This window comes from Drosophila grimshawi, unplaced genomic scaffold (genome assembly GCF_018153295.1).
Source record: "Drosophila grimshawi isolate 15287-2541.00 unplaced genomic scaffold, ASM1815329v1 contig_1377, whole genome shotgun sequence".
In the NCBI taxonomy this organism is placed as follows: domain Eukaryota; kingdom Metazoa; phylum Arthropoda; class Insecta; order Diptera; family Drosophilidae; genus Drosophila; species Drosophila grimshawi.
This window is the reverse complement of record NW_025062900.1, coordinates 20,484,789-20,617,412: the sequence shown is the minus strand read 5'-3', so window position 1 is coordinate 20,617,412 and position 132,624 is coordinate 20,484,789. Positions and strand designations below refer to the sequence as shown.

At 37.2% G+C, this 132,624-nt stretch overlaps 31 protein-coding genes and 1 long non-coding RNA gene across 39 annotated transcripts in view; 16 read left to right on the top strand and 16 right to left on the bottom strand.

The window, feature by feature from the left end:
• LOC6567079 (RNA pseudouridylate synthase domain-containing protein 2) overlaps positions 1-3,621 on the bottom strand; it is a 14,229-nt gene extending 10,608 nt beyond the window's left edge. The window contains 3 exon segments of the mRNA XM_032739369.2: positions 2,459-2,614; positions 2,616-3,166; positions 3,260-3,621. Coding sequence (XP_032595260.1) covers positions 2,459-2,614; positions 2,616-3,166; positions 3,260-3,416 — 864 coding nt within the window. The 5' untranslated portion in view covers positions 3,417-3,621.
• Positions 3,622-14,294: 10,673 nt separating this feature from the next.
• On the top strand, positions 14,295-21,211 carry LOC6567078 (RNA pseudouridylate synthase domain-containing protein 2). Of its 3 annotated transcripts, none has more exons than XM_032739680.2 (10): positions 14,295-14,409; positions 14,542-14,901; positions 19,005-19,179; positions 19,242-19,464; positions 19,523-19,610; positions 19,670-19,890; positions 20,318-20,508; positions 20,566-20,837; positions 20,903-21,058; positions 21,119-21,211. In XM_032739680.2, the coding sequence occupies exons 1-10, from the start codon at positions 14,371-14,373 to the stop codon at positions 21,209-21,211; spliced, it is 1,818 nt and encodes a 605-aa protein (XP_032595571.1). In that variant the 5' UTR covers positions 14,295-14,370. The 3 variants fall into 3 exon arrangements, with proteins under 3 accessions (XP_032595571.1, XP_001993060.1, XP_032595572.1); XM_001993024.3 differs by lacking the exon at positions 14,295-14,409 and adding an exon at positions 14,416-14,432; XM_032739681.2 differs by lacking the exons at positions 14,295-14,409; positions 14,542-14,901 and having other exon boundaries at positions 19,134-19,179; positions 19,253-19,464.
• LOC6566719 (lysosomal alpha-mannosidase) lies at positions 21,208-26,574 on the bottom strand. Of its 2 annotated transcripts, none has more exons than XM_001993023.2 (10): positions 26,395-26,574; positions 25,339-25,709; positions 25,066-25,271; positions 24,868-25,004; positions 24,622-24,755; positions 23,168-23,799; positions 22,887-23,107; positions 22,418-22,829; positions 21,920-22,362; positions 21,208-21,858 (listed from the first exon to the last, which is right to left on the bottom strand). In XM_001993023.2, the coding sequence occupies exons 1-10, from the start codon at positions 26,518-26,520 to the stop codon at positions 21,289-21,291; spliced, it is 3,252 nt and encodes a 1,083-aa protein (XP_001993059.1). In that variant the 5' UTR covers positions 26,521-26,574; the 3' UTR covers positions 21,208-21,288. The 2 variants fall into 2 exon arrangements, with proteins under 2 accessions (XP_001993059.1, XP_032595570.1); XM_032739679.2 differs by lacking the exon at positions 24,622-24,755 and adding an exon at positions 24,337-24,470.
• Positions 26,575-27,766: 1,192 nt separating this feature from the next.
• Positions 27,767-30,075, bottom strand: LOC6566718 (sodium channel protein Nach). Its single transcript, XM_043214425.1, is given in 11 exon segments — positions 27,767-27,947; positions 28,011-28,089; positions 28,091-28,126; positions 28,191-28,294; positions 28,361-28,423; positions 28,492-28,646; positions 28,709-28,827; positions 28,889-29,339; positions 29,665-29,712; positions 29,774-29,923; positions 29,984-30,075. Coding segments are annotated over 11 exon segments (1,413 nt in total). The 3' UTR covers positions 27,767-27,831.
• A 1,523-nt stretch (positions 30,076-31,598) lies between these two features.
• On the bottom strand, positions 31,599-44,087 carry LOC6566717 (thrombospondin type-1 domain-containing protein 4-like). Of its 2 annotated transcripts, XM_032739209.2 has the most exons (10): positions 44,047-44,087; positions 43,917-43,986; positions 43,328-43,857; positions 39,383-39,564; positions 38,686-38,849; positions 34,604-34,805; positions 33,718-33,899; positions 32,613-33,620; positions 32,233-32,383; positions 31,599-32,171 (listed from the first exon to the last, which is right to left on the bottom strand). In XM_032739209.2, the coding sequence occupies exons 1-10, from the start codon at positions 44,070-44,072 to the stop codon at positions 32,023-32,025; spliced, it is 2,664 nt and encodes an 887-aa protein (XP_032595100.2). In that variant the 5' UTR covers positions 44,073-44,087; the 3' UTR covers positions 31,599-32,022. The 2 variants fall into 2 exon arrangements, with proteins under 2 accessions (XP_032595100.2, XP_032595099.1); XM_032739208.2 differs by lacking the exons at positions 38,686-38,849; positions 39,383-39,564; positions 43,328-43,857; positions 43,917-43,986; positions 44,047-44,087 and adding an exon at positions 34,969-35,173.
• LOC116805678 lies at positions 38,810-39,978 on the top strand. Its single transcript, XR_004365331.1, has 3 exons — positions 38,810-38,869; positions 39,395-39,584; positions 39,839-39,978. It is a non-coding gene; the product is annotated as an uncharacterized LOC116805678 (long non-coding RNA).
• A 3-nt stretch (positions 44,088-44,090) lies between the features above and the next one.
• LOC116805677 (A disintegrin and metalloproteinase with thrombospondin motifs 18) lies at positions 44,091-58,251 on the bottom strand. Its single transcript, XM_032739210.2, has 7 exons — positions 58,126-58,251; positions 57,434-57,739; positions 56,511-56,880; positions 55,026-55,224; positions 54,802-54,959; positions 54,206-54,743; positions 44,091-44,121 (listed from the first exon to the last, which is right to left on the bottom strand). The coding sequence occupies exons 1-7, from the start codon at positions 58,149-58,151 to the stop codon at positions 44,099-44,101; spliced, it is 1,620 nt and encodes a 539-aa protein (XP_032595101.2). The 5' UTR covers positions 58,152-58,251; the 3' UTR covers positions 44,091-44,098.
• Positions 58,252-58,312: 61 nt separating this feature from the next.
• Positions 58,313-59,705, bottom strand: LOC6566716 (non-structural maintenance of chromosome element 4). Of its 2 annotated transcripts, XM_032739211.2 has the most exons (5): positions 59,565-59,705; positions 59,293-59,510; positions 58,981-59,148; positions 58,561-58,893; positions 58,313-58,495 (listed from the first exon to the last, which is right to left on the bottom strand). In XM_032739211.2, the coding sequence occupies exons 1-5, from the start codon at positions 59,668-59,670 to the stop codon at positions 58,430-58,432; spliced, it is 891 nt and encodes a 296-aa protein (XP_032595102.1). In that variant the 5' UTR covers positions 59,671-59,705; the 3' UTR covers positions 58,313-58,429. The 2 variants fall into 2 exon arrangements, with proteins under 2 accessions (XP_032595102.1, XP_032595103.1); XM_032739212.1 differs by lacking the exon at positions 59,565-59,705 and having other exon boundaries at positions 58,981-59,129; positions 59,293-59,357.
• A 129-nt stretch (positions 59,706-59,834) lies between these two features.
• LOC6566715 (U6 snRNA-associated Sm-like protein LSm4) lies at positions 59,835-60,616 on the bottom strand. Its single transcript, XM_001993019.2, has 4 exons — positions 60,599-60,616; positions 60,480-60,521; positions 60,309-60,407; positions 59,835-60,213 (listed from the first exon to the last, which is right to left on the bottom strand). The coding sequence occupies exons 1-4, from the start codon at positions 60,599-60,601 to the stop codon at positions 59,890-59,892; spliced, it is 468 nt and encodes a 155-aa protein (XP_001993055.1). The 5' UTR covers positions 60,602-60,616; the 3' UTR covers positions 59,835-59,889.
• Positions 60,617-60,738: 122 nt separating this feature from the next.
• LOC6566714 (CD2 antigen cytoplasmic tail-binding protein 2 homolog) lies at positions 60,739-61,975 on the top strand. The gene is made up of 3 exons (XM_001993018.3): positions 60,739-60,932; positions 61,004-61,196; positions 61,271-61,975. Exons 1-3 carry the CDS (start codon positions 60,829-60,831, stop codon positions 61,907-61,909), a joined length of 936 nt encoding a protein of 311 aa, XP_001993054.1. The 5' UTR covers positions 60,739-60,828; the 3' UTR covers positions 61,910-61,975.
• A 101-nt stretch (positions 61,976-62,076) lies between these two features.
• On the top strand, positions 62,077-63,174 carry LOC6566567 (cilia- and flagella-associated protein 20). The gene is made up of 2 exons (XM_001993017.2): positions 62,077-62,563; positions 62,625-63,174. Exons 1-2 carry the CDS (start codon positions 62,288-62,290, stop codon positions 62,946-62,948), a joined length of 600 nt encoding a protein of 199 aa, XP_001993053.1. The 5' UTR covers positions 62,077-62,287; the 3' UTR covers positions 62,949-63,174.
• Positions 63,069-64,548, bottom strand: LOC6566566 (methionine aminopeptidase 1D, mitochondrial). The gene is made up of 3 exons (XM_032739483.1): positions 64,417-64,548; positions 63,470-64,143; positions 63,069-63,408 (listed from the first exon to the last, which is right to left on the bottom strand). Exons 1-3 carry the CDS (start codon positions 64,494-64,496, stop codon positions 63,209-63,211), a joined length of 954 nt encoding a protein of 317 aa, XP_032595374.1. The 5' UTR covers positions 64,497-64,548; the 3' UTR covers positions 63,069-63,208.
• A 42-nt stretch (positions 64,549-64,590) lies between these two features.
• On the top strand, positions 64,591-65,968 carry LOC6566565 (NAD-dependent protein deacetylase Sirt6). Its single transcript, XM_001993015.2, has 5 exons — positions 64,591-64,752; positions 64,806-64,933; positions 64,997-65,419; positions 65,479-65,602; positions 65,669-65,968. Exons 1-5 carry the CDS (start codon positions 64,687-64,689, stop codon positions 65,948-65,950), a joined length of 1,023 nt encoding a protein of 340 aa, XP_001993051.1. The 5' UTR covers positions 64,591-64,686; the 3' UTR covers positions 65,951-65,968.
• On the bottom strand, positions 65,948-66,936 carry LOC6566564 (COMM domain-containing protein 5). The gene is made up of 3 exons (XM_001993014.2): positions 66,489-66,936; positions 66,286-66,429; positions 65,948-66,229 (listed from the first exon to the last, which is right to left on the bottom strand). The coding sequence occupies exons 1-3, from the start codon at positions 66,794-66,796 to the stop codon at positions 66,058-66,060; spliced, it is 624 nt and encodes a 207-aa protein (XP_001993050.1). The 5' UTR covers positions 66,797-66,936; the 3' UTR covers positions 65,948-66,057.
• A 749-nt stretch (positions 66,937-67,685) lies between these two features.
• Positions 67,686-69,001, bottom strand: LOC6566563 (ER lumen protein-retaining receptor). The gene is made up of 2 exons (XM_001993013.2): positions 68,801-69,001; positions 67,686-68,736 (listed from the first exon to the last, which is right to left on the bottom strand). Exon 2 carries the CDS (start codon positions 68,626-68,628, stop codon positions 67,990-67,992), a length of 639 nt encoding a protein of 212 aa, XP_001993049.1. The 5' UTR covers positions 68,629-68,736; positions 68,801-69,001; the 3' UTR covers positions 67,686-67,989.
• Positions 69,002-69,103: 102 nt separating this feature from the next.
• LOC6566562 (small nuclear ribonucleoprotein-associated protein B) lies at positions 69,104-70,071 on the top strand. The gene is made up of 2 exons (XM_001993012.3): positions 69,104-69,257; positions 69,421-70,071. The coding sequence occupies exons 1-2, from the start codon at positions 69,255-69,257 to the stop codon at positions 70,012-70,014; spliced, it is 597 nt and encodes a 198-aa protein (XP_001993048.1). The 5' UTR covers positions 69,104-69,254; the 3' UTR covers positions 70,015-70,071.
• A 136-nt stretch (positions 70,072-70,207) lies between these two features.
• On the bottom strand, positions 70,208-72,772 carry LOC6566561 (WD repeat and FYVE domain-containing protein 2). The gene is made up of 6 exons (XM_001993011.3): positions 72,440-72,772; positions 72,019-72,366; positions 71,840-71,952; positions 71,148-71,274; positions 70,894-71,090; positions 70,208-70,834 (listed from the first exon to the last, which is right to left on the bottom strand). Exons 1-6 carry the CDS (start codon positions 72,598-72,600, stop codon positions 70,554-70,556), a joined length of 1,227 nt encoding a protein of 408 aa, XP_001993047.1. The 5' UTR covers positions 72,601-72,772; the 3' UTR covers positions 70,208-70,553.
• A 111-nt stretch (positions 72,773-72,883) lies between these two features.
• LOC6566560 (TBC1 domain family member 16) lies at positions 72,884-76,235 on the top strand. The gene is made up of 2 exons (XM_001993010.2): positions 72,884-74,753; positions 75,443-76,235. Exons 1-2 carry the CDS (start codon positions 73,203-73,205, stop codon positions 76,064-76,066), a joined length of 2,175 nt encoding a protein of 724 aa, XP_001993046.1. The 5' UTR covers positions 72,884-73,202; the 3' UTR covers positions 76,067-76,235.
• A 64-nt stretch (positions 76,236-76,299) lies between these two features.
• LOC6566733 (transcription initiation factor IIB) lies at positions 76,300-78,132 on the bottom strand. Its single transcript, XM_001993009.2, has 4 exons — positions 77,619-78,132; positions 77,148-77,559; positions 76,845-77,079; positions 76,300-76,770 (listed from the first exon to the last, which is right to left on the bottom strand). Exons 1-4 carry the CDS (start codon positions 77,633-77,635, stop codon positions 76,487-76,489), a joined length of 948 nt encoding a protein of 315 aa, XP_001993045.1. The 5' UTR covers positions 77,636-78,132; the 3' UTR covers positions 76,300-76,486.
• A 151-nt stretch (positions 78,133-78,283) lies between these two features.
• On the top strand, positions 78,284-79,892 carry LOC6566732 (E3 ubiquitin-protein ligase CHIP). The gene is made up of 6 exons (XM_001993008.2): positions 78,284-78,674; positions 78,736-78,934; positions 79,000-79,141; positions 79,213-79,318; positions 79,417-79,473; positions 79,535-79,892. The coding sequence occupies exons 1-6, from the start codon at positions 78,552-78,554 to the stop codon at positions 79,775-79,777; spliced, it is 870 nt and encodes a 289-aa protein (XP_001993044.1). The 5' UTR covers positions 78,284-78,551; the 3' UTR covers positions 79,778-79,892.
• Positions 79,893-80,087: 195 nt separating this feature from the next.
• On the top strand, positions 80,088-81,504 carry LOC6566731 (replication factor C subunit 5). Its single transcript, XM_001993007.2, has 5 exons — positions 80,088-80,270; positions 80,332-80,782; positions 80,841-81,055; positions 81,114-81,191; positions 81,250-81,504. Exons 1-5 carry the CDS (start codon positions 80,168-80,170, stop codon positions 81,399-81,401), a joined length of 999 nt encoding a protein of 332 aa, XP_001993043.1. The 5' UTR covers positions 80,088-80,167; the 3' UTR covers positions 81,402-81,504.
• Positions 81,505-81,675: 171 nt separating this feature from the next.
• LOC6566730 (probable trafficking protein particle complex subunit 13 homolog) lies at positions 81,676-83,419 on the top strand. The gene is made up of 5 exons (XM_001993006.2): positions 81,676-81,815; positions 81,871-82,258; positions 82,325-82,637; positions 82,696-82,824; positions 82,889-83,419. Exons 1-5 carry the CDS (start codon positions 81,773-81,775, stop codon positions 83,330-83,332), a joined length of 1,317 nt encoding a protein of 438 aa, XP_001993042.1. The 5' UTR covers positions 81,676-81,772; the 3' UTR covers positions 83,333-83,419.
• A 25-nt stretch (positions 83,420-83,444) lies between these two features.
• On the top strand, positions 83,445-86,387 carry LOC6566729 (ionotropic receptor 75a). The gene is made up of 6 exons (XM_032739280.1): positions 83,445-83,749; positions 83,816-84,306; positions 84,794-85,627; positions 85,682-85,968; positions 86,032-86,171; positions 86,228-86,387. The coding sequence occupies exons 1-6, from the start codon at positions 83,605-83,607 to the stop codon at positions 86,296-86,298; spliced, it is 1,968 nt and encodes a 655-aa protein (XP_032595171.1). The 5' UTR covers positions 83,445-83,604; the 3' UTR covers positions 86,299-86,387.
• Positions 86,388-86,462: 75 nt separating this feature from the next.
• On the top strand, positions 86,463-88,101 carry LOC116805687 (zinc finger protein 501-like). Its single transcript, XM_032739279.1, has one exon. The coding sequence runs from the start codon at positions 86,537-86,539 to the stop codon at positions 88,058-88,060; it is 1,524 nt and encodes a 507-aa protein (XP_032595170.1). The 5' UTR covers positions 86,463-86,536; the 3' UTR covers positions 88,061-88,101.
• Positions 88,102-88,218: 117 nt separating this feature from the next.
• Positions 88,219-90,949, bottom strand: LOC6566728 (protein limb expression 1 homolog). The gene is made up of 5 exons (XM_001993004.2): positions 90,858-90,949; positions 89,906-90,112; positions 89,670-89,833; positions 89,420-89,610; positions 88,219-89,351 (listed from the first exon to the last, which is right to left on the bottom strand). Exons 2-5 carry the CDS (start codon positions 89,976-89,978, stop codon positions 88,973-88,975), a joined length of 807 nt encoding a protein of 268 aa, XP_001993040.1. The 5' UTR covers positions 89,979-90,112; positions 90,858-90,949; the 3' UTR covers positions 88,219-88,972.
• A 1,217-nt stretch (positions 90,950-92,166) lies between these two features.
• LOC6566727 (FERM domain-containing protein 5) lies at positions 92,167-95,189 on the bottom strand. Its single transcript, XM_001993003.3, has 7 exons — positions 94,827-95,189; positions 94,510-94,614; positions 94,387-94,429; positions 93,767-94,320; positions 93,618-93,706; positions 93,337-93,554; positions 92,167-92,839 (listed from the first exon to the last, which is right to left on the bottom strand). Exons 1-7 carry the CDS (start codon positions 94,914-94,916, stop codon positions 92,184-92,186), a joined length of 1,755 nt encoding a protein of 584 aa, XP_001993039.1. The 5' UTR covers positions 94,917-95,189; the 3' UTR covers positions 92,167-92,183.
• A 304-nt stretch (positions 95,190-95,493) lies between these two features.
• LOC6566741 (selenide, water dikinase 2) lies at positions 95,494-97,180 on the top strand. Its single transcript, XM_032739180.1, has 5 exons — positions 95,494-95,521; positions 95,588-95,761; positions 95,900-96,275; positions 96,327-96,520; positions 96,579-97,180. Exons 2-5 carry the CDS (start codon positions 95,599-95,601, stop codon positions 96,959-96,961), a joined length of 1,116 nt encoding a protein of 371 aa, XP_032595071.1. The 5' UTR covers positions 95,494-95,521; positions 95,588-95,598; the 3' UTR covers positions 96,962-97,180.
• A 210-nt stretch (positions 97,181-97,390) lies between these two features.
• LOC6566740 (cullin-associated NEDD8-dissociated protein 1) lies at positions 97,391-102,075 on the top strand. The gene is made up of 8 exons (XM_001993001.2): positions 97,391-97,569; positions 97,655-98,038; positions 98,109-98,398; positions 98,456-98,618; positions 98,686-100,044; positions 100,113-101,331; positions 101,400-101,546; positions 101,613-102,075. The coding sequence occupies exons 1-8, from the start codon at positions 97,525-97,527 to the stop codon at positions 101,738-101,740; spliced, it is 3,735 nt and encodes a 1,244-aa protein (XP_001993037.1). The 5' UTR covers positions 97,391-97,524; the 3' UTR covers positions 101,741-102,075.
• LOC6566739 (ATP-dependent Clp protease proteolytic subunit) lies at positions 102,053-103,298 on the bottom strand. Its single transcript, XM_001993000.2, has 3 exons — positions 103,056-103,298; positions 102,561-102,986; positions 102,053-102,498 (listed from the first exon to the last, which is right to left on the bottom strand). The coding sequence occupies exons 1-3, from the start codon at positions 103,095-103,097 to the stop codon at positions 102,199-102,201; spliced, it is 768 nt and encodes a 255-aa protein (XP_001993036.1). The 5' UTR covers positions 103,098-103,298; the 3' UTR covers positions 102,053-102,198.
• An 806-nt stretch (positions 103,299-104,104) lies between these two features.
• Positions 104,105-105,778, top strand: LOC6566738. Its single transcript, XM_032739714.1, has 5 exons — positions 104,105-104,334; positions 104,390-104,526; positions 104,589-104,860; positions 104,921-105,468; positions 105,542-105,778. Exons 2-5 carry the CDS (start codon positions 104,438-104,440, stop codon positions 105,644-105,646), a joined length of 1,014 nt encoding a protein of 337 aa, XP_032595605.1. The 5' UTR covers positions 104,105-104,334; positions 104,390-104,437; the 3' UTR covers positions 105,647-105,778.
• A 598-nt stretch (positions 105,779-106,376) lies between these two features.
• On the top strand, positions 106,377-111,818 carry LOC116805703 (P protein-like). The gene is made up of 2 exons (XM_032739424.1): positions 106,377-106,424; positions 109,674-111,818. Exons 1-2 carry the CDS (start codon positions 106,377-106,379, stop codon positions 111,816-111,818), a joined length of 2,193 nt encoding a protein of 730 aa, XP_032595315.1.
• An 8,331-nt stretch (positions 111,819-120,149) lies between these two features.
• LOC6566737 (inactive dipeptidyl peptidase 10) overlaps positions 120,150-132,624 on the bottom strand; it is a 19,588-nt gene continuing 7,113 nt past the window's right edge. Inside the window, exons 2-14 of one of the 3 annotated variants that reach the window (XM_001992998.3) lie at positions 131,717-131,812; positions 130,694-130,808; positions 130,480-130,574; positions 128,601-128,728; positions 128,292-128,503; positions 127,340-127,604; positions 126,346-126,459; positions 126,143-126,266; positions 125,939-126,053; positions 125,738-125,852; positions 122,802-123,853; positions 121,903-122,207; positions 120,150-120,669 (exon numbers count right to left, since the gene is read on the bottom strand). In XM_001992998.3, coding sequence (XP_001993034.1) covers positions 120,613-120,669; positions 121,903-122,207; positions 122,802-123,853; positions 125,738-125,852; positions 125,939-126,053; positions 126,143-126,266; positions 126,346-126,459; positions 127,340-127,604; positions 128,292-128,503; positions 128,601-128,728; positions 130,480-130,574; positions 130,694-130,808; positions 131,717-131,812 — 2,793 coding nt within the window. In that variant the 3' untranslated portion in view covers positions 120,150-120,612. Of the gene's footprint in view, positions 120,670-121,281; positions 122,208-122,801; positions 123,854-125,737; positions 125,853-125,938; positions 126,054-126,142; positions 126,267-126,345; positions 126,460-127,339; positions 127,605-128,291; positions 128,504-128,600; positions 128,729-130,479; positions 130,575-130,693; positions 130,809-131,716; positions 131,813-132,624 lie in introns of those variants that run through there. The other 2 variants (XM_043214633.1, XM_043214632.1) reach the window with 2 other exon arrangements.

The following is a 132,624-nucleotide window of genomic DNA, read 5'->3' as shown; positions in this document are numbered from 1 at the left end:
GTTTCTGAATTTAGTTATTTAATAAGGGATTTTTTTTTTTAAATAGGTGTTTTCCATTCATACTTTTTATGCTGTTGCTAGAATTATATATCTCAGTAAGAGAAAAAAAATTTTTAAGTTTATTCCGTATATTTAGAAATATTTCCAAAAACAGGAAAAAAGTTTTCAGTACATTTTTCATTTTAGGTCGATTTTTTTTCTGAGTGCATACTCAATATGTAATTTTCCACAGGCACGCATGCAGTTAGAATTTACAGATATGAATATTTGTACCTAATATATGGATTCCAGTGGAAAGACAACAGCTTCCAGTTTTTAATGATTGCTGCACCTACGTGCAAATAACTTTTTTATTGTATTTTGTATGAATACATTATAAATTATAATGGCGACAGCTACTCATTCTTATAACCTGTACTTGTGTACATACATATGTACAATTTCTAATGTACATCGTACACATGAACTTCAAGTGTTTGTATTTATGTGCGCATTTATTCAATTGTCCAACTATCGATAAATCATTATGATGAGCTCACATAAATCTTAACACACATACATATATATATATATATATGCATATATGTATATGTAGGTAATGCATGTTACCTGTGTAGTTCAAGAGCACGGCTCATTTGAACGTAAACAGCACCTGCCCGGTTGGCTCTCAGCCACTGACATCAATTGTGTCTCGATGACCTTCGCACAAGTAGTACTCGATTGCAATCAGAAATCATGACATGCCGTTTAGGAGACCAGTTCGATGAAATGCTGTTGAGCTCAACTCGAGAGTGCGCCTCTTAAGCAAGCTCATGTGAATTTAAGCATGCAGTTTACTTCAAGTTAGCTCTGCTAATTTGTATGGGGAAATTAGTTCACATTTCTGCTGTCCATTTTTAAAAGCACAACTTTTTCAATTAAACACGTTGAAAAGCGGTCTGGAGCTATTCAGCATATTCTCTTTGCTAACAAGTAATACAAATTCCGGCGAACAACCAGCAATTTTCTGAATGGAAAACTGATTGAATCATATAAAATATGCACAGGTTTTATACATAAACAAATTATAAAAAAATGAATTTAAACCAAACGATACAAAATATTGGTTACCATTATTAATTATTTGTAGTATTCGTTCAGCAATAATACGGCTTAATTATAACTGATTAACAGCTTCCTTAATATCAATAAAAACATTCTTTTATTTTACCATAATGTGAATAAAATTAGCACAGTTTTATGGAGCCGATGAGTCCCACATCGTCCGACACTGTGGTTCATTTCGCTTTCTATAATTGCCCGCAAGCTTTTTCAATAAATTTAGGCTTTCAATATCGGTCTGTTGAAATCAATATTTAGTTGATCTACCGGTATGTGAACATATCTCATAACGTAAAAGAACATTTCGTGTTTGGTATTTGTGGCATGAGAGGATTTTCTAAACACTATACTCGAAAAGTTGTTGTAAACCAAAAACAATAGTGGAAAATACAAACATTATCCCCACATTCAAGTTTTAATAGTTGTTTGCTTGGGAACGCATTTCACCGGAAGTTCTTTGAGAGCTGTGAGTTTTCATAGTAATTATTATTAAGTATTAAGTATAAGTATCGAATAAAAAGAAGCCACAAATTTGAATTCGTACTTGGGGAAAGGCAGAGGGGAGAGCTGTTCACTCCATCATCTCAATTTTAGAGTGGTTTAGATTAGAATTTCTGGTACAATTGACATAATTTACCCCCTCCCGAAAGCTTGACTGCGTTTCAAATTTGATCAGGCAAATTAAATCGAATTACAAATCACTATCCTACTAAATCTGTCTGCTATATACATAAGTACAAATCACATTACTGCCGGAACAAAATTTCACATCGGGCTCCAACAACTATAAATTCATTACTCAAAATTATAAAAATTATTATTAATGTGAAAATATTAAAAAACACGTTTTTATTCGCCGTGTTCTTATTTATTTGGTTAATTTTTGAATTTTGACTGCGAAATTATAAATCAAATTTTTCTTTTTAATATTTTTTTCATAGACTTTAACCATATTTTTATTTATACAGGAAGTTCAACCGGGTCCGAAATTTTAAACTGTTATAAGCAAACGCACATTTAAAATATTTTATTAAATTAAAGAAATTTGAAAAAATTAAAAAAAAAATTGGGACTTTATTCATAATATATATTTTATGCAGCTCAGTGGTTATTTCAAGAAATGTGGGTACTTTTAATGACATTTTCTCTTTAATATTTCTTGCTTGGCTATTTATTTTATGATGCAATTCGTCTAGCAAAAAAAAGAAAAAACAAATAAATAAATAGAATTAAATGAAAAGTCACAGAAGAATGCCCGGTTATATACAATATATATATATACATATTCATAAATGATTCAGAAAGATAATTAAATCTTAAATTTAACTTTAACTCTTTATCCTTTCGAGGTACATACCTTTCTGTTGAGCGTTATAGCCACTGGATTTGGGATTGCTTTGATGGAGTTAAGAGCTGATGCATTATTTGCGTGATTCCTATGTGCCATAACGCCGCCCAGATTGAGATTAATGGAAGAGAGATGCTGCAGGTCCTGGGGCAGGCAATTCATCGAACTGCACCAGAGTGCATGCTGGCGGCGCAGCTGAACGTGCCACCGGCACCTGCACCTGCACCGGCACCGGCACCGAACCTGTCTGTGACAGCAGACCCGTTGGCGTGCCGCCCGTACTTGCTGCCACAGTGGCCGCAGCCAAAAGCGCCTGCTGCTGTGCGGATAAGGAGTTGACGCCACCAAATGCAGCATGATTAGCTTGACCAGCCTGTCCGGCGGCCGCTGCTGCTGCAGCTGCTGCCGCTGCCGCTGCCGTATAATAGGCGCTCAGCGAGAGTGGCGAGAACATTGCCGACTGCAACAGATGCGTCTGCGAGTGACTGTGTGGATGGGCATGTGAATGTGGATGTGCGTGTGCATGTGCATGTGGATGGGGCTGAGCACTCGCCGCCAACTGTCCCTGATAGCTGGACGTTTGGGCAGCGCCAAGCAGCGGCTGTCCAAAGTTATAAGCGGGCGCCATAGAGAAATGTTGGCCGGCACTCGGATGCAATGCTGGCTGTTGATAATTTGTTGGCGGTGCTGCAGCGGTGTTTGGTGAGTGTTGTTGTTGTTGCTGATGTTGTTGCTGTTGCTGCTGCTGCTGCTGGAGTTGCTGCTGCTGTTGTTGCTGCTGTTGTTGCTGGTGCTGTTGCTGCTGCTGATGCATTTGTGGCTGCTGTGCGGCGTAGATGGCACCCGACGGTGTGACGGCCACTTTGTCCGCAAAGGGTGTCTGCATGGCCAGCAGCTTGTGGTGATGCTGCTGGGCAGCCAAGGACCATGGCAAATACCAGGCACATGAGGCCGATGAGTTCTGCATTCTGTCTGTTTTTTAATCACTCTCTCTCTCTATATATATATATATCTTCCTCTCTCTCTGTCTGTTTATTTGTATACGTTTGTTTGTTTGTTATTTATGTTCATTTGTATCACACACACTCGCCGTGCGGAAGATTTATATATTATTTTTTGTATGTTCAGCACTTGTATTACATAATTGAGATATGTTATTTTTCGGTTCACCACTTGAATTGCATAATTACTTATATAACTTACAATATGTTGTTTTTATTGTTTACTGTTTAGCTCGATCCTCGCTTGTAATACACACACATCTTCTCAGTTCACGTTCGCTGTTCATTACGTTCAAATGTGATTAAACAGTGATCTTACATAAATCTAACCATACACTCGCAAAAAAAAATATATCGATTTGAAAACTAGAGAAATATTTCTAATAAATATCTACTTGCATTTTAAAAGTTCGACATGGAAATCGTTTTCTGGTTTTCGGAAGTAATTTCTCTAAATACGAAATATAGAAACGTTTTTCTTTCAAATTGTATTGAGTTCATTGCAAAGCAAATATATTTCTTAAGATTGGAAATGAAACCCATTATTTTTAATTGTCTCTTTCGGGATCAAATTAACTTAAATGAATTTACAAACTGTCATAATTGTTTGTATATTTGAAATCTGAAAATAATGCAAATTCTGTGTCCATATATACAAACCTTCGGAATCAGATATTTTAATCTACACTTTAGAAAAAATTTGCTCTACAATTAAGAATTGAAATCCAATAGTCTTTAACTAATTGGGCAGATATTGCTTTGCGTTTAAGAATTATAATTTCTAGATAATAATGTGAGCTAACCTTGGCGTCAAAACTATATTTTACTAGACTTTCTAAATTTCAGATCGTTTTGTTTTTTTTTCTGAGTGTATAGACATAAATATTTACCTATAACAAATAGGTATACATGTATGTGTGTATATGTAAGATCAATTCAGTGTTTGCCTGCCACTTTCGACGCGTTTATTTGAAATATTTTGGAAGTCGAAATTTACTTTGGTTTCTTTTGTTTGGCTTATCTGTTAACAAGTCTATGCGATTTCATGCCATGCACGATGGGCTTAAATTGTATTAATCTGAACAAACCTCAAAGAAGTGAATCGAAAAAAATAAATTAAAATTGTATTCTGTCAATTTGCCAATTAAGACAGAGAACAAACCACCTCAGACAAGTCGTTCATGTTTCCTAAGATTTTTTGTCTTATTTCAATACACACCAAGCGGAACAAAATTATAAGAGAAATAATGTTGTTGTTGAAGTCAACCAAAAATATTCAGTTAATTAAAAACATTGAAAAACTTTTCTAGTCTTTAACTAATAACTAAAAGTAACGAAAACAAAATAAAAACTAATTAAAAAATAAAATAATTTCATCACAGAAATGAGATAAAAGAAAATGAGAAATGACTATTAAACATGCATTGTAAAGAAAAATTGAATGAAATGAAAAATGCCTATTGAAAAGTTGATTGAAAATTGCAAACAATAAATATTTATTTAGGCCAAACGACAAACAGCTACAAAAATGGATTTTTTAAAGTTTTAAATTTAAAATAAAATTTGCAAATTAAATGATAAACGATTAAGAGTGAAGCGTCTGCTAAAAGTACAGGGTATAACGAACCTGCTAATGCACGATATATGTATGTGTGCGTGTATGTGTATGTGTATTTGTCATACATACAAACAGACATTCACATCTGACTGTGAGCGAAATCGGTAGAATATGTTCATTGGTAAATTAGTTGTTTTTGTTAGCGAACCACTGTTAAAATGTACCCAAAACACAAACCCAAATACAAATACACAAAAGCACACCTTGGTCGAGAGAGGTGGGCGACAAGCGTAACCGCCAATATGTGTGTATTGGGAGGGGGTGAGGGGGGGGGAGACTATAGACTAGAGACTAGAAGCTACCTGTCTTGACGAGCAACGCTTCTGTGCACTTGTTTATCGTCTAATAAATGAAAATGGAATGGAACAATGGCGAAAGAAAAGCCACTAAATATAGCGTAATGGATTTTAAATGCACATTCGACATCTGACGTCTGGCTTGATAGCTGCTGATGGTTTTTGGGCCTGATGGACTGTCGGACCGACGGACGGGTGGACGGTTCGACGGGTGGACGGATGGACGGATGGGATAGACTGCTTTTAACAGCATTTAATGCTTGTGCGCGCACCCATTTAAATATATATATTTATGCATACACAAAGTTACACGTTTTGGCTTCTACGAAACACGGATATCATCGATGACATGAAATGGATATATATGTAGATAGAACAGAAGGGGATAGTACGCCGCACAGATAGTATATGTATTAGGGTCACAGCTGTTGCTCGTTACATGCCAACAATGAAATATACTTAAGACAAAACACCGGCGCATATTTTAAAATGCTCATATTTTGCGTTTTTCTGTTTCTGTTTCTGTTTTTGATTTTGATTTTGATTTTATTTATTTTTTGGCCAAGTCAACAGACGACTTGCAATTAGAATTATATCGCTTGTGGCACATAAAATGCGCTGGTTATCTGTGCGAGTGGCGAGTTAATAATAATGTGTCCCTTCTCCGATCAACAATGTGCCACCCGCTTCCCTCCTTAAGTCCATCACCCTCCCCCCGCCCAACCACCTCCCGCACTGTGGGGAGCAGCTGCTGCTATCTGTTCTTGTAGTTTGTGTCGCTACGAATTTATTTACTTATGTATTTATTTTTCGGGGGCTTTGTGCTAAAATAAGTCTGATGTATTACTTGGTTTGCTCGCACACACACACACACACACACACACACAAAGAAAATACATAGCTAGATATTATGTGATTTTTTGTCGTTTCATATGCACGAGTCTCACACACACACACACATACACACACACACATACTTAGGTATAATAGACATGTGTGTTGTGTTTATGTGTGCTAATTTTTTTGTTTTGCGATCTTGTCGTTGTTGTTTTATATATTTTTTGTTTGATCATACATAGTACAATGACAAGTTGATGTCTGTTTTATGAGTATTTTGTGTAGATACTCAGCGACTAATTTATCTTATATAATACACTCGTGTGGGCCAAGTGGCAAAGGATTTCTCAATAAAAATGTCAGATGTTCGCTTATAGAATACATTTAATTCAAAATAAAATCATAATTGATGTGTCGCACTCGGCATTCCTGGCAACCAGCAAAAAACCAGAAAAAACCAACCGACTTCTATGAGAAATTTCAAATAGAAAAACGTCTTTCATTCACTTTCATAAACAATATTTACTCAGTGTGTGTGTGTGTGTTTGTGTGTGTGTGTGTGGGTGTGCATTGTGTTTTGTCCTGAATATGAAGACACGCTAAAAGTATATTAGGTAATCTCGCATGTGGAGCTCGCTGTTTGACGTTTTTCGATCGTTAGAGGCCATTCTGTGCGTAGGGCTACTGAAATTACTTGATATATTTCAAAACGTCACCTCTAACTAAGTCTTGCCAACAACAACAACAACGGCAACAAAAATTGTTGTCTACAAAATATACAATTTTTCAGAACAAAAACTATTTGCGTACGTAAAAATGGACGATGTTAGACTACGGCAATGGCGCATATTTTTGGTACAGAGCCATGCACGAGCACACACATACACACACACACACATATACACATGGCAAATATACACAAGCAAAGGAAAAATTCTAAAAACGTTGTCCTCAAATAGCTCTCGGTTCTCATACACACTCCTTCTATTTAGTCGCTTGTCAAATGTCTGAAAAGACTGATTATAATTATAATGACAACTGTGTGTGTGTGTGTGTGCGTGCATGTGTGTGTGTGTTTGTGAACCAATGAAATGCGATAAAAGATCAGATGTCAGAAGGTAAATTCAAATATTTCAAACATTTCAATTTAGACGTTACTTTCGTTTGAAATGCTCAGTTAACTGGTAGGTCAGTTATACAACGTCTAATATAATTTTTATTGGTTGCTAAAAACCCGCAATAATTTTGTGTTTTAAAACCTTCTTACATATCATTAACAATTTCGTGTTTTATTTTGTTTTTATCAACAATTTTGGCAGCACGTGCACAGTGAAAATGCGTCAGCAAGGAAACGGTAAACAATTAAGTTATAACAAAGCCCACCTTACAGGCTTAAAATCACTTCACTTCTTTGGAATTTTTGCTATACATATTTTTGATTTTTATTTGATTATCTGATAACGAGTGTGGCGTGGCGCCGGAGGAGTGTTTTGTTGTTAATTACCACGCAAAAAATAAGACCCAAGCGGAACGGGTTTTTATTATATATTTTTAAATAGTGCGACAAACGCCCGCACACCCATTCCCGTTTACAACGAGCTACTCTCAGAGATTGACTCAGAGATTGTAAGCCATCAATGTCGTCTAGTCCCGTTTCGTCTCGTCTCGTCTCGTTTCGTCTTGTTTTGTCTTGTTTTGTCTCAGGTGTGTTGCGTCGGCGTGTTTTTCAACACAATTGTTTCGTCGCACACGTTTTACTAGCTATCCAGCGTTGGAATTCACGCGACAACCTCTGCACTGGCTGACAGCAAGCGGCCGACTGATTGGAGCAGCCCCAAAACACAGTGTGGCGCCGTCAACACAAGTCGACTGCACCGATTCGTTTTTTCTTTTCATTCGAAATTTTTTGAATTTTGCGCGCGCTCTTTCTCTGCAACAACGTACTTATAATGTTATCGGTTGTGTATAAGTTGCACAGCTTGACCGACCCACAGAGAGCGACGCTGCTGTTTCTCTTCGAATTTCAATGCTGAAACGTTTTATTCACATTTCACACACAGCGAGATACATTTACCTTTGGGCACTTTGGAAAAACTCTAAAACATTATATAAGCCAAAAAGACAAAAAAAGAAAAATCTATGCATTCTTTTTGTTTATTATGTCATTTAACTGGCTTACTCTCGGCACATGCAACATGTTGGCCATTAAAAAAGTGCTCGCTATTTTTATGGATTGGTTTCTTGCATTAGAAGCTTGTTAATGTACATGCCCAAGCTGAAATTACTTTGACTGGGTTTGATCATTTACAGATTGCAATTTCAATTTGGATACCCATTAACCCATTAAAAATGGTTTAACAGTGTATTATGATGTTGTGCAAAAGTATGTAACAGACAGAATGAAGCATATCCGACCTCAAAAAGTATATCAATTCTTGATCAGTATCAACAGCAGAGTCGATCTAGTCAACTCCATCTGTCTACGAGTCTATAAGAGCTAGAGACTTTAAGATATCAGTTCTTGTATAGCAGTCGCAGGACAAGTTTATTATAACTTATCAATAACACCCTACGCTTGGAGAATATCGATATAAATCGGTAGCAACAGTTCTGTCAGAACTGCATTCTTTTTGCCTATTTTTTTATTGTGTACTAAAAATAGTCTAAAATTTTTAGAAAAGGGTTAAAAAAAATGTTTTTTCTTTTTTAAATTTTTAAACTTTTAATAAAAAGTAATGAAATGAAATATGGTCTAACGCTTATTGCTCGAATTGGGGAAACCCAGAAAAAACCCAATCAGATTACAAATTTATTCATTGTTAGAAGCTATGTAATAAGGAAAGTACAATTTTAAGAAGGGCGAGAGAAGATAAAGAAGAGCAAATGAGTAAGACAACTTTACAACAGTTAAGCACGTTCTGGGATTTTCCGGAGATTAATAATGATTTAATTATAATAAGACAGAGAGTAGTATCGAATAGGAAACGAAGATTCTGATCTCAATTAAAACCACTTAAACAAAAAGAAGGAGATTGTTTCTGAACGGACTCAAAGCGATCTTGACAGCTTTAACACTGAGCAGACACAATCATGAGCATCATTATTGAAGAGAGAAGTTTGTTGGTGAAAGGATTGCATACGCTCTCTAAAAGCAAAATTAAAGAGAAAGTTGAGATAGGTGAACACAAAGAAACATAACTTTTCTTGCAGTGCATCGCTGCAGATGTCTGATGCTCATATATATGTTAAATGTACATTTTAAATTAGACTTTGTATGTAGAATTTTAGAATTTTCCGTTCTATTTAGATATATATACTAAATTAATAAATTAAATTTGCTGACAATGCAAACCATTTGCATTGCTAAACTTGTAGACGAAAAATATATATGTACACCATAATATATTCTAATGGGTCTGGTATGTAAAATAAGATAATTAAAACATGAATGGCTTTGATATAATAAAAAAAACACACACAATTTTTATATGTCTTTGCCGGATTTTTTGTGTTTATTGTGGTTTATTAAAAGTGTGTATTATAAATTCTTAGCTTAGGCCCATAAACAAGAATTTTTCATGGCACATATTTGTATAAATATATACATATATATATATTTATATTATAGAAATGTGCGTTCACTTACCATTACTTGTTTACTCACAGTATACATGTATTTATGTGTATGTGAGCGACACATACATATCAATGTTTAATTTTGATGAAACTTTCATATTGTTACGTGAAACAAAAGAATATTTTTGGCTTGGGCCCAACAAAAATTAAATTCCTCATGATTTAGTTGCACAGGGCAAATCTTTCATCTCCGTGCGGGATCTACACGATGTTTAGATATTCTTACTACACAAATACACGCGACTGTACTACACAAATATATATATATATATATATATATATATATATACGTGTGTTAAATATATATTATAGGTATTCTACGTATAGACAGACGTCAATATCTATGTCACTCTCTCGTTCTCTCTCTCTCTATCTCGCTCTCTCTCGCTCTTGAGTGTATAATTAACAAATAAGGCTAACCATTAAACTGGGCTCATTGAACACATCTAGAATTTGATACTATCAAAGATTGTTGAGCTTTCTCAAAATCGATTCCGGGCAAATAGCACAAATGTCACTTTCGAAATATGAAATGTTCATGTTTGTACACCGGTCTCTTTGGTCTAAATACGAGTTGGTTTATGTTGACCCACATTCGCTTTGTAATTATATTGCAATTATTTTTTATATTGCTGTAGCAACGTGGAACGTGCAGGTCAGAGGGTCAGGGGGCCACTGGTCTGACGACTGGCTCTGACTGCTTGACCTTCGTTAAGGTTGACATTGAAATCTTTTGGTGTTCGATTTCCTTTAGTTAACACAAAATGCTCAAGTTCTCAAGTCTCGTTTCCTGTTTGCTTCCAGTATTTATTTGTTTATACTACTACAAATTCTCAAACATAAAACATCCATAAATTAGAAAATATTTCGAAAATTTTTCAAATGAATTTGTAAATTAACCCTCTAATGCTGTTAGTCACTTCAAAATTTCAGTTTCGCCAAATTTGTATTATTATTATATTTGTAAATTGTAAAGTGTTAATTGTTTTTTTGTCTGGTAAACTATTAACTATTAATATTAATGGTTGAAATGAATAACATTATCTGTAAGATAATTAAACATGAAATTGAAAAAAAAATGAGAAAATAATTATTTACTATGGAGCTAGTTTTTGTTTACATTTTTTTCTTACATAAATGTTATGAAGTTCGTTCAATAAAAATGCTTACCGAAAACTATTGCAAATCTTTCAACTCTTGTTAAAATTGGAAATAAGATCATTAACGTATAATTATTTGACTGCGGTATTTGGCGAGACATCTGAGACCTAAAAGCCATTTAAATATTGACTTTGAAAAATAAAATGCTTTATGACTATTAAATAAATGCATCAAAAGAATAATCACATACTGGCATATGATGAGGGGACTATCAACATTTAAGTTTCGACCAGCCTTATGTAAACATTGCATTACTGTAAAAACTAGGAATAAACATTTTTCTGATGATTTTAAGTTAATGATTTCTAAACAAATCTTATTTTGTGGCATTTATTTGAAAGTCATTAACTTATAATCTTCAGAAAAAAATGTTTATCCTAAATTTAGACATTAATTTAGTGTTTACGTTAAGTTGAAAAATTTAAACGTTGTGAATCCCACATTTAAATATGGAACTGCCAAAAAAAATAGCATCATATCATATTCAAATATATTATTTATTTATTCTAGCGCCACAAGCTTAAAACTTATTGTAAGTATTTAAATAAGATTAAAATATAAATAGAAATGAAATATGAATATAATTACCAATGCATTTGGTTAAAGTAATATTGTTCATAATATTAAGTAGTTAATTTATGTGAGTATTCTAAGCAAGAAATAATTATAAAGCAATTTTTCCTGTGTTTGTGCGAATAATCAATATGAAAGAATTGTAAACATTATTATTACTGTATACATTTTAAATTAACATTTTTATGACAATTATGATTTACTTTAGTGTTTATTGACTTTAGCACTATAAGTTTAAAGCATGAAAATGAAAATATTGATGTTGGGATTGTCAGCATTACAGTACGGTAAACATCAAATTACTGTATAATAATTTCTGTGATGATCTGACGTAATCCATTTGGCGGCCCTTCGCCAAATGTCTCCCAAATAGAAGCCGACCAAAAATATGGTCTATATAGTTTAGTCGAGTCGACTAGGAGCGCGACTCTATTGCATGTCCGACTGCGTGACTAGTTTAACCCACCTGTACTCTCCAAAAACCCAGCGACAATACCCACCCCCCTCTCTTTCTACCCCTCACTCTCTCTCTCTCTCTCTCTCTGTCCGTCTCTCTCTGTGTGTGTGTAGTGTTCTCCTTGAAAAGCACTCGGTCACGAAACTACAACATCCTTCTGTAAACCCACAACTCAGGTTAAGGCGACCAAAAAAGGCTTGCCCCTTATTTAGGGCAACATTTAATGGCCAGTGGCCATAAGGCTCTAAGTCTTTCCTAACCATAGACGTAAAGGGGGCGACGTGGGGTTGTTGTGGGCGTGTGCGTGCATATGAGAGTAAAAGTTGGCATTTGCTGCTGGCAGCGAAGAAAGTGATTAAATCAGCACGATATTTTGTAGGTGTGCGCACTCACCGATTACACACACATTTTTTTTTAGTGTGTAGTGTGTGTAGATTTATGTTTGTATGTATGTGCGGTAAATTGACTTTTCGCCTGGACAAAAAGCCAGAAATGACGACATCACGCTTCCTCATCAAAAAAAAAAACATACAAAAAACTATACAAACTGTAAAACCTACCCAGTGACTACTGCGTGTTTACAAACAATATTGTGTGCGGATTCCTATATACAAATGCACGTGTATACACATACATACATATATATACATGACATACATACATACATACATACATACATATATAAGAATCATATATAGTATAGAAGTCTAGGTGTGTTTTGCGAAACGCACCCAATAATAATGATAATACTGACCATGAATTAACTAATAGAAACATACGATTTATTTTCATTTGATATATGTGTGTATATAGAAACCCCAATAATGATAATACTGACTGAAGAATTAACTAATAGAAACATACGATTTATTTTCATTTCATATCTACAAAAATAAAACCCAATAACTAATAGAAATCTACGATTTATTTTCATTTAATATTTGTAAGAAAATCCGTTTGTTCCAAATGAAGAGTCTATAAACAAGGAATTTAAACAGAACTTGTCACAGTGTGTTTTTCACATTTTATTTTATTTATTTATTAATTTTATATTTTGATTTTCTTACGTTTCTAGAATGCACTTATAAATAACCATGCAAGTTACAATGTCATTTCCGTTAGATCACAAATAAATATATATTAAATTCTTATATTATATTCTTAATAATTCATTGTACAAAAGTTTTCTAGGACTAATACTTACAATTTATTATTAGTTAAATTGGAAAGGATTCTTAATTTCATCAGCACAAGATATTAAATAAATCTGAAACGAATTTATTTAGTAAGCCCCGAAATGCTTCATTTGTTTTTCGTATAAGTTTGGCAGAGTCTTAATTATAGAAAAAATATTTGTATATAAAGATAACTTGTAGAAGAAACTTTTGTACAAATAAATATTGCTTTGTGTGCAAGAGAAAAGTATTTGAGAAAATGTTCGATTTTTTCCTTCAGAAATTTATTATCCTTTTCGTGCAAAAATTGTGCTGTTCTGTTAAATTAAGTATTTTTATTTGTAATTTTCAAAAATGTAACCAAAAATTAGCATTTTATTTAGATATTCATCAGGTAAATGACAAAATGCGAGTCATAAAATTGACGGAAAACATTTTTATGCAATGAAAAAAAACAATTATTTTAATGGGCAGAAAATTATGGCACAAAAAAAATTGACACGGACATCGCAGGGGTAATTGCCCTGGTCAAGCGTCACAGGACGGAACAGTTTCCCTCAGCCTACCTCTCTCTCTCTCTCTCTCTCTCTCCCTCAGGAAACATACTCTTTTCACTCATTTGGAATATCAACACACGCCCATCAATATCTGCATCAGTGACAATCAATACTATCACTTTTGATAAGACACCTCTAATTGGCTAATCAAAAGCGCCATCTATTGTTGATTGCTTTTAATTTTAGCTCCACACTGAGCTGAGCGGTGTGCGAATGCTTTGCGCTTAAAAAAATAAAATTACTGAGTAGAAATGCGCTCACTCCACTCATATTTCTTATTCACAGACGTAGTATTTCTGTTTGCCTAACATATCATGTAAAAAAAAATCACTTAAATTTGCATAAGCAATTTAAACCTCATTAATATACATAAATTGTAAGCAAATCACATGTTAATTATATTTATATTTTTATAATCCAATAATCAATATACCCCATCTACTCAGTTTGTTTACAAGGTATTCAAATTGAACAGAATGAACTGATAAACCGATTCCGCTAGTTCGCTTAGTTCAATTGCTGGCTCACCAAAATAATAATCGGAACTACTTTAGCGAACTCGCTTGCATTGTTTTGCATTGAATAAGATAAATATTTATTTAAATACTTGATGAAGTATTTGCGCTACGCGGACAACACAATTCGCCTGGCAAGTGCTCAACGGCAGACAGTGTAAAACAGTTTTACATGGATTTCTTCATTTACTGTGCATAGTGTATTCGTTTTTTATTTTTTATTTGGCTGCCGCACACGTGTTGATTTTTTTTGTTTTTGTTTGCAGTGGTTTAATTTATTCATTAGGAGACGTTTGCTGAACGCCGCGCAACTCAAAGTCAGGGCCACAAATACCACGCTACTGTGTTGGCCAACAATGACACTGCCCAAAACCCTGCGCCATGTCCAAACTCAGCACGGTGACGGCTCCGTCGACGTGGAGAACATTTTTCTATTCCGGGCCAACTTAAACAGCCCAAACAATGCCGGCGGCGGCTCATCAACGAATGCGGCTGAGGCTGAAGCTGAAACTGAAAATGAGACTGGCGCTAAAACTGAAGCGGATAATGAAGCCAAAGCGGAAAAACCAAATTCTTTGAGCGGCGTTTGGACTTTTGAAGCCAGCGAAGAAGATTGCGGCAGTCAAGTAAGCTAAACTAATTTGATTTAATTATTTTTTATTTCTTTTTGAGCTGAATTAAGCAATAATACGAAATAATAATATATTAATTTAAATTAGAAACTAAAAATATATATATTTTTATAAGAGGAGATATTTAAAGTTTAAAAAAACGTTTAAATTAAATTAATTTTATGGAGATTAAGGATAAAAATAGTTCGATACCCAGCCAGCAATGCATGCGAAAATGTTAATCTTGAGACAAGACGTCTAAAATAGAGGTCTTAATGATAGAAATAGATGGGACTCTGAATTGATTATGTGATAAAGTCTATTTGTAATCATTACATAGTACTTGAAGCGGTTCATTCAAGGAATGATTTAGAGAAGATGGGAAGGAATAACGAGAAAGTCTCGAGGGAACATCAACATTTATTTGGCTCATCAACGCAAAGAAATCGATTTCGCCATTTTATATTTGTAACTATTTAGAAATTTAACTTAAACAACACACAATTTATGCATCGACTGTGCTGCATTTCTTCTGTGCGTTTTGTAATAACTTTATGAAAACGTCAACATAGACAATAAAAGTTCAGTTTGCTTCCGAGCCTGAGTGTCCCTTTGTTAATGTTTTTGAATGGAAAAACTAATTACGGCATCTCTGCTTTACTGTTACTCTCTCTATTATTCTAATGCATAGAAACGTGATATGTTTTATTCCCTACAGAATACATACGTATGCAGATATAAATAAATATGTTTATTTACACTTGTTCATTTCTAGATTAACCCTTAGCTTTTAATCGAGATGTATAAAAAAAATAGACAAAAGATGACAAAAGTTTTTCTCCGTTTTTAAAAGACAAAAAAAAAACTCTGAGTTGTAGTAATACTGATTATATTTATACATATATTATACTTAAAGTATGATTTTTCAAAAAGTTAACTCAAATTCGAATTTATTTCCAAAAATGTTTTGAATTTTTGCCAAACAAATGACAATCTGGCGCATTGTGCATAATCATTCTCTAAGATTGTTTTTTGGCAAAAGTTTAAAATAAGTGCGATTTTTCCAAACTCATTTTTTTTAAATAGGTCTTCAATATGTTTGTTTTAAATTTTGAAAAACTCACACACATGTCTGTACATGTATTTTATTTATTTAATGTTCATACTTTTCAATGATTTATATCGAAATGCATAAAATTCTGCAAGCAATGAGAACAAGGTTATTTGAGCAAAGTTTTAAATGTTTTTCAAATGCGTACGCGTTTTTTGTATACGAATATAGATTTATGTATGTAAATATACAAATAATACAAATAAGAAGCATGGTATAAACTAGATATACATATATGTATATGTCTAAAAATATATATAAAAAAAAGTATGCTACAAAAGATGGTAGGCCAAGATTCGTGACAAAAAGTATTTTAACTACTATATGAGATAGAATTAATTGGAGTATTACTTCTTCTTATCTCACTTCTCACTTTTATTGTAAATTTATTTAATTTTGTGTTTATATCCAATTAATTTGTAATCGATTAAGAGCTTCCTTACAAGTCGATAACCCCTCCACACTCTCTTTATGAGTGTATAAATGAAAGCAGTGCAGCATCAACTTTGTCCTATTTTATTCTATTCTATTCTTCTCAAATTCAAATTGTTCGAGGACAACAAACTTGAATATTTATCAAAATTCACCGAGAGATTTACATATTTAAATGGCTTTTGCAAGCCAAACAAAATCCGATCGAAGCTTTATGAATATCTCATTGCGACTGGCTACGCAGGAAATACATAGTTGAATCCTTTATTCCTGTCAACTGGTTTTGCAGGTTTTGCATATATGCCAAGGAATTTGAGAGCAGTTGCTGGTGTTTAGCAAGGCAACAAGATTTCTGTATATATATATATATATATATATATATATATGCAGTCTTACAACACTAATTATATAGCTTATGCCAACCTCTACTAAATAAACTCATACACATTTCGTTCACCGCAACAAGAGCCATTTTAGTTACAAGGATTACCTTTGTTTGGCTCGGCTAACGATACAGCTTATGGCTAACTGTCTCTGTGTGTGTGTGTGTTGTGTGTGTGTGTGCAGTTGTGTGTGTGTGTGTAGTTGTGTGTGTGTGTCTCGTTTACCTTCATATTTTAACCGCGGATTTGGCATAATTATTTCTCATTTTGCCTTTCCTTTCTGGTCGTTCATTTTGAAGGGTGCTTTCGACGCTCTTCGTGTTATCGTCAACGTTGTCGTTGTTGTTCCTTCTTCCTTGTTGTTGCTGTTGTTGTTGTTGATAGCTGAGGAGGAGCTAGCGTCTTGTCAAGTTGGCCAACCTGACGCTTCCGCAATTATCAGCACTGCCGCCTCCTCCATTTTTCCTGTTTTTTCCTTCTGTTTTTAACTAGGTGTATCGCTATGCTGCTTAAAAGTAAATTGCTCTAAATGTTTTTTGTCTTCCATTATGCGCCTATTGTGTCACTTGCATTTAAATTTGTCTCTGTGTGTGTGTGTGTCTGTATGTGTGTGTGCTATTGAAATAAGGAACGTGTCTCGACATTAAAATAGAAGGAGATGTCAAATGTGTGAATGTATTGGTGGTGCATGTGCAACTATTACCAGCACACTTTTTATTATTCTAGCTTCTTTTCTTTGTTTTGAATGCAGTTTTATTCACTCCGGCTCACTCTGAGCATTCCTTTGGGTACTCCTCCTGGCCTGGCCTGGTCTGGTCTGGTCTGTGTGTGTGTGTGTGTGTGTGCCTGTTCCTTCGCTCTTCCTCCAAGACACGATTGCAGACCACTGTTTTATGATGACAATTTGGGTTTGTTACGTTGCCTCCTATTACTTTTCCTGCAGTTGTTTAACTGCTTCTTTTTCTTCCTTTCTCGTATCTGTAAGTATTTTTTTTCAGCAGAGTTTGCGTCTTACTACCACCCACCACTGTGTCATTTAAGGAGCTCCTTGAACCTACATTTTGATAAGCCCGCGTCATAAAAGAACTTGAAACTTGTGATGTACGTTTACTTTAATATGCGACTTCATTTACATTTTACTATGCCAAAGACCTCGTTTAATAGTCATTTGAAATTCGGTTGCTATCGAGCAATTGAATACGCCCCCATAATAAATATTTGAAATCAAATGAATATTGTTTGCAGACAGCGAATGCAATTTCTTATTTATTTACAAACAAATAATTCAACTATTTCGCTAAACAAACGTATTAATTTGATTTGAAAAAACAAGCAAACAAAAAAGGGAAAAGAATTTCGAACTCGGTTTTCAGACTGCTATTTGTTTGTGTGAATGTTTATATTTTTCCCATTTAAACAAAATACAAGTGCAATTATTTGCAAATTTGCATTAATCAAATAGCGCATAATTGCTTAAGTTACTGCTTGGCAACAAGAAAATCACCAAATACAAATATCACTAGTATTTCCAAGATGAAACAAAATGTTCACAATTCGTTTGCGCAGTTTCGTCACAATGTGTTCCTCCTTAGGGATATTTGGGCTAACGAATAAAGGTAATCATAATTTTGCGTGGTTTTTGTACTTTTCTGCCCATGTCGTAGCTGCTGCATGCCAGTTTGAATTTGATTGCATTTGCAGCATGTCAATTTATAAAAAGAAATTTAGATCATTTGAATCATTTAAAAAGAAGTGCTGCTGTCGAGTGAGCTCGACTACGAGGTACCCTGTACCCAGCTGTTAAAAATATTCCTTTAGTTTTATTGCCAAATTTGATTGAATATAGTAAGATATCTATATGAAAATACGTTCCTGTAAGATCGATAATAATATATACAATGTATTTTATTATATTATATATCAATATTCTCGGGGGAGATTTCAATATAATAAAACGCACTTGATAATAATACAAAACAACTAGATATAACAATTCCGGGGTCTTAAAAGTATATGGACTTTTAATCAGTTAAATGCGAATTAGTTATAAAGCACAATCAGCATTAGATTAGTTACTATTGCCTGAACTATAGTTCAAGGATTGTCAAATGACCCGTAGTGTGATTCCAAGTGATACCTGTTGCATCGATGTTGCATACCTTAATTGCCCGACTCAAACATTTTCATTTTAGCTGGCGACTGTTGCTGAGGAATCAGGCGTACATTTGCCAGAAAAACGAAAGACGCCCCAGGTGGAAGAGATTGTGGACGCAAAGAGGCCCAAATTGGAGACAAAAGATCTGAAACTGACACGACCCGGTTTTAGCGAGGAACGTTATGAGGAGACGTCGTATTACATAGAGAATGGTAGGCAATAGTTAAGCATTCTATATATATATTATGAACAGCAAAGTGAAACGCAATTGAAGGCTTGCGAAAGGTCTATCCTTATTCTTTTACATTTACAACGTTCACGAAGGGACGATGGGTCGGCGAGGGGATTCTCAATGTATTCTCACGGGAATTTCGTGCACATCCCGCCGAGGAATATAAGCGCAGCATTGAGGCTGGCTCCCTAACCGTCAACCATGAGAAGGTGCCCATTGACTACCGGCTGAAGCACAACGATCTGCTTGCAAATACAGTCCACAGGTATTTATTAGCCAATCTTTAATATCTCATTTGTGGACTAATCTTTGAATTTTTGCAGGCATGAAGTTCCGGTTACGGCACACCCCATTACGATAGTCCACATGGATGATGATATTTTAGTTGTGAACAAACCTGCGTCAATACCCGTAAGCTTAATTTTAAAACTATTAATAAGAATTGTTAAACTTTTCATATGTATCTTTAGGTTCATCCATGTGGGCGTTACAGACACAATACGATGATTTTCATACTGGCCAAGGAGTTCAACATGAGGAATCTGCGTACGATACACCGACTAGATCGGCTAACTTCAGGACTTTTGTTGTTTGGACGCACAGCTGAGAAGGCACGTGAAATGGAGCAACAAATACGAAATAGACAAGTACAAAAGGAATATGTCTGCTGTGTGGAGGGCTGTTTTCCCGAGTAAGCACTACATTTGACTTATATAAAGATATCTGATTTTTTCCGATTGTAAAACAATGTCAATTGAGATTGTGTAGATCTCATGCAAAGTGTGATTTACATTTGACAGTGGAAGAGTGTGGATTAATAGCAATCTTTATCTAGTACATCAATGAAAATATCTGTGTTAACACGAGCAAATTCCTAGGAGTATGGTTAACCTATTAATAAGTGTTTCATAAATTTTCTTGTTGTAACTGAATATTTCACGTATTGTATCAGAAATGCTGACCTTTATTTATGTACTCAGCGACTTTATCAAGACTATTCTATTGACTCTCTTATTAATTTATTTTTTCATTATTATTTATATTGTTCATGCTGTTGGACAAAGTTATAATTCCTTCTGTAAGTCAAAATATTATAAAACCATCTATTTTCATTTCAGTGGCAATATCGAGTGCAATGAACCGATTGAAGTGGTTAGCTATAAAATTGGAGTCTGCAAGGTGTCGCCAAAGGGCAAGGATTGCAAAACCACATTCAAGAGACTGGGGCAAGTTGGCGACTATAGCATTGTGCAGTGCAAACCGTTGACTGGACGCATGCATCAGATCCGCGTGCACCTACAATATTTAGGTGAGCAGAAATGTTTACTTTAGGATGTGACTTGAATTCAACTATTTATTTCGACAGGCTATCCGATTGTCAACGATCCCTTATATAATCACGAAGTGTTTGGACCCTTGAAGGGACGCGGTGGTGATATTGGAGGCAAATCTGATGATCAGCTAATACGCGATTTGATTTCCATACACAACGCCGAAAACTGGTTGGGTATTGATGGTGCTCGCGAAGTCTCCACGAATGAATCGCTCAAAGTCTCGGAAAATACTGTCAGCAGGCTGGCTAACACTGATTCTAATTCTGAATTAAAAACTGAAATTAAGTCATCTCCTGAAGCTAAGGTAATAATTGTTTTGATATCACTCGCAGTGCTTTTGTTTACACTAATGTGGTTTTCATCGTTTAGGTTACTGTTTCCACACAAACTGGTCATGAGGCCGCTGATTGTAGTTTTGATCACAGTAAGCTATCTGTAGACCCGCATTGCCAAGAATGTAGGATGAACTATCGGGATCCAAAGCCGGCAGATCTCGTTATGTATCTGCATGCGTGGAAATACAAAGTAAGACCTATTTTATTATATTGTAATCTGAGATGCTTATGCAACCATTTGTAATTACAGGGTATTGGCTGGGAGTATACCACAGAACTTCCCAACTGGGCTTCCATTGAGGGAGATAATTGCGAGTTAAGTTTAAGAGACAAGCGTTGTTGAATGCACAAACTCTTTTATGTTCTACAATTGAGCGTACCTACATAACAATTGATACAATTAGATTAGTGATCATTATGCTATTTTGATAAATATACGACAAAAGTGCGTATCTCCATTGGACTTAGCTCTATAAGAAACTGTTCACGGTCATTTGATTTTGGTACAACATTCTCATTAACATTATCTGCGCGGACCTGTTGCGATCGTCTCTTATGTAATATAAAATGTCCGGAGTCAGCATTACGCTTAAGCCGATTGCTTTCCGCACCCAATTCTCCGGCTTTCAAGGCTTCCTTCGAATATTTGGCTTCCAGTAGAGGTTTGGCGGCTTCCAGCAAGTGGACGGCCCCCGATGTCTTCGCGAATGTGCCATAGGCGTCGTAAGACTCTTCCTCGGGATCGGGCACAAACTCCATGCGTCGATGCTCATCTAGCCAGGCATTGCCATCGAGAGTCGTCTCGCGAATGCTTTCAATATTAAAGGCAGCTAGCACATCCTTTATATTAAATTGAACATATTTCGAATATCGGCTATCTTCATCTTTTTCCAATATATGTTCAAATCGGACAAGTAACTCGTTCTCATGCCACGGCTCCAATGTGAGCAAGTGCACTGTTTTTGGTAGGATCACTGATACACCATTAAACTAGAAATTACAATGCATATTTAATTAATACTGATTATGCGAATTCATGGGGAATACTAACTGTATTTGTAAACGAAGTAAGCCATTGATCGGAACTGTATGCTGTCATATTGCTGAAAAACTTCCAGGCGGGTAGCAAGGTCTGCAGCTGAAGAAGACGTTCCATTGCCTTTAGAGAAACACCTGGACGTCGATCAGACTGACCAAAGAACAAATGATGTTTACCACGGGCAATCAGTCCCTCGCCGAATTCGGTTTCGTTGAGAGCTTCGCCCACACCAAACGCATCATCGTGTAACAAACGTCGATGCACCATCAATTCCAATTCACCATCCTGCAATGAGCTGCCACCCTGAGCCCTGTCCGTCAGGATGGCCATGCGTGCTGTTGTATCCTCCAATGCAATTTTCGTAGTGACCGGATAATAGTTGCCAGAGACCCTTTCCTGTAGCTTTACGTTCCAGGTTTCGCGATGATTTCGCTGGCGTTTCAACATTTCACGACCTTTGAGAAGGGAATTAGATGAAATGTCTAAATAAATAAAAGCTTGTCCGCCTACCATTTGAATCTGTGTAAAATATGCCATCGGACTCAATGTCTGACTTGAAGCGAGTAATTACTTCCTTGCCCATGTGGTCCTCAATGGGAATAGGTCCAACCAGCCACTCGAATTCAGCGTGGTTGCTCTGCTTATAGATGCGCACCACCTGGCTGACCCAATCATTGAACTTCTGATGCACCTCTTGCACCAACGGACCCTTGTACACTTCAATGGCGACGCGATCTGACGCAAAGAACACTTTGTCCGCCTTAGGACGGAATATGTAGGCGCCCGAGGAGCGATTGAGGAATTCCGCATTGTTGCCAATGGCACCTTCATAATACAGAAACTCCTGGGAAAGCTGACGCGTCATGCCATCGGCTGTGACTTCGGAGAGGAAGCCATTGGTGTCGAATGTCAATTTAATATTCTATTAGGTAAATCAATCAATTATTAGTGAGCAAATTTATATAAAATTTTCATTTACTCCGTTTCCAATACGTGTTAAGCTGGATGTCTTCTTTGGCGCCGGACCGGGTTTGAGGTCATCGGGAGCGATATCTGGTTTCTCAATATAATAGGTCCTGTAGCCAACAGCTGGCAGTTTGGCTGCCAAGAAAATGAGCTCGTACTGAGCAATCGATCTTCTGTACTTAATCTTGGCCACAGCGTTGGGCACAGGCACTACTTGAGTCGGCAAACTTTTGCCTAGGAATATGGAATAATAAATGGAGTATGTTTTTACAATAAGGTGTATCGCAGTCTCACCTGTAGGATCAAGGACAGCATATTTGTAGTCCGCAACGGGTATGCGGATATATTCATCGGTTTCGTGGGCCAGTGGATTGTAGAGTGTGAGTGCAAATCGAGTGTTTGTCTCGGATAGAGCACAACTGCTGATATTGAGCAATGTGCATGTTTTAAATTCCAATGCAGCTGGCACCGCAGTGCTACGATTCTTTCCTGACGATAGTTGATTTAATGTAGATCTCATGTTTGTGGAGCAGGCGCGTAGAGCGACACTCAATCGTTTCGCATAGTCCAAGGCGACCTTTTGTTTCTCCGTGCCCGTTACAGCATCGTGATGCTGCATTATGCCCATTGTTTCGCGCATGAAATTCAAGTGCGGATCAAACTCAGCCGATCGCTTGGGAGCCAGTGAGGTCAGCTGCTTGCACACTTGAAGGAAATGGTTCCCGTCACGCTCGAATCGCTTCAAAGTCGGACGCGACGTAAAGTACCCTGTCCAGTAGGCATGTGGATCCGATGCGTAGGGAAAGAAGTCGTCGCTCTTGGTGGGCCAAGAAATGCCAGCATCGTGCAGCGATTTCAAGTAACACGACGGCGTCGAGTATAGCAAATTAATATTCGACCCATTTGCCTGCCGCTCATTTGCATACCTAAATGTTTCGAATAGAGAATTAAAGAGCATGCCTCCTCCAAAAATAATTTCCATTCACTTACGTATTGGCTTACTAAAACTACGTTTATACATCAATTATTTGAAATATTTGTAAGTTGTTTACCGTTAATTTCAGCTGTTAGCAATAATGTTTGGCCTTTTTGGCAACGCTGTGCATCTGGCAACGCCAGGGGATCCTCCATTTTCAGTTTTGGTCCAACAGTGAATGGTCTTAGCACTAGTCGATAGCATTTAGATTTATATATATTTATTATAATAAATATTTTTAAATTTTCATTTTTCACAGAACAATATTTTTGTTTTCGCAAATAGCTATGTCGGATTCCTTTTTGCAGCGCTGCCATATCGTTGATAACGAGTAAATCGATCGAGATTGTTGGTTGCTCGTTGCACAATACTCGCAAATTGCAATAACAGTTTAAAGTTCAAAATTTACAGCACTTATTTTTTACAGGGTGTGTATATAAACGTAATTTAAGCAATTTGGTTAAGGAAAGCCTCTAACGCTACTCACTTAATAAGTTTATCCAGATTCTTATACCACATTTCAGCGTTTTGGTAATGGAAATCCTCACCCATAGTAATAAGTAAGTTGGATGTTCGATATCCTTTGGCCATCTTAGTGACAAACTCAAAGAATGCATCGATCTACACACAACAAAAGCATTTACTCTCATTATTACTAATTACTACTTAAACAAACAACTTGATAAATGGATAAATGGATGCATATGGTTAAGAGGCTTTCGTTAACAGTAGGCAAAAAAAAAGTAATCTTTATAATCTTTTGTTAATTTACCGTATTAGTTTGTCTAAATTCTTGTAATAGACTTGAGCAGCTTGATAGGTAAAATCGCCACCCATTGTTATGATGATATTGTTGGTGCGATAATATCTGCTTTGAGTTTTCACGTATTCCAAAAACGTATTAACCTGATGCAGTATTATTATGTGAAACAGGAAAAGGACAAAAGCGAGCACACAATTCATATATGAGAACGGAGTTGGGGGACAGACAAGAAATTATGGAAAACTTTTCACTTACGCGCTCTTTGACATTATTATCTGGACTATGCTTGCCATCGATAATTGGCTGATCCGCGCAGAGTATATCGAAACAGAAGCCAGCGGGTGCTTGATAATTGTTGTACAAGGCACCCGTAAACAAATCCGATTTATCACCTGCAAATAATATGGTAAATAATTAATAATGACTTCGTATAAATTGTATTTTAAACATTACCCAAGTTTGCTGAGCCATGCCAAATCATTTCGGCCTTCTGCATCATCAGACGCTCGTCCTTGTCCTGGTAATCCAGGCGACCGAAGAACATGCCATCGAATCCCATTTGGGCGAACATTGATGCCATCTCTCGCGAATGTCCAAAGGGATCAATCTGCCAGCCAACACGCGGACGACCGCATTCCCCAAAGGTATCATTTAGTAGTCTAAAAAAGGACGCTTTTGCATTACAAATTATATTACAAGTATTGACGCCTGTAATTTGACACCTGCCTTAAGCCCCAAGCAAACTGATCGATTGTGCTTTGATAGTGCGTTGTTGCCTCATCATTCATGCTCCAAGCTCCGCCAATAAACTCCAGCCTTCCCTCATTTACAAGCATTTTGACCTTCTCCTGCAACTCGGCCGTTTGCTCCTTCCACCACTTGAAGAAAAATGCCGACTCAACATAGATGAAACGCTTGGCCGGATCTCTCAACAAGGATTGCACAACGGAATCGATTATATACTGGACACCGGCCTTTTGAATTAAAGTCTCGCTGCCATAATAGTATTGGTCCACCGTCTTTAGCCAGCCAACGTCATCATGGGTATGCGCTATAAGATGCACATTTAGCATACCTGGTGGCGTTGGATGACAACTCTGAAAAATGTCAAATTTTTTAAAAGATTCCTGCAGTCAATATACGTAGAAGAGTTTTTTCCAATGAGTGGGAAAAGTTGTCAAAATATAATTCGACTTTTATTGTTTACAAAAGTGCAAGCACAATTATTGTATTTTTTGCTGATTTTAGCGATATTAAAACCGTTTCCAAACGCAATTCCGGGCAAGCATGGTCAAACTTTAACTAAATTATTAAGTTAGTGATATTTTAACGGTTTCCATAAGTAATTCTTTGTTAATCCTGGGTTGGTTTTCCTCTAAAATCCCATAATTAAAATTTTTTCAATATTTTATTGCGTTCAAAGTGCCTTCAATTTTTTGTCTTTTCTTCTTTACTTAATCTGATTATCTATCTATTATATACTGTCCAAAGTTTATTTATTGTCTTTAAAGTAGTTTGCATACATATAAATATACATACATATATACCATATCAGCACCCTTAGCTAAATAAACAATAGCTGCACAAATTATTCTATTTGAATTCCCTTTTTGCAATTTGTCAATTTTTGCTCTTATCACCAGTGAGTGTAGCTCAATAAAGATTCTTACAAGTAGCCTATATAAATATATATAAATATATATGAGCTTATAGTACACATGTCTATAGGTCAATTGTGCTTATTAGATTGATTAAACTGATAATAACACTTCAATCACTTACCGGATAACCGCATTGCGGTCCTTTGTTCTCTCTGTTCACTGTTCCAATATTTCTCAGCTCCACATTATGAACGCTATAGCTGAATATGTACAATAATGCAAGCCAAGCACCGATTTTCCCAAACATTGCAATTTGATGAAGTAGGTGTCTCTTTAATTGTTTACTTTACTCTTGTAGGAACTATTTACGTTGATAAGAGAAAATTCAATTTTAATATATTTGTAGCTTGACATACATACATACATATGCAGGTCTGTACTTGCCACCAATCGACAATCAGAAAATATCAACCGTTCGCGTGGACGATACAAAAAACACTGAGGCGCGCTCATTGGGAACCCGAGCTCAGAACTTGCAACTGAGAGCGTCGGTTCACGATCGTGCAAGCAACTGACAGAAAGAGAGAGAGAGAGAGAGCTGAATTTCCGATGTCGTGCACAGGTTTCACATTCTCAAAGACGATGGTGGAATCTTTTATATTACACTCCCCCATTTGCAGAAATACATGTAAGTTATTTGTTATTACTTTGAATTGCGAAGCGAGCGCAAATTTTTGACGTCACGGGATACTTGCGGATTTGAATAGAATAAGGAAACTTCACAAAGCAATACTCATGAGCTGTTTTTTTTTTTTTTTTTCGTGCTATCTGAGAATTGGTGGCTCGAGCTCTGACGCGTGTCTATGTATACGCGTGTCTATGTATACAGATATGTATGCACATATGAATGTATCATTATGTCTTATGCATGAGCATATGCAAGTCAGTGTCGGGATTCGACTAATCAGAACTGCTTTTTCTTTCTCAGCTTTCTCTTTTGAATTGGCTACATATGAAAAAATTGATCGAGTAGTTTTACATCTTCTTGTATATCTTTTATGTTTTGTAAAAAACAAGATGAATCGGGGACTTAATATTGATTCGCATGAAATTAGATTAAGAACAAACCTGTTCTTTTTCAGTTTAATGGTTTGTAAACTCAATTACCTCAATTGATAGCGATGGCAACGAATCTTTTTTTACAATGCGTTAACTGCATTTATACCTGTGGCCAAGAAATTATATCATGTTGGTTGGATAAGTTGATTTAATCAAAATTTTCTTTTATTTTTGTATTTTTTTAAACTAATATTAGAAAAAGCAATTCAAATTAATTTTTTTTTATATCAAATGTGTTTTTTTTTTTGATAATTTGGGAATTCATCACCACTTTAAAATTCTGCCGCTAAAAACTAATATTTTGTACTATTTCTTTTTAACCTCTAGATACCCGATTAGCAATAAAAAAAAGTATTTCTGTTTTTACCCACCCCAAATAGAATAAAATGCTGACTTTTGTAAATCTGTTTTTAATTTATTTTGTCATACTTGCGATAATTTGTAAAGGTACATACATATATGTTATGCTTATGTCATTAATGGAACGAAATGTATGATTTTAAATTTTATATCCAAGCAAGTGCCAAAGTAAACGCAGCGTAAAAAAGTAGATGAATTCAACTAGGCCCAAGACGCTGAAACCCAGAAATAGACCCGCAGTGCCGCCAATGGCAACTATAAAAAAACAGTGTTATCAGTCATGAACATATAACCGCATCTATACTATATTAGTTTTACCCAAAAGATCCGTAAACGAAAAGATGACTTGCCGCTTGAATTGATTCCTTGGCCAAGTGTTCATGGAAAACGAACTTCCCCATACTGCCAAGCAACTGCTTAGCGCCCCGCATGGCCTACAAATAAAAAATAATGATGTCTATAATATATATAGTATATATCTACGTAATAATATAATACCAGAGCACTTTTCAGCTTGATCACAGCGTCTATACAATTCTGCTCACAGTAACAGATTGCTGGTTTCTCATCAATATCATTTTCGTAAAATTTTAGGAAATAACCTGTAAAATAAAATGATATATGCGTTATTTGCTCATTATACTTGACAATATATATATATATCTTACCGGCATGGTTGGCAAAACAAGACTTTAATATTTTGTAGGAGCATACAGGTTTTGGATTCGCAACTAAAAATATGAAAATAATGATGTACATAAGCAGCAATTAAAGCAGCATTTAAAAGTGATTAACTTACTGCGATTGGGATAAAAGTGGGGAATACATTTACAAACCCTATAGGCCAAGTTAATGCGACACTCCTGCAGGCAAGTATTTTTGGTATAAAATGGATAATGCGTCAGATTCGATTCATGATAGTATCGGCATTTTCTCTGTTTTATAGAAGTTTCGCTGTAAATTGAAAATACTTGAGACCATTGCAAATTGTTATACATCAAAATTTATGTTCTTACGTCTCGAGTTCGGCATCAGCAACAATTTCTTCGACCTCAGGCTCATAGGCAGCACCTTCGGGCGAGTATCCAAAATTATTATCCACTTTCATCACCTCAAAAGCAGAATGTATATAACTCTAAAAAAAAAGTATTATTCCATCTTTGTTTTGAAAACAAAACAATGTTTTAGATACGTACATCGATTGCAGTAACATCGAAGCCCATTAATGTGAATCCCACATCCTTGTCAAAGAATGTGGCTCTTTTAACATCCACAACTTGCTGACTTGTTAGGTGCTTATTGGATTCCGGGTACATGCCGAAGATTAAGTAACGTGAGCTATATTCCTCACCCAAGTATGAGCTGCACAGGTAACACAATCCAAACTCGGTGAGTATCTGTCTCACCTTGAGGATCACCTGGCCATCAACGCAGCGAATTCGCAGCTTCTCAATGGGTTCATAGGTGCCGTCGTACGTGAGATTGTAAATTAATTTCATATAGTCTTTGGGTTCAATATCCAATTTTTGCAGCGAATCATCAATACTATCGTATTGTGGAATATCTTTAAAATTCGTATACGTGGAATTGGCCAAATTTTCCAAAAAGTCAAAGAGCTCATCCTTAGCTTTGCCTTTAACCTTGCCACTGAAATTGAGTGAAGAAATTATTAGTTTGAAATTCGACAATGACAACATCAAAAATCGACCTATTTTATAAAATAATATTAAAATATTAATATTTTAACTATACAAATTTTATGAAAAATCTAGCAGCTTTCTACCGTTATTTAAAGAAAAATCTTTTCTGAAATTCGGGAAAGGTCAATTAAATGTTATTTTTCGACAGATATCTTTAGGAAAAATTTAATTTTTTTTTTTTAAATGTGTACCCTTGAGTCAAGAAAAGATAACGGCGAATTTACAAAATGTTGGTCGATTTTTTTTTGAGTGAACCCATTTATAACTCTTACAGGCAATATTGATCAAAAAATGTCTTATTTAGACGTTGCATAGGACAGCTAAAAGTAAGTAATAAATACAGTCAGTTATGTATAGAAATGTAGTATGCAAAATGAGTACATTGTTACGGCGGGCATCGAAGTTTTGAAGTAATAGGAGTTCCGCTCAAGACCGATGTGGGTGCTCTTCGTTTGGAAACGTTCCACCGAAGATAAACAGGAGATAATGCAGTAATATATAGATAAGACCAATAGAATTAACCACAATAATCTGAAATGTATTTCATTATTAGTCTGTCAAAAATGCACTAGACACACATTATATATATACCTCTCAAGCAAAATTAACATACTATTGACCAAGTAACGAAATCCATGAATACAACATGTATTAAAGTACAGAGATATAAAAGTAAATATCATGGTTAGACAGTTTTGGAGCTCTAAAACGAAGTGTGTTCAGCATTGCAAGTGAATAACACTTTAAAGACCTATTTCAATACTCTATATTCCACATTTTACCAATCGGGTATTTTATGCGGTCAGGCTCGTTGAATCAAAATAATGAATAGCCAACGATAATTATCTATTTAAATATGCTTATAAATATGGATTATACAAACACAAATAAAGTTTTATGTGCTTTAATATAAATCAATGTAAATATAAATCTGGATTCGTGCTAAGTGGTATTTATTAGTCGATTCATTTATCATTGTGATTTATTGCGTGACAAGTTCACGTTAAATAAATGCGATAATAAAACACAATAAATCCATTTCATATGTAATTTAATATTCAAATACGTACATTTGTGTAAATATTTAAATAATATTAGAGATTGAGCGATTACATGGGTCATTATGTAAGTAACAATATTTGCAGCTGCCGATTTATTTTGTTAATTTTTCTGTATTCCAAAAAGCCGACTTTTTCTTTGGACTCGCACAAACCTCCAAGTCGACTGCATTTGGTACCCGATTTGATATTTTCTGGACAACTTTTTGGCAACCAAAGCAAATTACCATTAAAAGCAGCAGAATACACCCGAAAATGAGTAAGGCAAGTGGCACTTTCCACCAAATATCATCTTTACCATACGGATTGTTATTAAGGGATTCCGCACCTCTTCTTATCGATTTGTAACAATCCTGCGCGCTTATTAACCCGTCCCCCGCTTGTTCTTTTGCGGGTTTATTAACACTGGTTCTTGGGAACTGCGATCGGCATTCGGCGCAAATCTGATTAAACCAATTGGCGCAAAGCTTACTTTTATCCTTATACTTGCAGACAGGCTGCATATTTAACAATTTCGGTTATCAACCGACTGAAGTAATAATCAATGAGCCTGTTTAGCTTTTGACTAGAATATACATGATAATTTAAATAAAAAGTGGCCCATTGTAAAAAAGAGTATGTTCTTTTTTTGTATGGAAATAAACAAAGCAGATAGAAAACTAATCTCGTGAAGATTCAATGAAGCTTTGCTCTGTGGCCTGTCAAATCTTGAAAACTTGTGTTTTTGGAAGAGCAGAGATAGAAGCTAGATTAAAGTGAAATAATGACAGCATAGACTAGTTTTAGTATTTTTACATTTTAGAAAGAGGAATATTCCTGTAAAGTATACTTATTTTCACTACAATGACATTAAACATTCAGCGAATACCGCTAAATAACTTTTACAGAACGAAAATATTCCCATTATGGGCTGGCTATCTCAAAGACCAGACTTTCATCCCATCGAATAAAAACGATAGAAATTCCTTATCAACGAATAAATGCCATCATATTTTCGTTCCTTTTTTAAATTATAATATATAAAATTTTAACTTTAATCTGAGCATCTAATTTGTGGAATTTATATGTCCATATAAACATTTACAAATTAATGCAAATTAACCTGATACTCAAACTAAACCCATTGTATACATAAGTAAAAAATGCAGTTCATATTATAAAGTTAAAAGAAATTTATATAATATCTTTAAGTGTGGCACTTCCATCAACTTCAGGTCAACATTTTTCGTTTGTGAGATATGTTTAGTAGACTGTTATTATTATTGTTTTTACGCTTTAATGTACTTATGTGGTAAGGTATTAATAAATGTAAATGCACTCGTATGTAAAATTGGAATCCATACTGAGAATTTGTGGCTAGGTATGTTTCTTGTAAATCTTCATGCTTATCATATATGTGTATATGTATGTATGTATATATGTATGTATATGCATATTATGTACTAATGAACATTTATGAATAGATGTTAGAATTTGCTTTATAAAGATCACTGATTTCGTTTCCGCAACAAATAAAGCTACTTTTTGTTTTCCTATCCAGAGCCCAATATGTCCAACTTGATTCGATTCGATTTAATGCAGCTGCATGCAGGATTCACAGCAATTGGTCCGATAGTATTCATAGGTGCAAAGCTTCGCCTGCACAGCCCATTTGCAGTTCGGAAATTTATCCATGCATGCGGCGCCAGCTTCATCGTTTTGCAGCAGTTCGTTATTCAGATCTGCTCGAATATACCATGCTATTAATATATATATTATAGATAGTCTAATGCCAAGGCTTACCTTCACATTTCTGGGCGTTGCAGTTACGAAAGATGGGTTCCCTCACTGCGTATCTGCATTTATTAGATTCGCGCAATGCATTCTGCTTTTCATCGTATTCCAGGCATCTCACATTGCGTCGCTGAGTGCCTCCGTCGCAGGATTTGGTGCACTATAAAAATAAATTAGCATACATAAAAGGAATATATACGTGACTAGGAGGCAAGAAAATTCCGAAAAACTGATATTCTCTATAATCCCGACATTCCCGCAAGAAATTCTCTAAAAAAAAGATCTAATTTTTTTTTAAATATAAAATTTCTTATACTAATATATTTTATAGAAGTCAGAATACAGAAACCCAATTCCTAGTGTAGTTTAAGTATAGATTTATAGCTTACCTCCGACCACTCGGAGTAATGCCAGCGAGGAGCACAATACTCATTCTCTTCGTGCGAACAATTCTCCAGTGGCTGTGGTCTCAGCTCCAACTTGCATTCGTCATCATCAGTGATGAGTTGATTCTTAATGCAGAGCACAGTGCGGCTACGGGTCAAATTGAAACAGTCTCCATTACAAGGTGACCAGGGTCCAGCGAACCACTCGCCCATTTCGCAGGCACTCTGCTCACAGGGTCGTCGATTCTCGGGAATGTCACGGGCATCGCAGCGCTCAGTTTTTGTCTTGGGTCGATCGCAGAATATGGTGCGATATTGAATGCCCGGTCCGCAGGCAGAGGAACAATACTGGTTCCACTCGGACATAAGCCAAACGGCATCGCCCACAGTCTTGGGTACCCGGTGCCGCATCAGATGTGTGCCATTGGTCGAATCGACGTGGGGATGCATGCGATAACGGGAGAAGTTGCGACGACGACTCTTGGGGCACTCGCATTGCTTCTCGCTGGGCGGCTGCTCCTCCATGCAGGCAGCCTTGTCCACATGGATCACAATGCTTGAAGCCAGCTCCTGCACACAGCTCAGTTCACGCCGGCGAACCGATTCACCGTGCTGGCAGCGGCACTCGCCCCACTCGTCGTGGCGCCAATATGCAGGACACGGCTGAGTGTTGCAGTGCAGCAGGTTCTCGTTGAGCACTGGCTTCTCCGAGTGACTGCAGCGGCGCTGCGAGTAATAGCGAACAGGATTCTCGCGGGCACAGCGTACTATGGGGGATTGGGTGCCACCGCCACAGGATTTGGTGCAGGCACTGAAACCGACCACTTTCCAGTTGAACTTCCGCCTACGTCCCGAACGTGTGCTGCTCACGTAACTGCCATCCTCCATGCCACCGCCAGATCTCAAGAAACCGTCGCTACTCTCCAGCGACAGCTCGTTCTCCTCGGAGTCCGATACGATGGGCAGCAGGTACTCGTATTTAATGCCTGGATTCAGTATATTACTATAGACCTGTGCGTGTGAGTGAGAGAGAGAGATAGAATAATGACGTCAATCGTAATATTTAATAATATAATTTCAATTCAATTATGCGATTTGTTTGCAATACCAAGAGCTCTACGGGCTCGCTAATGGGTCCAGTGCATGTGATCCATTCCGTAACACCCTCGCCCTGCTCAACTCCATCAATGCGATGATAGTCGAAAGTTGCTCCTGCCCCCTCATACGATCCGCTCTCCGACACCTCATTTTCGCCATTGAAGATGCTCTTCTGTTCGCCAGTGCGCAGGACTATGCAATTTTTGAAAAATATACAAAAATAAATCACAGTCGAAGTGGAATTTCTTTTAATTCAAATAAAAGTCGGGTGGAAATAGCACTTATAAACTAAATTCTATATCATTTTGTTTCCATAGTTTAAACAAATGCAAATTTGCTCGGTTTGATTAATACGTTTTTGAAACTTTAAGATATTAATTGTTGTCTAATTTGTTTACAGTCAATCCAAAGAATCCAAAAGAATGCCAACTGAATTCTAAATTTATCGAAGAATTAAATTGAAATAGTGCCGTTTTCGTTTAGATAATGATTCAATTACAGACACTTGACTTGAAATCAGCGAATTTTTAATTTAAATTATATTACATTTAATTAAATACTAAAATAATATATTTAATTAGGTTGCCAAGCATAACAAATAATTTTGGAAAGTGCAAAACGGTTTATTATTCATTCTTGCCTGTTTCCGGTTGCTCATGAAATTCAAAACTATTTCTAATACAATTCCGTATCGTGTTCAAATGGTTATTTCTAAATCCCAACGATATTATTTTCGATAACAATTAATTTTTTTATTTAACAAATTTCACAATCGATCATCAAATTTCGAACAAAAATCGATGCCGTTTCCATTAATTTTTTATCGGAACTGGAGCTCAGCTCAAATTGGAGCAGTTTGACTATAATTAATTAGTAATGTCAAGTTTTCAGCTTACCAAGTAGATTTGCACTGTTTTTGAGTTCGGTAATCGAGATGTTCGAGGCGCCAGCGGGTATTGATGCCACATGGACATACGCATCCTCCGGCAATGGATCGCGTGTGAAGATGCCAGTCACCGGACGACAGAGCAGTCCGCCACAGCTTACGGAACCGCTATTGGCATAGAGGCCCTTGATGGAGCCACTGGCAAGCAAGGCCTGAAATGAAATCAATGTTTATGGTATAATTGATTTAAATTGACACAAATCAAAGCATGCCTTTGTCATATTGACGGGGAAAACAGTGGTCGAGTCAAACAAATAAAGAAATGAAATGAAATGAAATCGAAACAGCTCTCGACAGATGTCTAAATTGACTCACCAGCCAAGTTAACGCCAAGTGCCAGAGCCAAGGCATTCCGCACAACTATATAGTATATATAGTACACTATTAAGTATTATATGTTTATGTATGCAAGGTGATCTCGACGATTGGCTGCTAAATGTTTTTCTGTTTATGCGTCGATTAATTGTTTGATTTATAGTCGATGTCAGCGCACTATATAAACAAGCCTATTTATATTTGTTTGAGTATGTGGGTATGTATTTCTTTTCTTCTTTTTATTGTTGTATAAATGATGGCGAAACAAAAATATGTATATTTATATATTTCAATTAAAATACAATACAAGCAATTGTGGGCGAAGGTGAAAAGCAAACAGCTTTGGATTTGTATTCACTTCCGGGACAAAAATGCCAATATCCAATCTAAAGTGCCAACATTCATATTGAAGTTGTGATAAACTTGTAACAGCAAATGGCTGATCGCTGAGTGGTGGTGCTGCTGCTGGTGTAGTTGCTGCCGGACGGCTATCATCGTGTTGCATGTCCCGAAGCGAGAGATTATTCCAATTTAATGGCATCAAAATCTACAGGCAACAACGGCAGCATTTGACGCACTTTTGCAATTTTACGATGGCCACATTTCAGTTGGCCCAGCCCAGACTCACTTGGTTGTTTATGATGCGACCAGCTCGAGATTAAAGTGCTTTTCTCTACCCTCTACCATGTGTGTAAGGGGTATATCAATTTTATTGCAATGAGCAAAAAGTAATGTGCAATATGGCATGGTTCCGTAAAATAAGTAAGAAACACAACTATTTTTTTGCAAACCCTATTCACACGAATTTAAAGCCAACGAGAATGCAATTTTCTTTTATAATTTCCAATCAATTTTCATACTGATCTCCGACAATCAGTTCGATTGCTGATTGGTCCAAAATAAGGATCGGCTGTCATTATTAAAAGTTCATATTTAATTGGACCTTTAAATGTATTTGAACAGCGATTTGAACCATTTGGCAAGACTGACAATTCAGTCACAATTCCAAATTTTATAAAGAATACTTTTAATTAGACATAGTTTACATATAAGCAGAGAGAAGATCACCTAAAATGCTTAACTTCTTTATTACTTCCAGATTTATTATATCCTTTATCTTATTTTGATTAATTTTAAATTTAAATTCAATTATTCACTTTTAAATTTATATCATGTCATTTATATCTTAAACTTTAAATTGTAATTTTTGAAAATCTTATTTCAAAATCTTCAACTCTTCAATAAATAAATATACTGTCTAGAGAGAATCATTTTTATTTTCCATTCTCATCTGTGATTCTGACAGCAAAAAAGCCAATAAAATACGACAAAAAGTTTTATTTTTATTTCTTTCGCATGCTAAATAAAACCAATTTCTACGCTGAGAAGTTTGGAATAGTTTCGCAGTCGTAGACGTGATAACACCCTGTAACTATCCTTTTGTAGCATACTTTAGAGCGTGTGTGAAATGAAAAAATATAAAAACCATGTAGTATCCTCCAGCACGTCAACTAAACGATTCTTATTTGCAAATGGATTTGTAAACACCTTTGAATATCTTGTCGACGACGAATAGATGACCTTACTTTCAATCTTGCACTTGTTTATATAATATAAATAATAATATTTGTATTATATATTAATATTAATAATAACTATTTTTGAAATATTAAATGCTATTCAGTGCATATTCAATAAAAATAATACTCCTTGCTCTTAGCCTTTGTCTGGTTTCAGAAGGTCAATAAAGGCTGCAAATGCAAACTGGAATATTGGAATTGGAAGTACAACCAGATGCACCAGAGATATACACAAGTGTAAAATTAAAATAGCTTTAACAAAGAAGAGCCACAAACATTCCATTACAAAGAATACAAAGGCCGATTTTAGTTTAGTCATTGAAAGAATTCAAATTAAATCATCAATTAAAAAATGCTCATTTGGATGTGAAAAACAAAGAATGACGTAGTTTTGGATTTTAATAAAATACACAATAGGCCTAATTTTGTAGGAGGCGGCAAATGGAACTAATTAAAGTCTTTGTACAATTTAAGTAATGTACTAAATTACGTAATTGTATATTATACATATAGTATGTCTATATTCATTTGTAGGCATAATGTCTTCAAGTGTAATTCTCAAGTGTTTTGGATAAATTGCCAAAAAAAAAAGCAGCAATTAAAATTCCAAAAATTGTAGAATATATTTTAAGGACAAATTACAATGCCACTTTAGTTATGAACTTCAGTAATAAAGTTTTTTGGAGAAGAAATCCCACATATATATTGAATATGTAAAAATCACTCAATGACACTAATTAAAATGACAAGATAAATGCATTAAATCGAGCATTTGGTTTTTTATTGCTCAGTGATGAGCATGTAATACTCAAAACTGTCAGACTTAATTTATTTAAATCGGATTTCGATTAACTCAAAATACAATTTAACTGGTTTGATGTCTTAATATAATTATTATGCTGCGGCGGCGAGCGCGATTCTCAGAGACACGGATACGCATGTGTTGCGTGCTTCGATTCGCGTTGCTTACTAAAATATTCGGCAAAGCGATTCATTTATTTCTAAAGAGTTTTTTTCATACCTCGGAGTGTGCACATACACACAAACACACACATGCACAAGCAATTGGTCGGGCTGGCGCTCTTGTTGTTATTCCGATGCTTTCAAGAGCATTGATAGTTTAGTCACACACACACACACACACATACACACACACATACACACACACATAGAGTTGACTTCGTGTACTAAAAAATGATGTGACTATTCCAAGAAATGTATGGAAAATAGCAAAATCATAAAGAAGAGCAGCTATTTGTATTAATTGAGTTTGTGTGCGCTGTAACCGATCACAATGAATAACTAATCACGATCTTGTAGTCATTTGCATTTACAAACGCGTAAACAAAACAAGTAAAATGCTCCAGACGAAAGAACTCGACTACGAGATACACTGAACTTAATTGTCAAATACTAACACTAGTTTCAATTATATTGTCAAATTTATCTTCCAAAACCCAAACTGAACGGCTTCCGAGAAACGCGAGAAACCTGCAAACTTTTTGCATATATCAATTCGGGGCGTTGCAGAATACATATCCATAAATACGCCAGCTTTAATTATCATGCTGTTCTCACACAAATTTATGCATGCAGAAAATGATTTCTAGATGAGAACACTCTTCGGGCCATGATATGGTTGGTTCTTATCCGATCTTAATCAAATTTTTACATTTGATCAATAATAAATCAACTTATATAATAACTTAATTGTAAAACTTTAACATACAAATTCGAGCTTGGTACTGCTTTCATAATCGATATATATATATATCGATATTCGCAAAAAAGTTATCGATACAATGAAATAAGCTGGATCTGCGCGTAGCATTGCAAATTAGAAGACTTCAGTTTCTATAGTCTCTGAGATCCGTTTGGTCATACGACCTTGCTTTTGACCTTGATCAGAAGAATAAACATATACTTTATGGAATTGCAGATGCTTCCTTCTGACTGTTACATACTTTTGCACAAATCCAATATACCCACTTAAGCTATTTTTAATTGTCCTAGGGTATATGATAACTAATGGAACAAGTATCGAAATGTGGCTACTTGTTAATTAATGGTACTACTACTGTTCGAGTTGATAGCGAACTTAATCTCCGCAACTACTTGTAATAGTATTAACATTCACCTTGCAAATGCCATCGACACACATTGCGCGGCTCGCATAAGTCGACTTGGAGCGATAATATTCTGCTGGACGTTGGCAAGGTGTTCCATCAATAACGGTATCGTTCAGTGTAGCAAAGTATTTCATGCCCAACGGCTTACAGTTCAGCTCGCATTCGGCATCGTCTGATAAAGAAATATCGATTGTAAGTTAATTCTGATTAAAATAGACAATGCTTATACATATGTACACTTAGAAAAAAAATCGCTCTGAAATTTTGAAAATTTACATACTTTTGGAGCCAACAGGTGGTAACACTTCCTGTTATTTAGAAATTATATTTTACTATGCCTTTATAAAAGCCATAGTTTTGACTGAAAAATTGAAATGCAAACCAATATTTTAGGAAGAAATACCTTCTAGGAAAAAAGCTAATGTACAAATTCTGTGTAAGATAAATAAAAAACAACAACCAGGAAATTAGATTTGTATGTAAATTTTAGAAAAATCTATTCTTATTCTATTCCTAAAAATATAAACTTTCTAATTTAAAAAAAAAAATTGTTTTTATATTTGTAAATTATTTAAAAAAAAACAATAACTTTCTAGTTTTCAGCAAGGGTTTAGCTTATGGGCGATTTTCTAAATATCAATTTGACTTTTTTTCCGAGTGTATATATGTAAATATGAATGTTGGTTATATATGGTTCATACATACCTTTTATGTAAGGCTCCCAGTTATATTGATGACCCTGGAAATCAACTTTATTGTATGCAGCACATTGATATGCACGAATATCGAATGATTCCGTTGGACATGGAAGGTCATTGCATATCTGATAGCGCTTGGAGAGGCCGACACAAGTATCACTCGTATATACTCTACCTGATGTAGAATTTCTGCAAAATCCAAATCAAAGGTTAGCACAACATCAAAGATAAATGCAACTTAAGACTTTTATCAGATCATTTCGACTTTTTATTATTCAAGAGTCTTGAAAGTCTGAAAACCATAATATATTTAACATTTGATTGCTTCCTCAAATATATATACATACATACATATATATAAATAATTTTAGTATATGTATAGTCAACATATATTTCAATATGTTTTTGTTATTATACATTCGAGACTGCTCACTATATTAATATATTTTGCATATTTTTTCAGAGAATTGGATAAACCCACAACATCTTTCTGGGCATAAATAACTGTAAAACGAAATTTATTTTGTATATCTTTTAACTTTATTTCTTTTTTTTTAAATTATTTTAGACAAATGCTGATGATAAATCATAGTTTAAACTTCACTTAAGATATCAACAATGAATTCGAGAGATGATAACAGAGTTTTAATCTTAGTTCAGTTCTGCGAATTTCATTTTCAAGAATTCGATCAATTGCGGGTTGGGAGGATTTCTGATCTCGTAGAGCGTCTTCTGTTTATCATCGGCATCGACTGTATCGGCGAGGGCACCAGTGGCCTGGACCTTCAGGGCTTTGATTTCGGTGGCATATTGGGTCTGAGGATCAGCCAAGAGTTTCTCGAAGAATGTGATGGCTTCTTGCAGATCGTGGTTGATCTTAGGCACAGCGTCATTCTTGAGGAATTGGACAAACTCAGGCCTGAAGCTCTTTTCCAGGTTGGCCAATCCGTTCCTCTTCGCCTCAACATCGGTGAGTTTCTCAAGTGCTTCGAGTTGGCCAACAATTTTCACAATATCATCCTTAAGTTCGGGACCCACTTTGAGAGATTTATAGAATTTGATGGCATCGTGAATATCCTCGATGAGTTCGTCATCGAGCAAATGGGATTGGACAAAAGCACCGAATTCTTGCGAAAACTGCTTCGTAACACCATCGATCAATGCCTTCTTCTCATCGTAGTTCTCAGTCTTCAGTGCGGACTCGTAGATGGTGATCAGCTTCTTTAACTCCTCCTTGTGGGAGCCATCGTCGTTGGCCAGGAACTTCTCGTATTCCTGCAGTTGGCCGCGAATGTGAATGTTCAGTCCCTCGGAAGGATCCTCCGACAGGACGCACACAACTGCCAGCGACAGAAGGCAAATTTGAAATACGAATCTGGACATTTTGTGGAGTGAAACCAATATGTGCAGAGCAACTTGAACGAACGCGCTGATTGCCGGAAACTCACGCTTTTTAAAAGTCAGCTCTCGTATTTATACCTCAATCAGTTCTCAGTGGTGGGGTTTTTTTTATATTCATTTTAGTCGGTCATCAAAACAAGCGTACAAAGTCTGGCATTGTTCAGAATGGAGCCTTGTGTTTGTTGCTTTTCTCGCGCTGCTGCGATTTCTTTTTAACTCAAAACAAGTCCAAAAAGTAGTGTGGGACAAGTAAGACAAGTAAGCGTAATGTACACAACATTACATGGCTTTAAAATACCCTGTAAACAGTATATACATACATATATATATGGCTATTATTGTATGGCAAAAGTATCTATATAAATCTTCAGTACCCACAAATTTATTTGAATTTCATACTTGCCCAATATTCGTTAAATATCATTTTGATTAACAGTAGACATAGATCTAGTTTATATCTAAAAGTACAAAATACCCGTTGAAATGTTTGGCTATAGGAACTTCTAAAAAACATATTCAGAAAATATGTATATGGGTTCGCTTAAATATTCAGTTATTCCCCGATTAGGGGCAATGAAGCAGAGCGAGATCTGATTACTTAATTTCTTTTTGAACTAACGGCAAAAATATACAATTTCTTCTTTATATACAGGTATACAGGTTTTCCGCATTAAGATATTTCTTCGGATTTTACGAGGCAAACCTTCGCACACAAAGTGGATTAGTTAAATCAATAATTATCTATTTAAGAGTTGTGGATAAATAAAAACACAAAATTGATTATTTATGTACGTTGGATGGAAAAATACAAAATGAATACGTTGGCTCAGTGAACAATCACAAAATACCCTTTAACTTGACAGCGGGACCAATGGTGTTATTTTTTTTGTATTTAAAACAATTGCCATATTTAGCGAAAGCAAATAAAATTGATTAGCATCAAAATCTTAAAATTAGTAAAATATATAGAGAAATTTGACTAGAGAAAAGAGTAATATATCTATCGACTATGTGTGATTATCATTTACTTTTAAGTCATATTCGACTAATACAAACATATATCTTAAATGTTGACAAAATAATTAGCATACATTACTTTACAGGTAAAGTGACTCAAAAACATCAAACTCAAGGTAAAAACCAGTTTAAAATTGCCTACGATGACTAAATATGAACAGTTTTCAACTACCTGTAGCAATAAACGAGTCAACAATCCAAACCCGCAGCATGGAACTACCCTTTATACTTACAGGCATAAATACGTGGCCTATTGCAATACAAAAAAAAAAAAACATTTCAGTTCATCATTCTGTAGTTAAGAACGTCACGCAGATCATGATAAAAACAATCAAAGTCGCGTGACCTGCCTCTAAAATGCCATACTCAAGCAGTCGATTTACCATATGATTTATGTGTATCATTAATATTGACGTCATTATATTAGAATTGCAAATTGACAAAACAATTATTCACGTTGCACCGATCACAACTTACTCTGATGAATACAAAATGCTCTCATATAAATACAAAATGAACCAATTAATTACAATTTTCGGTGACTCAGGAGTGCAAATATATTTTTTATTGATTCTTAGAATCTAGAGATTGTACAAAACAACACCTTTGAAGAATATTGTTCATGTATATGTTCTCCTCAGAACCTTGAGAATTGGCCTTAACTGGTATCCGAGTCTCCAGTAGGCTTCCTCTTATTTATTTTTCGATGCACATTAACCGTAGAACATTACTCAGTTTTATTTTACAACATCATTTAATTATTGGAGACTTCCTCTTTTATTTTAGGTCATCTTAACTTTTCTGTACCTAGTATAACCTCCTGGGAAACTTTGGCCACTTTCTATTTGCCTTCACGCACAACTGATTGCACTTTGCACAAATTGGTTTGTGTCATTTGTTAATCTCGTTATTTATCTCTATCTCCCTCTCAATCTAACGGGTCATTGTTTTTGTACATTACTAAGCTAATAACTTTTAACAATTTTTGGTACGATTGGGGATTTTTTTCCGGGTTTTCCCAATCCTTGCCATAATTATTGGAGCATTTTATATTTGAATACCATCAAATGTTTAATATTTTATGTATGTAACAGGGAAAAGGCAGCATGACTTCATAAAGTATATATATTGTTGATCAGCATCAAGAACCGAGTCGTTACAACCATGTCCGCCTGTACGAAGTCTATAAGGCTAGAGACTTCAAGTTTGGATTTCTTGAATACCACGTGCAGATCAGGTTTACAACTGCCTTCGTTTTGCTTTCGAATGCTTATCGTTTAAAGATACATATCGTTTAAGCATAGCAATAAAAGATCACAATTTTAACAAACCGATAAATAATATACCTTGACATATTAATGATCAACTCCAATTTGTGCAAACATTTAAAAGAAACAAATTTGGCAATAAAAGTAGAATATATTTAACAACTGTGTTCATTGACGAGCTCAGTCGACTACCGCATTCTTACTTCAGCATGCACTCTTTTAGGCTTTTATATATACTTATTATATATAGCATAGTAGTTACTTACCGATCAATGCACTTGCGTGTCTGATGCATTATGCCGCCTCCGCAGCTGCGTGAACAGTCACTCCAGGGATTCCAATTGGCCCATCTGGGAAAGGGTCGCACCTTCGGCTTGGGCCTCTTAGTTGTCGTAGAAGTTGTACTCGAAGTAGTAGAAGTTGTAGTTGTAGTAGTTGAGGAGACTTCTGGCAAAGTTGTCCGCATCGTTGCCAACTCTGGTTTCAGGGATTTCGTCTCGATAATTGATTCAGCCGTCGTCAACGCATCTGGTATCTTTGATGACATGGTATGATTGATTTGTTGTGCCGTCGTTTCTGTGATAATTGTGGGCTTCAATCCAGCATTAATATTACTATTAGCAAAGCTCGTCTCGTTTTCCGCATATGCCTCATTGATGTTTGCATTTTGGTTCGTTGTTGTTGCTGGCTTATTTCTGCGCCATAAATTTGCCGGCTCGAAAGATGATTTCCATTTGGGGTACTTCACTTTATCCGATTTCAGTTTGTTGTGTCGATTCAGCCATTCTTGATGTTTCTACAAAATAAAAAATAGATCTATTGAACTCGCAATATAAAATATATAGTGGAACTTACCCTGATGCGTTCTAAGGTTGATGTGTCCGCTACGATTAATTGTATTAAAGCTGCCACAATCAGGCAAATTCTGCAAAAATATATAATCTTTATACATGTACATTTTTAAGTTCCTGAATCCAGTACTTACTTGAATAAATAAATATAATTTGCCATTGTATTGCATTTACTAAACTCTCGGACTACATAGGTATGTAACTACAATCTGAAAGAGAATAAGAAACGATAAAATATATATTTATTTATTCAAGAACTTAGAACTAACAAGGTTACCATATTAAATATTATTAAGCGCTATCTGAAATTATAAATTTATAAAGTTATTTTTTAAAAAGTAACTTTAAAAAACTAAGATGTGTGCAATTGCATTATATCTTTAATTAAATTTAAAATTGTTTAGCTTAGGTCAATTTATGAAATTCTACACGTTCATATACTTTTCTATATCTTTTTACTTTTCCCCCAGTCCCTCGCTCTCTCTCTCTCTCTCTCTCTCTCACACACACTTTTCTTAACTTTCTATTTTCTTTACATCACTTATTTCCAATCACTAAAATTGTCTGCTTGGTTTTTTGGGGTTTCTCCTATCCTTGCAATAAATGTTTCATTATCATCATTTTACAAGAAAAATGTTTTATTTATTATTATTGAGTTTTTTATATTTGAAATCAAGTATTTCGTCACTTTCGCCTCCAAATCCGAGTATCTGAAAATACCCAACAATAAAACTGCATAACTTTCACAATGGCTAAAACGATTTTCAGGCCACTCCCACTTCCGCCCTTTAAAAATTGCTAAAGCCTACCTTGCCCGTAATTTAAAAGCTGGAGTTACCAGATTACTAGAAACCTTCTTGAAAATTTGTCAGAAAATTTCGTAACAACGCTTTTCTCCCGCAGAAAGACTAACTTACCACATTTTATAATTTTGCAATAAGTCTATATTAAATAAATAAATAAAAATTTATTGTCTCTTTATTGAGCGATTCCCTGGCGATGCCATCCCTTGTGAAATGTTTGCGATAAAATAAAATCAATTAAGTTAATTAATGTGAAAATGGGCAGAGCAGTGAAATACCACAAGCTACAGTCAAACGCTTTTCAAAGTCCATCAGCCCAGTGGATAAACTCGTTTCTAAGTAAAACCGGCTAGAGACAATTTTCAATTTATTATATTCATTTTTAATTTGCACAGTTTTCAATTGTTTTCTTTCGAAGCTCACAATTACAACTGTGAGGTTTCATTTATTTTCACATAGTTTATTTTTCTTGTCTAGCTTATCAAATCATAAAGTAACGAAATTAATTGATTGGAGAGTATGTAAGCAATAGTATGTCAACTATAAAATATAATTATATTACTCATACGTACGAGTGTCTGAATAGATTTCAACACATGCATATAATATAAGCACATACTTATGTGCTACACACACAGCTTATTTCCCTTGCGGATGCTTTTACGCATAGCTGAGCCTAGAACAAAAACAAAAAACACCAACGGGCGAAGAAAGAACGCATTGAAACATGTGATCATTAATCTGCTCGTAATTTGCGCTGGCTGCGACAGAGTTTGACACGCCCATCCCTCATTTATAATGAGCTCAGCTCAACTCGGCTCAACTCAACTCAGCGCCGATCAGCTCAAAAAACGAAACATTACATCGGCAAATTGTCTAAGTGTGTGTGTATATCTGTGTGTGTGTGTGCACTCAGTGTTCCCAATGTCGGGTGCGACCAAATTAACTGCGTAGATTGACTTTTTGCGATAGCGTCACAAATTTTCGGGATGAAAAGAGAATATTATCGCTAGTTCATCGGAAGTCGTTAGATCGAATGAGCTAATATACGTACATGTACATATGTATATGTATGTATTACTGAGTATATACATATGCATATACTTGATTAAATATATAAGTAAAAAGAGCCACAAAAAATAATTTTAACTCAAGCATTCCCATCTTTTAGCTATTTCTGATTGCTTTCGTATTTGCACTTTCTTATCAAATTTAATTTATGTTTAGATTTAATATATTAATAATATATATATATATAATAATATAAGTAATATTGCACTTTCTTAAATAAAAGAAAGATAAACACCCAAAGTAAATTCAAAGCAAATATTATATTTAATCCCTGCATTTATAGCAAAAAATATTATTTAAAAAACTAGCTTACTACAGAAAAAACACATTTGAAAGCATATAATTATAATGATAATGTATTTTATAATTAATAATACACATTACTACATTAATATTAATAAAATTGCTTATTAATTACTTAGCTGAAAGCCATGCCAAAAAAGCTATTTAGTTTCTAACTTTGGGATAGGCTCCGTAAATAAATCAATTCATCGGATCTACACATCTAAAAAAAAACTTAAAAAAATTAATATTTGTATGCTCTAAATCCATTAAAAATGTGTAAAAAAAAAATAAAGGAAGCATCACCGACCCCATTGAATACTGATACTATTTAATTTTCGCCACATTGTCTTCCAACTCATTATAAAAACGATGCATATTTTGGGGCCGTGAAAGCCGGAAATTATTTTCTATTAATAAGCCGTATCAAATTTAGTGTCAAATGAAGCAAGATTTTACGTGCCATGAACAAAAATATATATACATATGAGCACATATTTAAAATATGCTGTTTGAAACAAACCAAACATAATAAGTAGAAAGATCAATGAACACAGATCTATCTGGAAAATACAACTAGCCAACTGTGAACCAAATCGCCCGTGACCATGCTACCAAAAAAAAAAATAATAATAAAATAAAACACAAAACCAAACGATAGCGAATGTGAGCACAATGGCCTGAGCAAAATTTGGAATCGTTTAAATGTATATAATTTGGACATTTTTGAGTAGATATGTATTTCGAGAAGGGTGTGTTCTTCTCATAGTAAGCTCCCACAGAACTTCACCCAGCTGGTATACTTATACACATGCATTTATTGTACATTTGTCAATACTATATTGTATGAATAGATATTCGTCTGAAATAGTCATAGTATTGACCTTCATGGTGAATAATTTTCAAAGTGAATGTTTCGTTATTGGGCTCAGCTACTAATACCCCACATTATCCAAAATGGGCATTGCCTAATTTTCTTTCTTGTTTTATTTTATTTTTTGTTGTTTTTTTTTTTTGCATACTTTAGCAATCGACGAGAACCATCTCCTACTCATCGATTTGATATATAGAGCATAACCAATAACCTTTGCGGTCTACGAATCACTCGCGAACACCCAATTTGGCACTGACTAGATGAGCATAACCCTTTTTCGTTGCTACAATATCAATTGACAGATTATTAATATTCGAAAATTAGGTCACAAAACGCAAAATATAATTTGAGTTCAAACTTTTTAGTTTAATTATTAAAATGTGAAATCATTTCCTTTAGATTACAGAGCAAATTTAGTTTCATTAATTGATTCACTGTTTAAATACAATATTTTTACTAAATGATGAAATTATGAGACAATTTAATTTTATTTATTTATTTATTTAATGTGGACTAAGAAATGTAAAAAATTTACGAAGATTGAGAACATTTTTAATTAAAATCAAGGTGGCAAAGGAAACGATATAAAATTGAAAACGAATATTTAAATTTTAATTTAAAGTATAAGAAATTAAATAAATGATTTAATAAGTTAAGTTTTCTGTTTCCGTCTGCAACCTTGTTCGGCATCGATGTGCTACCAATTAATATTAACATGAATCTTTTCGAGAAATCTGCAATAACTGCAACCGTGTTTTGTAAAAGTAAGGGAAAAGGGAGTACATTTCAAAATCCAATCAGTTAATGCATACTCTTGCAAACTGAGTGATTCATTGTCAACAAAGTAATTCAAGTTTTTGGTTTTATCAAGCTTTGGTCGGATGCATTTGATGACCCTTATACGACCAAGAAACTTTATACTGTATTTAATTAGACCTGTAAACCTAATTTTTGTACACTTTCTTTTAACCTTTGCCTGAACCTGATCGAGTACTCTGTAATGATTACAATAAAATTTATCATGTAATTAAATCAGAATTCTCTATTTCTATCATTACGAAATGAATTATAAACTTTTTGTCCCGGAAATAACATTTCCGCATGCATTTGTGGCTGGGCATCTTAACTAATTCATACTATTTGTATAAATTTGTCGTATTTTTCTTATTTAAAGTTAGGAATTTATTTTATTCTTGTACAATTCTGTATAGGCTGATATTAGTCAACATTAAAAGTAAATAAAGAAATTCAAATCATAATCCATGCCGTCCATTTTCAAAATTTCATTTGGAAATTTTGTATTTCTATTTCAAATTCCAATTGCTAGTCTTGCAAATATATATGCATATCTAAACAATTGCATATGGTTGCTAAATGGGATGCAGAGAGTGCATCAGCGTTAAGTAACATTAATGAGTCCGCGCACTTCTCGAATATATGTCAATCGGCTCATTCCCATTCCATTCGATTCATTTGTCCATATTCATGCCAAGAACTTTGTTTAGATGCATGAAGTCATTTACATATTTTTGTGTTTACAAACATGCAGCGGCACTTGAAGTTGTGAACAGGCCCTTACAAAATTAAAGACTGTGAAAAGTGCCAACTTAACAAACTATCTAACAACATACATGCTTTTCCACACATATCTACTTCAATGAAAGCGACAAATGAAGTGAATCCATACGGAAACGAATCAAGTGTCTTCTAAATTCGCGTGCAATCAAAAAAAGAACAAATGCGATTGCATTTGAAGTTTTGGAATTATGTGAAACAGAGTGGAGCAAAGTATGTTTTTATTTTATTTGTTTTTTTCTTTCCTCTGTAATACCAGCCATTGGCCTGTGGGTCATTTGTTCAGCTTTCTAGGCCAACATATATAAATAAATATTAATAATAGATTTTCAATTGTAATTTATATTAAACTTACTAAAGAAAATATTTTTTTGTACCTTCCTCAAATTTCCTTTTTTATGTCGAAAAAACAACAGAGAAACTTTATAGATTTTATTTATCTATTGCCGAACTTTCAAAACCATCTGAATGATCTTAAATATTTTATTGGGTTTGAACTTAAAAAAAAAAATGAAAAAGCTTCGCCATGAATTTATTGATGTGTGATTTTTGTTATCTTATGTACACAACGCGCCCTGCAAAAAGTTTTATTTATGTTGATGACCCAAAAAAGGCAAAAGATTTTTTAATCGATCAGTAGGAAACATTTGAATAATAACAAACAAAACATCCGGCAATCGTTCTCTATGATGAAATAATATTATTTATTGATGTAAATACTGCATTCAAAACATTTCTCGGCAATATTTGTTCGATTTAAATCTCAGCGAGTCTTTGGACGTTTTTTTTTTTACACAAAAGACACTCAGTCAATATTTGAATGAAGAAAAAAAAAAATGATAGCTTCAGCTACCTAGAAAACTTAATGGCTTCATTTTTGACTTCACATACATGGATATCATATCTGGTCGCCATTGTCTCCACGAACACAATAAACTTGCAAGATTGATTGATGCACTTGAGAATGAAGGCAAGAAGGAGGCTGTAATGTCATTTGGGGCCATAAGTGCATTTTGTAATTGTGACGTTGCGATGAAATGCCCATAGCCATCAAATATTCCATATTTCAAACGGTTTTTGGTTTTTATACCCTTACCAGAGGTTATTACAAGTTTGTCGAGGAGTGTGGAAGCCCATAGAAGCAGCCATCAATAAGTATATTTTTGCTCTTGATCAGCCAGATCGTAGTCGTGCTGACTGATATTGGCCAGTTCGAGCCTCTATATCATACAGCTACCATTGCAAAAACTTGGTTTTCCATTTCACAAACATTATTATTTACCCCGATTTCTGCTAACTCACTAGTAAAATATATATAGCTCAAATAATAAAATATCACTTCTTTATTTAGCTTTCCAATGTTGATTTTTAATATTTAGGTTTCATATTATAAAATTAAATAAATATATTTTTTTTATTGAAATCGAAATGTTTCATAGATTTTCTTTAGAATAAATTCTAAATAATGAATACAAAAACTAAAAGAGCTTAACTTATATTATTTTATTAATACTATTTAGTTTTTAGACCATTAACTTCAAAATAATTCCAAATTATCAATGGGAACTATCGGCATATTTTTAAAAATTAATAATTAAAGCCATTTGACTTCAAAGGTATGTAAAACTTCGGTGTGAGATAAGATTTTCTTGCCTGTTTTTTTATACATTCAATTCAATAATTTTTGACTTGCCCTCACAAAAATGCCATTCTTCAAAAGGCCCCGAAGCTCTGTTAAATTGTTGGCCATACATTATAAACACGTCTTTAAGATGGGTTTTATTAGGGAAAATGGTGATTGTAAAAAGTGCGTTTGGAATTTTAAGTATATGCATTATCCAAGCTATTAAAATTTTAACTTTACTTAGCATTTGGCTCAAGGGTAATGTTCATTAATGAAATCATTAACAAGTTGTTATTTATATTTTGATTTTAACATTTCCGCTTACCTAATGTCGTATAAATTTGTTAATAAGTAGTATTTAGATGCACACAAATGCATTTGTGGACTTTAAAAGTGACACTTTTATAGATCTCATAACTCATTGAACGATTTGCATTTGCTATTAATCATTTAATCATTCAATCTGAACACACAATTAATCATAACTTTTTATGGCAACAATATATTCACTAAAGTGCTGGGCCGATGGGGGCAAGGGGTCTGCTGTCGATAACACGTTCGGCGTTCTGTTTTAAAAAAAAGAACCGCCTCCAAAACTAACAACTACGTTGGCTTCCCGATTTTTGTATTTTCGTTTCAATTAAAGCCGCCGTCAACATCGCGTGGTACGCAAATCCAAACTAAAATCGCTGGGAAATCGTTTTGGGAATTGAAGCGCGATGAAGACAGCCTCAGCCACAGCCACAGCCGCAGCCGCAGTCACAGCCTCAGCCTCAGCGCAGCCGACGCAGACGCAGACGCCAGCATTTGCTACTGGGCCGGCGACAATACACACTGTAAACTGTAAACTGCGAGGGAGGAGGTGGGAGGTGTCGCTGCCGATGGCTTCGCAGTTGGCGGCGTGCGCCCAAAAACAAAAAAAAATAAGGCTGGATGATGCGTGCTTACACTGCGAACGCACCACACTCATGGTGTGAGTGTGTGTGAGTGAGTGCGTGTATGTGAGTGCGTCTGTGTGTGTGAGTGTTATTGCGAGTGCTCGCATGTGCATGTAATTTATGATACCCTGTACGGATCAAACATGGTCATCACAATGCTGGGCAAATGTTTGTAAGGCCAAAGGTAGCATCTCTGTCAATATACACTTGATCTACTCCTACACTCGGAAAAAATAAGTGTAACTCATCTAATTATTCTGAAAGAGGCAAGGGTTTATATTTTCCTTCTTTCAGGGTCAAATTTTCTAAAATTTGGCAAACATTTGTCTAATTTACAGATTTTGTTAAAGAAAAGAATACTGCTTTCGAAAGTAAATTATATAATATATATAAGAAAAAAAAACAATTGTTTTTAATCTGCTCTGTATTGTTTTATAATTATTTAAAGCCTAAAATATATATAAATATATATATATAGTTTGAAGAAAATTACGTTTTTACGGCGAGTATTTTCGACCCTTTGACTTGTATTACTTCCTCTGAGTTACGAGTCCTCTAAAGAAGAAAACAGCTTAACTCTAACCTAACCGTAAGGAAAGCAAATCTGATGACTTCTTTCTGAATTTCTTCATTTAGAGATTGTCGATCTCAAATTTCAAATAAAAGCTCTCGTTTGCCAAACAAATATAAATTTAATTTAATTGCGTCGCCAATGGAACCAGTTTTCCTCAAATTTATACAAATCCAATCAAAACTAATTTCCGTTACAGATATCTTTAACGCAATTTGGATAGTAATTACCAGAAAATTGAGCAGAAAAAAAAGATAGGCTGGCTAGAGGGTATCTACTAGTCGGGTACTCGCGAGTATACTTATTCTAGCCTTATACTAGCAAACCGAAGCGACTGTGAAAAATTTGTTCTTACGCACTCAAAATCACAACAACTAAACTGAAATAAACTAAACTAAGTAAGTAAGTAGAGAATACTCGTAATCCTACATGCGTATATAATAAATACTACTTATGTAAGTAGAAACATGTGTAAATAAAATCCACATTGTTTTATCACAAGCGGAAATGTTGGCTGAACAGCATTGTGAGTTGCCCGGCTACTCGGCTACAAACAGGTGCATTCATTCAAAGTTTGCCATAGAGTTATGCGCCTAAAATCTAAGTAGATCAAATATTTGTTATGCTAATCGTTGTAGGGTCTGTCACAATATCAAAGTTGCCCAAGGCAACCGTTGGGGCATCATCTGAAGCCCTTCAGCAATCAGAAAGACCTTGCCGCTATCTTTTTTTCTTTTTTTTTTTGTATACATTAGAAGTGTACTATATCTATTGTTTTCTAAAAATAAATTCAAAACTTGTGCACATAAATTAGCTTAAAGTTATGTCATTTGCTTGAATTGTGTGTGGTTAAAGTTCAACATACAATGTTATCGTTTGCTGAAGAATAAAGATAATTAAATATATGTATGTGCGCTGTTTAACAGATGGCATAATTTCATCCAACAGATATGAAAGAATGTCGCACAACAGTTATGCGAGACGAGAAGTTGTTAATTGCTTCTTAATTTTGGCAAGTTGACATTAAAACTGAATAAATTCCGCAAATCATCCAAAAATTCAAATCGAAATAGATCAACAATGAAAATTATGATGAGTCCTCTCAAATATGCTAAGTCATTAATAAAAAGCATAAGCTTTTTGACAATAAAACGAGTAGAAAAACTCAAGTCAACAGGGTAATAGATACCCAGTAATGAGAACAGTGTCTACAAATTGATTAAATATATAGAGATGGATGAAAACAGAAAAACTTGAAAAAATGTAATTTAAAATTAGAAGAAAAAAAAACTAGATCTACCAAAAAAAAAACATTTAAAACATTACCTAATAATCGAAACTATTTTTAAAAAGCAAAACTGCAATCATTATATTAAATCTCTGAAGTTCTGAAAATAATTAAATTTGCTCACTTAAAATAACACCCTTGAAAATTAAAAAATGGTGTCTAAATTTTAGAAAAAATTAAACTGAAATCAACAAAAGAATAAGTCTGGTTATTAGAAAGACGAAACCTTTTGTTTTAGAAATATATATTCTGCATAATAAGCTGAGTTCCCATCGGCTTGGGAGTATGCCGATTTTCTACATTTCAGTCCAAGTTTTTTCTGAGTGTAAAACATTTGTTGTCTCCTCCGTTAATAATATACAGACAGAGGAACATTCTAAATTTGATAAATTATTACATTGATATAAATTCGGAAGTGTTAGTTTTTATATATTTTAAGTATAAATGTTTGACAACATACAATACTTACATAGATATAATGCTGGCATTATGGTTATCATTAGATTTCTAAATTCAAGTAAGAGTTGGGCATAAAATTACCATAAAGTTCAATTAAAATTTTTATAACAATTGAATTGTTTGCTGCATTCCCAAAAATCATTTAATTCTTCAGATCCATAAATTTACTTGTAAACGGCTTTTATTTTTCCTGTTCGAAAGCTGCGCCAATTCAACATTCTAAATTCTTTTTAGTAATTGTTAGAAATGAGAGTAAAATTAAAAAAATCTTCAGCGTAACTTGATAGTTGCCGGAATTCGTGAATTCGTCTAGGCAAGTCAGATGAATTGAATATTTTCATTTGATTTCATCATTAATTAATAGTTCTCCTTAATTGATTTGATATTCTCTATTGTGGGCAATTGAAAATGAAAAGAAGATCTGTGAGCTGAGCTTAAGACGCATTGTGGGTCATTAATTGCGCCACAAAGTCATAGATTTTAAATGGATAATCGTCTTTATTGACCCGCTTCTTTGACTTCTGTGTAATATATTAAGACCAATTCACACAAGGAACGTGCCCACTCCCAAAATGGGGTTTGTTTATAGACGAGCTGGTATTGAATTTGAAATTCATTTAACCAAGCATGCTCCAATTCGCAAAAAAACTTTTTGAAAAGGGAAAGCGGAAAATCGTTCCTTGTTGAAAAGGGAAAAGTTATGCGTAGTTTGGAGCACGCTTGTATAATATTATATTTTATATTATAATAATTTAAATATTGTTAGAAACAATTTAATGGCCATACTTGTTGACCTTAAGATTCTTACTTATACAACGACAGATCTCAGGTTGATCATGTCGCTGAGGACATAGTTCGTCTGTCACTTGCATGACGTTGCCCCCGATCTGCTCCTGCATGCATTCATAGTGTCGTGTTCGCTGTCCGTTGGAATTGCCATCGGGACATTGACAGTTGCTGAAGGTGCTCGGACGCCAGAAAGCCGGGCAGAGGCCACGATTGCAATTATAGATGCCGTCATGGAAGGTGGGCTTCTCGATGAGTGCACAACGTCGGGGCGAATAATATCGCACTGAGGATTCACGCTCACACACACAGCGAAAGATGGGTGTTTGAGTGCCGGGTCCACAGGAGCGATTACATTCACCGAATCCCAGCAATTTCCAGCTAAATTTGCGACGTTTGCGATCCCTGATGCGCTGTGCATAGCTGGCATCGACGGCATTGCCAGCCTCATCCCAGATGGCCTGGAGTTCCTCCTCTTCGCTGATGGAGGGCGAGGATATCGGTATGGTGTAGTTATACTGAATATCAACAATTGGGCTCTGTATGTCTGCTAAAAAGTACTGCAAATATCCAATTTTATTTATGTCTTATTTTATTTTTTTTACTTTTTGCCATTACCATTAAAATCACTGCCTTTGAAAGCGGCCCCCTTGATGTTAGCAAGCCATTTGTCTGATTGTATTCATAGGCATCATTATAGAAATTGAAAACGCCATTGATTGATATCTTGGTTCGATCGCCATTTATGACAAACACTTCGTCGGGGCTTTTCAATGCTGAAAACATATAGATTTAATAGACAATATATTGAATGCTTAATGGTATTTTATCCATAAACTTACCCAATGAATTCTTGCTTTTTATATTTTGTCTAATCGATAGATTCATTGTGCCAACTGGTAAAGTGGTGATATAGTTATACGATTTGTTTAGATTGGTCCTGTTGAATATCTCCGATACATGTTTGCACAGGACCGAACCACATTTCACTTGACTATCACGAGTTGTCACAGGTCGAATTAGGCCGCTGCTGTGAACAGCCTGCAATTGGCATAAATCAATTCTGGTTTTAAAAAAAACGAGAGATTTGCAAATAGAAGAGAAATGGTTTGGTTTTCAGTTCGGTGAGTGCTTTGATCTTTTTCGAAATGAATATTTCACACTCGCAGCTCTAATCTAATGCACCTAAGAGCCACTTGAATGTTTTGACACAGTTTTTTTGTAGTTCTCTTGCGAGAGCAGGCAGCATCAAGCATGAAGCATGAAAACAATATGAAGGCTTTGTATCTGGGCTAATTACATACATGTACATACATGTATGTACACATGTATGTATGTCTGTATGTAAGTATTTGTAATTATCAGGCGATAATGGGGTCATGTCAACAGAAAGCCCAAATGGCAGCATAGTCCCATTATCTATATACTTTTTCTTTTACTTGCCACATTGCCACAAAACTAATTAAATTATAAATTGGAAAAAAAAATAAAGACCCGAAAGCCAAATGAATATGGAAATCATTGGCAAACGATATTAATTAAGATTTATGACATTTGGCAGCAGTTCAAGCAACCAGTTGCATGTGTGTGGCCCTCATCGCCACAAAGCGAGAGTTAACGGACTGTGGCAAGTGGTAAGTAGTAGTGGGAGGAGTACCTACAATATATGCACATACCAACATACCTATCTATATTTCTAACTATTGCTATAAAGATGGATGTATGTGTGCTAAGCACTTTGGCAATTTGCATGCTTATGGTGAAAATTGGCTTTGGCCAATTTAACTTGGCCATAAACAGAAATCAAATGCATTGAACATTGAATTGTGGCTGCCCTTGTTGAATGCCATCATTAAATGCCAAATACGTTGAGATAGAAAAAAAAAAAACTTAATTTAAATGATCGACTATAGATGGTATATGGCACACATATATTATTATTAGTTTGTAGATTAGACTGTAGTCATTAGATAAGGAGAGTTTTCACTAAATTCTCCAGCAGATGACATCAACTTTTCGCATGAGTTAAAATTAAGTTTTATTGAGTAGGCAAAGAATTCAATTCGCAATTGGCAAACAAATGTGCGCAATTAAAATCCCAACCCAAACCGGAAGAGCCAAACTTATTATTTACAGATGTTAGACAGAAGAAACAATATACACCAGTTGATCGAAGATTAAATACCCTAAACTAGAGCTATTCACCCGAAAATCGACACCGGTTAATCGAAGATTAAATATCCTAGTCACAATCCACGCCACTTACCCCATAATAGACACCAGTTGATCGATAATTAAATACCCTATTCACACTCCACGGCACTCACCCGACAAATGCCTTCCACACATACAGCCTGGCGCCTGTAGAAATGCGTATAGTAGACGGCCGGACGATTGCACGGCGTGCCATCGGTGACAGATTGGTTCATACTAATGAATAAGTCGGAGTCGGCGCCGCGGCAGAACAGCGTGCACTCGTCGTGCTCTTTCTCGTACCCGACCCAATTATAGAACGTCTCACGATATGGCACATTGTTGAATCTTTCGCATTGCTCGTCACGCAATCGCTGCTTGCCAGCTTTGCAGCGCTCCTCCTTGCACTGACGATAACGTTTCAGCACACCAAAGCAACCCACTTTGCCATCCGCAGGATAGAACCGATTTTCCACCGTCAACTCATCTGTGGAGTTTTTGATGCTATTCAGTGCGATAGATAGATAAAATATTTATATAAATAAAATTTGTTTCTTTTAAAATCATGGGTCTAACCGGCTTCGAAATACTCTGATACCAATATAATTCCAGCAAATAAAATATGGCAAGGATGGGCGTGCCACAGAAATTTGTTTACTAATCCTGAAGAAGTTTGCAGGTCATCCCGGAGTAAATTCGGCTTTGAAGTTACGGGAGCTACAGGCTTTTTTTTAGCAGTGGCTCCAAAAGATTGTGTCACTTTCGGAGGGGTGTTATTAAAATATACCCTTTAAATGTGCCGCTCTTTGAAAGGACATGACCAACAACCTAGCAACCATATTTGGTGACTCTAGCTTTAAGATTTTCTATTGTAGGTTTTATCTATTACTTAGCCTCCTAGTGGACTTTACACACCAATTATAACACTTTGTTCGACGCGGGTACAGACAATCATATATCGTAAAAATCGTGCTCGTACGGACGGACAGCATGACGCATATTCGCAAACTAATATACTCGGATAACATCGGTATCAGAGTATAAATAATATGCGTACCGTTCGATGCACTTGCGTTTTTTGATTTGCACACAAGTCGTCGCACATTTGCTCCACTTCTCCCAGCGATCCCACGTGTAGAATGTGCCCACCCGCTCAAAGGTGCTCTGATTGCGCTGGCGTGTTTGCTTGCTGACTTCACTGCCATCCGCATAGTCTGTATATTCGTCGTCGCTATCCTCACTCAGATCCGTTTTTGCTAATCCTAAATCTGTTGTGTTTCCGTTCTCCGAATGAGTTTCTTCGACGGATGCGGCGCATTGCTGTATATCCAAAAATAATAGTGTTGCCAAAATTATAAAGACACTGGAACAAAAATCAGCACAATAACAAAAAAAAAAAAAAATATTTATTAAGAAACAAAAATCATTATTAATACATAAAATAGTAATTGTTTGAGTTCAAAAAACATAATTGGATTGTAAAACACAAGTCCCAAATGATTTATTAATCACGAATTTGACCAATGGAAGGTTAATTGGTGACAGTGATTAAATTATTACTGATGTGGCAAACATTCTTTCAGTCCACTGCAGATTACTACAAACACAACACAAAAGCTCTAGTTTTCTTATGAAAATCTACATTTTGACTGAGTATATATAAATGTATATACATGTGTATGTACATATGTAATGTAACTTGAAGCTCTGGTTATCTGTCGAGCTAATAAAAGAACAATTAATAAATACCTTATCAAGTGCATTCTGTTGTACATTATTCAATTTTATTTATTTATTTAAGTCAGCCGGCGATCAGCGTAAAGTGCGTGTGCCATAAAAAACACCCGAAACGCAACTAAAACATTCTGAAAATTTGAAGGCATTCTGATCTTAATAGCAAAAATATATACTATGTACATTTCAAATTCATCTCATCTATGCTTTATTTCTCTTTGCTTTGTTTTATTTAATGAGAAAATGAAATTAGGTAAAGAGCATGCGCTAACTACTTATATTTGCTTTAATATCTCTAAGTTTGCCACAGGAATATTGATCAGTTCTCATCGAATTCAGTGCGCTTTAGCATTGGTTCCACGATATCATAGTGCTTGGCATATTTCTGTAAAGTAATAAATAAATATACATATAATAAATTTATAAAAACTGCTCGATGTTAATCAATACCTTGCAGAGATCAACATCCAAAGTGGAGATGGCCTGATAGGATTCATTTTCAGAGCTATCTTGGGGATTGCTGTTTAATCTCACTTGAGGCAGTCCGTCTTCACCCTTTTCAAGCGTAAGCAGATTTTCTTTGTTCAGAAACGAAATTATCAATGCGTTCTGCACGCTGTCCATAAAGTTGTTTGGATTACAGATCAGTTTAAAATATGGAATCGGTTGATTGTTGCCGGCACGGTAAATATTTTTAATCTGTTTCAAAACATGGTTGACAGCCGTTGCGCCTTCGCCATGCCGTTCAAGTTTATCGCTTTGAGTTGGACGCTTCTCCGCTGCCTAAAAAAGTAATAAGCATCAGATACAATATATATATATATATATATATATATATATATATATATATATATATATTAATAAACTTACATTTGATGTGACCTTGCGGGGAGCGCGTTGTTTGGGTATGTGCTGTTTTGGTTGTACATCAATAAAGGGTAGCATGGCAGCATTTGTAAAAAAGGTTACTCCATTCTGGCAAGCGAGACTGCAGATCTCATCCCAATTCTCAGTGTCATCTTTAAAAACATGATTTGTCTTTATTTAAACGTTGACGGGACTGTTTCATATCGACTAGGAATAGGCACAGAACGACATATGTACCCATTCCCAGTTATTTGAGGAGCCCTGCACACTGCTTGGGTGATCAGTTGTATTTGCAGGACTCCAAATTCCACTTACGATTGCCGTGCAGAACATTCTGTCTGTGAAATTTGAGTCAACTTGTATGGCCTTGCCAAGCACATCGTGATTCCGTTTAAGGAGCTCGGTGTCCAGCACAAGTTCGGTGGGATTTACTGGCCGACCGCTCTTACTGTTTACAATTTCATTAGCCTTAATCAAGATATTCTGAATATCCGATACCGACTCGACAAATGAGCGCGATTCAATATGTTGTTCTGTGGAAAAGTGCGACTTTAGTTTAATTATTGTTGCTATTTACCTTCACTTACCTATCTGTATGTTTTTCTCAATTAAATCGTTCAATTCTATAATGCGCAATTGTACTTGAGCATTCCCATCGACTTGAGTCGAATCCAATTCCTCTTGAGAGCTCATTGTTTTTTGAAAATGTTTTATCAGCAGTCAGAAATGCTGCAATTATAGCGATTCCTTTTCGATGATTTGATAGATGACCACAAATGTTCGATAATTATATCGGAACTCTAAAACGATATTAATTGGCACAAATCGACTCTCATCGTTGTTAAAATGCGGTGGAATTTATGGAAACGAAAGAGGGTTGCTATTTTAATCATGTATCAATATTACATTACATTACTTTCTAAGTTTGTTGCCCTGGGCGGGCGGGCGATTGCCCTGTCCTGATGGACCAGGACGCATATTGCCATTCCCCAGGCCCCCACCACCTCCTGGCCCATTGCGTACACCGAAACCATTGCGATTTCCGCTGCGGGGAGCACGCTGATTTTGATTCTGTGAGGAATTGCCGCCACGATTTTTGTTCATCTCGGCGCGATTTCGTGATTTGGCCTGAGCATCTTCCTTCACCATGTCGATGACTTCATCTGGAATACGCAGATACTTAATTGTGCTTCCTCGAATATAGCATTCTGGCATGCGCCAAAATCTGTCGCCATCCTGCAAAACGAAACGAAACCAGAATAATTCTCAGCTATTACAATTTTTGCACTTGCATGCCGGTGCTCGAAGCCGGTTGCGAGTTTAATTCATACCTTTGATGTGCAGATGACATCGCGTAAATTAATATTCATCCAGGAGTCGCAGCTTACCAAGTGTCCATTGTAAGTTTCGCCATTCTTAAGCTCCACCAGCTGAAAAAAATAAGTCAATTACAAATACAAACAATCCAAAAAAAAAAATTGGCACAAACATTGCAAACTTACCATAGGATGACTTTGAGCTGTTTTCAATAGTGACAACGGTAGCTAAAATCATTTAAATAACATATTAAGGATTTTAGTTGGTTTATTCACCTATGAAAACGCTTTAAACAAATACTTACCATTTTTTGTTTTTATAAAACAAGCATTGAGTATATTAGAGTTGAAAGCGCTAATGTTATCGATACTAATTTTATTTGCTTATTGCTCGGAACTAGATTGCGTGAGCCAGTGTTTCGGACCTTGTTCAATCGAACATTCAGTGCAACTCTGTAAGAAATAAAAACAATAATATTTATGTTCATTTGGTTACTAAATTACACTGAGGCAACCTAAAGAAATATATATAACGATGGCATCGAAGAGAAAACAGAATTTTGGCTTAGCTGATGGTGAAATATTTAAAAAGAAACACACACTCGACTCCGATGAAGAGGACTCGGATGACTACGAGCGGTGAGTAGACGTTAATGAGAGAATTATTCGAGTTTAGCTACAGATTTTAATGTGTCTTAATTTTATTGTAGTGACAATCTGAACGATAGCGACATTGAAGGTGGCGAGGAAGGCGTTGGCAAAGTTGAAGATGATGTCAAAATAACGCCATTCAATATGCGCGAGGAGCTGGAAGAGGGTCATTTCGATAAGGATGGACACTATCATTGGAACAAAGAAGCGGAAATTAAGGATAACTGGTTGGATAACATTGACTGGGTTAAGGTAAAGTCACTATTTAAAAGTTTCAAGTAGTTACATAATTAAGTATTGAATTACTAATCAAATTGATACTTTAGGTAGAGAAAGACAAGAACTACTTTGATCCAAACAATGAGGAACAAAACTCGGCCGATGGTCTCACTGTGAAACCATTCAATCTGTTAATGGCATTTGGCAAAATGCTGGAATTCATGAAGCCGGGCGAAAGTGTTCAAATGGCCCTGCAAAGATTGGGACGCAAGAGGCCAAAGTTAACCACACTCGAAAAGCTGAGACAGAAGAAGGCTGGCATTGAAAACACGGAATCGCAACAAATATCCAAGTTAACCGAACTGGCGAATGAGATTCTTACAAACACCGGTAATATGGACATATATCAGGAAACGTACGAGAAGATTAAGCAAAAGCTTGAAGATTTGCCAAGCACCAGCAAGCCAGCGGGGGAATCTTTTGATATGTATGCTGATGATTTCGTGGAGAAAGAATCCAAACTTTTAAAGGATTCGAAAGAGGACACTGAGCCTAGTACAAATGAGCTTCAATGGCAATTCAAATGGAAGCAGACTGATGAGGAAATTCAGGGCCCATTCAGTACAGAGAAAATGTACAATTGGTCGCAAGGCGATTACTTTAAGAATGGCGTCTATGTGCGCAAAGTTGGAGAAAATTCTAATTTTTACTCGAGCAATAGAATAGATTTTGATTTGTATTTGTAAACAATAAATATCTCTTAGTACTTGATTTTGATATATTAAAGATAATACTCGAAAAAATAAACAAAAGCTTTTGTAATTTGCTCAATTCGATAAATTGGCTTTACTCCCGATAGTTGAATGCTCAAAAGGCAATGCGATAGTTGGAAACTCGATAGGCAGTTTTCAACATCAGTGTTGCTAATAGCAACACATTGTTGTTTACAATTTTATTGACATAAGAAAATTCGTTCACTTTTGTATTTGTGTGTCGTAAACCCAACAAATTCCGGCTGAGCAAAATTGATCGGTCAGCGATCCCCAAAACTGGCCAAGTAAAAAATTGCGAAAGCTCGATTTACCGCTGACAAGCGTCGAATACCATTCATCTCATTGCGCGAAATGTTCAAAAACACGTTTCAATCGGGATTCTTGTCGATTCTATATAGCATTGGCTCCAAGCCACTGCAGCTGTGGGACAAGAAGGTGCGCAACGGACACATTAAGCGCATCACTGACAATGACATACAGAGCCTGGTTCTCGAAATTGTGGGGACCAATGTGAGTACAACGTTCATAACATGTCCGGCAGATCCAAAGAAGACGCTCGGCATCAAATTGCCATTTCTGGTGATGATCATTAAGAACATGAAAAAATACTTTACGTTCGAAGTACAGGTAAATCTCATGCATCTCCATCTGCAACCCTAATCATTAAATTGAATATTTGCCTAAACAGGTTCTTGACGACAAGAATGTGCGACGCCGGTTTCGGGCTAGCAATTATCAATCGACCACCAGGGTGAAGCCCTTCATATGCACAATGCCCATGCGTCTGGATGAGGGTTGGAACCAGATTCAATTCAATTTGTCAGATTTTACGCGACGCGCCTACGGCACCAACTACGTGGAGACGCTGCGTGTCCAAATCCATGCAAATTGCCGAATACGTCGTGTGTATTTCTCGGATCGACTCTATTCTGAGGATGAACTGCCGCCGGAATTCAAACTGTTCCTGCCGATACAGAAACCGGTTCAAAAGTCAAATGCCATATGCAGTTAGTCGTACACAAATAACTCCCCAATATATGCACATTAAACGCATTCCGATTAACGCAAAGACGAATGCTAAGCAACCAATTTATTTAACTTCAACAAACAACAAATCACGCGACTAAAGAAATAAATTATCATGCAAGCCGGCATAAGTATTTATTATTAACAACACACTTCTTTATGTTAAAAATAGAAGGCTCTTAACTTTGCAATAAATATTCACACCAAAATTATATACAAATTGATTGATCCTTCACTCGACGGCTATCAGACATCCTTTGTGGTGAGCACCTCAACGCCAGAATCGGTAATTAGAATTGTATGCTCGAATTGTGCACTTCGAGAATTATCCAAGCTGAGTGCTGTCCAACCATCCTCCAAGATGCCAATCTCTCCACCACCGAGAGACAAGATTGGCTCAATCGTAAAGGTCATGCCGGGCTCCATTTGACCAGGCACCTCATTATCTACAAACAGAGAAATGTAAATAATTAAAGTTATTATATATTTAATTATTACAGATCTTACCGTAATGATAGATCTCGGGCGGACCATGAAAGTAGCTGCCTATGCCATGGCCAATAAATGCTGCCACCGATTCCAGATCATGATCCTTGCAAAATCTCTGAATGCATTTGCCAATCTCATTGAATGCAACGCCCGGACCACAGAGCGCTATGCATCTGCTGAGACAATCGCGCGTGCAGTTAACCAGATACTGTCCACGCTCGTCTACATCACCAACCAAGAAGGTCTCGGAGCAATCCCCGTGATAACCATTCAAATAAACTGTTACATCAATGTTAATGATGTCGCCATCGAGCAATTGGCGATCGTCCGGAATACCATGACAAGCCACATTGTTAATGGAGGTGCACACGGACTTGGGGAATCCGGCGTAACGCAGCGGCGATGGATATGCATTGTGTGCCACAATGCGCTCGTGGGCAAACTCATCGATCTCATCCGTAGTCATGCCGATTTTCGCCATTTGGCCACATTGTCGAAGAATTTGGGCGGCCAGTTTGCCGCTGGATCGCATCTGATTTACTTGGTCTGCCGTTTTTATTTCGGGTCTTCCCATTGTGTTGCCTGCACCCATTTGTTTGTAGTAGTAGGGCGGTTTTATTATGTGCTCAGGAACGCTGCGCTCTTCCGAAACATTGCCGGTGGCTGTTATCTTATCCCATTGGCCCTTATCCCTGGAAAACAGAGATGCATTTCTATATAAAATACTTCCATAATTTACATTTACTTTAGTAAAAGCAAATAACATTATATATAATTTAAAATATCACATGGCGAAAACCGCTTGATATTCTTATAATTCATCATAATTGGTTGTATAATATATTGTTTTTTAAACTCATCATTTCTGAATATTATAGTTTACAGTTCATTCAATTTCAAACTGTGCTACTGAAAGAATAAGCGACAGGTGTACGATGACAAACTTTATATATAAAAGATCATACCGTTTCCCGAATTGAAACAAATTTCGCTGAATAAATTGTCCACAAACTTGCAATGCATTTTTTGAGATTTTTAACTGCATTTTGACTACAAACTAAACAAAAAACATGTGAATCGAACAGCTGATTGCTATTATTGTGCGATACTAAAACTATCGATAGTGCAGAAGTATCGATAGTCGAAGTTGTTCCTCTATCAGTAGTAAACATAAACAAACATGTACAAATAAAAACTAAAAAATTGAATCAAACAATAAAATAAATAAATATACAATGAGTTGTAATTATGCGGAAGGGCTGTCAGCATACGAAAATAAGGGCGTCTTAGGTGTACCAGAAGTAAGCAATAAATCGTTATATATATGCAATGGCATATTAATTATAATTTTTAGAACTTTGACAGCGAAGAAATTGTCAACCAAAAATGCAAAGAGTTGGCAAATTTAATAAAAGAGTCGAAACATGTTGTAATCCACACAGGAGCAGGCATTAGTACATCGGCTGGTATACCAGATTTTAGGTAAATAACAAATTAAAATAAAAATAAGTATGATTTAAACAACAATTATAATCATCAATTCAGGGGTCCTAAAGGAGTCTGGACGCTTGAGCAAAAAGGTGAAAAGCCTACTTTTAACATATCTTTTGACGAAGCACAGCCAACAAAATCTCACATGGCACTGCGGGCTTTAGTCGACCACGGATATGTTCATTATATCGTCTCGCAAAACATTGATGGACTTCATTTAAAATCGGGACTTGATCGCAAATATTTAGCGGAGCTTCATGGCAATATTTTTATTGAGCAATGCCAAAAATGTCGTCGACAATTTGTTCGCCAAACTGCTGTGGAAAAGGTGGGTCAAAAACTATTGGATCTTCCATGTAGATCCATTGATATGGACAATAGTCGAAGTTGCCGTGGTGGAGTTATGCACGACAATGTCCTGGATTGGGAACACGATCTGCCGGAACGGGATCTAGATATGGCATTTATGCATTCCACGTAAGAAATGTGCATATTACAGTTTTCCCATAAATCTAATATATATTCTCCAATAATAGATTAGCTGATCTTAATATTACACTGGGCACCACGCTACAAATCGTTCCAAGCGGCAATTTGCCACTTAAAAATCTCAAACATGGCGGTAAACTTGTCATTTGCAACCTGCAACCAACAAAACATGTACGTTGAAATATATAAATTTATATATTATAATTATAATTATTTTTGCTTTTTTTATGATTACAGGACAAGAAAGCATTTTTAGGCATATCTAGTTATATTGACGATATATTAACAAAAGTATGCAAACGTCTGGGCATAGAAATTCCAGATTATTCCGATGAATCGGATCCCACAAAGCATTCCAACATTGCAGAATGGACTCTGCCACAAGAATATGTAAAAGCTTTGGACAAACTATTCAAAGAACACCAGAAAATTACAGCCAAGAAACGCGAAAACAGTTCTTTAAAATGTAAACACTTAATTGACGAAAAATCAATTAAAAAGCGAAAATGCAGTGAATAAAGAATAAACTTACTTTTGTATATTCAATATTTCTTAAGCTAATTTTGATAGTTAACTTAATTTAATAACAGCACAACATTTTTATATATAATAATTATTTTTATAAATTAGAACTGCTTCAAAACAGGACGATTCTGCAAGGCTTGCAACTCGCTGAGCAACATTGCAACGCTGTAGCGCAAACGTTGAAACATTGTCAGTGGCAACTCCAAAGTGCGATATTCTCCATTGTTCAATTTGAAGTGCAACACAATCGTTGGCTTATTCAGCTGAGCCATGCTAAAGAGTGCAATATTTATTAGAATAATTATTATGCGGAAATAGAATCTACTTACGATGAGCTCAACGAAATATTTATGCGCCATTGCATGTCCTGCATTTTGGCCCTTTCCATTTTAGTTTCGGCAAAATTTCGACTAAGCGTTGTGCGATGATTGAGCAGCACCTTTGTCAAATCATCTGCACAGACATCTGTGAAACTAATGATTAAATCTATTAATTTATATCAATTCGATCTAATGTGCATGGTAAATGTTACCTGAGATCATCAGTTAGGCACTGGCGCAGCTCCTGATCTTTGACAACACCTTTTGGATAGCGCAAATACATTTGCATTATCAGCAGCACCATTGTAAACAGTTCGCAGAAATTCTTGGGGACTTCGTGTCCAGCATTTTTGAGTTTGTTTATTGCCAGCGCTAAAACATCGGGCGACGATTTTTTTGTTTCGATGTAATGCACAGAAACTTGGATGAGAACACGCAGCGACGATTTCGTCAATTGTGGCATATATACGGAATATGGCTTTACGCTTTTCAGCATATGATATCGAAAGTTTGACGACATTTTCGAGCCTTGCAAAATTCTTATTTATTTGTGCGTTCCAATTGGACTCGTTCGGCTTAGTGATGATCGGCATAAATAAGTTCCGTGAACAAATTCATCGCTTAAGCTTTTTGGAGGCTCTTGTTATTTCTATGTGCCAGTTCGACTGGTAAAGCTTAGTGATGATAGGCATCAAGAGTGAAAAAAAAATCATCGCTTAACCTTTGATATTTTCACTAGTGTCGTTATGCTAAATGAATTGCAATTTATTTGTACGTTCCAATTAGACTGGTTCAGCATAGAGATGATAAGTAATAAGTTTAGTGAACAAAATAATCGTTTAAACTTGAGTAATCGGTGGAACAGTGGGTTTTGTAGCACTTTTATTTTCGAAATTTTTCTTCTAGGTAATAAAGTTCCAAAAACAGACTTTTCAAAGTATCAGTTTTTTATTTTAATTATGTTTAAAATTTTTCAAGAATTTGGTTTACATCACTAATTGTTATTCGGATGAGGGACATTATTTCCATTTTTAAAACTATAATAATTTCGCTATGCGTCAGATTGGAAAAGTAATAAACTGTTGACTATTTAATGCAAAACCTGTTCATACGCGATGGATAGTGATTTTAACAGGCTATTGTACGATCAAGCCAGGATATTTCGCGTCCTTAAAAATTAAGTTTTGAGGTGAATACATTATAAACGATGTCCGCTTTATATCGAAACCGACCAGAAACGCTGATAGAACTGGTGGATTTATTATGTTTAAATTAAACTAAATAATTTGTAAAGATTTTGATTTTGGTTGTAGGTAAGTTAAGATACATATACATATAAATAAACATGTATACAGATTGCTGGATTGCTGGTTTTGTTTTTTGTGAATGCAGATGGAAATCATAATGAATAGAGTTTTTGTACATTATTCTGTATACTTTAATAATTTGCATGAGTTGGTATTATATGCATTTTTATATTAAACGGTGCCACAATTAAAATTTTATACGTTCTTTAAACTAATGCAACAAAAATGATTTTCTCCACTCTCTCTCTCGATATACAATATCTTTTTCACGCTGCTACTGTTGTTGTTTTTTGTGGTTGTTAAATGATTAAGAACTATAATTAACGCTTTGATAAGCGGTCCGCATCTTCACTTATTGCTCGTCTCTCGTCTGCTTCCTGTGGAATTGTTGTTGCTGGCTCGCTGCTTATGCTGGCAACTGTAACTTTTTGCCCTTGAGCACTTTGGTAATATACAAATAGAAGAAATCGCAGTAGAGAATCGTTTGGACAACGCCGGCAAAGATCGCAATCAGATCGTAGTGCGATTCGACCATATAGCGGTAGACCCAGTTGAGCAGATATAGAGCACGATACGAGCCAAGTGCAAATAGATAATGGCTTGTTATCGATTCAGCCTCGCCCGTCTTGCTAACCAGAAACAATTGCGGCAATATGGCAACCGATTCCAAATAGATCGAGAATGTCCAGAGCACCTCCATCACGGTGAACTCATGATTAATCACCAATGAGAGCAGGGCACAAGGTATCAACAGGAATTCGATGCGTAACGAGTCATGATTGTGATCGTAGGTGGCCTTAAATTTCACATACATCAAATAGACGGTGGCGCCTGATGTGGCCAAAAAGAGGACCTTCATCACCGAATTGTAGAGGCTGACGTATGTCGTGAAGAGATCCAGATAGCGTGTCAAATACACAATTGCAAATAGTATTTGCGATTTGCCCGATATGCCGGCGCAGGATCGTGTCTTCCATATTTTGAGTAATAGTATTATGATGGCAAACACATGCGATAAATCTCCAGCGAATCGAAAAATATTCATTCTGAGTGATTTGTCAGTTTCTTCTTCTTTTCCCTCTTCTTTTCTTCTTTTTTTCTATTTTTTTTTGTTAAGTGTTCTTTTGCTGTAGTTGCGGTTTTAGACGACACCCTGTATATATTTGAAATATGTTATTATGTTGCCACATTTCAATAATACCATTTAAATGACGTACTTTACCAATCAACAAAAAACCCACGGTATTTGTTTAATTTTCACTTGTTTTGCCAACGAGCTAAAAACTTTTTGGTGTTGTGCCGCCTATAAAATGTACGTAGAATGTCGGCACAAAAGAGAGCAACAAAGAGAGCCAATGTGACGTGGCCACATACATATATGAGCGTCTGTCTGAGTCGATTGAACACTATTTATGTATTCACTGCAAATTCTTAAAACCAGGGCTGCCATCGTCAATCGAATATAGAAAAATGCACTCACATTCGATAATTGATTTTCCTTTTCACAAATCGAGTAATTCACATAATAAATTCGTACTTATCGGTGCGTCGATATCGACCGAGCAGCATTATTTTGTTTAGCCATTTTATTTTCAGATAGTCTGCAAGTTAAATAAACGCTGCGAAGAATATATTAAATTATTCCATAGGCAATATCAAAAATTCGCCAAAATGGTAAGTTATAAAAGAGTGCTGTTCTTTTTTATCTATATGCGAGTAAACGTTTAGGCTTGCAATATGCCGGCCATGTGTAGTTTTTTTTATACCTTTTACACATTAAAATATGGTTAAATGTTTTCTATTTTGAATTTCTCTCATTATATTATTCCTTTCGCAGACTATTGGCAAGAATAACAAAATGATTCAGCACCTGAATTATCGGGTGCGAATCGTGCTGCAGGATTCGAGGACATTCATCGGCACATTCAAAGCATTCGATAAGCACATGAATCTGATATTGGGCGACTGCGAGGAGTTCCGCAAGATCCGCTCCAAGAACTCCAAGGTGCCGGAACGCGAGGAGAAGCGTGTGCTGGGCTTTGTGCTGTTGCGTGGCGAAAACATTGTTTCACTCACCGTTGAAGGACCACCACCCCCAGAGGAGGGTCTGCCACGAGTGCCCATTCCTGGCGCTGCACCTGGTCCCGGTATTGGCCGCGTCGCCGGACGTGGTGTGCCAATGAACATCTCGTCGGTGCCAGCCGGTTTGCAGGGCCCCGTTCGTGGTGTGGGCGGACCCGCTCAACAGCACATGGCGCCCATGGGGCGAGGTGTGCCGAGAGCGCCGATGATGGGCGCACCTCCGCCGGGCATGATTCCCGGTGGAATTCCTTCTATGCCCGGCGGTCTGGGACGCGGTGCACCGCCACCCATGAGAGGACCGCCACCAATGATGCGTGGCGCACCACCGCCGGGACGGGGTGGCTACTAAAATTATCAGCACTCATCTATCTTTGTAGTAAATAAAAACATAAATTTCAGTAACAAATCAAATGTGGATATTTTGTTTATGGTTAAGAATGCTTCCGACTTGGTAAACACATACCAGTTGGGAAGTCTTTCACCATGCAAGGGGAAGCCGAAGTAATTAAATCGATATGAAATAATAATGAAACACATAATTGTTTGAATGATACTCGTGATCTGATTTTATTGATATCCATGGATTTTAGTTTTACATCAATCTCAATTTGATGAAAATATAACTAATGCATTATTAATATATATGTTTATATATATAATTACGACGTTTTATGTTGAACATTGCTTCTTAGATTTATGAAAGTGCTTTCGTCTGTTTACCATTTGCACTTGTCGTATTTGTTTTTCAATACTTACATATGTATTTGGTATTATTTATTTTTGATTCATACAATACAATATAATAATAATAATAATAATTTTCTTTAGAAATTGAAACACCAAACTTGCGGTCAATTGGACACGGGTTATATATATTATATATGAATATTATACCCAGATGGTAGACAAATCCCACACTTTGATCAGCCGATCCTGGCCGACAGTCAGCAGACGTTTTCGATCCTCATCGAGGTCCATGTGCACAATGGAATGCTTGGCATCGTGAAAGGCTGCTAAGGAAGGACGCTCCACAGTCTGCAGCTGCTTGTAGCATGGATCGCAGCAGCGCACATCGAACTCAAATCCCATAATGGGTATGTTGATGCGATTCGTTGAACAATTATCGCAGACAGCCTTGCCGCAATGGCGGCAATGATGTTGTCGGATACCTGCAATAAAATATATTAGTTTTAAATTGATTTTAATTCGAAATGCATTGTTGACTTGCCCAACTGTTTCTGATCCATCATCGAACGGAAGTTCCAAAAGAATGGCCTGGAGCACAGCTGGCAATTGTTGGACTCCACCCAGTCGGGCACCTCCTTGCGCATAGCATTCATCTCCCAAAAGACAACAACGGAATCCTCGCCCGATGTAATTAGCTGCTGGGTGTGATTAGCGTATGCCAGTGCCGATACTTTGTTACTGAATTAAAAGATGTATATTATATATATATATAGATATATATGTGCACTTGCATACCCATGTCCTTGCAATTCGTAGATTGTACCTCGCTTGCCGCCAACATCCCAGACAATCACGGATTGATCGCACGCACCACTGAACAGCAACTGTGGTCCCTCCACCCATCTTAAGCATCTGATGCCAGCTGAAAAATAAACAATTGTTTGTTGAAATTTGTTACTTAAAGTATATTTAATAAATATATATAATAAAGTGTGAAAAATATGTCTGGTAACTGAACACTTTAACTGAGCTACATAAGAATACTATTCTAAATAATGTCGATTTTTGTTATAATATAAATTAATTATACAGATATGGTTATTTGATGCGAGGCATAGAGAAATTCATTGTATATAAACAAACTATATGAAACTTTCATGAAAGTACACAGCGTTGGAAACGAAAAATTCGTAAATTAAAGCTACTTATAAATACTAATACAAATAAAGAAAAACTTTGTTATAATTACATAGAAATACGATTATTTACAGGGAAGCAAATACAGTCAAACTTTTCAATGATTATACAGAATGATTATTTGCAGCGAAAGCATAAATTCATTGTTTATAAACAAACTACATACAAATTCTACTGAATTTACACATTAATACACATCGAAACTTTTGTTTAAACAACGTTCCTATTTTTAAAGATATCTAAGCCTTAATAAAATGTAATAAACAATTTAATTTTATTTTATTTTTTACCTGTGTGTCCTTTGAATGTGGTAATGAGCTGAACACCTTGCACATCGCAGCGCAGCATTGTTATTTGACCCGCATGATCTCCAATGAAGGCATATTTAGCCAAGGCGTCAAACCTAGATTAGAATATTAATCATAAATGGATGAGTGTTTCATTTGGAGATTATACAATTCACACTCACTGTAGGGCTGTGCATGATGTTTCAAAATTGTATCCGCCCACTCGCTTTGTCGTTTCCGCACAATGATACGCAAATTGTTTATCTTTGCCAGCGGACAAGATCCAATTGTGGGCCTTTGTGAAGACAACGGCGACAACTCGGCCCTGATGCGACAGATAATCACGGACAAATGATAACTGATTACAGTCCTCGGATAGGGTGTATAGTGTGACGGTGCCGTTGTCTTGACCAATATACAATTGTCGCTGCTCCTGAACGTATTCGATGGCCGTGCAACCGGATGGCAAACTCTTACAAATACTGGGCCAATACTGTCCCGAGTCTCGCTTGACCCACACACGCACAGTTCTAATAAATAATGGAATAGTTTTTATTTGTTTTTTTTCTTCTCACATTATTGGTTCATTGTTGTGCCACTTACTTGTCATCTGATACGCTAATTACACCATTTTCGCCTGGTATTAAAATGGCTGCATTCACATCATCGCCACTGCCCTCCAATTTACTGAGTAATTCGGGCTTTTTGGTCGACAAAAAGCGGTCATTGTTGCTGCGTTGCGCTGGTTTTATCTCGGCTGCCATTCTCAGAGCTATGTTCTACAAGTTGACGGAATTATACGAAGAGATAAGTCCGTTCAGTGTTGTCCTATTCTGTTTATTGACTTTCTTTTTTAACCGACCGAATGAATCACAAAATAAAAACTTATTTTATCAAAAATGATGATCAATGTGACCCCCTGTTAAAAAAATGGCTATTTCTTTTTTGCAGACTAAAATAAAAGAGGTCACACTTTTCCAATTAGAGCTGCTAAATGTATCGATATCTTGGACACTCGATACTATTGCATTTAAAAATATTAATACGTGAGTCGTTGGTAACTTGCTCCTTAGCTTACAACATTCCAAGTGGGAAACTAAATTCGAAACAAAATCGACATTCCAAAACCCAAAAACTGATGAGCCTATACACAGAATGGTCGCTCACAGGTATTATCTTATGTGAGGTTCGGTTCAAAATTCAAGAGACAAGTTGCCGTGACACATCCTGCCCGAAAACCTCTCCCACTTTTCTGCACACATTTGTATAAAATTTAAATATATAATACGAATCAAAAGGCTGGAATTGACATAAATACGTTTGCATTGCTAACGAGAAGCATTAATCAAAATATAAAATAAATAAAATGCCAATTGGAAGTATTATAAAAAAGGCATCCAACTTGATACTCGGCGAGGAAAGGTCAGATGAAAAAATCGATATCGCTTACGAAGACAACGAAATATTATTTTGCAAGAATAATGTGTGCATTCATCCGCCGACCGTTGCTCGCCAAGAATCCGACATACTACACTATCCCGGCTACTTGACGTGCACCACGAAAACCTTCATAGATCAGTATAATAGCGCCAAAAGACCCACACTCCTGCTCACATGGATACCAAATAGTTCGCTCTGCAAATGCAATTCGATGTCCTCCGCCGGCGATGCGGACTCGTTGAACAATCGAAATGCGGATATGCTGCCCACTAACGGTCACTTCTCGCCCACATCTCAGGTGGCGGTGACCGCGCCAAAGATGATTGACGATTCGGAGCAGGAAATGGGCATTCGTGCCGAGGATGAAAGCGTTGCAGAAATGCAGGAATTAAAGAATGAATTGCAGCCGCTACTCGGTGGCCAGACGGCCTCCATCGGTGACTTGGCTGTGCTGCTCAAAAAGAATCCTATCACATCGGTTAACATAACGATCTCTAATCCCCAAATCGAGAATAGCAATATCTCGCAATCGTACAATTGCATCCTGGCCTCGCCCGAGAGCAGTGACGGCAGCAATGGTTCCCATGGCGGCCGTGGGCAACAGGCGCATCAGAATCAGGTGATCAACTCGGATGGTTCGGTGTCCGACGACAACAATCCGAACTGGATGACACCGGAACTGCTGGCCTTTAAGCATAATCTGGTATTCCCGGAGAGCGCGAATGCAACGCCAACTGTACGCCGTAAGGCCGTAATCCGGGGCCGTCGCTTCTCCGTTGATCTCAGTCAAATGCGCTCGTTGCGTCTATTCTTCAACGATGACAAGTGCACTTCCGGGCAACTGGTGATTGCATCGCGCGAATCCCAATACAAGATACTCCATTTCCACTACGGCGGCTTGGATCATTTGGCACAGGTGCTGCACCAGTGGCACTGTTTCCTCCATAATATCACGCTGGCGCCGGGACAGGAGAAATCGAATTTGCCGTATCGACATTTTATGGTTTGCCGCCCCGAAGTCAAGCAGTCCGAGATGCATCCCGACGAGGGCAATGTGAAGCGAATCACCACAAATTTCTTCTATGGCACCCTGCTTAACGAGAAGGGACAGATCGATGATGATTTGTTGCTGCGTAAGTGCGTCTTCTTTGGTGGATTGGAGAAGAGTCTGCGCAAAACCGTTTGGCCCTTCATCCTCAAATGCTACTCGTTCTCATCCACCTTCGAGGATCGCGCTGTGCTCATGGACATTAAGCGGCAGGAATACGATGAAATCACACGCAAACGTCTATATTCCATGTCGCCAGAGCAGCAAGTCCAGTTCTGGCGCACGGTCCAGTGTGTCGTCGAGAAGGATGTGGTGCGCACGGATCGCACGAATCCCTTCTTCTGCGGCGAAGACAATCCCAACACCGAAATGATGAAAAACATTCTACTCAATTTTGCCATCTTCAACACGAGTATATCCTATTCGCAGGTAAGACAGGATATATCCTGCTTGGTAGCTAGAAAGCTGCTTATTTCACAGTAGTTTCGTCTTCGAACGATTTTTGAAATGCCATTTTTAAATTCGGTTTGCCAATCGATCGAGGTCAATTTCATTATGCAATTTCTATCTAAATAAACTCATAAATATTTAGGATAATTATACACTATTGGATGGAAAATTATCGTTCAATATATATGATTCAAGCTCGTAAATTGGACAAACTTTTTTCAAGTAATTGGATTTGAGCTTAATTGAATTTAAATCACATGGAAAGCTCTTAGGTAAACTTTTTATCCAATTGGATGAGGGCTTAATTAAATTTTGATCACATTAAACTTAGTAGCTCCGCAATAATATTGATTTAAGCTTGCAAAACAAATGAAAAGCTGTTAGATAAAATATTAGTTGCATGCAATTGGATCAGAGATTAAATTAATTTGATTAAAATTCATCTTAAAAGCTTCGCATTCCTTTTGACTTAAACTTTGTTTTCACTCCGTTTCCAACTGGTTTTCAAAGTTGAGTCTAAAAGTTCATTCATTCATCCAAACACTAAATTATAAAGCAGCAAGCAAAATTTACACAAAACTTGACCAATTCCCAGATGAATTTTATGACTGCTTAATTAGTGAATCTCAAATTGCACTTCAAAATCTGCTTTATATTTCAATTTGCAGGGCATGAGCGATTTGTTGGCACCGGTGCTGTGCGAGGTGCAAAACGAATCGGAGACATTCTGGTGTTTTGTGGGTCTAATGCAGCGGGCGTTCTTCGTCTGTACTCCGACGGACAACGATGTGGATCACAATCTGAGCTACCTGCGCGAGTTGATAAGACTCATGTTGCCGCGCTTCTACGAGCACCTGCAGCGGCACAATGAGGCCATGGAGTTGCTGTTTTGTCATCGCTGGCTATTGCTGTGCTTTAAGCGGGAATTTACCGAGGCCGTCGTCATACGGATGTGGGAGGCTTGCTGGTCAAACTATCTCACGGACTACTTTCACTTGTTCCTCTGCCTGGCCATCATCGCCGTCTATGCGGATGATGTCATTGCTCAGAATTTGCGTGCCGACGAGATGCTTTTGCATTTCAGCTCGCTGGCCATGTACATGGATGGTCAGTTGATATTGCGCAAGGCACGCGGCCTGCTGTATCAATATCGACAGCTGCCAAAGATTCCGTGCACCCTGAGCGGTCTGTGCAAGCGTTGTGGTCCTGGCATGTGGGACTCGGAGCATCGACCGGCTTTGGAGTGTGTCGGGCATACGGATAACGAGAAATGCTCATTGGGCATTGATTAATTTATGTGGCTTCTACTATTGTTGTATATCGAGTTACTCTAACTTATTTATACATATTATATTATATTATATTATATGTATTACAATTACCAATATATGTTATGATTGATGAAAGCTTTCAAGCGAGTGCTTCTAAATATACTAAATTAAATATGCCTATGCTGAATAATTGACTTTGCTTTCTTAACGTTACACTTCAATAATTACAATATGTATATAGATATCGCAACTACGCCATTTCATTTGCATTTCTGCATTTTAATATGAATAAAATCGTTTTTCTCTTGTGAATAAAGTATGGTCATTTCAGTTTATACTAGGCAGGCCGCACAAAATCATGTTTATCCATGCATCATGTTCATCTTAGCTTACGAAAATATTATTAATAAATTGAGCATCGTTCATTTCTCAAAGTCTACCTCACATTTGCGGTAGCTGATCAATCGGAGTAGTAAACTTGAAATCCTCTGGAAATAATTTAGCTGCATGCGGATACATTAGTTTGTACGATTGCCGAATTGTCACATCCGCAACTCCGGCAATATCACCGATTTCTTTCTGGCTGCGCTTATGCTCCGAGGCCTGCGATGCCATATAAATTGCGGCCGCCGCCACAGAGATGGGCGAACGACCAGGCACAATGTCCATTTCCACTGCTTTTTTCGCAATGTGTGTAGCTGCTCTCTGTACCATATTGGGTAGATCTAAAAGTTTAATATGCGTAAATAAAATAATGATGACAACAAAACAATAAATTGTGGTCTAAGGTGCAACTTACCCAAATTTGCACAAAAGCGGCACATAAAGTCGGCAGTGGTTATTAGATCGACACTTGTCTCGAGTGCCTTGAGTGTCAGCTTAAAGCATCTGCCAATTTCTTTCTTACTAATCTTACTAACTGCACAAATTTCCTTAAATGTACGGGGAACACCCTCCTGGCGACAGGCAATATACAAGCAAGCGGATGACTTGGCATCATTTGAGCGACCTTTCAGATTCTTACCGTCATGGACCTAATGCATTTGGTGTCATTAAAAGGCATTATTAATTAGAAAGGCGGATTTACAATTGTTCTCCTCACCTGCTTGAATAAGTTGTTTGCGCGATCGACAATTGTTTTTGGCAAATTGATGCGATCGGCCATTAATGAAATTTCCTTGAATGCGGATATAAGCGAACGATCTGAACTGCTCATTGTGCGTCTGTTTTGGTATTTGGGTGCGCCGAAGGCATCGAATGATGCCGACCCAGTGCCCGGACCAATTATTGTGGACAAATCACCGCCACTGAGAAGGGGATTTTCTGGGCCGCCAACACGACTCGGATCAACGCCACTTTTCTCGTTGCTAAATGTACGCCACTCGGAGCCGACATCTATTACGCGATCACCGACCACCAAGCCACACTCGGAGCAGATCATGTCCCCAGCACGATAGTCCTCAATTAATGGAGACTCGGGGTGTGCATAGCAGCACACCTTATTGTTTTCGAGTCTATTAAACGATTGCACAAATTGCATTAATTGAAACGAACATGTTTCTATATTATTTACCTTGATGTCGAAGCCATTTAATATTTGTTTAGCGCTTCTGCACTGCTTTTCTTTAGCTTAAACCAAATTTTTTTGTTGGAAACGCAAAAAATTAATTTAGCTGGATTGACAAAAAATCGCTTCTTCTTCTTTGCTTCTCTGTTGACTTAACAGTTTGCTAAAACGTTATTAACAGCCGCAATATTTACGGAAAAATACCGCACCAAATTAAATGGTTCAATTATCAAAGCAAATTTCGGTAGGGTAAAAAGAAAATTTCGTTTTTTAAACAAGAAAATAACAAATAAGCAACAATCAAATTTTAAATGTAAATACTGCACATTGGCCCTTTATTAAGGCTTACAAGACTAGCTAACAGAACAGCTGATCTTAAGTTGCAGACAAACTGTTTTTATTTATAATATCGTTTTATGCGTTGCGATATTTTCAGACCCTGAAACACACAAGTGCAATTAAGTTTATATTGAGATCGACTAGCAAAAAACACAATGAAATATCGATGAAAACCTTTGCACTGAATAATGTTGATAAATATGTTGATAATTGAGATACATAAAGCTGAGCTGCTGCGATTTCAATTTTAAATTCATCTAAAGCGTCAAAGGGGCACTATTAATATCGACACTATTTTGTTTTCAATTAGTAAACATTGCGATATGCACTTATCGATAAGCAGTAGTGTTAAACAGATTTGTAAAATTACGTACACACATACATACACTTGTATGTATTTAATGTTGAAGGAAAAACAATAAGAGGCCCTTTTATTTGTTGGTAGATCGGAATACGGTTTAAATGATACGCGAATTGCATAGTGCTTCTACTACTGCTCAGGATACTCGTGTCAGCTGCTTTTGACAATCTGTATTCCAACATCAATCAGTTTTCTCAGGCATCAAATACGATTAAGAAAGCAGAAAAACTATTCCCAGAATGACGAGCAAGCATATTTACTCAACCACAAATTTATCTGACCTGCAATTGAAAGAGCAGGGCAATTGTTTATTTGCGACTCGCAAATATGACGATGCCATTATATGTTACTCCAAGGCCATTGTAAGTTCGAAAATAAAAATGTAAACTTGCAAGTGAATCAGTTTCATTTTTATCATTGCAGATTAAAAATCCAACAAATGCAACATATTTCACAAATCGTGCCCTTTGCAATTTAAAGCTCAAGCGATGGGAGCTCTGCTGTCAGGATTGTCGACGTGCCTTGGATATCGATGGTAATCTGCTAAAGGGACACTTTTTCTTGGGCCAGGGCCTCATGGAGATCGACAATTATGATGAGGCTATTAAGCATCTACAACGAGGTAAATAATCGTAGTAATATTAATAAGCAATTCTCTCATTTAATGGCGTAATTTTATTTTTGTAGCTTATGATTTGTCCAAGGAACAGAAGCAAAACTTTGGAGATGATATAACATTGCAATTACGATTGGCACGCAAAAAACGTTGGAACGTTATGGAAGAAAAACGAATACTCCAGGAAATCGAGCTGCAAAGCTATTTGAATCGGTAGGAATTAATGAACGGCTTTACTGGACTGAAACTTTACAAACGAAAACAATCCTTTTAATTATTCACAGCCTAGTTAAAGATGATATGGAAAACCGGTTGGCCCAGTTAAAATTGAACGAAAATTTAAATGAAGATCACCTAAAAGACAAACAGCAGGAAATTGAACAAGAATGTGTAAGTTGATTTAAACTTTCTCAGTTCTAAATGATTACTTCTAAAAATATTACGTTTCTTTAACACACAAATTTGTTGTGTATATATTTCTTATGCAGGATGATCACATCAAAGAGCTTAACAACATATTCGCAAAAGTAGATGAACGTCGAAGGGTAAGTACTACAAATAATCTATTTAAATGCTCTAATCTTGGGTTATTTTCTTTGACTACAGAAACGCGATGTTCCCGACTTCCTGTGTGGGAAAATAAGCTTTGAAATTTTAACAGATCCTGTGATTACCCCATCGGGAATCACCTATGAGCGTAAGGACATTGAGGAGCATTTGCAGCGTGTTGGTCATTTTGATCCTGTGACACGAGTAAAACTTACACAGGATCAGTTAATACCAAATTTTTCAATGAAAGAAGTTGTCGACTCATTCATTGCCGAGAATGAATGGTCTTTAGATTATTAAGTTGTTTGTCGTTGTTGTTGTTATTATAATATGAACAACACAAAGATTATGTAAATGTATATTGTAACTACTAAATAGCTGTTGAATGCAGTTAAATATAAAACTTCATGAATTAGGTGTCTGAGATCAATCAGTTCAGTTGAAACCTACAAAAGTACTATTTTAATTATTTAATTTTGGAAAAAGCTGCAATAAAATGGGAAAGAACGCTTTTTCCGACAAAACAATCGCATTTACAGCATGCGTTAAAAACGCAATGCAAAATGCAAAACGTAGTTGAATTCGCAAAACAATCGATAACTTTTTCGATAACGACAAAAACGGCGCGAATGCGTAAACATTAATTGCTCCCAAATATCAACGAAAGTTGTCTTATAAATATACGAAAAGATGTCTGAAAGCAATGGAACAGTTGCGCGCTTGCCGTGGGTGGAGAAGTATCGTCCCAACTGCTTGGATGACTTAATATCGCACGAGGAAATTATATCTACCAGTAAGTGGCAAATTGCAATAATTATTGTCAAATCGGGCAACTAAAAAATAAAATTTTGTAGTCACACGCTTCATCAATCAGAAGCAGTTGCCACACTTGCTCTTCTATGGGCCACCGGGCACGGGCAAGACGAGTACAATTTTGGCCTGCGCCCGCCAACTCTACTCGTCGGCACACTTCAAGTCAATGGTGCTGGAGCTAAATGCCTCGGATGATCGCGGTATTGGCATCGTTCGCGGCCAGATACTCAATTTTGCCTCGACGCGTACCATTTTCTGTGGCACCTTTAAGCTGATCATACTGGACGAAGCGGATGCAATGACCAACGATGCACAGAATGCCCTGCGTCGCATCATCGAAAAGTATACGGAAAATGTGCGTTTCTGCATCATTTGCAATTATTTGAGCAAAATTATTCCGGCTCTTCAATCTCGATGCACTCGCTTTCGATTTGCGCCACTGTCAGCGGAACAGATGCTGCCACGTCTCAATCAGATTGTACAGGAAGAGCAGTAAGAGTTTATTTTGTTTCTAATATATAAAAGCATTTAAATATTATTATTTTTGCAGTGTCAACGTTACGGATGATGGCAAAAATGCATTGCTAACCTTGTCCAAGGGCGATATGCGAAAGGTTTTAAATGTTTTACAGAGCACATCGATGGCTTTTGACATTGTCAACGAGGATAATGTTTATATGTGTGTCGGTTATCCGTTGAGGAGTGAAATTGAGCATATGCTGCAAACATTGCTCTCTGCAGCCACATTTGAATCGGCCTATGACAGTGAGTGAAAATAGTTTATTTAATTTAATTATTAATTCTGTTTTGTTTTTTTCTTTAGCAATTGAAGAAGCGAAGACTAAGCGGGGTCTTGCCTTGGAGGATATTGTCACCGAGTTGCATTTGTTTATTATGAGACGTAAGCATAGCATATACCATTTTATGCAGTTTATTAATTTTCTATTTACCCCTAAAAGTTGAATTGCCCATGTCGGTGATGAATAAATTGATTGTGAAACTGGCCCAAGTCGAGGAGCGATTATCAAAGGGCTGCACTGAAAAGGCCCAAACTGCAGCGCTGGTCTCTGCTTTCTTCATAAGTCGAGACTTGGTTTCCCTGGAAAGCTAAATAGCTGTCGAGCAGACTCTTCGAAATAATATGTATTAGCTATTAAGAAGCCATTATATGGATTATTACTGTTAAGCTAAATATACAAGAAACTGCCAACAAATTATTAAACATATTTGTGTTTCACAATGCATCGCTATCGCAGAATGAATCGGTAATTTTTTAATTATACTATTTACTGCAATGGTTGAAATCGTTGCTAATTTTACCCCGCTAAATCAAGATAAAAAAAGGCCAAAACGGCAACACTGCTCGACATATGGCATTCGATATTAACGATAAACGTGTCTATCGGTGCCATCACTAATGAGCAACAATCGTCAGTAGCTTAGGAAATTGTTTATATTTTGCTCTATTTTTATTTGCGTAAAATGAACACAGCCGACACAGAATCTCATTTATTGGCCCTGAAGGGTAAGTCCATCGTTGTCCATCTAAGCGCAATGCGTGACAAGTCTTTCAATTGCAGTTATGCGACTGACCCGACCAACGCTGGTGGGACTTGGGCCAATTGTTACCTGCGAACCGAAGGATTTGCCGCAGAGTTTTAATCGACTGGTGGAGTACGATGGAATTGCCAGGACAAGTGCTGAAGCACTGGGCGCTGGGCAGACAATGCTGTTGCCACAATCCTTTGGCAATATATACCTGGGCGAAACGTTTTCCAGTTACATCTGTGTGCACAATTGCACCACTCATCCCGTTGAAGGTGTCTCCGTGAAAGTAGACCTGCAGTCGAACAACACGCGTATTAATCTGCTGATGCATGAGAACAAGAAATCCTCCGTGGTGCTGACGGCAGATGAGACACTCGACGATGTCATTCGATATGAAGTCAAGGAGATTGGTACACATATGTGGGTAGCACTTAAAAATCTATATATATTTTATATATTATATATTTATCAATATTTTCTGCTTAGATTGGTGTGCGAAGTGAATTACACGAGTCCCGCTGGATTTGCTCAGTCGCTGCGCAAGTTCTTCAAGTTTCAAGTTCTCAAGCCGCTGGATGTAAAGACTAAGTTTTACAATGCCGAAATGGATGAAATATATTTGGAGGCGCAAATACAAAACGTGACCACCGGTCCATTTTGTTTGGAGAAAGTCGAATTGGATAGTTCGGAGCAGTATACGGTGACATCCTTGAATACCCTGCCCAACGGCGAATCTGTTTTCACCTCAAAGAATATGCTGCAGCCAAATAATAGTTGTCAATTTCTCTATTGCATTAAGGTTGGTCCCATAACTGTATAATCTTGCAAGAGATGCTCATATTTACAAAAAATTACAGCCAAAGCCTGAAATTGCCAAGGACATCAAAACACTGCGCCAAGCCAACAATGTTGGCAAACTGGACATTGTCTGGCGATCGAACTTTGGCGAAAAGGGTAGATTGCAAACGAGTCAATTGCAGCGATTGGTAGGAAAACTCTAAATTGCACTTATCAAAATGACGATTGAGATATGAATTATCTAATTTGCAGCCCTTTGAGTACAAGGATTTACGGTTAGAAGTGATTGATGCCGAAAATATTGTCAAAATTGGCACAATCCTTACATTCCAATGCAGAGTCACCAATACCGCTGAGCATTCGATGAAGCTGCATGTTACACTCGAGACGAAAGCGTTTGCCGATTGTCCGTACACGGGTTCAGCGGATTTCGAGTTGGATGTGCTGCAGCCAGGCGAGATGGCTGAATTTCCACTCACTATTTGTCCATCCAAATTGGGACTGATCAAAATATCACCATTACTTATTGTGGACACGCTGAAAAACGAACAGTTCCTAATGACAAAAGTGGTGGAAGTCTTTGTCGTCGATGCCGATTATCATCAGGATGGCACATTCCTGTTGAACAAGCTGATACGTTATGAGAATCCCATTGACTCGCTAATGCAAAACCAAATGCAGCTGCAGGTGGTCTAATTGTTGTAACTCAAATGAAGTGTAAAATTTGAATTTTTGTTAAAATAAGCTTATTATTATATCCATCAGTTACATATGCCTGTAAGCAAAATGTTTTTGTATTTCATGCATTTCTGTGATTGACAGTTTAATTAAGTCTTTACGCACTATTATGCGTTAATAGTTAAATTAGCATTCGTAAGTGCCTGCTGCAATTGAAACTGTCAATCAATTGCCAATCAATTTACTATATAAGTCGACGCACTCGCTCAGTGAGCAAACAAATCGTAAAAATGAATTTTAGACAGCTAACTTTTGTTATCGTACTATGTGAGTTTCGGGCAGGAGACTCCTCGATGGAGTCTTCTGTGCTACTTGAATTCACGACTCGATTGGTGAAGACACAGGAGAGTGTTATATTTGCCTGCTCTAAGCAAGGTGAGATATTAATTTTTAACTTAGTAAAGTTGTTATATATTTGGTATTTTATATCCACTTAAACAGATCTCCTTTTTAATGCCGTGGCTCTCATGCAATCCAATCAACTTATTTACCCCGTCAATTTAAACAATTCCAATTCCTTAACAGACGTTTTAACAAGGGAAAACTATGCGCGGACTGCTGTCATTGTGGATACAAGTTGTGAAGGTGCCCCAAAGTTGCTAATGGAAGCCACTGGTTACAGATATTTCAACAAGACATATCAGTGGCTGCTTTGGGGCGTGCATGCAGATATTGACCATTTGCTGCCTCTCAAGTTGGACTATGTTGGCCCAAATGCGCAGATTACCTATGTGAATAGAACAGAAGACGGTTACGCCTTGTGGGACATTCACTCGAAGGGTCGTCATTTGAAATCACCATTGGAAGTGCATTTAATAGCCAAGTATTTAATTGACGCAAAACAACTGATTATAGTTCGAGATATCTTTGAGTTGCAGAGCATCAGGTATCGCAGTCAGTTCAATGGTTTGACCTTACGTGGAGCCACTGTGGTAAGTATTCAAATCTTTACTTTCTCTATTTATTTAAATAAAAAGCCTTAAGCTGAACTGGATTGATACATGAGAAGGGATTTTTGAAAAACCGATTGAGGAAATGGCAAAAATACATTCTATGCAACGATTTTATTTTTTATCCAAATGTCGATAAGTTCAATCTTAAATTTTTTTATAAGAGCGTATTGAGATTTATTGAATTTAAAAAAAGAAAATGCTGTCAATCATTTTAATTTATATATATGACATATAATATAATAATAATACATAATTATTTAAATATATGATATGTAATTATTTACTGATTGTAATTTAGTTCTTTCATATATACCATTTTTTTCATTCGACTCGATGTGAAATTCCCTGAGACATCGGATTTAAAATAAATTGAAAACTGAATGGCAATTTCATATTATTTTATATTTTTATAATTTAAAACCAGAAGCTAACTATTTATTAACAAAGATTGCTGTTTGCATCACAGATTGATCAGGAGGACATAGTGACCAATGAACAGATTGTGGAAATATTGGCTCGTCCAACTAAGGATCCGGGCGTGGCTGCATTCGTCAAGTATCATTACGAGCTATTGCGTCTGCTTAAGGATCAGTTCAACTTTACAGTCAATTTTCGCAATTCCCGCGGCTGGGCTGGCAGATTGGGGAACACCACATTTCGACTGGGTCTGCTGGGCATCGTAATGCGCAATGAGGCGGATGTTGCAGCAACGGGTGCCTTCGATCGCTTAAATCGATTTGCAGAATTTGACACAATCCACCAAAGTTGGAAGTTTGAGGTAGCGTTCTTATATCGCTTCACGCCTGATTTAGATACGCAGGGCAAAAGCGGCAACTTTCTGGCACCTTTCAGTGGACGCGTTTGGCTCTTCACTTCGGCCACTTTAATGGCAACCAACTTTATTTGGTTCCTTATTGATTACATAAGCAATCGATATAAAAACATAGCAAGGCCAAAAAAAGCCAAAGAGCAAGTAAAGTTTTTTCAACGTTCGAATTTAAGAACAACTCCTGAGGCAACAGCAGACAAATCCAAAAGTAATTGGATAGAACATACACTGCATATTTTTGGAGCTGCTTGCCAGCAGGGAATGGAACCGATTCCAACCGGTTTGCCATCTCGATCCCTTGTCCTGACCGTGTTCCTCTTTTCGGTGGTAATGTACAATTATTATACTTCATCGGTGGTTGGTGGATTGCTGAGCTCTTCAGATCATGGTCCTGCTTCTGTCGCTGAAATCATCTCAAGCCCGCTAAAAATCTCATTTGAAGATATTGGTTACTATAAAATTTTATTCAAAGTAAGTAATCAGATTAAATATTGCAGCTGTTATTGATTAATCAATCTAATTTAGGAGAGTACAAATCCGCTTGTGACTCAACTCATAAGTAAGAAATTATCTGCAGCCAGGGGTCCCAATGAAATGGGTGTTTATGGTCACATCGAGGATGCGATTCCTTATCTGAAACGCGGCGGATTCGCCTTTCATTGCGAAGTAGTCGATGCCTATCCAATAATAGCTGAATTGTTCGATGCCAATGAAATCTGCGATTTGCGCCAAGTTTCCGGCCTAATGGAAGTACAGATCATAAACTGGATTCTGCATAAGAATAGCCAGTACAGCGAGCTCTTTAAAACAGCGTAAGCATATCATATTAAAACAATGGCATATATAATAATAATAATTATATATCTTAAATGCAGCATGTGTAAAGCTCGTGAAGCTGGTTTAGTGGAGAGAATTCTGCGAGAGCGACAAATTAGAAAGCCAGAATGTCAGTCCCTGTACACCGTCTATCCAGTTAGCATGTCGGGCGTTACATCTGCATTTTTCACCTTGCTAGGTAGGAAGAAAACCAAATATATTTTTTACTGTAAAACTAATGAATATTATTTTAAGGTGGTGCTTTACTGGCTATGCTCTCATTTTGTGTGGAACTGGTAACGGTTAAATGGCGACAGCAAAAGTAATAGTTACAGTTACCCATTCATCGATTATCTTATTAGCACAACAGCTGCACCGTTTTTGTTCAGTGTTGATAGGCGGCAATTTTAATTGTAACTAGAAATATATGCACAGAAAAAGTGTGACCACATTTGTTATTTATTTGTTTTTGGTGCAACCATGGAGCAAATTTGCCGTGCATGCAAAATCAGCTCCTGCAGTCTGGTGAACATATTCACAGAGGGACAGCCCAGTCTGGCGGAGATGTTGAGCGAGTGTGTTGCCTGTGCAATCAATCCAAATGATGCACTTCCTCAGCAGCTATGCCTTTCCTGCGTCAGCGCTGCACAAAATGCGTTTCGGTTGAAGCGCAACTCCGAACAAAAAGAACCAAAAACAAATGTTTGCCGCATTTGCAGAAGCAGCTCAATGACGCTGCTTGAGATCAATGCCAAGCGGCAGCAGCCACTGGGAGAACCCAGTCTATCGGAAATGATAAAAGAGTGCATTGGCTATCGGACAAATCCCACGGATCAGATATGCCTGTCCTGCATTCTGAGCGTTGAAAACGCTTTTCAATTCAAGCGCAGATGCGAGCAGAGCCAGCAGTATTTCTGTCCACAAGAGATCAAAACTGAATTTCAAGAAAGTGAAGCAGTTGAACATGTGCTGCCCGATAACAGCTTAGAAGTGGAGCAACAACAATATAGCATTAAAATCGAAGTCAGCGATAATGAGGAAGACTTTGAGTGCGAGCAGACGCTCATTATGTTGGAGGAGCAGCAGTGTGAAGAGCAACCGGAAGTGAATCCTATGCCTGTCAATAATCATTTTCTAGCAGAGATCGAAGTGAATCCAAAGAAGAAGCACATGTGTGAGATTTGTGACAAAAGGTTATCGAGCACTGCTCACCTAGTCGTGCACAGACGCATTCATTCCGGGGAACGTCCGTTCAAGTGTGGCGAGTGTCCAAAGGATTTCACAAGTCGCAAAGTGCTCAAGGATCACATGCGCATCCACACCGGCGAACGGCCATTTCAGTGCGCCCAGTGCCCCAAGGCATTTGGCCGGAATGGTGCACTGGTCAAGCACATGTTCACGCATACGGGCGAACGTCCCTTCAAGTGCAGCGAGTGCCCGAAAGCCTTCTATCAGAGAGGACACTTGAAGATCCATAATCGCATTCATACTGGGGAGCAGCCATACAAGTGTCCCCATTGCCCCCGCGCCTTTCCTCGCAAGGAGTATCTAGTGACGCATCTGCCACTGCATACGGGAGAGAATCCCCACCAGTGTCCCCACTGTTCCAAGTCCTTTTCCCGCAGCAAAAACTTAGAGATACACTTGACGACGCATACGGGTCAGCAGGCCCATCGGTGTCCCTATTGCATCAAGGCATTCACCGCCAATTCCAATTTACAAATCCATATCCGGAGTCACACGGGGGAACGTCCGCACAAGTGCCCCCACTGTGCGAAGGCATTCAGCCAGAGCGTCTGCCTCAAGAATCACATACGCATCCATACTGGCGAACGACCCTTCCAGTGTGCCCAATGCCCCAAGACTTTCGCCAGCAGTGGAGGCCTCTATAGTCATAGTCGTGTCCACTCCGGCGAACGTCCTTTCCAGTGTCCCCAGTGCCCAAAGCGATTTCCGCGCAACGAGAATCTACGCAACCATATTGGCATCCACTCCGATGATCGGCCGTACAAGTGCAGCCTGTGTCCAAGTCACTTTACCCGCCGCGAGAGTCTGGCCCGGCACAAGCTGATTCATGCAAAAAATTAAAGATCAGAAGATTAAAAGATTGTTGTATATTTTTTTTTGAAACGTCCATCAAGTTAAAATAATTAGCATAGATTTAATAATAGTGTAAAAGTTTGCAGGCAGACAGATAGTTTTATTTGTGTGTGTGATCGGGCAATATATATAGACATAGTACAATATTCTGTTTCACAAGTCGTCCACAAATCAAATATATATATAGATAAATGTATATATATATATGTATTTATGCCAAATTAGTGCAGTTTATTAGGTTTTGACGATGTTATTAAAAAATTTGTCTAAATGGTATTTGCCTCGGATGAGGTGCGCTTGGCGCTGAGACAATCTTCGTTATAAATACACATGCATATACACAATAAATTTAACTATTCTATTTAAGTTTAGTCTCAAAAAATTTCCGTAAATTCAGTATTTAAAATCACAATTTTCACATTCCGAAAGTATTTTTGCACTTGTCAGTGAGTTGAAACCACTTTTTCTTTTCCTTTTATTATTATAATAATTATTTGTTTTTTTTTTTTCTTTTTTGTCGGGCTAATATGCTTCTTTTAAGACAACATCGTTGGTGGTCCTTCCTGATTTTCATAGTATTTTGTAAATGAGCTTTAACGGATTTAACAGAACTCGAGATCATGTCGTGTGCCAATAATAAAATATAAAATAAAAACTGTTGCATGTTGTTCTCTGTTTCTTCTTTTTTTTTTGTGTGTAATGCGGCTTGTTTCTGAGCGTCGATTTCTTGCTTGCTTGTTGAATGTATGTGTAGAGAGATATGATGCCAAGATGCTAAGAACCGGATATCTCCTCTTCCTAAATATAATCCCCATATTATTATTATTATTATATTAATTTTGTATTATTCCTTTTGCGTATTTCTAATCAATTTATAGCGCACTCTTCACCGTTCGCCATTCAGTTCTCAATGGATGCTGCACCCAGATTACTGCCACCCAATTGATTGTGGGCTATCATTAATATGTCCTTCTTTTCCTTGGGGAAGCGCAACTCCCGACCAGCCATGCGTGCCGTTTCCAGCTCACGTTCGGCCAGGACCAGTTCACGCCGCAGTACACCGGGATTCTCTTGCTCCCGTGCTATCCAATCGAGTGCCATCTGGGCACGCATCTCATCGTCCAGACTTCTGTTTGAGTAATGGGCCACCACCTCCTGTCGCGAGCACTGACGTTCGCGCATTGCCTTCAGCGATCCATTCCAATGTAGCAGCTGAAAAACCGTCATTAATTCTTGAAATTCCAGCATAGTTCGTCCCTTGTTCGCTTCCAGCATGAATCTAAATGAAGGAATTAATTAAGACTTGTGTATGGTGATATTTAAATGGAGATTAAGTTGGCTTCTCACCTAAATGCACCAATGCCCGACTCTGGTAACTCAGTGTTCTGTGGTGTTCCCTTGAAGGAGGCGCGTGCATCCTGCACGGCCTTTTCAATAAACTCATCACTTATGCGACGCGACGGATGTTCGTTGAAAACCGAATTCATGAGCGCAATTTTAGCTGAACTGCGTCTGGCCTCCGCCTTGGTTGGACAATTCTAAAAAGGGGAGTTATTGATAAGTAATGACAATAATCAGTCTAAGCCACATTTCTCACCTGAAAGCTGCCGAAGCAGCTGCCTCCGGGCAATGTTACGAAACAAACATAGGGCTGGCTATTTGACGGAATCGATTCGTAAATCACAAGTGCTCCATTTTTAAGCTCCACGCCCCGCGTCTGCTTCATTTGCCAGAACTCTTGCAATGCTTCCACAACATTAACTAAATATGGAAAAATATGAAATATAAGAAACTAGTAAAGTTAATAAAAACAAAATAAAACAAATATGTTACCCCTGTAATCTCGATCCTCGTATAATCCAGACACCATTGGCAAAGCCCAAAAAGGTTCCTCCGGATACACCATTCTACGCTTATCACTTATCTTCTTTGATTATTGTACAAGAATCAAGCTATGTAGAATGTATTTTGATAGCAGCTTAAAATCATTACAAAAATAAAAACAATCCTAAAAGAGTTGGGCGTTTTTAAAATGTTTTGCTGAAAATATATCAAATGAAAGTTAAGAATTAACTATAATAATAACACAAAAGTATGTCAAGCAACAAGCGTTAAATTCGTATTAAGTATTTGCATACGTAAATATTCAGTTAACAGGTAGAGCAACTGTAAAAGTACATTGAGTTGATGATGGTATTTCATCATCGGCATTTCCAGTTTGCTTCTTAAGTCATCTGTTTCATGCTCTTTTAGAAATCGCCTCACACACACACACACACACACACACATGCTTACGTATGTGAACATGCAGCCATACACACACACATATATGTATGTCTGCAAGAGTTGTATGTGTGTACATATATTTTACAAGTAGTACACGAAGTATACACACTTGAAACCCATAATTAATATATATGTGCACACATACACACATATGTAAGCCGTTAAATGGCTGTGCACACACACAAGCACACACGCACATACACACACTTACAAGTGCAAGCAAATAAATTTGTCAACTGCAAATGGTATTTTTCTCTTTTTGTATTTAACTAACACTTGTCACTGGATACGTGCACTACTGTCATCTGTCAACACTATTTATATGCGATCGTTATTGATTGTCGCAGTTTACAGTTGTGGTAAAACTAATAACTATAAAATGGCGTTCACACTTGTATTTTAGCTAACAGCCACATATGAACTTATATACCTGCACACATATATATACATATATGCGTTTGTATGCATATGTCAACTTGTTAAGTACAATAAAACAAACCTGTAATTTTCATTGCCGACTCTCCACGCATGCGCACTGCTCAATTATATCGGTTCGCAATTTTTCACTGTGTGATCGTACATAAGCTTTATCGCAAGTGTTGGATAGGGCAAAACTTAACGCTTTGCATGTCAGACTTAACCATCATGCAATATAAAAATATATCGTCTTATGTTGCTAGCTCGATCGTAAATATATCGATCGACATTGGCTACGAGTTATCGAGCTTAACTTTATCGATTCCTCTTTTCAAAATCGATGAAAATCGTTTTAGTTATTTGTTGGTTTCAATTTGACAGTAGAATAAAAATGTAAACATCTTCAATTTTGTTTATAAAATATTATAAAAAAAACTTCCTTTATTATGCATGTGTAAACAAATGGTGGGCAAATCGAAGAGCTGTTCGGGTCCCCACTTCACTGATATTTTACCAGACTTTTTCAGCCTACAAACACACAGTAATCAATGCATAACAAATTAAAGATTGATAAATTTTATAATCTATGCTTACTTAATATAATATAAGCGCTTTATTAAGATTGTTTTTAAGTGGTATTGGAGATGTTCTAGAGTGTGCGATCCTCTAGAAGTGTATAGGCATATAAGCGATAAAAGTTGTTAAAATAGGGCTGACGATTAAAAGATAACAATTTATGTATATAAATTACTCCAAACAAACATAAATGTTTAAAACAGAATTTTTAAAGCACATAATCGAGAATGGATATAAATCATATAGCTGCTATTTAAACAGTTTCTCAAACTATCATTTATGATTTTTTTTAATGCTAAACTGTTAACTACAATTACTGAAAACATGTCTTAAATTGGGCAAGAAACTATAAAGCAATTTCTTTAAAATATACTGAAATGGAAACAATCGTTATTGTTAAAAAGTGCACAGTTTTTAATTATGATTGCTTGTAAAATAAACTTAATAATTAAATCGTTCACTCATTATATGATATTCGTTTGTATTTTAATTCAATTTAGTTTGTTTGAATTAATTAAAATAATGAATAACAACCCTTCGATCAGTCTAAGGATCTTTTGTAGCATAGCAGCTATATGATATGTTTAAGAATGTAGAAATAGTTACTATTATTATTACTGCGAATCGACTGCAAATAATTATAAAATTAACTTATGATCAAATAAAACTCGTCTGATCTAAAGGCCTTAATTTGATGCCACTATTCTATTTCTAAAGTGAATTCTTCAAAGCAGTTTGTTTTATAATTTCTCTCTCTATTGATTTGCGAAATAAATAAAAGTAATATACTAAATTAAATTTAAAAACAAACCCTCTCAATCATATACAACATTTACATTTTACGGCCCAATTTTTCCATGACAAATTCCTTTAATGGCTGATAATACTGATAGCGCAAACTAAGCATTTCCGGAGAATTGCGGACACGTTCAAACATATCCAGTTCGGATTCCATGATTAGGACGGCAGTGCCGGCCATGGCGATAACTACAAAGATTACGGATGGTATAAAGGCGTGCAGCAAATGGAATTTTCGCATGCTTTTGCCACTGTTGGAATTGGAATGCGTGCGTGAGAATTTGCCTAAATGCTTCCCACTGGAGATGCCGACGGAAGAGCTTGAATTTAAGGCGGGATTGGGCAGCGCATAGTACTGCTTGGATGAATAATACAGATGCTGCTTGGAGTCACTCGGATTGCCACGCGGCTTGCCAGCCACATCATATCCACTGGCCGTCAGTCCGCTCTCCGTTGACGAATGCTCGATGGAGTCACGGAACGCATAGCCGGACAGCTCGGTTCCCATATGATTAAGTCTATCGATGTTCGAGGAGCGCAGACGCGCCTCCTCGCAAACTGGCTCCAGAATGGGCATTTGCAGGCCACCGTTGACGCCCCCATCCTGGCCATGGCCATAAATGAGAATGCTCGGCGCCATCGAGCAGCCCAGCGGCTCGGACATTGTGGAACGTGGCAAACTGCTGTAGCCTGTTTTGAACAAAAAGATATTATTAGAAAATGTGGAATTTATATATAAAAAAAACTGATGTATGGCTACCAAGCAATTGACGAGGAACCTTCACTAATATAGTTTTCATCGACGCCCTATATCCTATAGCCTATATCTCTTGCAATTTAAAAGCTAAAGCTACCAAATATTAATATTTGTTCGCCCACTTCCGCCTCTAATATTTGCAAAAGCTTTAATCTTCCGCAATTTTAGAGCTATGTCTACCAAACTTGGAGAGTAGATTACTAGGAAAGTGTTTCCAACATTTTTTTCGGTTCCGTCCACAATTTTAAAGGCAAACTTGGATGATAGATTACTAGGAAATTACATCATCAAAGACTGATATTTCTTGACTTGGTATTACTTATTGGTATCAGAGTATTTCGCAGTCGTTTACGCCCGACTACAATTATTTCTCTTGCTTTAAGAAGATTCTTTCCAACTCGATAAGGGATTTGAATTTGGAATATCTTACGTATTTGTGCCAAGTCACCCTGTGGACTGGAAGGTGTCGCTGGAACGCTGCTCGCCTTGCGTTTGCTCGATGTTGAATTTGTCATTTTCTGTTCGCGCAACGCATTAATGCTTTCAGTCAATATCTCGCGTTCCGTCCGACCGGTATAACGGAACTTGGTGCCCCAGGAGAAGAAGCCGCCGCCCGAAACAACAGCGGCATGTTGGCTATTCGGCAAACTATGGAAATTGGGATGGGAAGAGTTAGAGTTGTATTCCATAAATCTTTGAAATTGTGCTTACGTGAAGAACAACATTTGCTCGATGGCGCTTCGCCAGAGATAACGGCAAGCGGGTCCCGAGGGGCACTTGAAGCCAATGGTGTGTTTTTTCTACAAATTATAGTTCGAAATTGAATTGGAATTCTTCTAGTATCGATGATTAATACTCACCGGCTCCCTGCTGGCATCCGTGAAGCTCAAATGCGCTATAAACATTTTGCCCTCGAAATTGATCTTGTGCACTTCGTTCCAGCGGAAGTGTTGAGATCTTTTGCCCGCCACATAGGTGCTGATGCCGGCATGATTGATGCCCACGTACAGCAACGAGCCGCGATGATCCTTCACGGGATGCGGATCGATGCCGTATGTCTCCAGCCCACGTGCAATGCCCATAAACTCATCCATGGCCACGGTGGGATCTTGGCCAGGCTTCCGTTTTCTGTGCAGCTCCATAATCTTCTTCTCGAGATTCTCTGTTTGGCGCAGTGCCAAATCCAGCGAGGACACATAGTCACCAATGTGCATCAGTTCGTCATAGTCCCCGAGTTCCTCTTGGACTATTAATGCACCCAATGCCGCCGCCTCACCCAACGAACAGTAAAGTCGACCATGGCGAAGATCTCGCTTCAGCTGCTGGAAGAGCATGATGCGGCCATTGCCAGTTAGACGGAATGGATCCGCTGGATAGAATTTCACACGCAAGGAAAACAGAACAGGATCGATATCTGTAGAAAAACATAGACTCTTAATTTAATTAGTTATTAAAGCAGAGTAAGAAATTAAGCACTTACCTTTGCATTGTTTTAATATGGATTTGGCCAAGTCAAGCCAGTGCTGCAAAATAACAAAATATATTTAAATCAGGATAATTAATTGTTTTTTATTTATATTATTTTTTTGTTATTAATATTTACCCTTTGTTTTCCCGTATCGACGTAACGTAAGCCAAAATAGTCCTTTTCCTTAATATCTAGTTGTCTACAAATATGGTCCACTAAATAAATGCCTTTGTGGAATGGCTGGAATAAAAAGAATGCAAATCATTTTACGTATTTTTTGGGTGTTGTTTTTCTTTAACGGGGAATTTACCCTCTTACGTGCTCCATACACACACACAGAGATATGCAAATATGCACACACACATATAAATACGGGACAACATCAGCTATTTTCCTCTCTTGTTTAATGCGAGTTTTAATGCATATAAATGAAAAATTTGGATGGCACCCACCTGAAATTCGCATTCCAGAACGTCGGAATCATCGAGTAGACGAACTGTGCACTTGTACACAATATTACACTCGTTTTTACTTTTGAACATTTTAGATTTTTATTTGAATTTTATCGACTTTTGCCAAAGCTCATCAAAGCACTTCAAATCAAAGAACAAATGTTAAAAACAATATTTTAGTTTAGCTCAATTGGCGGCTGAGTTTTCATTTCTTTTGCAATTATGTATGGAAAGTATTTCGTTTTTTAACAAATTTTGGGGAAGTTTGTTTGCCGACAATGTCAGTGTCCTTTGTCGTCCTTCGCTTTTTCCTGTTAAGGGTGTTTTGGGTGTTTTTTTTTGTTTGCTTGAGAAAACAAACACGATAAAAGCGCCTAAAATGGACAAATGTAATACACATGTGTGGGAGTGTATGGAATTTATGCAAATTTTAGTAATTAATGAATATAAACAAACAAATAAATTTAAATTATATTTGTAGCTCATAAGTTTCTTTAGAAGCAAATAATAATAATTATAATGTAAAAGGTTTTATTGTACAAAAATAATCGATAGACTTTAAATCTATCGACTTTTTATTTGAAAACGGTTGAAGTGGGGGCTCAAAAGAACAAAAGGAACTAAATGAACAGCCAGGGTGTAAGTTCACTCAGCAAGTCGTTCAATCTAACATTACGCACGAGACTCAACAGCTGGTCTGAAGAACAAAAACGAATTAAATTTACATTTATATTTTATTATACATCTTATTGTCTCTTAAGGCAACTTGACTATGTTTCGACCTGAAGAGCACGGCCTGGAGGCCGACTTTCGTCTAACTATGTTTTCCACACTTCGAGGGTGAGGCTGCAAAGTCCCCGAAGAGAAGCTCAATGAATATCTCAGGGGAACAGAAATAGTTAGTAAGGCACCCAAAAACGATGACGACTATATTGGTGAGTAAATAACATAAATAAGGGCAATAAAAATCTATCATTTGTTACTGCGTATGCTGCTTATCATTGTGAAATCTAAGAGAAAATATCAACTTCATGGTCATATTTATATTTATGCAGTATATTTGTACTTTTTAGGCTCTGGAATGGATTGCGCAGTTATACCTTTAGCTAGACACAAGGACTATTCTCTAGTGCAGACAGTTGATTTCTTTTATCCGCTCGTTGATGATCCCGAAACAATGGGTCGTATTGCCTTGGCCAATGTGCTGAGTGATGTTTACGCCGTGGGAGTTACGGATATTGATAAGCTTGAGCTGCTCATCAGTGCACCATCGAATCTAACGGAAAAGCAACGCGACATTGTGGTGCCACTCATCATGAAGGGTTTCCAACGAGCCTCTAAGGACAGTGGTTGCTTTGGCAGTATAACCATCAAAAGCGTCATAATCAATCCTTGGTGCATTGTGGGTGGCATTGCCACATCCGTTTGCCGCAAACAGGACATCATCTTGTAAGTGAATGCATACCCAGACAAAAGTACATAATAAAACTCTCTTTGTAGACCCTGGAATGCCAAAGCTGGCGATGTTTTGGTGCTAACGAAACCGCTTGGAACTCAGCTGGCGACGAGTGCTCACATTTGGCAAAAGGAGAAAAATGAGAAATATCAAACGCTTTTAACTGCTTTCACAGACATCGACATACTCGACACATTTCAAATGGCAATTAAATCAATGACATACTTAAACCGAAATGGTGAGCTTGGATGCGAACTGTTTACATAGTTAAATTAATGAAAATATTTTGATTTTAGCTGCGCTTTTAATGCACAAATATGAAGCACATGCGGCAACTGATGTGACCGGCTTTGGCTTGTTGGGCCATGCAAAGAATCTCGTCGAGTTTCAGAAGCAGTCGCTTTTATTTAAAATTCACAAATTGCCCATCATTAAAAATGTTCGCAAATTTGGTGAATTAGTTGGACAAAGCGCAAAATTGACGGCTGGCAAAGCTGTGGAAACATCTGGTGGACTCCTCATTTGTCTGACTCCAAAAGCAGCTGAGGAATTTTGCGAGGAATTCACGAAAATAACAAAAGGCGCACAAAAGGTGTTTGTTATTGGTGAAGTTGCCGATACAAATGTATCAACAGCAAATTTAGCTGAGAATGTCGAGTATATCGAGGTTACACTGTAGCGTATGTAAAACCAATTAGTTTTAATGCATCGAATTGAGGATTCAACTTATGACTATTATTTCGCAAAGGCTTTTAGCTGGGAAATATTATGAATTGTTTTATATACGTATTAATAAAATATTTGGCATTCAGTTCGATAAGTTAGAGCTAATTATTTTTACAAGTCTGTAAATCTGTACCAAAAATATAAATGTAAATCGCAAAGATTTAACTGAAAACTCAGTCTTTTAATTTAATTTAACAGAGCTGAGCAAAATGTTAGCGAACAGAGCTGTTGAAGATTTACCAATCGAATAGAATACGTGAAATATCGATATAATGTAAATTATCGCAAGCGGTGCTGCAACATAACGATAATATCATTTTACTTATGCATTTTCCAGTTCCAACACGCAAATTTTTTGTGCCGGAAAAAAAAAATTGAGTAGACCTTTTTTTTGTCGAAGACAAAAAGAATTTTGTGAGGCGGTCACAAAGTATATATATATATAAATCGGCAAGTGTGTACATAATTTGCACAGACATTCATTTACATACCGCGCACAAGCAGATATCGTAGATCATGGCGTCGCATCAATATCACCAAATCGCAAATTTGCTGGAAAAAGTATGTATAAAATATGAGCAGCAGCAGCAGCAAAAAAATTAAGGTAGGTTAATTAACTTCATTTTGAATTACTATTGCGCTTTAGATGACATCCACGGACAAGGATTTTCGATTCATGGCCACAAACGATTTGATGACCGAACTGCAAAAGGACAGTATCATTTTGGACGATGAGTCGGAGAAAAAAGTGGTGCGCATGGTTCTCAAATTGCTCGAGGACAAAAACGGCGAGGTGCAAAATTTGGCCGTCAAGTGTCTGGGTCCGCTGGTCAACAAGGTGAAGGAGAATCAGGTGGAGACAATCGTTGATTCGCTGTGCGGCAACATGATGTCCAATGTGGAGCAGTTGCGCGACATCTCCAGCATCGGTCTGAAGACCGTAATTGCCGAGCTGCCACAATCATCCAATTCGCTGGCACCGAATGTCTGTCAGCGCATCACCGGCAAACTGAGCATTGCCATCGAGAAGGTAAAACCTAACCTAACACTAAATTATGCCTGGTTTAAAAATCTTTATCCATAAATTTAATCACTGGCAGGAGGATGTCTCTGTGAAGTTGGAATCGTTGGATATATTGTCAGATTTGTTGTCTCGCTTTGGCGAGTTTCTTGTTCCGTTTCATAGCACCATATTGAAGGCATTGATGCCACAGCTGGCGTCACCACGTCAAGCGGTCCGCAAACGCACAATTGTTGCACTCTCTGTGCTTCTGATCCAGGCGAACAGCAATGCCTACAATGGCGTCGTCGATCACCTGCTCGAGGGACTGGAAAATCCTCAAAATCCTGGTGCAATTCGTACCTACATTCAATGCCTGGCCTCCATCTGGTAAGCAATTGAAATCAGTGTTGGTTATACAATTGAAATTTTAATCATTTACCTTAGTCGTCAGGCTGGACATCGCCTTTGCAACCACATTGATCGCTCAATGCTGCTCCTCAAGCAATACAGCCAGCGGGACGATGATGAGCTGCGCGAATTCTGCTTACAAGCCTGCGAGGCGTTTGTCTTGCGTTGCCCCGACGCTATTAATCCACACATTCCAATGGTAATCTCTATACTCTACTCATTTCAAGCTACTCGTATATATAATTTATTTAACTATTTTTAACTAGATACTGGAACTATGCCTTAAGTATGTTACATACGATCCCAACTACAACTATGAGGCCGATGATGGTGACACTGGCATTGCCATGGACACAGAGGAGGACGAGTATGTGGATAGCGAGGAATATAGCGATGACGACGATATGAGTTGGAAGGTGCGTCGTGCCGCGGCCAAGTGCTTGGAGGTCTTGATTGCAACGCGTCACGAATTGCTGGAGGAATTCTATCGTACGCTGAGTCCAGCATTGATTGCTCGTTTCAAGGAGCGCGAAGAGAATGTCAAGTCGGATATATTTCATGCATATGTTGCATTGCTGCGGAACACACGTCCGGCCGAGGATATGGCCCATGATCCCGATTCGATGGATCAGGTGTCGGGACCGACTGTCTTGCTAATCGAACAGCTGCCGCAGATTATCAAAGCCATACAGCCGTTAATGCGCGAGAAATCGATGAAGACGCGTCAGGATTGTTTCCTGTTATTGCGCGAACTTTTGAATTCGCTGCCCGGTGCACTGGGTCCACATCTGGAGAGCATTGTGCCTGGCATCAGTTATTCGTTGAACGACAAGGGCTCAACCAGTAACATGAAAATTGAATCGCTCGGTTTCCTCTGCTCCCTGCTGCAGGGCCATCAACCGCATGTGTTCCATCCCCATATACCGTTGCTGGTACCACTCGTGGTCACATCTGTATTCGATCCCTTCTACAAGATTGCCACCGAGGCACTACTTGTGCTGCAACAGCTCGTCAAAGTCGTCCGACCCTTAGGTCCGAATGCTGTCAAATCGGATTTTGATGTGACACCATTTGTGGGTCAGGTTTATGCTTGCACGCTTCAGAAACTGAAAGTGACCGATGTCGATCAGGAGGTGAAGGAAAGAGCCATCGCCTGCATGGGCCAAATCATTGCCAATATGGGGGATCTGCTGAAGAGTGAACTCGACGTTTGTCTGCCCATCTTCATGGAGCGCCTGAAGAATGAAGTGACACGGCTGAGCAGCGTCAAAGCACTCACAATGATTGCGGCGTCGCCGTTGCGCATCGATCTTTCGCCCATATTGCACGATGTGCTGCCCACCCTTGGCACATTCTTGCGCAAGAATCATCGGGCGCTGAAGCTGCACTCGCTGGACCTAATCAACAAGATTGTCATCAACTATTCGTCGAACTTTGAGCCAAGTGTGCTGCAGACGGCCATTGTTGAGATTCCCGGCCTCATCTCGGACTCTGATCTGCACGTGGCCCAATACTCATTAACGCTGCTGAGCACCACAGCTCGGCGACAGCCCCAGGCACTGGTTGGCATACACGAGAAGTTTTTGCCATCTGTCTTAATTTTAGTGCGTTCGCCGTTGCTGCAGGTATGTGAAAATTAATCGTAATTTAAATGAGATTATCTTGTTATTAATTGAGATATTCCAATTTGCAGGGCAGCGCTTTGCAGTGCACCTTGGATCTGTTTCAGGCGCTGGTGCAGGCACAGCTGTCTGGGCTGGATTATCACTCACTGGTGTCCAAGCTAATGGAGCCTGTGTTGAATGTTAGCGATGGCGCCACAAGGCAACCGAGTGAACAGTTGCATCTGCACAAGCAGGCATATCATTCGTCGGCCAAATGCATTGCGGCGTTGACCCAACAGTGTCCACAGGTGGCGACTCCGCTGGCCACCCAACTGATGGCCGAGCTGCAGAAGCGCAGCAACAAGGATACTCAGATCATCTTCTGCCTGCTCACAATCGGTGAAATTGGCCGACATTTCGATCTTAGCTCGATAAGTGTGCTGCCCCAGACAATCATTGAGTGCTTTGGTGCCACATCGGAGGATGTGAAGGCAGCTGCCTCGCATGCTCTCGGCGCCGTCTCTGTGGGCAGCCTGCAAACATATTTGCCGTTGATTCTGAAGGAGATTGAGGCACAGCCGAAACGACAGTATTTGCTGCTCCACTCCCTCAAGGAGGTCATCTCATCGTTGTCGGTCACACCAAATGGCCTGGCTCAACTGTTGCCGTCGGTGCCATCGATATGGACGCAATTGTTCAAGCATTGCGAATGCTCCGAGGAGGGATCACGTAACGTTGTCGCCGAATGCTTGGGCAAATTGGTGCTCGTCAATCCCGAAGAGCTGTTGCCACAACTGCAGCAGGCTTTGCGCTCCGAGAGCGCCACAATGCGCACCGTTGTTGTGTCCTCGGTTAAGTTCACCATTTCCGATCAGCCGCAACCAATTGATTTGCTGCTGAAGCAGAGCATTGGCGAGTTTCTGTTCGCCCTGCGTGATCCGGAGCCGCAAGTGCGACGCGTCGCACTCGTCGCCTTCAATTCGGCGGTGCACAACAAACCGAGTTTGGTGCGTGATTTGCTGCCAACGCTGTTGCCCTGGCTATATTCCGAGACGAAGGTGAAGAATGAGCTTATTCGTGAAGTGGAAATGGGTCCGTTTAAGCACACCGTCGATGATGGCCTCGATATACGAAAAGCGGCCTTCGAGTGCATGTATACACTGCTCGAGCAGGGACTGGAGCGTGTGGACGTTATGCAGTTCATGGATCATGTACAGGCTGGCCTCTGCGATCATTATGACATCAAAATGCTGACGTACCTAATGACAGCCCGTCTGGCCGTGCTCTGCCCCGACAAGGTTTTGCTACGTACGTCGTTGATAATTACTACCCATTGTGTATATCTTATTTTAATACCATGTTTTCTCCATCAAAAGGACTGGATCAGTTCGTGCAGCAGCTGCGCGACACTTGCACCCACAAGGTGAAGGCCAATTCGGTCAAGCAGGAGTATGAGAAACAGGACGAACTGAAGCGTTCGGCCCTTCGAGCCGTTTCAGCGCTCTCCCAAATACCCAAAGCAAGTGAGTAACTGAGTAAATGACTCCACTCTTAAGTACTAGTACTAAAGGAATTTGCATTTGTTTTAGATAAAAACCAGCAGTTACTAGACTTTTTAAAGTCAATTAAGGAAACTCCGGAACTGTGTAAGATCTATGATTATGTGCAGAAGGATTCAATTACCGGCAATTCAGACATTGCTATGGACCAGACTTAAATGTGTTAAATAGCGCTGTTCTATGAATATTAATTTTATTAATAATAATAATGATAATAACGTAATAAGAATGTGTGAACACAAACAAAATTATCTCGGATACAGCCATTAGTTTTTATAACTAAGCAATAAAAACATTTTTGTTTGTACGTCGCCCATGCTTGACCCAAAAACATCGAATCCGACCGCTTGGATGAGATCTGTTCAAAACTTAATCGCTTTACCAAGAGATTTTCGAAAAAGGCAATTCGATGATGAGATTTTTGGAGTTGCGTTTGGCATAGCGTTGTATGAAATAAATTAGCATTTAAATAAAGTTTTTCATGTAAACTGAATTTGTATTTGAAAAATTGTTGAGCTAATTTATCTGTACTACTATTTCTACTATTTTACATTTTACAATTTGAATAATGCCAAATGTTTGGTTTGTTTGTATTTTGTTCTCGATGCCATCGTACTCAATTTTGGGCTGTCTGTTTGGATCGCTTCTTTCCGGTGTCCGTGTCAGGCGTGATGATCTTACCTGATGGTGGATCGGATGCGGGACCGCTGTCTGAAACTGTCTCTGGCGGATGCTCAAGCACATGATCAATTATGCCTAGGACTTTGGCCTCCTCAGGGGTCATGAAATGGTCACGTTCCATGCGTGAGCTCATTTCCGCGTAATCATATTGGGCATGCTTCACATAAATGTTAGTCAGTTGGCGCTTTATCTTGATGATTTCCTCCGCATGTATAAGAATGTCTGTGGCTTGACCCTGCCAGGAATTGATTGATAATTGATTCCTCCTCTTTATAATTATTATTTCTTGTTACTCACCTGAGCGCCACCCGATGGCTGGTGGATCATGATGCGTGCATTTGGCAAGGAGTAACGCATGCCGGGTGCACCGGCTGCCAGCAGCAGCGAACCCATCGAACATGCTTGTCCCACACACCACGTGGCTATCGGTGGCTTCACATACTGCATCGTATCGTAGATGGCCAGACCTGCTGTTACCACGCCCCCCGGCGAATTGATATACAAGTGGATAGGCTTGTTGACGTTCTCCGATTGAAGGAACAGTAGCTGGGCAACGACCGTCGAACTGATATCATCGGTGATGTTGCCCATCAGACAAATGATGCGCTCCTTGAGCAGACGAGAGAATATATCGTAGGCGCGTTCGCCACGTCCCGTCTGCTCCACAACCATGGGTATTAGATTAATGCCCCTCACGGACAGTGGCTGTGTACTGCATTTCGCCTGGTAGAACATCAATGCAGCGCATTTAGTAATTCTCAACATTTGACAACTTGACATTGTTGTACTTACTTGAAAGCTGCGTAGCAATCGAGTGCCGGCGTTTTTTAACATTGTTTTTATGTTGCTTAGCCCGCTGGTGTTTTTCTCTTATCAAACTGAATCGCAGAAGTTCGCAAAACAGCTGTGTTGTTTACTTCGAGCCGAGTGTGTCCTTCCCTAGACTGTATAAATCATAGCTTGAATTTGTGATACGATGTGCTTAGCTCAAAGTATTTCGTAAGCAAAAACAAAAGAAAATTAACAAAATATAATGGAATAAAATTACATACGTATGCGATGCGACTTAAAACAACACAATAAATTTTCCAAACTATCGTTTCGTAATCGAGTGAAAGTATCGATACATCGCATTAGCCACAGCTGATATTTGTCAGCAATACAAATTTACGATACTTAATAAAATTAATAATAATTAATACTATATGTGCAATGCATTCATATCACAATTTTATTACAATTATGTAGCATTTAATTTTAATTACATTTAAATTGTGCAGCTGTGCTAATAATTTGGACACCACTGTAAACTGATAGACACACACACACGCACTCACACATGCATGGGTTTGGCTGTTGCGCGCTACTTTTGCGATTTTTTATTGTTGCAAGTTTGATTGCTTTAGCTAATATATGCTTGTGTGTGTGTGAGTTATGAGTTTGTATTGAACTAGAATTCACGGAGCCAAGATCAAGGTAATTGCATCTTCCCAACTGCTACTCCAGTTTCATTCTGCATTTTACTTTGTAACCAATTGGATGTGTTTTCAAGCGCGATTCAAAACTATATTTTAGTTTTCCCTTCAACTTTTGCATTTGAATTAAAGAATATTATTTGCAATTAGAGAATATGCTGAAAGTGAAATACCTTCAAATATGTGTTTTATTTGTAAGTAAATAAATATTCATAAATCGATGCTCAAATTCATAACTAATTATTTTTATTATAGATTTTTCCGTTTTATTGCGTTGCTCAAGATTATGAAGGTAACAACAAAATATATTAAAATTGATTTCATTTTCAATTTATAATTTAAATTTGAATTCAAAATCAGTTGCCGATGTTCAATGCACGTTTTCCAATGCCGTCTCCGGAATTGAAGATCTGATAACGGCAACGTTGAAAAGACCCGTTGGTTTTAAGGGCAAGCCCCTGTTTGCTGATGATAGAAGTGGACTCAAGGAAGTGAAACCGCATTGCCTAATCTCGAGGGCCACCAACGATGTGGATGAGCGCACATATAATCTTCGAATAACCGATTTTACACGTTGTGGTGTACTCAAAAGAAATGTATTTATTACTTACTTGAACTATTTACCTATACTAATTAATCTGTGCTTATCAGGGAATTGTTCATGTGCGCATTTGGTTTCCCCAATTCCCTGGCGTGGTAATGCAATCGGATCAGGAGCTAATCATAATGTGCAAGCCACCAGAGCCAACAATAATTGAGAACAAGGCAGCTGGATTCGCGGGCTCATTGTATGTTTTATAATATAATATATAAATGGTAATTTGACTAAGATAATATTTGATATTTGTAGTCCGCATGGAGCACGTGTGTCGGGTGTCGTTGAGGAGATGCCGAATCGATTGGAATACGAGGTGGCATTGTATAAGGAGGCGCCGCCAATAGCCCGTGTCAGCGGTACCACCAATCCCGTTAGCTCATCGAACGACCCCCGTCTGGCGGACAACGAGCAGACAGTGGACCAGGCGGTGCCACTGGGAACCAAGCTGCAATTGCGCGCACGCATCAGTCAGTCGGTGTGGAAGTATGTCAAGCTAATGGAGGTTACGGTCTCCCCAGATCCAGGTGAGAGACTAACGAGATAAATATTCATATTTGTTATTCATTTTATTTATACACACGCAGAAAATCCAAGTGCGCCTGGCTCTGTGTTCTTGGTGCACAATGGCTGCCGGAATCGAGAGCTGGCCACAATTATACCGCACCAGCCGGCCAAATATCGGGATAGACCCAACGAGGTGTTCCTCGACTTTGAGGCCTTTCTGCTCAGCTCGATGAAGGAGAAGGCCACACTGTGGATACATTCGCAGATTAAGGCCTGCATCAATTTGGCCGATTGTACACCCGATTTCTGTGTGGATTTGTATGAGCCATCCGGGCATGGTCGGAGGCGGCGACAAATCGAATCAGCATCATCATCATCATCATCGTCATCGTCATCGACAGCGTCAATTGCGAAATTGCAGCAACGACCTTATGGTGGGAACAACACTTTTTCTGCACCATCTGTGTCGGAGTTCAAACGTTTCAAAGAGAACATCGAGTACACCGTTATAATGCCGGGACAGTCGGACAAAAAGGTTGGCTTCCTAATCGATTTGACGCAGCAGTGCCGTGGTGCCCTCCTCATTAGCTCGTTTTTTGTCTTCACAATTACTTTTTGCTGCGCAATCGTGAGTGCAATTATAACTAGCAGTTGCCAGTTATATAACCTAACAATCTTTTTCCCCTCTCTCTATTTTATAGAGCTGCATGATAGCATTACGTGTGCATGCAGATAAAAAGTTTAGATCACAGCAGTTCACCTCCGGGTTCAACACTGGCTATGCTGGTCGAGCGATGGTTCAATAAATCAAACGACGAACATCATCATCGGATTCTGAAATCGCTGAGCATTTATGTAGAATAACATGCATTTATTGTGTACCTTTTATATACATATATATTTACGTAGATAGTGCGTTAGATGTTTCAACAAATATATACTGTAGCAAAAAGAATAGCTCATTAAATAATTAACATTTTCATTAGTTCTTTTTTCTTTTGGGGGCGTACAAAGTTGGCCTTTATTTGCGCTCAAGTTTCCGCCCATTTCAATAGCTAAAAGGACCACCTTTTTTTTTAAATTTTATTGTGCTCATTTAAGATTGATTAATAGTCACTTTGAATAATACGTTTTTGTTCCTTTTCTTTTTATAATTAAAATCTATTTCCAAAGAGATAATCATTAAATTCTTTTAGCTACAATACATTAGCTGCTATTTATATCGTATAATTTAAAGCATTATGAGTTGCGTTTAACTCGATTACTGGCAAGGCTGTACTTAACTTGGTCAATTTGTACTATTTTATCTAAATGAGAGATCGAGTTGGGGTGGAGATATGAATTAGGGTGATTGGATAACCTGATGACGTCAATTTCAGTTGCAATAAAAGGGATGCCGAAATCAATAATAGAATTTATTTTTGGAGTTTAATGTTTGCTTTTGTGCTGGCAGTGCCCCTGAGCTACATTCATAAATCCAGATGAGCTTCATAATTGTTTTGTGAATAAGGAGTTTATTTCTTAACTTTAGCCAAAATGGTTTGCCAATTAACCACTGCATTTTGCTGTCCGTGCAGTTTCCAGGTAAGTCTTTTGTCAAAGATGACCCGTAGCTATTTGACTTTGTCCTGGTATTGTGATATAGATATGCGTGTTATAAATAGTTGGCCAAGCGAGCTAAATGATTTATTTAGTAAATTTTTTTATTGCATTTATTGTCATATTAAATGTTAGCCACAGCCGCAGAAATTCGATTTGAGGCCAAGCTCATTTTCTCAATAACACTAAGTGGCAGCAAACGTGCAACAATAAAACTGTCAAGATGTCAGAGAATGCCGTTTTTGGCCAGCAATGGCAAACCACTAAGCTGCAAATGTCAAAGCCAAAGCCATGGCCGAAAAGCTACTTTAATTGATTCACGTAAATCCACGTTAAGCAGCAGCAATGTCATCAAAAGCAACAGTAACAAAACCAGCATTCTCACTGTATTTCGAATATTCAATAAAACAACTTGGCATTATAAATATAATCTATCACACACACACATAAGTCATAATATATACATATAAATATTGAATGTCTGCATGCTTGTTTGCATGTACTTACACATATCCCTCCTATTTTATATACAAAATCTGTTTGCTGTCAAGAGCGAAAAATGCGTTGAATAATAAATTTAAAGAGTAAAAGAAATTTGCACATATTCATACTTACATAAGTAGTTATGTTCTGTGTAAAGGATACAAAATAATATTTCCCAAATGTATCTATGAAATAATAAAGGTATAATCCAATTAAATTTCTTTTAATCCGTTTAGCCAATTACCCTTAATAATTATTCCCTTTACCTTTAATCATTTACTTATCAAAATATATGAAAATTGCTTATCAATAATATATATAAGTAAAGTGAGTATTTGAGTATACAAAAAAGGTTTTGCAGAAATGACAATCATTAATAATGTGGGTCTTTTTGGAATTCTCGGAATGAAGAGATTGACACTCCATATTTAAAATAGGAATAAGGGCTTGAAAAGGCACATTGTGCGTTATAAAAAACAAGAAAGCACAATTATCTTATTTCGATTATTTATAAGTGTCCTGTTTCACGTCGAAAGACTTAACTTGTGGGATCGGGAGGAATATTCGCAGTCAGTTCTGACATAGAAAATATTTAAATACAATTTGCTTAAAATATGCAAAACCATAATAATATTTCAAGCTTCGGACTACAATTTGAGATCAACAGATTAACTTTTTATATTCGTCGTGTCTGTCTTCTTATAATTAAATGTTTACTGTTTAAAGGTAAATATTAAGTAAATTTATCCACCACGACAAAAACCTCTCGTTTCAACCAATTTAGCGGACTCATTCCATAATTAGAAAATCAAACCAAGCCCATTGTTCTCAATGCTTAAGCGTTTTCTGATATGCAGCATTCTCAGGTTGATTTCACACGGCTTTTGTTAAACTTTTGAATAGTTGTTTTCAGCGAGCTGCGAAGTAAATGTGTGTTTGGCATGGTGCTGGTTAACAGGGCGTATGATTAATGCGACCTAGCTTGGAGAGTAGTTCACTGAAAATCAATTATTTAAGTAGGCAAAGCTTAAAGCAAAAAAAAAGCGAACATAAAAGATACGCACATATTCTCATGAATGAATGCGACGAGTGAATGAGTGTTGTGACTCTTTCATTAGGCAGTCGAGCGTGAATAAAGCCTTAGCCACTAACTACAGCTGGCTGAGAATCAAAAGATAAAAGTCATCCTCTGCATGCCAGCGAGCCAGCTGCATAAATTTCCATTTAGATAAATGTGACAAGCGGAAATTGCAATCGCCGCTGCGCAACGGCTCTCAACAGTATTTAAGTTTCCTGCACTTAAAAAATATTTTAAAATTCACCATACTTTCCTCATCTTATTATGCAAAATGTAAAATGAAAATTTAGAAAATACGTCCAATTTCCAGGATGAATTTCAATGTGTGCATTCACAGAAGAATTCTTATGATTAATAAAGCAGTTTTATTTAAAGTTTTCACTTATGCAAAAATGTTACATAGTTTATAAAATTATAGAAGCGGACTCTGCAGCATTTCTGCATATTTTAATTATAGAAAAAATTCTAATAGAAAAAGCAGCATATTTTTGCGATTTTCGATTTAAGGCAAGCTTTTTTACCATTTAGAAAAACCTTTTCATGAATTCATAAATTATTTCTAAAAACAAGAAAAACCTTATAATTTGAAGGGCGATTGTTTTGCTGAGTGTATGCAACATCATCAGCAGGAGCAGCAGAAGCCAATGAATTCACCAAGGACCTGCTGCAACGGCTGCTTCAGCTGTTCACTTTATTGGCATTCCAGCATTCAACGCAGTCGCTTTAATAAATGATGAACACGTTGAAGCATATTGAAATGTAATTCAAAACTGATAACGTTGAAATCAATGCCCAACGGGTGCAGTGTATATAACATGACATAACAGTAATTCCCCAAAGGATCAATCGGTCTGCTCCTATGCAAAATGTACTCTAATTTGTGTGTAAGGTAATCGAAGCAACCTATTCAAAATGGGGAAAAGGGTATAATGAAGTTGTACAGAAGTATGTAAAAGTCAGAGTATAAATAAATATAATAAATATTCTTAAACAGCATCAACACCAGAGTCGATATGGCCCTGTCTGTCCGGCTCAGCTGAAGACTTCAAATTTATAAAATAATATAAAAATATATAACATATATAAGACTAAAGTTGTTAGTTACATAAATTAAATATTCCTAGTTATGTTTGTACTTCATTTAATACTAATACAAAAAGGAATATAATTTATGCATAGTGCTTAAATTACATCCAAACTTTCTTGCTGGGATGTTAAGGGTCAGCGCAAGGCAACATCACATTTTACAATTTATCCCATTAATTTATTTTTGAGTAAATAAAAAAATATATATAACAAAGCTCGAACAACTACTTATTATTATTATAATTGTTGTATTTCTTTTATCTGCATTTGTTGATTTACTTTTATTATTAATTTCCCAATCGCCAAATTTGTTCAATTTATTTTTTTAGCATCTGCTTAGGATTTAAGATATTATATGTATTATTTGATTGATCAGGTACACACAGTAGACAATCATTTCAATGTCAAACTTTAATACTTGACACAAAGAAAAGCAACCAAAAGAGACTGCCATATCACAGTCAAAGGATAACCAATTAGAATCGGTGGCCATTTAGCATAGAGAGATGGCAACCTATCCTGGACGCCCTTCACGTACTTCTCATATTTACCGTACTTCTCATGCTTACCGCACTTCCCATATTCAGACTGCTTCGCAGGCGCGTCGCTCTTACTACCAAAAAGGTGCTGCTGCTCTTGATGATGATGATGATGATGAACTAACTACACAGCAGCGAAGTCGCCGTAAAATATTCAAAATCGGCTCACTAATTGTCAAGCTAACGACTTTCATAGTCCTCTGGTCGTTCTTCTCAATAGTTTTGATCTTCACGCCCACCCACAAGCACAATGCGCAAGTGTTGCCCCTGAAACCACAGCAAACCAAAATCGTTGAAATTCAGGGTGAACCGAGTCGCGATGAGATCAGCATACGGTTGAGGGGCAACATCGATGTGGATGCCACACAAAGTCCCAAATTGGTAACCGAAAAACAAAAACATTTTTTTGTCACCCTCGTACGGTATAATATGATGACAAATTTAACGGTATGGCAATTGAAACCCTGGAAGGTTTATCTCCTCGATGTCAGCAGACAGAAACTGACCACATTGCACAAGCGCTTTAAAGTGACAGACGATATGCGCAAATCCTTGATTAAAAGTCAAGAGCAACGCAAGGATTCCGATACCAAATTACGATTGTCATTTTTGAATTCCGGTGATGAGACAATTGCCATCGCCTTGGCAATCAACACCAATCCGCTGGATCTGACTTTAGGTGTTGTGTCCGCAGCCTTCTTGTTGTTCTTTATGTATGCGCTGATCATTTGGGATATCACAGATCGCACATTTGCCGCCATCCTAATGTCAACAACGGCCATTGGTGTCCTTGCTGTGACCGGGGAGCGACCCACGCTGAAAACAATCATCTCTTGGATCGATATGGACACCCTGCTGCTGCTCTTCAGCACGATGCTCATCGTGGGTGTTATGACGGAGACGGGTGTCTTTGAATACTGTTCGGTGTTGACCTATCGCATATCGAAGGGACAGCCCTGGTTGCTTGTCTTTCTGCTCTGCTTGCTGACCGCTTTGATTTCCGCTTTCCTGGATAATGTGACCATAATCATGCTAATGGTGCCCATTGTGATACGTCTCAGTGAATGCATGGGTCTCCGCACAACGGCGCTCATCATCTGTGTGGCAATCTTTACGAATATCGGCGGCATGCTGACGCCAGTGGGTGATCCACCCAATGTGATAATTACAGCGAATCCTTATGTCCTTGACAAGGGCGTCGATTTCATTGGCTTCTGCCTGCACATGCTGCCCGGAGTGCTGCTCAGTTGTTTGTTCACTTGGTGTTATCTGTATTTGGTGTTGCGCCAGAGACTGTTTAAGGGCGCCTCGGATCAGATGCGCAAATCGATTAAGAGTCTACAGAATCATGTGGACAAGATCAAAGGTCCCACCACCGATGACGAGAATACGCGTCGCGATATCATGGTACGCATCGAGGAACTCCAGTTGCAATACAAACGCAATGCGGGTGTGACCAGTTTTGGGCCACGGCCGGCAGCCGATTTTGTGGAGAGGCTGGCCGAGATGGAGGCCAAATACAAGTTGCACAATAAGCCGCTGCTCGTCAAATGTTGCATTTCCCTCGGATTTGGCATTGTGTTGTTCCTGTTAGGTTCGCTGTCCTTCATGGCCGGCTTGACACTTGCCTGGTCATCGTTTCTGGCAGCGATGCTGCTTCTCATCCTGGCCGACAAACCGGACATGAACAGTGTGCTCCAGTATGTGGAGTGGCCCACATTGCTATTCTTTGGCGCACTGTTTGTGTTTATTGAGGCATGCGCCGAACTGGGCCTCATCGACTGGGTGAGCGAACAGACGGTGGCGATTATATTGAATGTGGCTACAGAATATCGGACGCAAGCAGCTATATTGTTGGTACTGTGGATTAGTGCGATCATCTCGGCCCTTGTCGACAACATACCCATTGTGACGATGATGCTCAAGCTAGCCATAAGGCTGTCGCTACACGATGAGCTCGAAATACCATTGATGCCCATGGTTTGGGCGCTCTGTTTCGGTGTGTGCTTGGGTGGCAATGCAACATTGATAGCTGCCTCCTCGAATGTGGTTGCAGCGGGCCTTGCCAGTCAGTATGGCTATGAGGTGACTTTTAGGGAGTTCTTTAACTATGGCGCGCCCGTCATGATGATAACTTGTGTCGTTGTCTCCATCTATCTACTTGTCGCACATGGTCTCTTCACATGGCACTGAGAACTCCATTCACAACTGACCTCATCCTTCGTCTGTCCTCTCTGTCTGTCTGTGGCCTTCTGTTTGAGCAAAACTTTTGACCAACAAACTTTATTATTTCGCTGAAAACTTTTTAATGACAAAATCAAATTGCCGCTAAAAGTTGCGAGAGAAAAAAGAAACGCGGGAATGCTGAGATGAAAATCTTAACAAAGATTAAAGTGCAATTGGTCTCAAAATTTTGCTTATGAAACTAATTGGTTGCTACAGAATGAAATATGGAACAACAGCAGCGTTAAATGTCTCCAATATGCCAGTTAGAATGGCCAAGTCCAGTGAACACCATCCTTTTGCCTTTTGCCCTTTACCTGTCTGTCGAGCGACATGTTTCCCGTCAGGTGTCGCCTGACATTTGGGTTTCCTTTGCTCCTTTGACATCCGCCAATTCATTGTAGGCCGGCATGAAAGTGACGTGGGCGACGAGATGTCATGTTCCGTGCACCCATATCGCATTTATGGCAGTCACACAAAAATGGGTGGGCGACAACGGAATAGCATCATCGATTCGTTACTAAATTCGAATATTTATGGGGCAGTTGCCCTTTCCAAGAATTACGTTAATAAATTGGAGTATTTTTATAGCACCCAAAATGTGTATTCAATTTCTTATGAAATCGGCTTAAAATAGTTTGATACAACAAAGCTGTTGAATAGAAATACCAAATAGTATTTAACATTTTTTGTTTATTGAACAGGCATTTTAGTTTGAACATTGAAAACAACATCTAGTTAGTTTAGTTTATTTGAATATTAAATGTAAACTAAATTTAAAATTTTTAAATATTAAAACAAATCTATTTTAAGTTAAAGTTACAATTTAAAATTAAAGCTGAAAAATAAAATAAAAGACATAATTAATCCGGGCCTATACAAAAGTAAAATGGTCGAATGTTTATTGCAAAGATTTGGGAAACCCCAATAAGAACAAAAAAGTAAAGCGTTAAGAAGGAAGTAAAGAGAAAGAGAGAGAGAGAGAGATTAGTTAGAGAGAAAATAAAGAAGAGATAGGCAAATCTCTGAATCTGTGGTATATTTTAAGATAAATTAACCACAGTTTAGCAAAATAGGGATTTTACAGAGAAATTTAAAGATTGAAAATTCAATTAAGGAGCGAGTTCCAGGGTTCCAGAGCAAATAAGGCACAGCTGAATTGTGTGATGTTTTAGGAATACAATTTTGAGAAATTCATCCGCTCCATATTTGGTAATCCTAGCTCTAAAACTGTCATGATTTGTATTTGTAATCTAAATTCCGAATTTGATGACACTATTTTGCGTTATTCAACTTAACTTAACTTAACTCCAAATTTGGCCTTAGAATTGTTGGAGATATGTGGTTTTATCAAATCCCAATCTTAACACTTTGCCTGCAGTAGTCATAAATTTGAAGTCTTTAGCTGCAAGGCTGTCGAACAATACAATACAGCTAAAGCTTTAGCTTTTACGGACATATGCAGTTGGTCAACAATTAAGCTCTTGTCACTTGTTGATTTCAGAAAGTTTTTGAATGAATAATTTAGTTTTGATGTGACTCGTGTGCTAGGAAACTTTAGTTTGCCAGAGTATATAATCTTCGGCGTGCGAACTTGGCAAGAGCGCAGACAAACTTTATTTTGGATTCATCCTGCTGGCCGCTGCCCGCCTTCGCTTTCCTTGCCTTGCATACCAATTAACATGTTGAGTGTGTTTCCATGTTAAACTGTCACTTTTATACGCATCATGCAGCATCAGATCAGATCCCAAACCCAATTCGCCTCGCAATGCTCCAAGACCCATTCACATAATCATGATGCGGGGGATGGGAATACTTTTGTCGGGTTCCGCTTTGTCAGTTCTTTTTTTTTTTTTTTATCTTTTTATGCCCTCCTCACATGATTTCTGCGTGACCATGCGAAATGTAAATTATTTATGGATGTATGTGTGCTCTGTGCGCTCTGTCCGCACACAATATCACATAAGGCATTATCAACTGTGTAAATTTCTAGTACACTCAGAAAACAAATTGAGCTTTTGTTAAGCAAATCGCCATAGATTATTTAGAAAGTGTGTTTCTTGAACGGAAGGTTTCAAGTAGATTTTTTAAAAAATTGGAAAAATATGCCTAATTTTCAGGGTGTTGTTTTTTATACACAAAATTCTTACCATAGCTTTTTTGATACTTACATTATTAAATGGTATTTGAAGATTGCACATTTAAACAAACATGTTATATAGACAATTTACTTATAAAAAACGTCAAAAGCCTTTATTATTTTAAGAAAGATATCTTAAAACCAAAAAATGCTTCTAGTCATACACATAATTTTTTTTGAGTGTACGTGCGGGCAATTGCCTAAATGTCGGACTGTCTGGCATCTTGGCGTGACAATAGCGCCAAAAAAAATGAACCAACTGTTAACTAGTATTTTGTTGGAGGGACCCTTGTCAGAGCTGAGCAATTGATTGGCATTAGGCCAGCGCCAAAAATACTATATAAATTGTGTGTGCTGAATAAAAATAACGAACGCAAAAATTAAAGCATATATTGCGAATTTGCATATAAATATTTGATCATAGATAGCATAAATAAAAGAAAATAAAAAAGTGATAAAATGTCGACTTAAACTGTAGCCAAAGTTAAAAAATCATCTCTTCAACTAAAATGTAGATTGGGCTTAACAGAAAATGCAGTAAAAATATTAACAAAAATATTAAATCTTTAAATTCAATTTTTGTTCAATAGCATTTATTTGAGCTTAAATCGTTTTCATTTAAGAGAAATTCAAAAGAACGAATCACCGAAATTGCAGCAAATTTCATAAATTTGCATATTTATTTGTTTATTTATTCTATGATAGTTAGCATAAAATAACCGACAATCTAATTTGATATTGTATCTAAAAATCTCTTATTCAAAATTCTGATAAATAAAGATGTGTGTTCAAATTTTCAATTATGATAGAAATACAATTATAACTCAGACTTAGTTTCTTTCCATTTTTTTAAATCAATTTGATTAAATTAATTTTAATTATTTCAAAATTGTTTTGTATAAGATTTTTGTGTATTTTTAATTGGACCGTAAAACATAACCATAAACATTTGAAGCACAGCTGTATATTTTTGTAACTTTTAATTATGAGGTATATTCTGAGTAGCTTACCTTAAAGTGCAATTTGATGACCCTAAATTGGATCATGTTTAATGGCATTCAACTGACCCCGCTGAGTCGTCTCCGTTTTCGACGTGGCTTGTGTTTTGCTAAGTGTTTTGGGCTCCGATTTCACTTAAGTGGCCAGCAATTTGTGGTCAGTTGGTGAGACCTAATTGCTAGCTCTGGACTTGACAACTCAAACTCAACTCAAAACAAAAAACAACACCAACGAAAAAATAGTGTGTTTGATTTATACGGCAATTAGGTGCAAGAACGCCCCTCTAAACTGTGACCAGTCCAAATTATGGCTTTTCAAATAAACCATGAACGCCTTGAAGACGCCTATTGAAAATGCAACACTTCGTGTTCAGCGTGGAAAAAGAAAACAATTGCCACTTAATTCAAAAGTTTGGCTTGCTTGTTGGGGCTGTCAAAGTAACTTGGTCAATTGCAATTGGCCATTGCATGCCAGGCGAACGTTTTGTGGCCATTTGCGTGGCCAAATGTAGAGAAGTAGTTGGTCAGAAATTGCCAAAATGTTTTATGCAGATTTTGCACCCGTTGTGAGACTGTTTTCTCGGTTTAAACTTTCGATTTTCCGCAAGTCAATTTCAGTAGCAAACTTTTCAGCAATATTTCATTTCTAATTTGGTCACCAGAGATATGAATTTGATTTAAAGAACACATTCTTTTTTCTTGGCTTTCATGCTTTTGTTTATTTTATGTATATAAGTATATATATATATATATATTTGATTTGTTTTTAATATTTGCTAAATGCCTGGCGAAATTATTTAACATCTCAGCTAATAAAGTCAATGTATTACATAATTAGTTTAAATTTATATTAATTTAGTTAATTCTTTCTTGGTTTTGTTATTTTTTTTTTTAGCTTCATGGAAGAGAAGAAATTGTTGGATCACATAAGTAGGTTTTGTCAAACGTCCTTCTAATAATAAAATGAATAAAGTATGCGTAAAATTTAAGTAACCATTTTAAAGCTTATTTACATTAAACATAACTAACAAGTGCAAAGATTTCTTCTTTTTTTTTTGGGTTTTTTTGTTTTGTATTTGTTCGTTGGTTTATGCTTAGGTTTAATTTGAATCATTCGAGATTCGCATCATCTATCTGACATTTTAGGTATCTCTCATTATCGATTTCTGTTAAGGCTGAAGACAGAGTATTAAAATGTTATTGTTTAAGAGTAAAAGTTGTTTATAAAATATATTTATCATATATCAAAGTATAGTTATTTATAGTAGTTATAGTTATAGTTTTAGTTATATAGGGCGCATATATTACAGTAATTGTTTTTACAGATTCGCTTCGCAAGAAGTCGGCTTTTTTTTTTTTTGTTTGCTCAGTTTCATTGAGCTAACAATCTAATTAACAGTACACGATTTTGAAGTTCTAGTTATAAAATTGTTTTCCGTTTCATAACTCGTATAATGCCAACGCTTGATCCACTAAACGAACTAAACTACTAATCTATATATATATATGTATGTATATATATATATATATACATATGTATTATAGAATTAGGTTGTATGTTTGCTTGTATAATTTCTAAATTGCATTTATGTAAGTCAATATTCAATGCATAGGTATATATATTATTATATATATTTTTAATATGTACTAATATATTTTTTGTGTGTATATTTATGTATATATATATATATACAATATACATATATATGTCTTGCAAATTAGGTAATTGTAATTTATTCACTACTCTTTTCTATGTATATTTTTTTTTGGAATTATTTTCCTTTTTTTTTAATTTAAGAATTTTTCTGGTAATTGGTCCTTAGTACATAAAAAGCGTTTAAAACTGTTGAGCAATTTAAATTTCTATAGCATACATTTGAGCGCGCAGACAAAAATGACACAGCGCCACATTTATGGCTGCCAGCAAGATTAGTCCCAACGCCCTCGCAGAACTCACCTGTCAGTGTTTGGCTCTTTCAGCTGACCAACCCCCCTGTTATACACACACAAACCCAGGCACACAGAGCGAGTTTTTGTCATCCACTTTGAGCAAACACCTTTTTGTGTCAACACAAATACAGAGACCATTCTCAAAGGCAGCAGCTGCCCTTTTTCTGCTGCCCACAGCTGTGTCGACCTTTTTTGTCTAAAAATGGAACGCCTGCGCCTTTTACATGGCCCTAAGCGTTGGACCGTCTCTCCAGGTGTGTGTGTGTGAGTGTTTGTATGCATTCTGCTTCTCTTTTGAGCACATGTTAATTGCAAATGGTAATACGGGCAAACATTGCTGCGTTTTGCCGCAAAAAAGATCGTAATATTAAAAAAAAAAAAAAAAACGCATAAGCCTCATATTAAGCGGCAGCCAGATATAAAATTATGCTGGCCTTGTAAAGTTTCAGCACACATACGCAAAAAAAAAAACACACACAAATGCACACAGATATAAATAAGCGTGTTAGCTGCGGCTTTCATTCTGCTCGTAACGTTACATTAACAAAAATAAAGAAAGCCTGTAGATACTCCTTACACAATGCAAAATGATATCACAAAAAAAAATAAAATAATAATAATAAAATCATTTAAACAAGCATGGCTTTAATATGTGTTGTTGTGCTTTAAATTAGCTTCAAGATTACGGTAGTTACCAATTTGTTGAGCGTTATACGAAAAGAGAAATATTTTTTATTTAATACATATTTAATTTGGTTTTCACGACTCTCTGATCACTAAAATATTTTGTTTGCAGTCCTCATTAATAAATAAATAGAAGTGGGATTCTTGTAGCACAAAAATTGCACATTGAGTGCGTAGATAAAATACGAGCAGAAAACATCTTAATCATTTTTTCTGAAAACGTAATAAATATTAAAAATATGTTTATTGCTGTTTGGGTTGCTGGTTGCTGGTGGCTCCACAGGAGACAAATCACGAAGGAATTCGTTATATATTGGAAAATAAATGTAAAGAAAACATGACTTGGAGGCAGTAAAAAACATATTTTAATTATAAAAAGTGGTCAAACCAAAAGCAATCCTAATAAATATTGTATAATTGTGAAATCTAGATTAAACTAGTACTTAATTTGTAAAACACAATTGGAGTCCTGAGATCAGAGTGTAAATTCGGACAGATATACAGAGATATATCGACTCGGCTGTTCTTGCTGATCAGGAATATATATACTTTATGGGGTTCGACCCCTGCTTTACATGAGTACAACTTTATAATAACCCTCTCAACCATTTTAAATGTCTACAGTGTATACAAATTACGTATGGCTAATGAAAAATGATAGAGTTGTAAGTAGATTTAAGCTGGTAATTGATCATGTTCATCAGCTTACACTAGCAGATATCTAATCAAACCCAAATTTAATTGGACTTAAATTCGGGTCAAAGCTAACACGACACATTGGCAAAGTGAAAACAAAAGTAGTCGCTTCATTCGGTAAATGTATTAGCAAAATGCGCTAAAAGCATATTGCAGTCATCATAATTAGAAGGCGCCACAATTGTCATGCGACTGCTAATTATCTGGCTGTGCTCTGCTGTGTGGCAAGAATCTAATTAAAACTAATCCTTTTTGCGCTCACTGCTCGTTTGTGGGGAACTTACAGGACTAGGTGGAGTGGCAGCCAATTGCGTTGCGGTGCGGTGTCATTAATTTTGTTGCTGTTTGTCAACGTTTTGACAGACGCATTCGAATTTTTTTTTTTAACATGTATCGCAGCTATTTTTGACCTTTTCGTTACGTTTAGTTTTTTTTTGTTTTCTTTGATTCTTAAGAATTGTTTACTTTGGTATTTTTCACTTAATATTCTAAACATTATTGGGTTTCTGTTGTGGTTTTGTATTAGTATTAACGCTACATTTACTACGCTCATTTAGAAATGTACTTTTTGCTTGCCTTCTGTGCGAAGTTCTTGCAATTAACATGAACTGAATTAATTATATAACTATTAAATATTAAATATTTTTATTGCGCTACTTACATGCAAACAGTATTTGCTTTAATTCAATTAAATTATATTTCATTTTGGCATTGTTTTCTTTAGTTATTGTTTCTTCTTTTTCTTTTTAATATTTATTTATTTACTTTTTCATGAAAATTCAATTAAATTGATTTCTTGCTGGTTTGCTCGGACTTCAGATCGCCCAGAGTAATTTAAATTTTTTAATGCATTTTTCCATTGGTTTTTCATTTAATTTTTTTTTTATTCGTTTGTTAACGTCGCAGGCGCGTGCTCGTTTCATTATTTATGTTTTATTTATTGCGGCATTTTTTATTGTAAGTCATTTAATTAAAATCCACGGCAAATTCAACACTTGGCGGTTTCAATGCGAAATGCAATATGGGGTCCACATTGAGATCGGTAGACAGAAAATATGAACGAAAGTTAATATTTAAAATATTTATTTGTTTAATTGCTTGTTAAATACGTACTTTGTTGAATTTTAATCGGACTTCATCAGACTTAAAATTTTTTTTTGATTTTCTCAGTTGAGCAACATTTTATTTGGTACGACCAAAAATTGAAATTTTGCTGGGAAATGAATTTACTAAACACAGTAATAAGTGATTGCAGCTCATAAATTTTATTGATAAATGTTTCACCTCTAGTGTGATATCAGAAAAGGCCATTTAAATTGCTTTTCAAATGTTTGTAAATTGATTTATGATATTCATTTCCTGCAGAATTCTCTGCGACCCCCCCGCACACCTTGCCCAACCCAGCCACACCCTACTGTAATTGGAAATTTGGAAATCCCTGCTAACCACTGGCGTTGTTTGCCACCTGCTGACCTTTGCGTTCTAATAAATATATTTTGTTATTTCATTTTTGGAAAAAACCCTATTGGAAATGCATGCAGCAAATACATAAAAGAAAAATCAAATAAATAAAAGTAATATGCGGCACTTACGTCGTTTTCTCTAGAGGCATTTATGAATGTTGCGCGTGTAAGTTGTTTTTTTTTTCATTGCGTACTTTTGTTGCGTCAAAATTGTATTTGTGTTGTATGTACGTATGTGTAAATGTATGTGTGTTTGTGTTTTTCACAACCATGTTGATTTTACGTTTTGTTTGCATTTGTTTTGGGTTTTTTTTTTTTCACATTTCTTGGCATTGTTTCTTTTGTTTATTATTTTATTAAAAATGCCATTTACAGTTTCACGAAGTTGTTGTTGTTATTCCTGTCACCATTTGGGGCTGTGTGTAGTAGAATATTGTACATTGTAGTTCAGTTGAACGAACAAGCTCCAGTAGTCAAAGTTTTGGTGGACGAATATGTCGATCCATAATTGATAATTGCGCTCAAGGGAACAGAACGAACAATTTTGTGATCGATTATTGAACGATATTAAGGACTTGGCTCATTCGTTCAGTTCAGTTGGTCGTTCATGCGAACTCATTTTGAACTTTTCAATGCAACTCTGGCGCGTCGGAATGGCTATTTCGAATGTTGTTTGTATTTAGATGTGTGTGCGTGTGTTTTCATAATAAATTACATTTAATGTAATTTACGCAAACATTTCGAGAGCACGTTTCGCTTTCATTTAATGCTTCGCGCCGCTGTTATCAAAAAAAAAAACAAATTTTATTGCTATTTTTGTTGCTGTTGCTGTTTTATTGCTGCTGCATATCGCCGCCACTGCCCAGGCCAGCTTTCGTTTCCGGTGGTACCTGTTTGTTAAACACGTTAAGAGCAAATTTTTACGAGTTAGTTTCGAATTGAATTCGACTGATACGTCCAGAGAGATATTATGTAAATTAAAGACACAATCAAAGCATAAGCAACATTCAGGTTAAAGTAGCAAGTGTGGAAGTGTGTGTGTGTGTTACCAAGTGTCTTTGTGTGTGTGTGTGTGTGTGCTTACACTCAGGAAGAAAAAGAAAAGGAAAACATATAAAGAAAAGACATTGACTTGCTTCCAACAAACGACAAGCCCCAAAATACACACATACACACATACACACGCACGCACACATACATACGGAATAGCCATCAATTGGTTTAAGGAAAAAAAAATTCGAAAGTGAAGTAGGCAAAACTTGAATGGAAACTTGCGTACAAAACTCAAAATGGTAAGAAATACTAGCAATAAATAAAACTTTGATAAAACAGAGAGAAACTTGCTCAACGAAATGAAAAGAAATATATATAAAAGCAAAACACATCAAATAAACTTTTGGTAAGCAAATTTAATTTAAGAACATTTATTTTTCATATCACATTTGGTTTGAAAATCAGTTTATTTAATTTTTGGAAAATTGGAAGCAAAACAAAATAAGAAAGAAAGAAACAAGAAGTTTTAAATCTTGGTAACTCTTATTGGTAGACGATGGAAGCTTTAAAAATAATTGAATCAAGCCAAATATCATGCCATAGACAGAGATTTTGAAAATAACAAAATGATATAAACATAGAGCAGAAAGTCTCATGAAAATAACTAATAAAATGACCTTTGACTTAGAGACCCCGTAAAACGCTCAACAAGACATTGAAACAGCGAAACGGAGAGAAGTCTACGAATGACAACAAATAACAACGACGACGATTGATAACAACGATAACAACGGCGACTGTACCTAGTACTTTATGTCGGAAAATCGATCATTGATTAACCGCCATAGAAACTATGAAAGTCCAGGAAATCCATGGAATCTGTTTGATTTTGCTGTTGCTGGTCGAGCTATGCGAATTATTATCACAATATCCAAAAATGGCAATGGAAAATGTTGATGTGAAATGTATGCGAGTTGTGATTGTTGTTGTTATTGTTGTGGCGTTTGGCGATGATATTTGTTGTGATGGAGATGGTGGAGAGCAGGAGAAATAGAGAGATATGGTAGGAGAGTGGTAGAGAATATATACAAAATAGTGCACAAAGCACAATCCCAATACCCGACACTCACCAGCTTCTTGAAGCAGTCATCAAAGAACGCAGTCATCGAGCGATAAAGATGCCGCTTCACACCCGACAAACTGTGCCCCTCGTCCGGATAGATTTGCTGCTTGTAGAGCACACCCTTGCTGGTCAGGGCACGTGCCAGCACCATTGATTGCTGGACATGCACATTGTCATCCGCTGTGCCGTGCACCAGCAGAAATTGACGCTCTCGCAGGTTGTCCACATATTTTGACAGATCGCTCTCCTCGTAGCCCTTGTAGTTGTCGGTTACGTTCGGAAAACTCAGATAACGTTCCGCATACGTGGAGTCTGGTGAGATACAGATGATAAAAATAAAGGCATTTTTAACTATTCAAATCATTCATATTTAATAAATATTTTATGTTTCAGACTATCCAACTGGAGCCTATTAAATAAATAATAGAATAAATACTAATATTAAATACAATCCTATAATCTGAGTCAAAATCATTACATGGATTAAAATTCAGCTTTTACTTTTTAATCAAATAAAATAGAACGATTGGAACGGTTTATTTATTTGTTTAGATTGTTTAATGTGGTCTAAATAAAGTCTGCAAATTAAACAAAAATTATTTAAAATAAATTAACATGAAAAGTTAAAATTATATTAACAAATTAAATTATCAAAATTAAAAGTGAGTAATTAAATTCAAATTTTAAATGAGAAAAATTAAAGATATGTAAAATAAATAAATCTAAAACAACACTGAAAAACATAATCAGATCAAAAATTGCATAAAGTTGATGGCTTAATAATTAAGAACGTAAAATGTTAAGAAAAATAGCAATAAATATTGAGATAAAAAATAAAGAATAGATAAGCAAATCTTTAAATCTAATCTAATGAGTGTTTAAAATGTTCTGCCAAATATGACTCACCGTAGAGCTTCCAATTGGTCACCGGCGAGACACTGATGCCACATTGGAAGATCGATTGCTGGCCAGCCAAGGCGAGGGCTGCTGTGTAGCCACCATAGCTCCAACCCCAGACGCCCATGCGGCGTGCATCAATGAAGTGTAGATTGTCGCGCAGGTATTCGCTGACCTCCAGCTGATCGGAGACCTCGACGCTGCCTAGACGCTTGTAGACCTCGTGCAGCAGCTGATAGCCTTGGCCGGCCGAGCCGCGTCCATCGATCTCGATGACTATGTAATCCTTGCTGCCCGCCAAATAGGTGTTCCAGTCGACGTGCCAGCGATCGGTGACCAATTGTGTACCCGGGCCTGAGTAGACGTGCAAGATGGTGGGATAACGCGTAATCTCATCCTCGCGCAGCACCGGCGGCAGATAGAGACGCACCTGGGCGTGATAGCCGCCGGAGATCATGACCGGGAACGTTTTAATCTGCGGCAGCGCCACTTTTGCCATTTTCTCCTTGAGTCGCGTGTTATTCTGCACGGTGACGAGCAGCTCCAGAAACTGTGACTTGGGCTCAACTCGAACTTCCTCCGCTGTACTTTCGCCTTCTGCCTGCGTCTGCTCCTGTGTCATACTCTGCCTTTTGGCCTTGGGTCCGCCGGCTGGATGTTTCAGGCCATAAATTATGGAATTGGGCACCACTGGTCCCAGGCACTCCAGCAGCAAATAACGCGCTCGCAGCGATAGCGCAAATTGAGCCTCATGATATAGGCAATCACTGGGTGGGGTCACTCCCCGCCCCTGACGCTGCTGCTCCACGGGCATCGCTGGCGGCGGCGGCTGCTGAGCTGTGTCCGATTCCTCTGAGTCCTCCCAATCGTCGTCCCAGGCAGTGACCAGCTTTGGTGGCGGCTTTGTGTGACCCTCGTCGTAGCCATCGCTGCGCTGCATCACTGCCGGACACGTCAGACAGTCCGGCACTTGTAGGGAATGTCCCTGTCGAGCGGGCAGCGCCGAAACGCGATATAAATGCTGCTGCGACGGCAGGCGCTCCGGTGTGCCCAGAAAATAACTGTTAAGAGGGAAACAGTTGGAGAAAATATTGGAGGGAAAATTTAATTTCCATTTGAGTTTTTGTTGAACAGTTGTGGCAAAAATTAACCTTATACTGGTGACTGGAAAACTTAAGTTTCAGTTGGAATTTTTGTTTAATATTTATGTTACAAATTAGCCTTTTATTTGAGTTCAAAAAACTGCTTTTCATTAATTTTCAAAAATTAAATTTTTATGTTGTACACAATATGTACACAATAATTTTGGCAAATATCACTGTATCAATAGATAAACTTTCCCTCTTTTCTTGATCAATATTGTTAACAAATATGGTCTTAATAGATATTTTAGTTTCTTTACATTTATAAATTACTTCAATTTATTTTATTTATTAATTTCAAAATGCTCTTCAGTTCAGAAAGCAAAATAATGGGCGTGTATTGGAAATTACTAATCTATCTTAAATAGAAAATCAAATGTGTAGATTTTTATTTGACAATCGTCAAGTAAGTAAGAGCTCTCGTTAAATTTGTAGTTTGTACTTCGTCCTGTAACTGTTTTTCGCTGTTTTATCAATTGAGTTTCATTTAAGCAATAGTGACTTTCATCCCTTTGATGAATGAGTTACTTAAATTATATTCCCAACGCCCTATTACTATCCGTAGTGTCCCACTCCTACCACAATGTACTCAATCTGCCTTAAGCATTAAAGTCACTCTACAACAAGCTTATCCTGCCACCCAAACTTAATACCATACAATCACTTTTTTTTAAATAATTTTCAGGCTTACAAATTCAAGTACTTTAACTAAAATGAGCTCCAAAGAAAGACAACACAAACGATTTATGTTTGCACTGTAAATTATCGCTATTAAATACGATAATGTCATCATAAACAAGTCAGAATGCTTTGAGTCGAGAGTGCTCGATTAGTAGGTACCCTGAGGAGGAGGTACCTATTATAAAATACTTGAGCTTTGCTGCTGTGTAAATTAATAATTACGAAGATACGATTTTCTTCAGCTATATATTTAAAATTAGTGTTTTTATTGCAATAAGAAATCAATTTGCCATACTTTCGTCAAAAGTGATCCGATTTTCCAAATCCAGGGATTGCCCTTTAGAACAATACTATATTTAAAGTTGGAAACCCATTTCTGACCCGAAATTCATGAGTATATACGTCAATCTGCCTATAACAAACATTGCTTATAACCATTTTACCCTTTTTGACTATTTTAATGGGTTGACAGTATAATAAATTATGTTTAAATCATGCGGTAACTGCCATTATTGCCACTAACACGTTAACGACAACGGAGACAACTAATGGAATCGCGAAATGTTACGAATGTGAATGTAGGAAATTATCCTATATATATACATTAAAAGTCGTTGATTTTTCCATTTGTTTTTGGTCCAACTGCTACACAATAAAATTACACTTTTAAAAGTGGATAATTTTAATGGCTTTAGGTTGTATTAAACATTCTAAATTCTTTCCTAATTTTCATTTATCATTTGCTTTGCACACGTTTCGCGGCATTAGCCTTAAGCCTTTCCTTTGCTGCTAAGTGCAACAGCATTAAATATTAATACAGTTGGCTTATTCAACGCTCAAGTTGAACACTTTAGACTGAAAACCAACCAAAATGTGTTCCTTTTGTTCTACCAAGTTTGCTTGTGGCGCATTTCACTTAAGTTTCCGTTTCAGTTTCAGTTTCAGCTTCAGCTTCACGTTGCTGCTTGCACTTTATTTTAATAGCCAACACTTTTGCAAATAATCATTCACGTTGCGGACATTAAAGTCAGTTTGTGTTGGGTGCTCAGAAAGTGGCGTTAGCTGAAGTGTGCCTCATTTGGGATTCAGTTTTGAATTTTGCGGCATCCGCTTGATACTTACATCCAATTATCGTGCTGATCCCAGTGCAGAAGTCGGTTCACCTCGTAGGGGCCATGGGTGAGGGGCAGCACGCGATTGTTGTCAATGTCCACGTGCACGATGTGCCGGAAATAGCCTGTCGGTTTGCGTATGTTTTGTGGGGATTTGTGGTCAGTGAGTTGAGGTCGAAACAAAAGCCAAATTGGCATATGGCCCACTTACCAAACGAGCCGTCTCGCAGCGGCGATATGGCCACATAGACGCTGGCATTGGACGCAAATAATGGCACCGAGACGGTGTCCACCCAGCCACGTCCATCGCCGCTCACTCGATGGGTCTGGCGGACACAGGGAGACAAGATAGACGGGACGGCACATGAGCACATGAGCATATGAGATGGCCTAATTAGGCCACATTGCAACATACCTCAATGCAGGCGAACGCGGGACTCCGGCAGACGCTCACCGCGGATATGTTCTGCGGTCGATTGAGCCACACCACAGCGATCTCTGTGCCGCTCACCCAACTGGCGCTGCTAAAGTAATGATCCCTATCATACGCAACAGAGAGCGGATAAGGATTAGTAATCGTTGAATCGTTTAATCGTATCCTCTCCTAACAATACGCACTCTTTTTGTAAAATCTTCGGCGGTTTCAAGTCAACGATGTGTATCTTCTGCGGATCCGATAGGTTTGCTACCCGCAAAGTGACTGTGGGATTCTGTGTGCCCGGCTTTGGATATCTGTGAACAATTAGAATGGAAATGAAAAAAAAAGAATGATTTAAGAACAGGGTAAACAGTAAGCAACCAAAGCAACTCACCTAAAATTGAAAAGAAAATAATGATAATAAAATAAAATATATTTTAGTCTTTAAGATAATCATAACACTCAGAAAAAATTGCAATGAAATTAAAACTACTCTAAAAACTAGAAAAAAATTGCTCACTAGTCTGAGGAAAGTCACATAACTACACAACAATCTTCGACAAAGAATAGATCCTTGGATAGATTCATAGTATTCAACAGAATCTAATTAACTTTGTGAATATCAAGTTGAATTCCGTTTGCCATCGATTGTAATCTGCTTTCAATTTGAGTAAAGTGAATTCAGGCTCACATGGCTTAAGTTTTGCATATTCAATTAAGAGTAGATGGAATATCTGGCCTTGCTCACATATTTACATTAGTAATCCCCAAATGATGACATTACACTTAACACAACAGGTTAGGCGGCAGTTGTGTCAGCTACGTAATCTCTCTGGCTTGAGGGGCAACAGTTTCTGGCAACCTTTTGTGCATTTGGCAATTTATCAAATCAAACTGACAGTAGGTCGTGGAAGGGCGAAGTGGCGAGGTATCTGAGAGCATTCCAACTGTCGTTTGTGGACCGGAGTGGGTCTCCCACAAAACTTGCTCCAAACTAATTTTAATTCCAAAAATGTCGTCGCATACACACCCGCTCACCTGGGCTCATCGTTAGGTTAACCAAAAACTATGTGCATTTGTCGAGTCTGGGCAAGTTCATGAATTTTGAGCACTTTTCGGGCTAATGACAGCCACGAGCACATCGTTAACACCTAATCGAAAAGTAATATAGCCAAGGACAGGCAGACGACTTACCGTAAGGATCTAATTTCCGGGTACAAGTTGGCATGCGGATTAGTGCCAGCAGCTGAGCTACCACCACCGCCGGCACCACTTCCAACACCATGGCCAGTGCCACTTGCCGTTCCGCTAGTTCCAGCGCCGCCAGCGGTTCCCGATGAGGTGGTGCCATACCAGGCAAAGTGCTGTTCCTGCACGTTTGTATCGTTGAAGCTGGCATAGAGGAGCAGGTGGCCGTCGTCCGACACCCAAATGGCATTATTTGTGTGCAGCATTTCCTCTGGAAAAAAGTGCAAATACATTCACTTAATAAATGTGGACTAAAAGCAGTTGACAAATTTAAAGGTGTTGAAAATGAAAATGTTAAATTGTATTTAAAATTCAAGTTATTTATAAATTTATCGAAAAATTAAAGTGAGTAATTAAATTACAATTACAAAAATAATAATAATTAGATTTTATATGCTTTTTTCATAGGTAAAGTAATATTTTCTATTTTCAATTATAAGATTGAATATTTTAATCTGTTTATATGCTTGAAATAATCAGTTTTTTTTCAATTATTTTCCTATATTTAAAATTTTCAATATGAAACCAGCTCATAAATTTATTTTCCTTAGTTTCTTCAATATTCAATTATATTTATTTAAATATTCATAGAAAGTAGTTGTTTCAATTCCAGAATAGAAAATATTAAATATTAACTTTAGCCGCTAATTAAGATTATTACTCTGAAATCATGAGTGTGTATTTAAAAAATGGGAATTAAGTGAGTTGAATTAAGTTTGTTAGAAATGCTTTCAATCAAAGAATATATAATCTTGTTTTGCGATCTTAATTGCACTGCTCATTTGTGAAATAATATTTGCTTTCATTATAATTTAACAATTTCGCAACAACAAAAAGTGAATAATGTGTTCTACGATTACCTTCAACCCTGGCAAATAAGAAGTCTGGGCATGCTCACCTTCGTATAACCAGTCGGGAATGCCGTTATAGACGACGCCCGGTACGGCATCGTGAGTTATGCGATAGGCGTGCGTGGAACGCACCTCCTGGCGATAGTAAATCTCATAGTTGAGCACCCAGATGAGCGCATTGCCAGCGCTGCTGAAGCGGGCAAAGTGCAAATAGGGCCATTCGTCCTGATGCGGATTGAGGCGCAGTTTGATGGTTTCGCTGCGCAAGGATTTGTATGCTTATTGAATTGAGACTCATCAAGATTGGGTGACTACCACCTCCCACTCCTCCCCCTCACTAAGTGTAATGGGCTTACCTCGTGTGGATGTCGTAGAGCGTGTACTGCGCCAAATACGAGTGTCGAAACAATTTGACTACATTTTGAGCCAGCAGCAGATAACGCTTGTCTGCCGATATGCTGAACGTGAAGGGCGACAAATTTTTCTGTGCAATATATAAATATATACATATATTGTTATTAGTTATGTGTACTCATTGAAATGCTACTTGCGTTTTAAGCGTTAAATTAACATCGAATAAACGTTGCAATTTGCCATTAAAATGTGAGTTTGAATTTATAATTGGCAAGCGCTGCGTATGCGTAATTTTAATTAAAATTTTGAAATTGTTTGCGTGGCGCGTGTTCTGTTTTGGACTTGGATTGGGATACATTTTCACCTGGCACATTTCTAATTAAGATTTGCTGCCTTTATTTGTAAATTAATCGCTTGAGTACGCCAGATAGCCTTTAATAGCCAAAAATGCGCCTTTCGAGCTCATTAAACGGGGATTTTAGATAACAATTTAAGAGTGAGTTCTGGCAGGCAACAGAGTTATTTTTACTTTTGCTACGTGAAAACAGTTTATAATGCCTCCAGATTTCTTACCTACTTTATCTGCATTTCTTCTGTAAATATCACTAATTTCTAACTTTAATTTGAACTTGAAATGTATATCTGAAATGGGTAGTGTAAAACTGAGTCAAACTGTAGAATGCTAATTTTAGTTACGTTTAGTTATTAAAGTTTAGCTTCCATTTCTCTATTTGACTGTGGTCCTGGGAAGAGCTCCTTTTGCGGAAGCTACAATTATTATTTGCCAAGTGGCAAGTGTTGACACAAGCGATTGCTTTCCAAATTGCAGTCGGCAGTTGGCGGCTGACAGTTTGTGGCACTTGTTGCTGCATTTGGCCCAAAGTGCTCACGTCTTGGCAGCTGACAAAACTTGGCACTGAATTGCACCCCTACTCGTGAGAGGGGGCTGTCTATATCATTCACAGACATGTGGTTGCTTTATTTGTTTGTTTTTCAATTTCGGAGCGCGCATTATTCATTTGAAGAAAAATGAGCCTCAACTCTCTACCCGTACTATATTGTTGTTTACACAAGCTTTTGCTTTTATCGTTATGGCAAAGCGATATAACTTTACCCATTTGGTTTTTTGTTTCTGTATTTTTTTTTTTTTTTTTGCCTACTTTGGTGAGTTTTGTGTGGCAGTTAACAGTGCCTGGCAACTGTTTTGGCTGCCAAGTCAAGTGTGTACACTTGAGATACGCCCAATCGTAAATAACATGCTGCATACAAATATTTATTTGACTCATTCAGATAAGCAATGCGAATTGAAGGAGATGTGTGTCTATATGTGTGTGTGTGTGCATATGTGGATGTGTGTACACTCGGAAAAAAATCGACCTGATAAACAAATCATATATAGTAACAGCTTCTTGTAAACTTTTTATGTGTCAGTAAATTATTATTAATCTTAAAGACTGTCAGTTTTCTTGGCTTCTAGAAATAATTACTTAATATTCAAAAGAAATTTCTTGAATTGAGAAATTTAAAATAATTAGAAATAATTTTCAAACCTTCAAAAGAGAAATTTCTTAAAATTCGAAATGCTTGACCTAAATTGAAAATCCCAAAATTTTTTCTTTTGCGTTTTCAGAAAAGTTTTAAGTATTGATTAAAAAACTCTTATTAAAAACAAATATTTTCAACTTCAAAAATTGTATTGAAAGCTGTTGTCAACGCTTAATAAAAGCAATCTATTTGCTTTTCTTCATTTTAGAAAAATCCAACTCGGACTAAACAAATAAAAATGTAGGTCTTCATAAAGTTTCAATCTTCACTTCTGAAAGTGCACGATTATTGTTCTGAGTGTAGTTTGCTACTGACTGTTAGTGGAAATGTACTTACAAATGTCACATTGGACATGAGGACGCGTTCAGTTCGATTGGCAGCATTTAGCAGGCAGATGCGACCCAACTGGTCCTGATACAGAAACTCTTCGGCTGCAGTAAAGGCGGAAAGTAAAAGACAGAGAGATAGAGAGAGAGAGAGAGATTTAGTAGGTAAAGAATACACGTATCGTTATCAGGAACTCATTGAACGTTTAACATGCTCAACTCACCATCTATCCAGCTGCCGTTGGAGCGTTGAGGCACGTAGATGCCGTCAACAATGTCCTGCAGCTTGATGCGCTGCCCTTTGACGCGTGGGCCCTCATCGGGGGGCGTGAGGAGCACCTTTTTTGATAAATGCAGAAATTTTATATGTCGTTTTCTATACACGCAAACAACACACAATTTGGTACCAAACAAAAAACACGACACACAAACAACGAGTGAACGACAACATCAAAACACAAAGTGGGGAAAAAAAGAAGAAAAATGGAAAAAAGAATTTCGGAGCGGTGGTATTGGTGGTGGTGGTGGTGGTGGTGGTGGTGTTGGGGGGAGGCGGGTATATACAAATATCACGCAGCCCAGGCACAAAGGAAATAAACAAATGAACAAAGATAAGAGACAAAAATGAGCGCAACGTATTTACAGGCATAACATTTAAGGTTTTTGTGTTTTTCTTTTGGTTTTCGGTATTCTTTTTCATTTGAAGTACAGTGGAAGCTCCTCTTACAGATACTCCATCTAGGCTCATCTCATTTTCTGTTAAATCATTGTATTTTATTTGAATATTTTTCGGTACGCCTTAAGTTCTCGCTGACGCAGCCTCTTTAACAGTTATAACTTTATAAAATAAAGTGCAGGATTTTCCCGAAAAATGGAGAACAATATATATCTATATATAAATATATATATGTATGCTTATTTACAAAATGGATTTCTCGTGTATGATTATAAATATTTCAAAACATATCTAAATCAGGTAACTCCCACTCTCCCATTGAATGACTATCGATGTCTAATTTAGAGAGTATTCACTGTACTAGTAAATTGAGTGTGAATTTATAGAGTGTTAAATCTAGTGTTAGTGTTTATTTTTACTGTACAAAATTGCATATGAGTTATCTTTTGTATTTAGCTTACAGCTCTTCAAGAGCGAAATTTAATTATGAAGTTAGTATTGAGTTTACCATTTACCATTTAGCACAAAAACCAGTTACGATTAATATTGAAACTCATTGTGTTAAACTTACCACCGAGGTAACAATCAAGGCCAGCACAATGATGATCACCAGCAGGGCGATGAGAATGCCGCGCCAGTTGCGCTGATTGGGATTGCTGGAAACCAACTGCGAGGAGGCAACAAAGAGAAATGTGTAACATTAGAATAATTATTTTAAAACGAGCAGCAGCGCCATTAAAGCCACGTGCGGCACATTTGTGCCCCACAAAATCAGCGGCCACAAATAATAAACGGACCCCAATAATTGACTAAAATGGCGAGGCCCCCAAAAAGGATGCAATTTAGGCAAGCCATTAGAGGAATCCTTGATTCCGAAACTTATGATTCATTGAGCATTTGGAATGTCTTCCGAATGCTACACAGGAAAAAATGTTTCAATTTATTCAAGAACTTATTGAAATACAAATATTCTTATAGTTTAAACAATATAAATGTTTATTTTCAATAAGCTTTTAGGGCAACAGGTCAAGTGTTCTTCGTTGTTTATCATAATTTTATTTTCTTCCATTTTTATTCCCCGATATACTTCAGGCGCAGCTTGTTGAGTTAAATGAGAAGTCACAAGTCAAGCAAACTTTATTTAAGGCTGCTATTCTTGCAATGAAATATTTTTAAGTCCTGTCATTCTCTTCATCTTTAAAAGGACTTCAACTTTCTGCAGTCTGAAGATTTTTCTGTCTGTATAATGTGAGTAAATTTGCAGATGGAACTAAGCCGCTAGGCTCTTGAACCTGTCCGCAAAATGGCTACTTGACTAATTTATATGGCCGCAACATAAGTTAGACAGCTAAAACACATATACTTATGTATGTACAAATAGTCTACAAGTTTAATGCCTGTATGCATACAAATTAACAGGCAGCCAATTCTTTTCGAAAAACCCTACGCTTAATGCATAGTTAATGTAGTCGACGGCAA

Excerpts from the sequence above, each read along its gene's own strand:
- LOC6566740 (XM_001993001.2), top strand. The coding sequence starts at position 97,525 with ATGGCGTCGCATCAATATCACCAAATCGCAAATTTGCTGGAAAAA. Across the intron at positions 97,570-97,654 it reads TCGCAAATTTGCTGGAAAAA|ATGACATCCACGGACAAGGA; the intron begins GTATGTATAAAA and ends ATTGCGCTTTAG. Across the intron at positions 101,547-101,612 it reads CTCCCAAATACCCAAAGCAA|ATAAAAACCAGCAGTTACTA; the intron begins GTGAGTAACTGA and ends CATTTGTTTTAG.
- LOC6566719 (XM_001993023.2), bottom strand. The coding sequence starts at position 26,520 with ATGTTTGGGAAAATCGGTGCTTGGCTTGCATTATTGTACATATTCAGC. Across the intron at positions 23,800-24,621 it reads AATTTAGACAAACTAATACG|GTATGCAAATGAGCGGCAGG; the intron begins GTAAATTAACAA and ends CGAAACATTTAG. Across the intron at positions 23,108-23,167 it reads TGCTGTCCTTGATCCTACAG|GCAAAAGTTTGCCGACTCAA; the intron begins GTGAGACTGCGA and ends CCATATTCCTAG.
- LOC6566717 (XM_032739209.2), bottom strand. The coding sequence starts at position 44,072 with ATGGCAAATTATATTTATTTATTCAA. Across the intron at positions 33,621-33,717 it reads GCGAGCCCGTAGAGCTCTTG|GTCTATAGTAATATACTGAA; the intron begins GTATTGCAAACA and ends TCACACGCACAG. Across the intron at positions 32,172-32,232 it reads CAACGCCCAGAAATGTGAAG|ATCTGAATAACGAACTGCTG; the intron begins GTAAGCCTTGGC and ends ATATTCGAGCAG.
- LOC6566715 (XM_001993019.2), bottom strand. Across the intron at positions 60,408-60,479 it reads CAGCTCAAAGTCATCCTATG|CTGGTGGAGCTTAAGAATGG; the intron begins GTAAGTTTGCAA and ends TATTTTTTTCAG. Across the intron at positions 60,214-60,308 it reads ATGTCATCTGCACATCAAAG|GATGGCGACAGATTTTGGCG; the intron begins GTATGAATTAAA and ends TTCGTTTTGCAG.
- LOC6566732 (XM_001993008.2), top strand. The coding sequence starts at position 78,552 with ATGACGAGCAAGCATATTTACTCAACCACAAATTTATCTGACCTGCAA. Across the intron at positions 78,935-78,999 it reads TATTAAGCATCTACAACGAG|CTTATGATTTGTCCAAGGAA; the intron begins GTAAATAATCGT and ends TTATTTTTGTAG. Across the intron at positions 79,319-79,416 it reads AGGAAATTGAACAAGAATGT|GATGATCACATCAAAGAGCT; the intron begins GTAAGTTGATTT and ends TTTCTTATGCAG.
- LOC6566566 (XM_032739483.1), bottom strand. The coding sequence starts at position 64,496 with ATGCAGTTAAAAATCTCAAAAAATGCATTGCAAGTTTGTGGACAATTT. Across the intron at positions 64,144-64,416 it reads TTGTTTCAATTCGGGAAACG|GGATAAGGGCCAATGGGATA; the intron begins GTATGATCTTTT and ends TCTGTTTTCCAG. Across the intron at positions 63,409-63,469 it reads GCCCGAGATCTATCATTACG|ATAATGAGGTGCCTGGTCAA; the intron begins GTAAGATCTGTA and ends CTCTGTTTGTAG.
- LOC6566731 (XM_001993007.2), top strand. The coding sequence starts at position 80,168 with ATGTCTGAAAGCAATGGAACAGTTGCGCGCTTGCCGTGGGTGGAGAAG. Across the intron at positions 80,783-80,840 it reads CAGATTGTACAGGAAGAGCA|TGTCAACGTTACGGATGATG; the intron begins GTAAGAGTTTAT and ends TTATTTTTGCAG. Across the intron at positions 81,056-81,113 it reads ATTTGAATCGGCCTATGACA|CAATTGAAGAAGCGAAGACT; the intron begins GTGAGTGAAAAT and ends TTTTTTCTTTAG.
- LOC6566567 (XM_001993017.2), top strand. The coding sequence starts at position 62,288 with ATGTTCAAAAACACGTTTCAATCGGGATTCTTGTCGATTCTATATAGC. Across the intron at positions 62,564-62,624 it reads ACTTTACGTTCGAAGTACAG|GTTCTTGACGACAAGAATGT; the intron begins GTAAATCTCATG and ends TTGCCTAAACAG.
- LOC6566716 (XM_032739211.2), bottom strand. The coding sequence starts at position 59,670 with ATGAGCTCTCAAGAGGAATTGGATTCGACTCAAGTCGATGGGAATGCT. Across the intron at positions 59,511-59,564 it reads TGAGAAAAACATACAGATAG|AACAACATATTGAATCGCGC; the intron begins GTAAGTGAAGGT and ends ACTTTTCCACAG. Across the intron at positions 59,149-59,292 it reads GAATGTTCTGCACGGCAATC|ACAAATCATGTTTTTAAAGA; the intron begins GTAAGTGGAATT and ends GTTTAAATAAAG.
- LOC6566561 (XM_001993011.3), bottom strand. The coding sequence starts at position 72,600 with ATGGCAGCCGAGATAAAACCAGCGCAACGCAGCAACAATGACCGCTTT. Across the intron at positions 72,367-72,439 it reads ATTAGCGTATCAGATGACAA|AACTGTGCGTGTGTGGGTCA; the intron begins GTAAGTGGCACA and ends ATTATTTATTAG. Across the intron at positions 71,953-72,018 it reads ACATCATGCACAGCCCTACA|GTTTGACGCCTTGGCTAAAT; the intron begins GTGAGTGTGAAT and ends ATTCTAATCTAG.
- LOC116805677 (XM_032739210.2), bottom strand. The coding sequence starts at position 58,151 with ATGTACAACAGAATGCACTTGATAAG. Across the intron at positions 57,740-58,125 it reads AACAGAATGCACTTGATAAG|TGTCTTTATAATTTTGGCAA; the intron begins GTATTTATTAAT and ends TTTTTGTTCCAG. Across the intron at positions 44,122-54,205 it reads TGAGATCTGTCGTTGTATAA|ATTGTAGTTACATACCTATG; the intron begins GTAAGAATCTTA and ends ATTCTCTTTCAG.
- LOC6566730 (XM_001993006.2), top strand. The coding sequence starts at position 81,773 with ATGAACACAGCCGACACAGAATCTCATTTATTGGCCCTGAAGG. Across the intron at positions 82,259-82,324 it reads AAGGAGATTGGTACACATAT|ATTGGTGTGCGAAGTGAATT; the intron begins GTGGGTAGCACT and ends TTTTCTGCTTAG. Across the intron at positions 82,825-82,888 it reads CGAGTCAATTGCAGCGATTG|CCCTTTGAGTACAAGGATTT; the intron begins GTAGGAAAACTC and ends TCTAATTTGCAG.
- LOC6566564 (XM_001993014.2), bottom strand. The coding sequence starts at position 66,796 with ATGTCGTCAAACTTTCGATATCATATGCTGAAAAGCGTAAAGCCATAT. Across the intron at positions 66,430-66,488 it reads TGCCTAACTGATGATCTCAG|TTTCACAGATGTCTGTGCAG; the intron begins GTAACATTTACC and ends TTTAATCATTAG. Across the intron at positions 66,230-66,285 it reads AATATTTCGTTGAGCTCATC|CATGGCTCAGCTGAATAAGC; the intron begins GTAAGTAGATTC and ends TGCACTCTTTAG.
- LOC6566727 (XM_001993003.3), bottom strand. The coding sequence starts at position 94,916 with ATGTTCAAAAGTAAAAACGAGTGTAATATTGTGTACAAGTGCACAGTT. Across the intron at positions 93,707-93,766 it reads CGGATGCCAGCAGGGAGCCG|AAAAAACACACCATTGGCTT; the intron begins GTGAGTATTAAT and ends TATAATTTGTAG. Across the intron at positions 93,555-93,617 it reads GAGCAAATGTTGTTCTTCAC|TTTGCCGAATAGCCAACATG; the intron begins GTAAGCACAATT and ends CAATTTCCATAG.
- LOC6566728 (XM_001993004.2), bottom strand. The coding sequence starts at position 89,978 with ATGGTGTATCCGGAGGAACCTTTTTGGGCTTTGCCAATGGTGTCTGGA. Across the intron at positions 89,611-89,669 it reads GCTGCTTCGGCAGCTTTCAG|AATTGTCCAACCAAGGCGGA; the intron begins GTGAGAAATGTG and ends TCCCCTTTTTAG. Across the intron at positions 89,352-89,419 it reads TCGGGCATTGGTGCATTTAG|ATTCATGCTGGAAGCGAACA; the intron begins GTGAGAAGCCAA and ends TCCTTCATTTAG.
- LOC6566733 (XM_001993009.2), bottom strand. Across the intron at positions 77,080-77,147 it reads CAAACAACTTATTCAAGCAG|GTCCATGACGGTAAGAATCT; the intron begins GTGAGGAGAACA and ends CAAATGCATTAG. Across the intron at positions 76,771-76,844 it reads CCGCTTTTGTGCAAATTTGG|ATCTACCCAATATGGTACAG; the intron begins GTAAGTTGCACC and ends TTAAACTTTTAG.
- LOC6566563 (XM_001993013.2), bottom strand. The coding sequence starts at position 68,628 with ATGAATATTTTTCGATTCGCTGGAGATTTATCGCATGTGTTTGCCATC.
- LOC116805687 (XM_032739279.1), top strand. The coding sequence starts at position 86,537 with ATGTTGAGCGAGTGTGTTGCCTGTGCAATCAATCCAAATGATGCACTT.
- LOC6566565 (XM_001993015.2), top strand. The coding sequence starts at position 64,687 with ATGAGTTGTAATTATGCGGAAGGGCTGTCAGCATACGAAAATAAGGGC. Across the intron at positions 64,753-64,805 it reads GCGTCTTAGGTGTACCAGAA|AACTTTGACAGCGAAGAAAT; the intron begins GTAAGCAATAAA and ends TATAATTTTTAG. Across the intron at positions 64,934-64,996 it reads GCTGGTATACCAGATTTTAG|GGGTCCTAAAGGAGTCTGGA; the intron begins GTAAATAACAAA and ends TCATCAATTCAG.
- LOC6567078 (XM_032739680.2), top strand. The coding sequence starts at position 14,371 with ATGAAGTATTTGCGCTACGCGGACAACACAATTCGCCTG. Across the intron at positions 19,611-19,669 it reads ACAAACCTGCGTCAATACCC|GTTCATCCATGTGGGCGTTA; the intron begins GTAAGCTTAATT and ends ATGTATCTTTAG. Across the intron at positions 19,891-20,317 it reads GTGGAGGGCTGTTTTCCCGA|TGGCAATATCGAGTGCAATG; the intron begins GTAAGCACTACA and ends TTTTCATTTCAG.
- LOC6566738 (XM_032739714.1), top strand. The coding sequence starts at position 104,438 with ATGCAATCGGATCAGGAGCTAATCATAATGTGCAAGCCACCAGAGCCA. Across the intron at positions 104,527-104,588 it reads GCTGGATTCGCGGGCTCATT|TCCGCATGGAGCACGTGTGT; the intron begins GTATGTTTTATA and ends TGATATTTGTAG. Across the intron at positions 104,861-104,920 it reads TACGGTCTCCCCAGATCCAG|AAAATCCAAGTGCGCCTGGC; the intron begins GTGAGAGACTAA and ends ATACACACGCAG.
- LOC6566560 (XM_001993010.2), top strand. The coding sequence starts at position 73,203 with ATGCCAATTGGAAGTATTATAAAAAAGGCATCCAACTTGATACTCGGC. Across the intron at positions 74,754-75,442 it reads CGAGTATATCCTATTCGCAG|GGCATGAGCGATTTGTTGGC; the intron begins GTAAGACAGGAT and ends TTCAATTTGCAG.
- LOC6566729 (XM_032739280.1), top strand. The coding sequence starts at position 83,605 with ATGAATTTTAGACAGCTAACTTTTGTTATCGTACTATGTGAGTTTCGG. Across the intron at positions 84,307-84,793 it reads CCTTACGTGGAGCCACTGTG|ATTGATCAGGAGGACATAGT; the intron begins GTAAGTATTCAA and ends TTTGCATCACAG. Across the intron at positions 85,628-85,681 it reads ACTATAAAATTTTATTCAAA|GAGAGTACAAATCCGCTTGT; the intron begins GTAAGTAATCAG and ends AATCTAATTTAG.
- LOC116805703 (XM_032739424.1), top strand. The coding sequence starts at position 106,377 with ATGGTTTGCCAATTAACCACTGCATTTTGCTGTCCGTGCAGTTTCCAG. Across the intron at positions 106,425-109,673 it reads GCTGTCCGTGCAGTTTCCAG|ACTGCTTCGCAGGCGCGTCG; the intron begins GTAAGTCTTTTG and ends TCCCATATTCAG.
- LOC6566739 (XM_001993000.2), bottom strand. The coding sequence starts at position 103,097 with ATGTTAAAAAACGCCGGCACTCGATTGCTACGCAGCTTTCAA. Across the intron at positions 102,987-103,055 it reads GATTGCTACGCAGCTTTCAA|GCGAAATGCAGTACACAGCC; the intron begins GTAAGTACAACA and ends ATGTTCTACCAG. Across the intron at positions 102,499-102,560 it reads AGCCATCGGGTGGCGCTCAG|GGTCAAGCCACAGACATTCT; the intron begins GTGAGTAACAAG and ends AATTCCTGGCAG.
- LOC6566714 (XM_001993018.3), top strand. The coding sequence starts at position 60,829 with ATGGCATCGAAGAGAAAACAGAATTTTGGCTTAGCTGATGGTGAAATA. Across the intron at positions 60,933-61,003 it reads GACTCGGATGACTACGAGCG|TGACAATCTGAACGATAGCG; the intron begins GTGAGTAGACGT and ends ATTTTATTGTAG. Across the intron at positions 61,197-61,270 it reads ATAACATTGACTGGGTTAAG|GTAGAGAAAGACAAGAACTA; the intron begins GTAAAGTCACTA and ends TTGATACTTTAG.